Source organism: Phaenicophaeus curvirostris, chromosome 4, assembly GCF_032191515.1.
Source record: "Phaenicophaeus curvirostris isolate KB17595 chromosome 4, BPBGC_Pcur_1.0, whole genome shotgun sequence".
Taxonomy (NCBI): Eukaryota; Metazoa; Chordata; class Aves; order Cuculiformes; family Cuculidae; genus Phaenicophaeus; species Phaenicophaeus curvirostris.
Window position 1 is genome coordinate 47072204 of NC_091395.1, and position 144179 is coordinate 47216382.

The 144179-nt window shown below is 36.9% G+C and overlaps 2 protein-coding genes across 7 annotated transcripts; one reads left to right on the forward strand and one right to left on the reverse strand.

The window, feature by feature from the left end:
* Nucleotides 1-1797: 1797 nt before the first annotated feature.
* Nucleotides 1798-52155, reverse strand: MICU3 (mitochondrial calcium uptake family member 3). Of its 6 annotated transcripts, XM_069855973.1 has the most exons (15): nucleotides 51919-52155; nucleotides 39634-39787; nucleotides 35532-35563; nucleotides 34566-34644; nucleotides 33685-33732; nucleotides 32212-32294; nucleotides 28363-28434; nucleotides 26747-26785; nucleotides 23629-23724; nucleotides 18648-18748; nucleotides 16708-16879; nucleotides 13108-13216; nucleotides 12075-12232; nucleotides 9090-9164; nucleotides 1798-4182 (listed from the first exon to the last, which is right to left on the reverse strand). In XM_069855973.1, the coding sequence occupies exons 1-14, from the start codon at nucleotides 52138-52140 to the stop codon at nucleotides 9096-9098; spliced, it is 1434 nt and encodes a 477-aa protein (XP_069712074.1). In that variant the 5' UTR covers nucleotides 52141-52155; the 3' UTR covers nucleotides 1798-4182; nucleotides 9090-9095. The 6 variants fall into 6 exon arrangements, with proteins under 6 accessions (XP_069712074.1, XP_069712078.1, XP_069712073.1 ...); XM_069855977.1 differs by lacking the exon at nucleotides 23629-23724; XM_069855972.1 differs by lacking the exon at nucleotides 9090-9164.
* A 7198-nt stretch (nucleotides 52156-59353) lies between these two features.
* On the forward strand, nucleotides 59354-64641 carry FGF20 (fibroblast growth factor 20). Its single transcript, XM_069854890.1, has 3 exons — nucleotides 59354-59831; nucleotides 62669-62772; nucleotides 63626-64641. The coding sequence occupies exons 1-3, from the start codon at nucleotides 59354-59356 to the stop codon at nucleotides 63869-63871; spliced, it is 828 nt and encodes a 275-aa protein (XP_069710991.1). The 3' UTR covers nucleotides 63872-64641.
* Nucleotides 64642-144179: the final 79538 nt, after the last annotated feature.

Sequence of the window (144179 nt, forward strand, 5' to 3'; positions counted from 1 at the left end):
TCAACCCAGAACTAACAACCTCATCACCTGAGCAAAATCACCTGAAACCACTTAACAGAAAACCGCTTATTAAAAAACACAGCATGGCTGATTAAAAAGAAGGATTATACATTTATTGTCAGAAAAAAACTGTAGATGAAAAGCTACTTGCAATGGATAGCTATGAAACAGGAACTAGAAAAGTTCCTGTGCAATGATATGAATTTAATTTCACTTCTTTTAAAATTAAGATAGACATGTAAATAGGTAACTCAGCTCTGTGTACTTGTTTAAAAAACCCCCAGAAATAATAGTTTATTTGCTTACACTGAATAAACAGGAATGTATTACTAAAACTTAAATACATTTAATACATTGCTGCTTCTATGAATCTTTATATATACAAAATGAGATATTTTACATTAAAATTTTCAAGTCAGTATTAATATTTTTATGGAATGCTCCCACCTAATAATAATATTCCTCTGTGGGAGGACTTTGTGAGTCAAACTAGTAGTAAACACTAACATTACCCATTCCAGATTTAAGGGCAGCTCCATGTATTGAATTGTGTATGTAAGAACAAGAACATAATATAACCAAGGGCACCATCTGCTGACAGGTTTAGTGTGCCAAATGTTTTCATGGATTTTCAGATATGGGGAAAAATACTGTACATTCAGACCTCATTTATATTAGAAAATAATCATATTAGTTCTGGCTTGATTTTAAGGGGAGTTCAGACTCTGTATTGCTACAAATTGGTTTTTTTTTCAGATTAATTTTTGAATAGTGAACTTTTGGTCCAACTCCTTTCCTTCTGCAAGTGTTAGTCGAGTTCTTTGGCTAGAGACCATCTTGAAAGCATCCTCAGTGGGACATGAAAACAAGACACATCATTGTGTACAGAATATTATGCAATGTCAAATCAAAGTGAGTATGTCCTCCATAATTTTTTTGGCACTTTATTTCAATGCATCCTTATCCTGATTTCTAGGTGGAAAAAAAAGAGAACTATAGAAACCAGGCAGTGTGACTACCAATCTGATGCACATCACCGTTAAATAGCATTTCTTTTTCTTCAGGCAGATAACTTTATTATGTGTCATAAAACATACGAATTTGCGGTGGATGTAATTTGTAACAACTTACTGCCAAACTGTGCAAAAAGGAAAACTGCCAGCACAGTCTTAAACATCGGAAGTTTAGCAGGCAGCAGCTTGGGGTACAGGATACTTTTGCTAGGAATCAGAAATTCATCAGAGCTCAGACAACAGTAGGCTTCACAAAGCTACCCAAAGCTGCAATACTTATAATTTTATCACAATTTACAGCTGGTCTAGGCACCACTGGGCAGTTCCTAAGCATCCTCTGAGTATCTTCTTACCTTACTACAGTTTTCTTCACTTATGGAAAAGAACAAGAGCTGTTTTAAAAAAGCACCTTTATTTAGGCAACTTTTCACATAATTTAGTTGCAGCATACAAATCTTCTCTGCCACCAGAAATCTGGCAAGTTTTGAATAACGTTTTATAGAGCACAGTGACTGCTGCCTATCCAAGGGGTGCCTCTACAGCAGATGGCACATCCCGTTACCCTGCACTGTTTTCACCTGTCTGTCCTTGCACTTCCAGTTCTTTTACACAGAATTCTGTGGCAGATAAGCAAAGCTATCTAAACAAATAACTAAAAGAAACGAAGTCTATTTTTTTTGTGATGGTGAAATCCTCTAATTCAAAGCACTTGTGCATTCATATTACCCCCCAAAAGATTTTTTTTATGACAAAAGATTTTGAATGATATACACTGCAAAGAAAATTAGTTTCAAGTGCATTTATTTTGAAATAAACAAGAATATTATATGCATATATTCATATTTATATTAAATAACTTATAATTAAACATGAGAAAAAATACTATTAAAAACTAATCTGACACCTTCACATTCTATTTTATATTAAGTGAATATAGTTAGGAAATACATAGAAAAATGATAACATTGTCTCAAGCCAGTCATAAAAGCAAAGTGCACTATTGCCTAGGGCAGTGGAGGAGCAAAATGATGATGGTGAGGATCACTGTGAGTGGGCAGTAGCAAAAGAAGAGGAAGGAGAGGAACCCTTTCAATAACTCACTATTCTTTCTTCCCAATTTTTGTCTTTCATCACTGAACTAGCAAATTGTGTTTCTCATGTGCTGACAAGAAGCAGTGAGACAGTTCTGCATACCAGGATGATACACTGAATACAATTAATTCCCTAAATGATCACACAGAGATTGCAGCTTATTCATGTGCTGTTGTGTCTGTATCCCAATTTATTTGATTTTTCTTGCTGTCAGTAGTTTAAGGATACCAAAGTGGAAATCTGGTAAGTATTTATCAGGAAAAATTAACTAAAGTAGCTAAAGTAGCATACTTCAAAAGCTTTCTGAAATGGCTTTTTCTCAGACAAAAACCCGCAGATAGCACTCCCCCCGCCCCCCCCCCCCCACCAGATTCCTAGAGTGGAAGTTCTTAAAAAAAATAAAAAAAAATCTTCCTTTTAATTTTTTTTGATTTTTTGGCAGAGAGAAATCTTATTATAAATTACACATCTCTAAACTTAAGTATACTTACGCAAATGCTATACACCTTTTCTATTCACATGTAATGTAAGACATAATTGAGCAACACATACACTAAATACAATTTTGAAAATTTTGGTAACAGGTGGTTGAAGCAATAAAAGATTGGAAACTATTTTAACTGTCAGGCTCCACCAGGTATTTGCCTTTCTGATAATAATTTAGTGACATTAGTTTTAGTGTGTATGTACTCAGTTAGAAATCCTTCAAGCCACAGGTTATTCCTAAATTGATACAGACTTATTTAATATCCAGTGAACCTTTTCAAGAGCGATATATCTGTGTTTGTTTGGGTTTAATTCATGCCACCTAACAGTTATCTTGAAAGAGAGTAAAGAAAAATGCTGCTCCTGAATAGCAAAGAAAAAATTTAGAGAAAATGAAAAGCAAATGTTACAGTGTCCTGTACCTCTGTTTCAGTAACATTTAAAACTACAGGAGGGCAGCATGAAAGGTCATGTTAGCTACTTGCTGCTTCCAGTCTCCATAACCTTTGTAAGGCCTCATTTACGTCAAATATTTGAAGTCTAATATTCAAATAATATTACTTAGTGAGTGTTGCTTTGTACTGCTGCATGCATTCATGTTTTGTTTTGACAAAAACACAAGTTACTTATCTATTTTTCGGATAATTCATTCCAGAATAGTGAATTAAACAACTGTAATTTCTACTCAATGCCACATCATTATAAAAGTGCGCTGTTCACAAAAAACACATGAAGTTTTGCTCTACCAGAAATATATAAGTGCATTTATGACAATAAAATTTATAATAAATATTACAAAGCATGTTATTTAACATGAATTCAAACATTTTGACTTTTCTTCAACACATGGCTCATAAGCCATCTTAAAATCTGTACTATTTTTTTAAAGAATAAATTAATACACATACTAGTAAGACTTGGATAATCTGAACGTTATAGTCCATACAGTACCTTTCCTAGGTAAATACCTATAATTCACATTATAACTGTAACAACTTTACTATTTTTAAAGTAACAGCTTTGTTAGCATCTAAGAATTTAATTTGTACATTCAACTAGTACATAATTGTTAAGAGTTTTAGTGTATTCTCATTCCCAATTTAATAGTGTTCTTCTCAAAGCAAATTCACAGTCTAAGCTGATGTAAGGCAGTTTCTCTTCACTGCCAAAATGTTTGCCTATTCAGGTGCAGAAATTATTTTTTGTTCATTTTAAATGACAAACATATCTCAAAATAATAAAAAATAGTATTAAAAATGTATTCTTAAAAAAAAATACTTCTGCCTATCAGGTTTGTTGTTCAAATAAAATACATACTTAAAAGTGCTTGTAAGAGTTATGTTCACTACACTAAATGAAAAAGAAGTCTTGTGTTTTTTACTGCATATGGGAGATTCATAATTCACCTGGGTTAGTTTGTTCTTCGTTAAAAATTCATAGGAATAAATAGTTCTAGCCAGTGCAGATAATCCTTCTTCCTTTATCTCAGCATATCTCGTCTCCGAAATTGTTTCCATAGATCTCTGAGATGTTCACTGGTTACAGTCATCACACAAGAGTAATATTCTGTCAAACCATACTTTGGAGTCTCCTGTGAAAAGTGAAAACATACAGTTGAAAACGATATCGTTCACTACATTTCTTAATATTATATTAAATTTTACTCAGATTCATACACAGTAGATATAGGTTTAATATTAAAATCATGAAAGAACATATACTTCTATGGCTCAGAAGTACTTCTGTAAAATGAGGGTTATAAATTCAGACACAGGTTAACTATACAAAATACATCCTCACCTCACAGCACACAGTTAGCATTCAACAAATAGCCTATGTATATTAAAAGCTGTAAGAAAGGATTTCCTCTTTCTTCAGGTATGTACTAGTCTCTCACTAGTTTTGTTTCTTGCTTCTTCATGTCAACAATGTACTAAAAATTCACCTGTACCACCAAATAAAAAGCACAGAAAATTGTTGATGTTCACGAAACTGAGGCGTTGGCAAAAGCCAGATACAAAATAGGCAGATGACACAAAAGCTTCTTTATACTAGGTTATCTTAATCCTGAACTGCATTGTAGTTCATAGACATTAATAAGTACCTGCTGAACGGAGAGCAGTATCATCCAAAGGCTGGCCTGGGTGATTCACTATACTCTGTGTGGTCTGTAGTTATCACTAGGTCTCATTATTACTTTTGCTATTCCTAATTTCAGAAGCCTATTTTGACAATGAGTACAGAAAGCTGCAGAGGGGCTAAATATTACATCAAGTGGGGAAAGAAGCTAAGTAAGGAAAAGGAATTTTAATTGTGGGTAAGTCAGAAGCATTTACAAGTAATCTTAAATTGTATTTCATCTTAGAAATTATGTCCAGTATCTGGAGTTAAATGGTTACAGTGCAAGGTAGGAGATTGTCTAACAGCTTGTTTTGGTTGAACTGAGGGAAGAAGTTAAAAATACCGCGGCACTGCAACATATTAACACCAACCATTAGACTGTGACGCCTACATTTCATTTACTCTTAGTACTTGTATAATTAAAAAGCATAAAACGTTATGCAGAAGTTCTAAATATTCAGAAAACAATCTAATCCACTTTGGTATAAAATCCAGGCTTTAAATGAAATATTAAAACCAATACTTACATGAATACATAATTTAGTTGAGATTTACAGTAAATAATAGGAAAAAAATCCATTATTTCCAAAATGCATTGCATTATTTAAGGAAAGCACCTTCAGTTAATTTGCCAGTGCTTTGAGCTATGCACGTATTTTTTCTATTTTATGAAACAGGTTCAGAGAATTGTTCATGAAAATCAGTAAAGGAAACACTGAAGTACATTATCTGTTCATCTACTTATTTCTCCTTAACGCAGACACTGCTGTTGTATGTACTTCCAGGGTACCAAATCCATAGAAAGAACATTTTGTCATATACTTTGCAATGCTTTCACAGGAACATATTCCTCTCACTGTACCCAGGTATGTTTTTAAGGGTCTAGTCAGTTTTAGGATCAAACCCCTGGGTTCTTTAATTTCCAGTTAATTCTGTAAGATAAGTCAGGTACACCTATAACACACTTCCCATGTTATTTGCTTTGAAGAACAGGTAAGCAACAACCTCTTCAGTTTTTTAAAGCCATCTCTTATAGGACAGATGTATTAAACTACTGTATATTAGCAAAGTATGGAAATTAAATGCTTTCAAAATATTAACTACATAGCACATCTTAATGTTGCTTGACTGAATGAAGTATTTATAGACAACAGTAATTTATTTTTGAAACATGACTAGCAAAGAGGTTCTGGATCCACCCGTGAGCCTTTCCTGTCTTTCTTGAAGTGAAATTTCCTTTCCCAAGCACTCCCCAGACTCTGTTTGTAGCTATTAACTATTACTTCCTAAAAACCTTTAATCAGAAATGTAGAAGCTCCACAAAATCACAAAATTCAGAACCTTTAGAAAATAGCTCTTTTAGTGCAAAAATCATAAAATTTTCCAGAAAACACTGGGACTTACAACTTCTTTTCTAGATTTAAAATTGTGACATATAAGTGCACAAAACTGGAATTATAAATTAAGTATCTATTACATGTTCTGAGCAAAAAATAGTTCAGCAACCAGAACTCGCAGACGGACTTGAATCCCTCCTGAAGTTGGACTCTAGCATCCCTCTTTTAAAGGTTTTGTTAGAAATTTCCTAGATAAACCTTCTATAAGGCATTCAAAATAGAGCTCTCCTCTCAGATCTGTTTGGCACTTACCTAACATGTTCTTTTCTGTTCTTCCTACAATATATACAAAAGAATATCTGCCCATGCGCAGTGAGGCTCTGTGTCCTGCATGGAGAGCACTGTAGAAAGACAAGCTCTCCATGAACATTACCATCTGTCTGGACCACACAGAGATTGTACAGTTGTTCCCCAAGGAGACATTTTCATTATTTATTATAAGAGTATATTTTTTATGGTGTGACGTAAATTGCATTAATGCAATTCAGAGATACATAATGTACAACACAATGTGCTGTTTATCCTTTTTTGGGGGGCAGATTCAAAATATGGTATAATCTGTGATATGCATGCCAAGTATCTTGATCTTTTTTATCAGAGTTCCATGTTTACCATAGAAAGCATATCAAAACACAGACAATGATCTGTACGTTTATATTTGGAACAAAGTAAAATTAAGTGTTATTGTTTTGCACCTAACTTTGGAATGTAATTGCAGAAGACTTCTCTTATTCACATACTTCTATGTGTTTATTCGTACATCAGACTGAAATTTAATTACTCAACGGAAATTCTTCAATTTCAAATCTCCTATGACTCTGTCTTTATTACCTTTTCAATCTGTAGACTAAATAGAAAATAATTATTTTTAGAGTTATGTAAATCTTTGCTCCACGCTGTATGGCAAAGCAGAATTAGTTCTGTTCTCCTCCACAACAACTAACTCCAAATCACTTCACATGTTTTGGCTAAAGTTTCCATTTCCATTAACTGACACTTTCAACAATCTTCAATAAATATCTACAACAAACCTGAAGAAATACTATACATTATGTAACGTTTTTCACAAAGAGGCTCTCTAGCTAAGAACTGAATGTCACTGTAATTCATCACAGGAGACAAGGAGCAGCTGCTCAAGTGAAGAGCAGTAGCTGACTAATGTGTCTGCAAGAAAGAAGGAATATTTCTAGATGAGGTTTACACTGTATTCTTCAGTGCACAGGTAACATATCTGATACAGTCCTATACAAACAAGCTTTGGTACCAGATGCAGTCTTGCTACAGCATCCAGGAGCTCCAGGTGGAAAATACAACAGGGTAGATAACCAGCAACCTCTGCACTATGTCAGTGAGGCTTCCTGTAGCCAGGCAGTGCAGTGAGAACTAACCTGGTTTCTCCATACCGTCTCACAGTGCATAGCGGAGACATATCATTATTCAACTTCAACTCTTCTTCTTGACAATGACTTTATAGAGTGAACAAAAATCTCCCTTTGTAAATCTCCACTGTATTTTTTTTTCCCCATCTCAGCAGATGAATGAGTTACCCGAGTTCAGATCTCTTACAGAGTCCAGATATAAAAACTTGATGCTTTTACCACCATCTCTCTTTTTGTCACCAAGAAGATTTAATTTGCCTTAATTATTGGACATTGGATTATTTTCTGTCACACTGCATTTTGTTGCAGATGGTCCCATACCCTTCAATACAATTATTAGGAAAGTATTCTGACTGCGTAAGATTTTGCCAGTTTTCCTGTAAAAACTGTTCCCTATCCTGAAAAGTTACCAGTTTAAACAGTACTTTATATGCAATTACAATGTAGGCTGTGGCAGAATTACTGGGGACAAAAAAACAAAGTAGTCCTAAAAGAATGATTTTTAGAAAGACATGGGAGAGGAAGAAAGGAAGAGCCAAAAGTTTCAAAAAGATGAAATTATATAAAATTAATCTAAAGCCATGAATTACTTCTCATGTGACTGGTAAACTGGATTACTAAAACATTGTTTTAACTACTTCATTTGTCATTTACACTTCCCATTAATCAGGTGGAGATACCAGATGCTTTGTTAAGCTCAAACTTCCTCTTCTGTTACTCACATATTGGCACAAGTATGTAAATTATACTCTTGAAGAGAAAGTATAATTTTTAAAATTGTTAATAGTTCATAGCCAACCATCACCTCAAATAAACAGGATCTAAGAAACATCTGTTTAATGTACCTGCATTCCTTCCCTCCCATGCTGTTTCACAGTTAGGGAAGAAAGATTTAATCCTGCAGCCCAGCATGCTCACTGGCATACAGGTGCTCAGTAAGGCACAACAGGAAAGGTATATGATATGTGGCAGAAAGTTTCACTATATGGCAACATATTAAGCACCTGCCAGTTTTTACACTGAAACCCACGGTACAATCTAACTGTGAGAACGAATATTCATGTAGTGGATATGCAGAAACAGCCATGGTGGTCATGTGTGGGCACAGTGCCAGTTTTTGAAAATTGCTGGTTTAGCATTAATTGAGGCTAAACCACATTACTGTGTTCAGAAGCGTAACTGTATAAATCAAAGTAGAATCAAGTTACTAACAGACTAAGGAAGAAAAATCTGCCTCTAAGATCTTCATTGGTAAATACTTATTATCTATGGGTATCTGAGAAATTACTTGAAAAGTGGTCACAGGACAGACAGAAACAGCAACAGAAACTATGAAAGAATATTTTTCCTTATTTCAAACATAGTACAAAATCTCAGTGGGCTTACAAAACAGTGACAGTGTGAGTCAGTCATTGCCAGCTCCAGAATACAATTGTATTGCTCCAGAGAAAACCACAACATGACGCTTTGAGCTACTACACTGCTTACAGTCAGATAACCTATTCTCAAATTTTGGAACAGGAAACAAAGCAGTGACAGTTTAACATTCAGCCATTCCTGCAAGCATGCCAGCACACTCAGACTGGGCAGCTAACACATACCGTCATTTATCTGCTATAGAGTTCCTTCCTCACGCAGGATTTGAAAGTAGTGTACCTCTGTATAGGTTTGTAGCCCTGTGGAGCAGAAGATGGAGAAGTGCGCAGATGCAGACAACATGTGAAGGCAGCCAGAAGTAAGCATAAGACAACGGTATCATGAAAATACAAAAAAATGACTTTAAGTGACAAATAGCTAGAAGGTACATTATAGTATGTGCCAGCTAAAATGTTTATCATTCAGTCACTAAGATCCAAATCTTTCAGTTAAAAAAAATTAATTTATAAAGGAAAGGGAATCTTCTTACATATTCTTAAATTGAAAAAAAGAAAAGAACTAACTCTAATCCAAACAACAAGCAAAAAATAAAGCTTTTCATGTTCGCACGCTTTAGTAAATTCATGGCAATACTCTGACTGACCACTTGAGGGCAGCTCAATATACTAGTTTGTTTCAAACTACTAAAACCAAAAAAGGTTTCAGATTATAAAACTGTATTCCAGAAAGACAGAAATTCCATTTGATGGACTATTTAAGACATTTACTTTTCCAAAAGCATATCTAAAACATGTTAAAATGAGTATTTATTATGTTTCTATAAGGGGTAATACCTGACCTTCCTCAAGTTCAGAGCTAAGCTTTTAAATAGAACAAAGATGGTAGGTACTGACCTTTCAGCACACTCTAGTTTCATGGGACTTGTGTAACTTTTTGCTCTTAAATATGTTTGCTTTAGTCAGACTATATAACTACAAAATGTCCTTTTTGAAAACATATGGTCCTACTATCAAGCTCTGCGATGCTTCAAGATTCTTCTGGGCAAACATTTTAGTAAAACGAATTTAAATAAATTGAATTACTAAGTATAAAATGTTAATTGCAAAATCATTCTTCAAATCATAGGCCTATATAAAAGGCCTGTTATTTTTAGGAGTTTTTAGAATGATAATTAGAGAGTACATTGATTTGGGCAGACATTAATTGTAGGATATTTAACATTAAAATCAGGCAATTACACTTTAAAAACAAGTTCAAATCTCTCATGGCAAAAATTTCCACATTGCTATAAAATACTGCATAAGCAGAGGGCATCATGATCTTTACCCATATAATGGAACTGACCAAATCTTAATGTGAACTTGAAACACAGTTATTAACAAAATAAAAGGTTAGTGATTTGTTAGTTTTGATTTAGACAAGACAGTACTTGAGCCCTCCACACTGTAGGAGCAAGAAGGCAAATTTATTGTGCCGGCCACACCAAGCTACTGTGTAACTGCGTACAAACAATAGGAAGCAATTAATGAAACTTTCAATCAATTTGTTTCAGGCAAAAGATCCTCATGTGTTTTCTTCTTTTCATTCTAAACCAAAACTGAGGTGGGTAGGAGTTGTTTTATTAAACTCGAAAGGCAATTTTTGCAGAGATTTTACTATGACCCACTCTTGGAAAAATCAGGTTTGTGTGGCACTTGTGAAAACTTGCTAGAAATGGTAATTCCTAAGTTTGGTACTGTGATTGTCATGGAATATTACTGATCAGTGAAGAAATGCATTTTTCTGAATAACCTAAGAAGTCTGCATGTAGGCATGTCTGAATATAACTGAATTCCATGACCAAATCATGACCATGTCCTATGCAAATTAAAATTAAGATATATAATTTATGAAAGACGGTGCTATTCTTCTGAACACCTGTGGCTATTCTTTTACAGACCACTGGAATATTTTATAGTGGCCTATGCAAAAGAAAGGTACATGCATAAGGCTGAATAGTGCTGAGTGATATCAGTTCTTACAGATCATATGTGATTTTTGTCATGTGTTTTGTGAAATAGAAACATGTAATACATTTACAAGAATTACTTAGTAAGCAGACTGTTTTCTGGTTAAATTAACATACACTGCACAATTACAATTAGTAAACAATTAAAACATATAGCTGAACATCTTGAAACGGTTATGAAACAATCATCATTCCCACACCATAATAAAAGGAATTACAAAAATAACAAGTAAACTATTAGACTCAACACCACTTCACAGGAAATTCTAAGATTATATTTAGGAAGTTAACTGAAAATGATTAAAATTACATTACAGAAATGACATACTGAAATGTGAATTTAGGAACCGTAATACAGATTAAGATGTATATTTAAGGGATTAGGCTGTCAGTAAGAAGACCCATTTACATTTAGTTAGAAATGTTAATACCTGTCGTATGAAGAAAGAAATGTGACTTTTATTAGATGATACTCTAAACATTTTTCTGCTACTATAAAATATTCTTGCACTACACAGAACCTGAAGAGGGCAGCAAGGCCTGTACATTCACCTAAAAGTCAAAAGCATGATTTACCAGCTTGTTTCCTATGAGAATTTTCTGAAAGTAATTTTCTGCTCTCTAGCTTGTTTAATTAATATATTAGATACAGGATTAGATTATAAAAAGCAACCTTGAACTAGAGTATAGGAATGTTCAGCACAAATTCACTAACTCATTATTTGAGAATTAAAACTATCTTCTGCTTCAACTCTTTCCAACAGTCATTATCAACAGTTCATATTCTAAATAACGTTTTAGAAAGGCTGATGGTTGACCTTTAAACTGCCCAAGTTTGAGAAAGACAAACTCATTTCCCTGGAAACAACCCAAACATAATAGCTACCTTTGTTAAAAGTCTTAATGCAGATCTATCAATTACACAATACAGAAGAAATGACCAGATGCAGAGGATTTCTCATCTCCAGTTTGGCTTGTGTACTACAAAGGTACATTATGTCCTCTATGTATTGCTTTCTAATAAAAAAATCAAGAATATAAGAAGGAATTTGTCTTAAAAACTGGTTCAGGATTTCTGTAAAACATCTGTCTTTACACATACACACCGCTAGTTTACAACTGACTGGTGTTACAGATGCTACAGTAAGTAGTGGTACGTAGTGAAATCAACTCAGATAATTACAAAAAATGGAATCCTTACCCTAAACCCTCGATTGAGTCTGTCTTTCATAATGCCGATAAATTCTTTGTAACTCAACTGGTCATCTCTGTCAACATCAAAGATCTTGAACACTGTGTTTACTAAATGTGGTGAAAGCTTCACACCTGTGGCTACATACACAGCACGTTTGAATTCATCTGCATGAAGAGAACATCAGAAGAAAAAAAAAACATTAATTTAATCCTACGACATATTATGAAATTGAAGTAAACTTTTAACTCGAGTTTTCACAAACATTTGAAAAATAAGAAAATGTGAAAACTATAACAGTTCTAAACCAAGTACTTCTCAACTGATATGAAGTGATACTGCTTAACTGTTATCAGTTATTTCACACAAAAGATTACAGTCCATTCACTATACTATATGTAATAACAAAATTAGAAAATCATAATTAAACCTACATCACATATATACTTGTGGCATCTACTTAATTGACACAAAACAGAACCTAAGAAATAGAGCACAGAGAAAACAGTGTACTAGTTTGGTAAGACCACATAGGGTAGGTTTATGCTGTTAGATCTGGGAAGACGATAATTGAGGAGAGTACACAAGTCTGAGCACTTCACATATTCTTCACCTTGCACAGCCCAAGCACCTGTTGCATTAAGGATTTCAGTCAGTACATACCCACCCAGTTCTTTCAGCATCCACTTACTGATTTGTTCAAAAAATCTGTCTAATCCCTCTTCAAACCTTCTGACACTGTTTGCTTCTACAATCTTCATAGAAAGCCAGATTCCACTGATCTCTTATTGGTGTCATCAAGTGTCTCTGAACTCCTGTATGTAGGATTTGGTGACCAACTATTTTGCCCTCGGCTTATCCACCACTTACATGATAAAGCTTTATCATATCTCTTACATGATCAAGTCTTCTCTCAAAGCTGGAGTCTTAGCCTTCTTAGTCTTTCACCTGAGACACTAAAACTACAAACAGGGAATTACAAAACATTTTTGTCACCAATTCTATATCTTTATCAACAGATTTTTATAAAAAATATACTTACCTTGACCTATGGAACGACTGGCAAAATTATACATTTGCATTGCAATTGCAAAGTCTTCTAGGTTGTTCAAGAATTGGAAAAATGATCTAAACTCATCAAATGTGATGCCCTAAAAACCAGAAGAACAATAAGCACCATAAGAATAATCAGTAGTGATGACAACTAAATAAACTAACCTTGCAGTTACATATGTCTACTTCATTTAAAAACAGACACTACATTCACTGAAAAAACCAAAGATTTGTACTTAAAGTCAATCAAGTAAAGAATTGGATTCTTCTGAGGAATGCAAGATATCTTTCCTCTTTGCACTGCAATGGATGGCAATTCTCACCAAAAATGTTGTTCCATTGCTTAAGGCAATTTTTAAGAATTCGAAGATTATTACAATACAGCAGTTAATATTTAAAGTAAAAATCTAGGTTTGCATGAATATTAGAATATTTTTAGTACTGCAAACCACTATATCTGAGAGTGTGAGCGCTCACATAAATTCATTGAATACATTCATAAATACATGTTATGACCTAACTTGAGCTCTGTACTTAAAGGTCAATTTTTTACACATCTAGATTTAGACACTCAAGTCTCTTCAGCTGATACTCCAAGTATCAACTATTGCAAGGTTAGTTCAGCTTTTAAAAAAATCTTTTGCATTTTGACCAGAAATTAGAATATCTCCTGTGAAAGTTTCTCTCAAAGTGCTGTTGTTAGAAGAGCTTAATTTCTTCTTTCATTATGATATCCATTCTGCTTTACTCCCATCTTAGCTACAAGTCAAAAAACCCAATAAAATATCTCTAAATCAATTTTGAAAGAGACCTTAAACAGAGACTTTGAATTAAGCCAAGACCATTCCCTGTATCTCATTCTCCATGTTCTGTCAGGCATTCTGAAAATGGGAGGCATTTTTTGTCAAACATTCATCTCGCTGGCCTCCTTTAACTAAAATCTTGACCTACCTCTCTCCTCAAAGATACACATAGTCATTGCGGTATGATGGAAAACAGAAAACAATGAAGTAGGTATGTGACAGAAACGAAAATGACAAAAGCTGGATGTAAACCCGTATGAGACAGCAAGTACTGCAGTAAATGTGGAGAGCAACATAACGTTGTTAAAATAAAATACTTTAATAGGCCTCCACCCACCTGAGATGTAAACCACTGCTTAAGTGATCATACCTAAGCTCCAGCTAAGATATAATCCATTTAATTGGAGAGCTTGACCCATCTCCATCACAAACTGTTTTTCTCAACAAACAGTTTGTTCTCCATTTCACCCTTTGAAACCGGGAGGGAACTCTCGTAGATACTAGCAGAACCACCTACTTACTCTCCTTTAAATTTTTATCATAGAAGTTTCATTTACGAAAGCTAACCAATACTGTTTTCTTGTTTCGTTGCATTTGACATCTAATAGTTCACGTTCTTGCACTCTGTTTAGACTGAAAACTGAGACTGGAATAATTTTGTCACGTATCTGTGAAATGAAACTTCAGTCCCCAGTAGGGACCCTCAGGTACAATGGCAAAATAGTGATAAACAGAAAATGGCCACCAAAGTCTTGAGCTGACATTTATAGGTTCACAATGATTTAAAAAATCCTTAATTTGCATCAATTTGTCTGTCAAGATTCTGAATGTGGGAGATATTGTAAGAGGTCAGGTTTACTGCAAAAATCCTGTCTCTTTCCATGTAACTAGACAGGAGATGATCAGTCTAGATGAAAAGTAGCCCTTGTGCAGGAAAAGCTATGAACTAATGGTCTGCAAACAAGACTTTCTGCAGATTCTGTTTCCAGTAATGGTGAAACTACTGCCAGGATGATGGAGTTTAAGTAGGGAGATAAAGGAGCCACACCTGCACGCCATGGCTAAATGGTACATACTCCACAGCATTTTGGCAATAAGAAAAATATCTGGTTTCATTTAAGAGTTCCATGATTTCAGCAGAAATCATCTCCAACCATAAATGTTTGGAAAATCAGCAAAGGACACACAAGCGGTAGAAGGGCTGTCAAAACAGAAGTCAAAAGGAGTTGGGCATGCAGCATTCTACTGTCTCTCTCCTTTCCTAAGACTGACCATATTTTGTTCAACTGGTAACTGTAATAACATTTTGTATCTGCCATATGTCTTGCATTTTTATATAGGAAGTTATCTATGTGTAGATATCCGAGAAGTTTTCTACTGGAAATTGTTTATTTTCTAGGTAAAAGAAAACTCTTTTTTATTTATCTGGACAGATTATATTTTACTACAGCAAAGAAAACTGTTATATTAATTCACCAGTGCTGTTAAAAATGCATAGACTTTCTTTAGGAGCTGACATTTGTAGTAATTCAAGATGTCAGCTTAAATGAATCACTGCTTGGCATGTAGTTACTAACGAAGGAAAACATCCTGTGAGCAGGCAGCCCGCCAGCTGGACATTTTAATGTGACTACACTATGCCAAATCACCATGTTGCTTTAGGGGCTTCTACATGCAGTGCCACGAAAGATTAACGTTGCCAACTGTGAGAGTAGCTGTTACTCTCTATTACTTTACAGGCTAGACTAATTTTTCTCCTAAATGGAATCCTCTGGTTTGTATTTGTATTGCAGTATATCACTGTAATAAAAAGAGAGTACATTTCATAATTTTCAGGTTATAATGTAATTACTAATGTAAAAAAGGGCAAACATATAAACAATACCTCCATGGCAGTATGAGGCAAAGTCCCATTCCCAGAAGACTGTGGCCAGCACAAAAGATGGGATTTACTTTTTCCACTGAAAGCACATTTACCACACCAGTGACATGGAGCTATGGAAAACGGCAATGCCTTGTTTTACTGAATGGAGGTATAACATATGACCTAGAGATACACGGCACTGGTCAAGTGCCAGGATATTCCCAGAATGCAATGTAAGCTAATCTGTAACTCAGTGACACAGCTTTTTACATGGAAGTTTTCCTTGACTGATGGTTCCACTAGAGACTGACAAGAAACTACTGTGGAAGACTTGCTATCAGAACAGTGGCATTAGAACACATAGAGATGACTTCAAAATACTGCTTTGTGTTTAAAAGAAAGTGTTTGTACTTACACCTACTTAATCAACTTCACCTTTGCCATTCAAAAAAGTCATTATTTTTCAGTTGTCCAAGTGATACTTACATCACTGTTATACAAGCCACAAAGTGATTTTCTGCTTTCAGGTTTCCATACATAGGGAAATTTTGATTTCAGCCTCAACAAAAATAATCTGGGAACCATGCAAAAAGAGCTTTAACTGAAAGAGCTCGAAATTGTTCGAGTCTTGCATCTTTTGCTGTTTAAACTGATTTGTCATCTAACAGAAAGCCTTGTTATCTAAACCTCAAAAACACTATTAGCTAAATCCTACAGAATATAATTCTCTGCTATTTACACTTCTACTTTTTATCCAGTAAGTGATCTGAAAAATATGATATACAACTTATAATCAGAATAAAATCCTGGCAATAATTAATTCAGTGACAGAATCTAATTCAGTCCAACAAGGCTACGTTTTCATCTTGATGATGCTGGGACCTGATGCTGTGGCCTACTGCTGTCCTAGCTAAACAATTACCTTTTCTTCAGGAATCGTGCAGCGCATGTTTTCCAGGTAACTTGATGTATTTTCCACATTTGTATACCTCAAAAGAATATGGGCAAAGTCTTCCTCACTGATGGTGTTCATCCCATTAGAGTAGGAAAGAAATTCTATCTCTAGAACCTCAGTTTGTAGGTTATCCATAAATCTAAAGCACAAACATAAATATGAAGAAACAGTAATACTTCATATTTCTACTATTTATGTCTTTTAAAGACTCATAGAACATAAAGCCAAATAGCATTATACAAATTAGTTCCCTTTTCATAGCACTGATAGTAAATTTGGTAAATCCCATATCTACGTTGTTGTATTTTCTAATCCATACAACAATCTTGACTCAAAGATTAATTGTTTTAGTAAGGATCAAAATTACTCAAAGATTAATTGTTTTAGTAAGGATCAAAATAACTTGAAACTTTCATTTCTGATTTACTTTGCATGCTAGATTGAAAATTCCATCATGGTACTAAATGAATTCCCCAAATTTATTCCACATATAGTTACCTACAGGTTACAATTAAACCTTACCTTTCTCTTTTAAACAAGCCAAGTATGATAAGCTCTTGCAGCCTTTCAATCTAGATTTTTTTTGTTTTAATACTTCACTATTCTTGTGGTATTTCTATACACTTTTCCCAACTTAACGACATAGTTAGTGTATTCTGGACACCAAAACTGGATAAGTATAAAAGCAGACACATATAAAAATGAAATAAAACTCCTCTGATTCCGTTTGATGTCCTACTTATACAAAGAAAGATGAAATTAGCTCGCTGGTCACAATACTGCACTGGGAGTTCACGTACACCTGACTGTCAATGACAAGGTGTAACACTTGCCTGTTACAGGTTCCCAAGAGTTCCCATCCTGTACATATAGCCTGCCACACTCCTTTCTCCAAATAACTTGACTTCTAATAACTATGATGATCTCAAATGAAAAGGATGTCTAAGCAAAAGCGTAAATGCGAGGTAAACATACAATAGTATGTCCCTCATCCATCCATAGTTTAAAGATATTTTGAGCTGGTAAAGTAGTGCTGAATAAAATTGGATGGATCCCTCTTTCAAGAATATGTCTGTTAGGTTTTGACATCTTTAGCATCTTAGGTCAACGACAAATATTTCAGCTTTTGAAAAGTACTTTCTTTTCTGTTTCTTGTTTTGAACTTACATAATGATTTCACTTGATGACAAAAGTTTTTATATTATGTGAAATACTGAATAATTTTCAAGGCACACATCATTATAAGGCAAAATAGTTTGGAAATACCTGATTGATTAGAACACACAGTTAAATGACAACTATAAAGACAATAGGTATTGGGAGTATTTACTGAGGAAACAGTAACAAAACACTATCTCTTTCAATCACATAGAAATATACAGTTTTATGGTTCTATTTTTAAGGCATGCTCCCTATGTTTTTAAATTGTATTTTTAATAGCCTAATAATTAAGCCAATAGTTTCCACTGTGTTTTCACTTGTTCCTAGAAACAGGTTGTTTTAAGTTGCCTACATGGTATCTTCCAGAACATTTTACATTTAAATATGTCTCTAAGACCAGAGATGCACAAAAGTTTTTTTTAAACACTGACAAACAGGAAGAAGAATTAAAAGGAGCCAAGAAAAGAATTCCTACATACCAATAAGGACAGGGTTGGAGTATAATCTCTCACCTCAAACCAACCACACACACAAGTGATAAAAAAATTTGCAAACAATAGCAGCATTAGTACAGGACTTTCTGTTGTTGGATCACTTACTGTATTTTGCTCTTTGTATATATAACACACACAAGGGGAACATTATGTATATGTCTTCATAAACTATGTGTATAGTAATATAATATATATTAATTAGAACAAGCATGAAAGTATTTTTTACAGGGAATTAGTAAAACTGAGACTTACCTATAAAAATCTTCAAAGTTCAGTTCAGCTTTTCCTTTCTTGCCAAAAAAGTGTACAAGCAGTGTAGTATCTGACAGTGAACTTGAAATATCATCAGCACGCTTAAACATTAAAATAAATAAGTGATAAGATTGGATCAGTTACAGATGTATGATCTGAAAATGCCTATCATCACAACAGACTTTCTATTAAAAGAGTTTGTGTTTTATGTTCACAGTTCTAAAAAAAGACTTTAGTATTAAAATCCATTAAATTAATTTAGTCATACAATCTTCAAACAAAATAGCATTAGGCTGTTGATTGCATTTAGTAGAAACAACAATATAATATAATGGAAGCTGCAATGAGGAGGGGAAAAAGCATGAAAAATAAAACCAGAAAATCTTAAAAAAAAAAAAAAAGTTTAGTAAGCCATAAAAATAACTCAGCACACAATTTCCTTTCTCTTCTAGTATGCAACTACTAAGAAATTAAAGGAAGTTTCTTTGTATACTCTTATTTTATATTTCAAAACAATATATTAAAGGATTGTATTCCAAATCCACTCACATCAGTCAGCTGCACTTATAATATGATTCTTTTCTGTAAGTAGCAGATGGCTGTATTTTAAATTTTATTGTCCAAATATATTTAAAGCAACAGAATTGTAAGAAATTTTGAAATAACGAAGTAATATTTGACTCATTCCCTTAAGAATGTTCCTCACCTACCAAATACGTAGTCTCTGCATCAGACAGCAATCTTTGAATATGTACTAATACTTTTCCCTTACTAAATAATAACTTCGAAGGCACAGAAGCAGAATAGTAAACCAAACTAATTTTGACTACTTGTAACGGTAAGAGATGTAAATAGGAAGACATGCATGTAAGACAGAAGTGACTATCATGAGTGCGTAACGATTGTGCAATATTCCACCTTTCTACTACATATTCATTACCCTTAACTGTTGTGTATGTGCATTGATTTTTCCTCTTCTACAAAGAAACTCTTGATACACTGAAGAGCTAAGGCTCTTAAATAAGCAACAGTCTTCCACCATGGCAATGTCCTAGCATTAACCTGTGTCTGTCAACATTGGAAATTCAAAAAGTAATATATTTGGTCTCCTTGCTACATCTACCCAGGGATAACCTTCTGTCTAAGCTCTCATCTTTCTTACCAAGACAAGATCTTATGAAAAGCAAAAAGTGGGAGCCAGTAGTCTGCTCTTCCAACACAAGCTACCACCCATCAACACCACTGCATTTTTGTGGAAGTGTGTCTGCTGACTCTACTGTTAAAGTACAAAACAGAAAACAAAGTAGAGAAAGTATTTGGACGATGCAATAATAGTGATTAAACACCATAATGACAGATTATAAACCTATGGGATTTTACTGTAAGAACAGAAAACTGTTTATACAGATGTATAAACATCTGCATATACAAACCTGCAAGCTGCACTCAGAGTCCTTTAAGTCTGACTTTATTTCATAACTGAAGAGGTTATATATTTATAACAGACGGAGAAACTCTGAATGAAGAAATTAGGAAGAAATTTTGAATGGTATGTAGTAGTTCAACACCACGTACCATGAAAAACTGTTTCATATTGACATTCTCAGAATTATACTATATTAATACCAAAACAACATACTGATTTTTAAAAAATGTGAAAGTATTAAGCATTAAGAGTATTTATGTATAAACAAGGCAAAACATGAGTCAGTAACGACACAAATCCTTTGCTGTCAACACCCGAGAACTAAAGAAAGAAGAGATTTTTCTGTACTTTAGCATAATCCATTTAGGATTCTCAAGATTGTATCTCATGTATTCTAGCTTCCTAGTTATTCTCATATTCTTCTTCAGGGAAAAATAAGATAACGTAGTGTATATATAGGTAGAGAGATATTTCATATACTTCAATTAAGACAGCTCTGCTCTTCAAGTGAACAAACTAATTCGGAAAAGTAATCACTATTCATCTTTTAATATTGTTACCCTCCACTACAGGACACGATATACTGAAATTCAGATACCCTGATTCCTTGTCTTTCAAATAATGAAATCCCTAAGTACATTTAAACTATTTCCCTCAAGTACACTGAAAAGATATCAAATTAAACTACAGCCTTTCATCTTGCAAAAACATTTCAAACCCTTAGACTTAGGTTGCATTCACCCATATCTAAAGAACCATCTGAAAAAAAAAATACAACCTGTAAGTCTTTTCACAATTCCCATTTGGTCAGCCTCGCTAAATATAAAACCCCGAACAAAAACCTAACCCCAGAAACTCAACTCAGTATGCTTCTCTGAAGAATTGCAGGCAACTGAAAACTATTCCCCTGCTCTTCTGCATTGACAGCACTAAATAAACTCTCTCCTAAGGTGTAAGGGTAAAAACAAAAGCCTTAATAATTTAAAACTATTCTTTCCTGATCATAATAAAACTGTGCTTTAGGTCAGTGCAAAGTAAATGACCACACCTGTTTCCATGTATACAAATATGAGTCTCTATTTTCATCTCATATATTTTGCAGTCATTTAAATAAGAATAAACCCCCACCTTGTTTCTTTTTACCTTTATGCTAACTGTAACACAAGTATGGGTAAAGAGACAAACAGGAAAGACAAATGTTTCATGACATTTTTTCCTCTCAAATAACATCTTTTTCCTCTCAATTTCTTAACCTAATAAGCAGTAAACTGCTCCTTTTTTGTCATATTTTGACACTGAAGTATCCATATTACGTCTTGCATTAATAAAAGCTTTCTTACTGCAAGTCCTTGATTTTTAAATAGTGATAATTAATCTACTGATTTCATTTAGTAGTATAAGAATAAACCCCCAAACTGAATTCAGTGATAAGTGGCATATTCAAACAGGATGGTGTGGTTGCTAAATTAGCATTAGCAGAAACAGAACTATAAAATATCCTAGAAAGAAACTGGATGTGACTAACAACTTCCTCTTCCCTGCCTAAGAGACCTTGTAAGTTGATTCCCACAACAACAAATCTTATTCACGCTCCTTTTCAACTTACACAAGGCCTTCTTAAAAGGCTAAGAAACTGCAACACAGATTCCAGTGTCACCTAGCTCTATGCCACTTCCTTAGTACAGGCGGCTATAAAATTATTCAGATGTGAGAGTACCTGGGAGAGATAAGAATATGGATAAAAGCCAGCTGGCTCAAACTTAACCCAAGCAAGATAAAAGATGATTACAGTGAGAAGTGGGAAATTGTCAATGGAGCAAATGCAGGACATGATTTACACGTGAGCAGAGAGACTTTTTATACATTTTACAATTTAAATGAATTTTTAGTGCAGCTACTGTGAAGCTTCAATTACACTGTAGTAGCAGATACCAGTTCGAGGCATTTGATGTAAAAAATAAACACCCTATCTCATCAAATTAAAGGTATGTAGAGATTACCAGAATTAAGTTCATCTATACTTGGGACTGAATTCGTGCCAGCTAACCACAGATTAAGATGACAGTTGATTCAGAAAACTCAGTGCCTCAAGCTCCTTAGTCAGTGAAAACTGCAACTCTCTCTTCCCTCTATGACTCCCTTAGCTGATTAGACAAGAAACTGGTGTTCTGGGCTTTAAAATTTGGTGGAGTAACTAAGGACTAGTAACTGGAATATTAGCTCAGAAAATCACCAATTTATAAAAAAGGGAATAAAGGCTGGGTATACTACTTCATTACAAGATTGCTATGAATGTATTACTACTATGAACACTGCAATAAATAACGTTATGGAACTTAGTTCTGTAACACTACATTTGGTTTTTTTTTTCAAAGAAAAATGAAGTCAGGCTGAGAGGGGTACAGAGAAAACCTACCTGATAGCTAGAAAGTGGAGGTTCTACATTAAGAGAAAAATCAAAGACCTTGTTTTGTTTAGCCTATGATAATTAAAGCTGAGGGCTATGACTGAGTTAATAAACACAACCACAAGTAAGATTAACACTAAGGAAGAAAAAGCTCAATGAAAATTAAGGGACAATAGACTGGTATAAAGGAACTATAAGTAAATTTAGCCTGGAAATTAGAAAAAGCCCATCCAAGACCTAAGGTTATCCAATAGCTTCTGCAGAGAGACAGCAGGGACAAAACACTATTTCTAATATGGAATGTGAATTGCTTACGAATCAAAGAAGATGGTTTTACCCTGGAGGCCCATTTCAGTTCTGTGTTCTTTTCTCATTATGATTCTGCTTATGAAGCATGCTACTTAAGACCAGAGAATCAGTGGGGAGTTGCTGTATGTGCTTTAATGCACGTTCTTTAATCACCCTTACTGTATGGGGCACAGAAAAGCCTAAATGATCTAGTTTGCTGACCCTCCTAAATGATCAGTATAAACAAATGTCTTACTAAATTACCTGAAAGCAGATGATGAAACAAGAATCTTATTAGAATTTAAAGAACTATGGAAATGAGGTTGACAACTCAGTGGTACTGGTAGTCTTCCATAATGACTGTGCAATACTAAAAAAGATTGACTAAGGTTTTGATTACCTTAAAACATTACTGGTTTAATCCAATAATTAAAATAATCTCTATGTGATCCTGTTTTTGTGAAGCTAAGCTCTGATAATGTAAACAAAAACCACATTAAGAATTTAAAGCTTAAAGGACTGCAACTCTCATTAAAGTTGTCACATCACTGGACCAAGCCTAAATAACAAAGGTTTCCCAAATTCCTTCTCTAACTGTGAAATACTGTAACTATTAGTGTTAGAAAATGCTTCTTACAGTAAAGATTGAAGAGGACTCAACCTTCTAACACTTTCAAAAGGTAAATTCGCTTGTACTTGGAAAGAACAACTTTGAACAGTGCATGGAACCAAACTGGAAGCTCTCAGAAGTAATTAAAAGGAAGACAAGAAACTGAGGGCATAAAACAGGAAAATAATCAGAACAGAAATAAACAAAACAGCAGTCTGTTTATGGACCAGAGACAGAGGTTGTCTTATACCTCCGCAAGGTCTGAAAAGAGTGCTTGGCTTGTGCTACGTCTCAAAGTATCCCAATAGCTTCTGGGTACAAGGTCCTCTCCTTCTGCTTTAAGGACCTGCAGAAGTTTCAAGAAGCACAATTGTTTGAAAACCAAAGAACAATAAAACAATCCCTTACAGACTTTAAATTTTTTTTCAGCTGATCTTCAAAAGCATGGCTTGATTCTTTTGCTTCTACACAGAGAAATTTCTACCCAGCTACATGACATTTTGTAAATTAAAGAAACACTGGTTTATTACAGCTATTTACTTATTACACATAACTTGGCTATGTCAAAAGTATCACCATGTGCCAATTTCCCAAATAAAACAGAGAAATCGTAAAGTGAAAATATTTTTTGAGGTACATATGAAAATATCCACCTAAACTCAGTATTATGCTTCTCTTTTGTCAAAAAAGATTAGCTTACATATTTAAGACATTTGTGTTTTCATTGGTCAAAATATAAATACCACCATACGCTAGTTATAAAAAATTTCATCCAATAAGCCAGATGACATCCTTGCACCAATAAATAAATGTAAAAAATAAGCCTAGTAAGTCCATCTTCAACTGTAACACACTTATCAAGAAAACACATTTACATTTCTACACTGTAATGTTTTATTTTTGGAAGCCTAAAAAAAATCTTTCCCTATAGAAACAGGCCTTCTTTTGTCTTGTAATTAGTCTTGGAAGATCTATGCAATTCATTTTTTTTTCCCCCCAAAAAAAATCTAGGATAGTTGATCCTGAAGGCAGCAGAAGGCTATTTGATCATGGTTAGAGTTATTCAACTGAATTTTCCCCTTTCTCTTCAAAAGTTAATCTAAACTAGGTCTCCTACTTTTGCAGCTCCACACTCGCATCCATCGAGACAGAATGAGTTTAATCTTCTAACTACAAGTGAAAACTTTTTTCATTTGACTGGGCACGTACTGCTCTCGTATTAGAAGACTTGCACTGATGTGACTGCTGTGCAATGTGTAAAACCACAGTGTGATCATAAAGTATACTGTACAGAGTAGAAGGTTTGTTATGAAAAATTCTGTTTAATCTTTCTGTTATTATGGAGTAGAAGTTCCTGTGTTGCGGTCACAGTATTCTCATAGATAACTACATTCAGTCCTAAATTGCTAAACTCAGACTACTTTACTTCAGTAAGTACAGAATTAGGGCCTTAGCAGTTTTTCTCTTACATTTATTTATGCCTTTGATGTTTACTGGGTCACGTGAATGACCAACACCTCACTCTTCTATGCCTACAATTCTGTAGTTATTTATTTTTGAAATATTCACTGAACTTAATCTTTTATTAGAGATTTACTTTAGCCAATGGAATTAGTACTTTGGGGCATGCACATTTTATTTTCCTTACATGCATTTCATAATTATCATGTTCCGGCTGGCATTTGGCACTCATGCAACACATGCGGAAGTAGTTTTAACACACAACTGCAGTATGCACCAGAACACGACTTGAAAGAATTAACATAGCAAATGAAAAGGAAAAAATATTTAACCCATTTGAAACATCGCTGTACACACCCTATGGCTTGTAGACCTGAACATTTCTCAAAAAATTAGAACTGTTTTGAAGGATGAAGTGAGGAGAAGGGCACAACACAACACTTTGGACTATCCCAGACATTCAGCTGTTGGACTTGATGATCTTAGAGGTCTTTTCCAACCCTGAAGATTCTATGATTCCACGATTTTACAGCTGCACCTCCTTGGTCTTCAGCATCTTTCACTCTCCAGGGCATCACAGAATCATTCAGGTTCTAAAAGATCTTTATGATCATCAAGTCCAACCATTAACCTAGCATCAAGGGAAACTGAAAAGGCTGCTACACTTCTTGTTTCAGTAGGAGAAAAGGAAACCCCAAATATCAATTTTCTGAGCAGGGGGAGGTTGGCAGATACTGCAGATTCCTACACATCTGAGTCTATTTTGCATGGAGATCTCCATTCAGGTGGTAGTAGGGCAGAAAAGGATGATGCACACTTGAGCATCATCTTGATAAAGATTCTGGATGTGGCTGGAAGATTTTTTACTAAAGCTGAAAATTATTATATGATTAGGAAAGACTAACTAGTTTGGTTTCAGTTCAAAACAGGAGGCAGCACAGGAATATGGCAACCATTGTACAGCACCTTTCACTGCAGTAAAGCATGATCTAAAATCCATTGAGTCATAAGGCCTCACATTTCCTATTACATTATTCTTACACAGCAACACCTGTATCATGCCGTTGCACCTTTTCATTCAACAGACCTCCTTCCTGCATATGGCTCAAAGTGCATGTGTTAACTTCACAGGAAATAAATTTGTGCATTCTTATATACAGAAACAGACTTTAAAACTGAAATTTCACCAGTCTTGTAGGTTCCCTCCCTTTGCTTTGAATATCACAATAGTCACATCAAAACAAGTTTAATTTTCCTACTTTACTGTCAAATCAATCTTTTTTTACAACATTTTTACTTCTATTGTGATCAAAAAAATAATTAGGTCATGATGAAGACATTAAAAAACCCAGATCTCTCTCCTCCTGATTCTCCTACTCCTCAAAAATGTTTGAAAATAAGTCCCCTACACAATACAGGGACTGCCTTCTGTAAAATCCTATTCTAGTTCAGCATTGGAAGTTCTTATTTATTCGTTCTACCTATGAACAATGAATATGTAAAAGCTGGCTTGTGGTTTCTTTTTGCCGGGGGGGATTAGTATGACTCATTACTTCACAAGAAGACAAGATAGACCTGCACCAAATTACTCAAGCAAAATGACTTAATTTACATAAGCTAATTTTTTTAAACATCTACAATTTCTTAAGATATATTTTGTCCTTTCCATTAGAAATACTGTTTCCTTCATTTTACATAGAGAGAGCAACCCTTCCTCCTAGTAGGGCTTGCCTGTTTCAGAACTCATGTAACAAGCATGCATAACCTTTTATGCAAGTGAAGATCTTTTACTGATTAGCAGAAGTAATTTACTTGATGAAAAAAATAAATACAGTAATTGTTTTACAGCGTATTATTTTACCTCACTGGTGAAGACTGCATAAATTGAAAATAATTAGAGTACATACATTGTTAGTAGAAGTATGATATCCATAAAGTTGAAGACGCTGACATACAGCAAAAATGGGCCAAGTATCACATGTCAGAATGAAGCCAAAAGAAGAAGAAAAAAAAAAGACAACAGAATAGGTTAAGACAAGCAAATATTTCTTTTATATATTAGATTTTTTTGTTTGGCTTTAAAATAAGAGTGAATTAAAAATCATTTATCTACATTCTCACACTTCAAATTTTCAAAGGAGAAATACAGAGTTGCAGATTACTCTCAGAAGAAGTATTCCATTTTGTAATGTTAACTCTTCCCAAAAGCTCTTCCTTTGTGTCTAAATTTCCTTTGTTCAGACTAAGCAGTGTGTGAAAAATTCAACAATTGACCCACAGTTTTGAAAAGCTGAGGAGGATAGCTGTCTCTGAGTGGGAAGAAAATATCCCTTTTTATGCTCAGGGAAGGTTTAAATAGCATCAGTTCTAGAAATTCAAACTTCCTATTTTTCAGAGACAAATATCTGGGCTCAAGCATTTACGGTCCCAAAAGGATAGTGGACACTGTGAAAAGCTTTGCATATGTCTCAAAATGTTCCTTAAAATAAAGAATTTTTGCCACAAATATGCAAATTAATATTTTTCTTTTCTGCTGTGGGCTTGACAAAAACGTGTCCTTGATTTTTATTTGTCCGACAGTAAACAAGTTCCTGCTGCTGCTGCTGCCATTGTCCAGACAAATCACCACAGACTTGTCTATTTCTGACTTACCTTTGTTATGCACCTATGGAATGCAAATTTGACATATGAGAATGAGTATTCAATATTCCACAAAAATCTATTCAGAGAATATAAACAACTATAAACACTTTGCATTGGTCATAAGCAGTATTTAATAAAGTAAAAAAACAATTGAATACAAAATCTAAGTTCACTTGTAACATTTCATCAGCTCTTTTTAAACTATGTTAGTTACAAGTACCAGGATCAATACGTATACATGAACAGCTTCAGTTAGTCATGAGAGCTGTAGTATAGCCTGGTCTTGACACTGAGATCCCTCACTCTTCCCGATGATAACACTGGGTCATTAGTAATAGCTTCTTCCTAGATTTACAGATTCCAGTACTGTCAAAATATGCAATACAGTATTTAAATACTTCTTTTTCTTTTCTGTAGACCAGTTAAATATTTTTAATTTTTCAATTTAAATTGGAAGGAGGAAGATTTAGAATAGACATTAGGAAGCAATTCTGCACAATGAGGGTGGTGATGAACTGGCACAGGTCGCCCAGGGAAGTTGTGAATGTCCCCTCCCTGGAGGTGTTCAAGGCCAGTTTGGAGGGCAGCCTGGTCTAGTGGGACAAGTCCCTGCCCATGGCAGGAGGCTTGGAACTGGATGATCTTTAAGGTCATTTTCAACCCAAACCATCCTATGATTCTATAAATCTTTTCAATAACTGCAGTTTAGGCTAAATGTTGCTTTTTTAATACATATAAAGCTATGAATATTCTTTCAATGATATGAATTCACTGCTTAAAAAAATGAAAGTGATTAGTGAAATATAATAGATACACGATTTTGTCTTACAGTGAAGAAAACAAACCAACTACCAACTGCAATTATTCTAATTTTACTTACCAGCATTGCACGTTTTTCTTCATCTCCTTTTCTTTCTCTCTTCTCATTTTTTTTCCTGAAAATCTCTTGTAGCTAAAAAATACCCAATTTTGTCCTTATTTAGTTTTCAGGCTATTTCACATGCATAACAACCACTCACTGTGAAGAACAGTGCAAACAGTTTTAAAATGTAACTCTTTACTAAAATATCAGTGTTCAATGATGCTTTACTCTTCATGTTCATGCCTTCATGTTCCTTCTGTGCCCTTAAGCATTACTCAGAAAGGCTAGTAATTCTGTTTGGGAGCACAATACTATGAACATCCTATTTAGCCTTACATTTTAGCCAATCCAGCCTCTACAAAAAGGGGGAGTTCCAGCCTTTTTTATCCCCTCTAGGCACATCCTTTCTTGTCGAGTACTAATTAGTATCTGTGTGGCTATGCAGTCAGCTGGATCAATCTTTTCATATTGTTAGTTTCCAGCCATCGGTTTTTACTTCTGCTGGCACAAGGGAGGGGTGGAAACACCTGGAAGGGGGTGAAACATTCCCCTTCAGCAGCAACAAACTACTATTCAAGAGTAATTTATCAAGTACCCTTTTTTTCAAGTCTGTTCAAAGAATATCTTCAGATCTTGTAAAATACCCCTTTCACAACTTTCTCTGCATTAAGAGCTTTAAACATGACTTCTGAGAAAACCTCAAATACAAGATTTAAAACATAGAAGATTCTTAAGCATATTTTTTTTTTGGAAATTATACAGTCTTCACAGTAAGAACAGGTCTGTACTTGTCTTTCTTTGTAAGTATCTGTTTTATTTAGATATTTTTATTTATGGTAATACTTATTAATAATCTCAAACCATCAGAAAAAAGTGCCACAGCAAGAGAGGGCAGTATTAACTATGATGCCATCTGTATGTCTAGCGGTGAACTTCAGTTTTTCAAAAACTGCATGTGAAAATATTACACTCCCACTTGAAGCATTTGCTAATCTCTAAGTGCACTGGAAAAAGAATAAACACTGCGGATCACAAATTTGTCCTATCCAGAATATGGTATTTTCAGAATCAAACATCGCAGCACACAGACACAATTGTTGCAGTTATTTAAAAGATGCTGTTTTACCTACAAGAAGCCTGATAAGAATCTGATGCTATAATGACACACAAAAGGAAAAGTGTGTGCGTGTGATAAATTTTGCATGCAGATTTTCCAAATTTATTTTCAGAATACCGTATTCAATGGAAGGCAGATGGCTAAGATAAAAGGATCAGCAAACTCTACAGTAGAGGCATAACAACACTGAAAAAAATGAATACAGTCTGTGGCAATTAAATAGTAAACACATTTATAAATAACATTTTATGAATTTCCAAACCTGACTACTGTGTTCTGAAATTGCCTGCAAGGCAAATACAGACCAGAATAGTGTGTGTCACTCTATCAATTTTTGAGTATGGGATCAATTTACAAATCTTGGAATAATTTTTCTATTCTTTTAAAACCTACAGGCATAAATTGCCATAACCTATACTGACAAGGAAAGAGTCACGATAAAACACTAAGCTGGATGGCCTTGTGTGTTATGTAGTTTGCTATTCAGAACTTCGAAAAGAAGAAAGGGAAATGAAGAGAGAAGTAGAAAGAAAATACCTTGTGAAAAGGAAAGCGACAAGCCATTAGGTAGGAGAGTGGCACAAATTGAAAAATCAGAAAAGACTGGTAAAAACAATGCATCCTTGGATGTATTTCCCCTGCCACAGAGGCAAAGGGAGTAGGATTCTATTGCATTCATCATTAAAGCAATTTCTAAACTTCTGGAAATGGATCTTTTGTTCAGCAGGAGTGCTATAGGATACCAGGGAGTAGAAAAGTGAATGGAAAAAGGATTCAGGAGTACTTTCATAGGAACATTGTTTGAAATAGGATAATGAGATCTGCTGAAAGCAGCAAAACCAAGATCTCCCTTAACAAGGGAAGACAATCCTTCTGTTCCCTGACCTCACCCCTATAACAGAAGTGAAGAAGAAAGCCCAAACACCATGGAATTAATTTACAAAAACACTAAAGCTGTTATCAGAAAAATTAAGTATTTTTCAACACTTCACTACACGTACCCTTCTCTTAAAGAATCACATAACACGTGATCCCCGCACCAATATCTTCAAAGTCTCTTTACTTGCAAAACTGAATAGTATTAGCTATACTTCCAATTTTATCATAGCTGACTGTAATCAATGAATAAGTGTTTTGCAAATGCTGGATATAGTATAAATGGCAAAACAAACAAACAAGTCTCCTGCTTCCAGTCACACAGGAGATGATGCATACACAAGCAAGGGAAGTACAGATGCCAACTGTATATTCTGGGGCCAGTTCTATCACAGCTGCAGCTGCACTGAATCAACCTTTATTTTCATATTTACTTTTATCTACACAGATATTATCTATCTACCTATCTATCAATTTTAGTCTTTCTCATGTCAGACCTAACATTCTGACATATGGGGTTTGACCTAATTTTAAAAGGATCGCTGTCGTGGTAATCAAGAAGAGTTAGGGCCAGGCTCAATCTATACAAATCTGTTAAATACAACAATAGGTGAAGAACGGCATATCTAATGTCTGAAAATTCTCCTTTCCTTCTTCTATACAGGATGTCTGATAACAGGAAAAGAAGAAGTTAAAATTTTTAATCAGAGACTAAGACAGAGAACAAAAAACCACCAAAAACCGGATGTAAAGAGGAATATAAAAGCAGAGTTAGAAAGAAAGATGCAATATCCATAGTTAAATGTTATCCTTGCTTCCTGCCTTATATACTTATTTGATTATATTTTCAGCATCAGTTTCTTAAAGACAAGGACTCCTGCTTCAACATCCTCCTACTTAACTGTTGTAATGGAAGGCTATTTTTTTTTTTTTAAAAAGAAGTCAGTCTATTTCACCACATTCTGTTTTATGGAATTATGAGAGATTTTTTTCTCTCTTCTCCTATTTTTCCTTTGGCCAATTAATACAACATTTGCCAGCTGCTTCCGCCAACCAGAGGAGACGGTTATTAAGAATTAGCAAATACAAGGATGTGTACATTTAATATTAGAATCCAAGAAATTATCAGCATGCCACCATTTGCTAGTGGTGACAGGTTCCAAAATAAATAAATCTTTTTCAGCTTAAGTTATGCTACCAAGAAATAAGTCCCCAGATCTTGGATCTCACTTGCTTGATTGCATATCATTTCCTTGAAAAGAATAATTGAGGGAAGTTCAGGGGAAAAGAATTTACCAAACTGCTTTTTTCAAGCAATAAATTGAGTAAAGCTCTTGCTTGAAAAAGATTTGTAACGTAAGAAAATCATAGATGCAACAAAACTACTGCCAAGTTCTAGATGTCCTGCTGACTAGTCCAAAGTACATGAAAATTATTCAGCCTAACATAATTTTTGCTACCAGGAATATTCTCCTTAGAAAGAAATTACTGAAGCCCAGCTTATCAAATTGCTTCAGCATATGGATTTCATGGGCTGAACTATATATATACAATACATTTTATTTCATTACAGGTCTTGTCCAAAGCAGGTCATAGTGTCACATTATGACAGCTAACATTTTCAAGACACGTGGGATTACAGCCAGAATGACTTAAGTTTCAAAAATTATTATATACAAAATACCCATGCACTGCAACAAGAAGCTATTATTTACATTACTTTTACTATTTACATTAAATAATGCAAATAAACAACTACTTTCAAGGAAGACTAGGTCATGTTCTCATGATTGACATCATCATGAGTCTCAATCCAGACAAGAAAATGAATTTAAAGTTTACATCAAATATTCAAAGACTGAAAATATACGTACCACTAAAAATTCCTTTTTGTCCACCATCTCATTGCCATCAGTATCAAACATGTTGAAAGCGATTCTAAAACCTGCATGAGGCTCTGCCAAAAATATTACATTCAATTATTTATTTACTTTGAAAAAATGAAAATATAAAACACTAAGAAATAATCTGGCGTCTGTTTATAAAAGCCATTTCCTCAGCTAATTAAAATTAGTACATTTGTGTATGTACCAAATAAAAATCATAACATCTTATGAAAACAGAAAGCATGCTTACAGATTTATAGGTTAGGGGAAATAGTAGAAAGAGAACATAAAATGTCCAAGCAAAATATCTCACAGTAATGGCTAGTTGGGGAATCAAGAGCATGAGTTCATAACCAGAGTCCATTTTATGTTACAAAACATGCATTTGTAGAAAATAAATTTTCTATGAAAACATAGTTTTCTAGAAGACATTTTAAAACGTTCTACAAAAAAAGGGTACAGGATGTAACTTTGGTCAAAACAAACCATGTGGCTAAAGATACCCAGAATTTTCTTTTTTTTCTTTTTTTTTTTTTTATGCTTAGGGTCATTTAAATTTGAAATCAGGTTTGGATTTTAAACTATTTCTGAAACATTAGGACTTAGAAGGTAACTGTAGACAAGGCCTTTAGGCAACATTGTGGTGATACTCAATGATTTGCAATATGGATGAATTATGGTCACAAGTTGTCCAGAAAACGAAGAAATGATGGAAGAATATCAATCCAGAAGTTAAGAGATTGTAAGGGTTCAAGGGTCAATTTTATACTCCACAATAGTAATCCAAATCACATCCAAAAAAGCACTCTAAGGAATCCAATAGAAATTTTTTAATTATGTACAAAGGAAAGACAAATAAAACACTTCACTAATGCCAAAAAACCCTTTTAAAATATAAAAAAAAGTCTGTGTCAGGCTTAATTAACTCTTAGCTATAAGTTCTTCAGCTTGTTTTTTGAGTGGTAGAAGAATTATTCAATTTCGTGTTTTCTAACATAAATAAACATTTATATTATTTTGACGGATTTTCTGTTTTACCATCCCATTGTTGTCACCCGTCATGCAGGTGAAAACAAAACAGGTGAAACAAACAAGTAATAATGCTACTTTCTCTAGTCCCTATATTTAAATGTCCTTTATAAAATTCAGTAAATCCAGACAGAAATTTTGTAGGAATTCCAATTAAACTCTTAACTGGGGTTTAGCTGAAGTGTATGTCTCAACTTTCTCAACAGTCAGTGAAAGGTATTCCAGACAACAAACCACATCAATAAAACACAATGCATGATTCCAGTAGGACAGAAAAGGTTCAAGTGGACACAGAGATGCATGATAAATTTTTTTCCATGGGGTATGCGGGAGAAGGCAGCAGGGGGAAGAGCATTGTAATGTACATCAATACATTGAGAGCTCAGAAATTAGTAACAAAATTTTGGGGTTTACATCTCCAAAAATACTTACTTGTTAAAATACATAAGAGGAATAAATATTCTGTGTAAGATATCACACCTGAAGACAAAATAAGTTATTCCATGTTAGTTTAATCTTCATCCTAAACTTGAAAATATTAAAACTATGTGTAAGAAGAATTTTTGTACATGTGCACACACATATTCATACCTGTATGCATGTGACTACATTCAACCTGTCAATGAGTTATTTGCCTAAAATATTGGGTGGGTTTTTTTGTTTTTTTAGAGGAGGAATACATTAAATATGCAAATAAATAACTACAGTCAGTGGAGAATGGCTCATTAAACAGAAGCTGGATAGATTCTTAGAAGCTAATATGATATAGTCTATTTTCTTTCTGAAAACCTCACCAATAATTCATGACAACGCTAACAGTATGAGAACATTTACTATAGAAAAAATTAATAGTGGTCTCTTCTGATATGTACGATTTGAATACAGTTCTTGACTTTACTAGGTGCTCCTAAGTACATATCCTATATTAACTGAAAACTTGGCCTCATGTTACGCTTATAGACTTGGGCTTTTAGAGTTGTCTTTATATGCACATTTTCATAACCATCGTTCGAAATATACAAAAATTCTTACTCAATGAAGGCATAATTTTTAAAAAATATTTTTAAAGCCATTACAACAGACTGAACTTGAAACAACCATTAGCTTAACATGCTCTGAGATATCAATTAATTTAAAGAGCCTAGCTGCAAGAAGGTATGACTGAAACAGTGGTAACTTTAACATTCTGTAAAATGGAAACCAAACATCTTTAATCTTTTTTAAGATGTGGCTCAGATTAAAGTACAATATTACTTTAGTGATGCTAAATTATTACAAGTAATAATTCATGGAAACAAATATTTATCCCTTGCCTTTTTCATTAAGATTACGGAAAAGTTTGGATGATCCTTTCCAAACTGGTGGTGTCTCCATAAGGATCTGATTCAGTTCCTAAAAAATAAGATTTGGAAAAGATGAAAGCATATATTTAAATATTTAATGAATTAGTTATCAGATTACAAGTAAATACTAAGAAATCAAGATAAAAGGCAAGGAACTGCATGCAAATGTGCCAGATAGTTTAACTTCAGTCTACCACAATGACACTGGAAGGACTCAAGCACCTATATAAATTTTGCACACAGGATGAATCTAAGAATTGCACATCTGAGCAAATCTGCACGAATACTAAGTGTTTGCAGAGTTAGAGAGAAATATGTAACATATTTGTTGCTGAAATTACTCACCACTGCTCAAATTCACTGAAGCCAAGGAGAAGTCCCCCTGGATTTCAGTGAAGTTTTCATATAAGCTCCAAGCAATTGTTCTTTCAAAACACTCAACCTGAACTAAAGCAAACTTCACTCATGAATATGAACATACTTTACTTAAATACAGAGACACAGACAGAGTCTTCTTGCAGTTGCACAAACATATAAAAAATAAAACAAAAGAGGTGTTTCAATATTGCAAAAGATAGAGTGTGGCATGAGTATTTCAGGTAGCTTTGGCTACACCTGTTACACTTAAGCACTTGGAAAAACTCAAGTCAGATACAGGCTGAGGAAAGAACTGAGACAGGCTTGAGAAAGGCAATAAATCCAACATATCAAGCTCAGCTGCTCAAGCATCTTTGAGATTCTGAGCCTGAGTCTCATTCAACTGAGTCTGAAGTGGCAAAAAAGAAGTAGTAAAAGTATATTTATCTATCTATCTATCTATCTATCTTAATAAGAATAAACTTCTTTCTTTCTCCTTTGACTCCAAATTTACAACACGTGAGAAAGTAACTGTAGCAAAATCTATAGCTATAAGATAGCACAAGAATTATTGCCCACCTGTCTCGAAAGGGATCGCCACTTTTTAGCACCTGCAACAAAAGACAAAGTTATGAATGCACAGAACTTAGTTATGCCAATGTGATGTCATAAAAAATAAAGTACATCTATACTCTGTGATTTCTAGCCAAAGAACAAATATTTTCCCTACTTTGTGCATAAGGCTAATGTTCAACCTAACAGGTTAATCTTCAACCTAATTCCAAAAATTCTCTTTATCTTATAAAAAAATAAAACAGCTTAATACACACGTAAAATCCTAACTTTAAAGAACCAATTCAGTTGTACAGTTTCAAATCCAACTGTGCTTCAGTGAAATAAAAGACTTTCCATCTCCACAATACACCACTAAAACATTAAGCAGGAAATAAAGGGCATTAATGCTGAGTTTAGGACAAGTTTCTGCAGCCAAGTCTCTGTGGGTCTCCCTGACCCTAAGCCTAAGCCTAATGGCTCTGCATGGACAGCTGTCCCTGTGGAGAATTGGGCACAGAGGGTTGTCACTTTCTGCTATCAATATTCTAAAAGACCTATGTAGCAGCAGTAGTATTATAGCGTAGATTGTAGGGAGACATGAATTCTGGCCCCTGCTTCATGAACTACTCATACCTCTTAAAGCAAATACAGAAAAAAACCCTTGAAACTACACCAGATGCGAAGATTCCTTTCAGCCATTCCTAGTAACTCCGATGTTCCTTTTTACAGCACCTGTGAGGCTCCATTTTTTAAAGTAATTTCAACAGAGAAGATGAAGAGGGCCTCCAGTTCAGAAGTGGAACTACTAATTAACACTGAAAACTGATGATGAACAAGACTAAACAGATGCTTTCTTCCTAATGCCTTACATGACAGACTCTAGGTGCAGGAAAAGATACTGGCATTTGACAACAGCTGTTCACATCCATTCAAGACTTCAAAACTTGGGGTTTATCGCCACTTTCTTGAGACAAACACTTGCACAGATTTAATGTTAAAATAAAGCACTGTGAATATCAGAATTCCTGAAGGTACAAACATATTATATGGTCAAATCCATAACTTTGTGGTTGGCAAAGGCTTCTTTTAACAAGCAAAACACTTTGTGACATTAGAAAACCCTTCTTAATCAACTCCATGCTCCGTTAAATAACTGTCATGATAAAGAAGTTATTCACTATGGTCTTTCATGATTCCACGGTTAGACTCCCAAAAATTTGATTTTATATCTTGGTAAAAGTTTGTCCTAAGACTGTCTGCAAATCCCACTCCAACTACAGTGGAGTTGCATCAGGTTACATCATAACATGAACTAACAGATTTTCATATATATTTTTTTGCTTATTTTTTTAATTTCAATTAAAGTCTTGTCTCAAAATACTAAATAAACTACCCCCCAAAAGCAGCCCCCTTTTCCACACAAATTGATGTTTGTTTATGCCTACCGTAAAAAAAAGGAATTAATATACGTAATTTTCCAATTAGATGATTTCTTGGCCTCATATATTACATACAGATTTTCTTTCTAGACAAACAAGTGAAGATTTACCTGTATATACATACTTCTTACAGCTCAGTATTTGGCTAAAATTACTATACTTAGAGTTAAGGGGAACAAAGCATATTTCCTCTTCTTTTAATTGCTTTCTAAATATATAAACATATATTCAGATGATAAAAATTTATCAAGTATGATTATTAAAAATATATTTTCCCAAACAAAAGCCTGTATCCTAAAGGGGGTAGCAGCAACAAGTTAATTATAGTGTTTATTTTTATGTTTTTAAATAACTTAACTGGATTCAAAAGTTACATTTTATAAAAGAAAACATACTCTTACCATATAAGTTAGTGTTTAATCAAAAAAGGAAGTGAACACCCTCTTGACTTTTGTAGGGTTTACAAGATTTCCAAAGTAAATCAATCACAATAGACGCATTCACTCCATCACAAATCTCATTCAAGTCTAGTATTATTAGCTTTTCTATAAAGCAGACTTAAAGAGCTACTATTACTCTTCAAAGGGCATTTTAGCTTTTTGACAAAACTCAAGACCTTTCTAGTCTTCATCCATAGAAAACCCAACATGTATATTCTTTTTTTTTCTGCAAAATACAGATACTTTAGTATCTCAGACTGAATGAACCTCATTATTTACAACTTGTAACTTATTTACAAAATAATCAAAAAATGCAAAGTATGATGTAGAACATGTATTATTTAGTTCAGAAATATACTTTACAGAGCAAGACAGAAAACTAAGACTTGCCCAAACAGACAAAGCAGCACTTTAACAAAGCTGCAGTACAAAGGTTAAAATTAACAGAGATCAGAAGCTGAAAGTGGTAATCCCTGCAGGTGACCTACTTAATCTATTATTTTTCACTTATCAGCATTCTGTCCAAATGTACTTTCCACTCTAATGAAGTCATCCACTTCTACCTAGTTACAACCTTCTATACTATCCCTTAAAATAATTCTTAGTCATGTACACCCTAATAATAGTGTACTCTGTAAAACTAAGGGACATCCAGGTTAGCTTTGCTTTCAGTCTCAGAGATGAAGTGGATGCATGGGAAGGATTTTGATGCAAACAAGGGTTGCTGTACTGAACTCAGAAAGGTGCCTGACTGTTCAACTTCAGACCTCTTCTCCTCTGGCATGAGAAGAACAGAATGTCCTTGCAAGCTTAATGTTTTTTTTTGGTTTAGGGTTGTTTTTTGGTTTCAATCTGAATGCTTACAGTGAGAGTGGAAAAAGCATAAATGTCATTAGCATGGAAAAATCTTAATAGTGAACCATAAAGTGCAGTTAGACCAGTCAAAATGTCATAAGATGGAGTAAAACAAAATGTTTTTTAACTGATGTACAGTATATTGCACAAAGGCTTCAAGATCATACATGGTGAAATCCAATTCCACAGCAAAAAAAGGAAGGCTTGGAGATCTAGGCAGAGAAAGTAGATATAAAGTGCTGAGATGTAATTGTATTAACTTCTGTGATAAGAAATCTGCTTCCTCTCTTTCAACTGCAGAGCAAAAAAGAAAATCAAGATTTGCTTTCTGGTAACAGTTTCAAAGTTTTGCAAGTTTTCACCAACTAATCTCTATCTTCTGCCTTCTCTGCTACAGTGAGATCATATCTTCATTCAAAAGTTACAGAAGTGTTGATTACATTTCTGCCACGGCTGAATCTTGTTTCATTACTGCTAAGACAACAAAGGGGAAAAATATAATATCTGCACAGAGCTTTAAGCTATCTCCTGATTGTTTCAGCTACTTTTGACTGTTCTCTATACTAGCTCTATGGCACAGACTTTAGGAAGAAAGACCTAAGGTGAGTTATCACACATTACACCTGAGGAAAGAGAGTCACTTTCCCCAGAAGTTGTGCGCTGCTACCAGTGCACTACAAGCCTGAGGGCTGGGAAATCACACAGATCTGAAATGGATTGTAATATTTCACTTTATTATTTAGTCACTCTTTGATACTTATTGTAAAATTTTTGCTTTAAGTGAACTAAAGTTGACAGGTTTTTTTAAATTAATTAAACATAGTGCTGACTCTGGCAACTTTTAAGTGTAGAAAGTGGATCCCCTGGGGAACTGAAACTCTTACTCAAAGCACGTGATTTAGAAAGCTGTGATATGGTATAAAGACTCTGTAGGGCAAAAATTCCTCCAACAACATAGCAGATGAGAATTTAAGATGGCACAAAACCTGTAAAACAATGTTATTCTAAATTATTTAGAGAACTTGTATCTTGCCTGCCTATTTACACAAAAACTACACAGAGGAAGAGATAAGAGTTTAACAGCAATAACAGCCTGCTTAGAAAGAAACCAGAACTGTAACTGCATCAATGCAATCATACAAATGAACTTCTTGTCTTTCATACCTGTTGAGCTGTCTGTGACCTCCAAGACAAGAATATGTAACTGATGACTATTACAGAGATGTTTACAATATAATAACGATCAGGATGCAGACTGTATGCACTTGGATACCATTAAACGCCTTTTTACCACAATAAGAAACATAAACAGTAATCAAAATCAAATGGAAAAACAACATAGACTACTGGCATTTTCCCTAGCAATGTTATCAGTATAAAACTCCTGCTTACGTTTGGGCTCATCACTTGTGACAGCCTGAATGAAGTCATATGGAGTCATATATAGCTGTCCTTCAAATTCTAAACTGGCAAACCTACGAAATCGTTGTTCTCGAGGAGTTGCATAAAGGTGTAAATCTTCAAGGTCTGATGTGTTTTCTGTAACCTTCAAAGACAGAAGGAAACAATTTTAATGTATGAAAAAAGTTCTGGTTTACAATTGCCACTGTCATGCACCTTAAATAAACTGTAAATGTAAAGGTAATAATTTGTAAAATCAAATGCATTCAAGTATATTTATACGGTAAGAGCTGAAACCACAACCAGTATTTCACTGCTATCATTTTCAGTCATCTACAAATCTTTATGCATTGAAATCGTTGACTGTACCCAAGCTCAGAAAAAAACCTAAAAAATAAGGAGAGAAAAAAAAAAAGATAGCTTAGGCCCCTGAATCATAGAAAAAGGGGCAACTTTAACTCAAGGAAGTCCATGTACCTTCAGCAGTCAGACTTTAAACTGCTAAAATTGTTTCAGTTGTCTGACATTTTCAGGAGAGAAGGAAATGGAATAACACTTTTTTATACGGCTTCTTTGTGTTGAGTACAGCTGTTGACAATAACAGGCAAGACACCTCCATCATATATGTCACTGCAAATCTTCTATGGATACTGCTATTTCAAGTATCCAATGCAATTAAAGCTACTATACTTGGGAGAATGGAGTTACAGAAGTATTATACAGTGTTAAATTCACACCTCATGAGAGCTTATAGATGTCAGGAGTTTCTGGTACCATCCAGCTGATTTACATGTAACTTAGTAGTACAACACTGTAGGTTCTAAATTATTACATCTTTGTTACACTGTCAGACTTTTTAACAGAAAATATGCTACCACCGCGGAAACCCTTTTTTTAACCCATAATGAAACAAACTCCTCTGTGGATTCAGTAACTTGTAAAAAATAATCATAGAATGGTTTGTGTTGGAATGGACAGATCATCTAGTTTCAGCCCTCCTGCTATGGGCAGGGACACCTTTCATTAGATCAGGTTGCTAAAGGCCTCATCCAATCTGGCCTCTAACACCTCCAGGGATGGGGCATCCACAACTTCTCTGCACAACCTGTGCCAGTGCCTCACTACCCTCAAGTAAATATCTTGAACTTTTTACCAGAGATTAAAAAAACAAACCCACACTGTTTCATAAAAGGAAGAGTAATGATACAGCTAATGTCTCCAAGTACATTAGAAGAGGAACACAGCATCTTATCAATGAAATAACCTGAGCTGCCATTGTCCTCACTGTTCTTGTCATTTCATACAGTATCCCTAAAATTCTTCAAGTGTCAAACTAAGGAAAGGCCACAAGTAGCACATGGTTTAACTAACGCCTATGCTTTCTTTTAACAACTTGGAAAACAGGCAAACACATCTTGTTTTTTCAGAGAGACAACTAAATACAAAGATAATTTGGGAGATGTCTGCAGTTGCTGTCCACTAAGAGATAACAGTCCTCAACTACAAATGCAAATTGTTTTCCAGAACCTTTCTAAGAATAAATTTCAGCAATTATTTGTATTTATTTATATTTGTATTAGGAAGTAAAACATCACAGCTCACTTTCCTTCTGTTTTCCAAACGATGTCTTTAACAAATAAAACATGAGTAAGACTATTGCAGTGAAACAGAATTTTATGGCCTCAGTGGTAACTAGGAGATTAAATTATGTTTGCATTATAAAGTAGACACATCAAAACCAAATGTGCCCAGAAGTGGTCAAACACTTTCTATTTGGTAAAAAAAAAAAAAGAAACAAAAGAAAAATTCACATACATATAACCCCAACCTGGTTAATTTTGGCAGCTAAAACCATGCAGATTGGTCTCTCAGTTCCCTTCCCCCCACTCCCAGGGAAAGGAAAACGAGAGGAGTAAGACTTGCAGGCTGGAAACTAAAATTACAGTGTTAATGAAATTATGATAATACTGGAATTAATTAGAAAGTATTAGAATACATACAAATATATAAGATCACGTCCCCACCCCTCATTGACTATACATCACTACCAATACTGTGGAGCAGACACTCAGCTAGGAGGGAGCTGAACACAGAACTGGATTCAGGAATGTACAGATCCAGGATTAGGGGCAAACAGACAGATGAGGTCCTCACTGGACATCAGCCATAGAAGAGGGCAAAACCCTCATGATCTCTCAGTTTTATACTGAGTATGATGTATATGGGATGGAATACGCAGTTGGTCAGTTTAGCATCAACTGTCCTGTCTGTCCCTCCTTGCAGGTGCCCTTTTTCACCAGCTCAAGGATGGCCTTGGTTACTACAGAAGTAAGTATAAGCATCAGTCTTTCTGCATTATTATGTCCTGTGCTATCACTCGCAGAGAGAATCTGTCTGAAAAACATGCAGTTTGCTTTCAGAAAATGAAGTTACTTAGGCGAAACTGAGTTAGAGTCACAAAACTGACTCTAACTCAAACCACAACATTCCACCCCTTTTTCCATACAATTTATGTCAGGCTCAGGTAAATACTGGCATTGCCTTCAAATATACATATAAAGTGCCAAACTACAGCAATATGATAGTCTTAATAATTCAGTACTTTATCTAAGACATTTTATCCAATTTTCTAGAAGGAAAAAAAAGACTATTGACTGCTCTTTCTGGGCTGTATCTAGGCTATTTGAAATGATCACTTCTATTGTGCAGGTATCTGTGAAAAAGTTTTGTGTCAATGGAAAAAATGTCACAGAAAGTAAGAGTAACAGAAATGCTTATAAAATAATTTAATTTTCAGTAGATTGTTCTACATACAAATCCTCTGCACTTGAGCCTGAAAACCAGCTTTAAACCTGGTCTTTGTGTTTTTTATAATTTTCAAATGATCACCGAATTAAATATGGGGAGAAATAAATAAAATCAATAAACTCAACATAGAACGACAAAAAAAAATGCTTACTTCTCTTCTGACATACTCACATGCAAGCTAAAATATTTCTGCCCTATCTCACTGTTTGCATATTATGGTATTACTGACCCTTCAGCAGTCCAGTGGCATTCAAGCTATGCCTTCACGCGGGATTTACACAACCAAATTATTTTGGTAGAGCTTGTAGTGAGATAATGGATTATCCCTGCACTTGAAGTTTAATAACCTATCTTATTTTTGATACATATGTTATTTCATCACTACTACAAACAAGCTTTGTACATGCAGGTTGTAAGCACGAACAATAAAGCAATATTTCTGCAAAGTCAATTTTCAGAAAAGAAACAGCTTCAAGGCTGTATCACTCATGCAGTATGTATAATCAATTGTAATCAGTCATAATCAATCATACATAAACAGGAGAATCTGTAGATAATGTATCACTCAAGAAATATCCTCTTAGTTTTGGTCACTGCTAGTATTTGAAGGGTATGTCAAGATTCTTTGCGCTCTCAAGAAATTCACATTATCTCAGGTATTACTGCTTAACGCTTCACTCGAGACACTTAGAAAAGCATTTGTTAAACTCTCAGATGCATATTTCAATGCTGTCTTAAGTACTCTATGCTACTATAATCACAGAATCATAGAATGGTTTGAGTTGGAAGGGACCTTAAAGATCATCTGATTCTAACCCCCCTGCCATGGGCAGGAACACCTCCCACTAGATCAGGCTGCCCAAGGCCCCATCCAACCTGGCCTTGAACACTTCCAAGGAGGGGGGATCCACAACTTCCCTGGGCAATCTGTGCCAGTGCCTCACCACCCTCGTTGTGAAGAAGTTCCTCCTTATATGTAGTCTAAACCTTCCCCCCGCCAATTTATAGCCATTCCCTCTCGTCCTATCACTACATGCCCCTGTGAAAAGTCCCTCCTCAGCTTTCTTGTACACCCCCTTTGGGTACTAGAAGGCCACTACAAGGTCCTTGGAGCCTTCTCTTCTCCACGCTGATCAACCGCAACTCTCTTAGCCTGTCCTCATAGCAGAGGTGATCCAGCCCTCTGATCACCTTTGTAGCCCTCAAGTATAAAATAACATACTGCAAACATGGAATTTTCAAGCCACATTTAAACTTATTGCATGCCAGTACTCAGGTCTGCAAAACCTTTATTTCTGCCTCACTGCATCCAGTCTAGAGTTTCTCCCTGACAATATAGCAATGCCAACATTTCACATTGGCTCAAAGTCATTGTAACCAGATATGAACACGGCCTGTCACCAGAAAGTGCAGTACATCCCTAGCAGCTTAAATACCCTGCCTGCCCTTGCTCTAGCACTTCATGCTCATTTTTCCATGTATCAAACTGGATAAGGGCACTGGTCCAACTGGGACATTTGTGTTTTGGCGTTATTAAGTTTTAGTCAGATAAATGCCTGGATCTATCCCACAAGAACAGTTATTTGATCCAAAACACAGGCAACAGTAACTTGCAGCTTATGGAAAACAAAACGTCACCTGTTCCAGCAGCAAGCTCCACCAGCAGCAGCAAACTTCAAGTTATGGTGATGGGAAAAATGCAGGATTTAGCATAGTTTTATTCTAGGGAATAAAAATACCACTTTATTTTGACCTCTGTGGTTTTAGCTTGAAATAATCAAACTAAGTTGTTTATGATAGTGATCCAACATGAATTCAAACACATACATATAGGGCTTAATGTGTATTAGATTTCCGGTTCATACACTAAATAAAATCAAGGTTTGTCTGCAGAAGACTCCAGGCATGCACCTCACCAAATGAAAACTGAAACTATCCTTGGGAATAATAACACTTCTCGTCCAAATCTCTTGTTCAGAGCTTTCCTTCTTCTATTAGTACTCATGACGTTATGTAACATATAAAAACTTTAAGTATCTTGCATAAAAGCTCTAATTATTAGGAAGTAATTGATATGCTACTTAAAAGCCAAGCCACTCTCAAGTATGGTATCTTCCACCTCTTCAGCCATCCATTTAAGAAATTTATCCCAAAACAGAATTATGAAACTCCTGTCTCATTTTTCCCCCAACATGAACAGATCATAATCCAGTGAGGCAAGTATGAGAATCTTAACAACACCAATTGCTCTCAACTGATTTATTTTGTATTTATGCCCACATTAGGCAACCTTATTGCAGCAGCACTGGTATCAAATCCAACAGACACATGAACAAGACATAGAAAGTAGATGTTGAACACCTCAGGGAAGGTACTGTCAGTGAAGGAATGAACAGGATTCAATAAGATTCTAATTTCTATTTGAAGTTTCAAGAGCTTATCCAGACTAAATCTCCCTGTAATTATCAACGATCTTCAAAAACTTTCATGAAAGTACATCCCTCTGACAAATAATAGAGGGGAGATTTTTTTTTCATGGTTCTGTTTACTAATCCTCTTGGCAATCCTGCCTAATAATTACCATGATCTTATATCATGTTATGGTTCTCTGCCATTTCCTTCAAGTAGGATGTCACGAATCTGCCAATGGTAGTATTACCTTAATTTTAAGGCATAGCAGGATAGCAGGTTTACCTGCACATGTACGTTGATCTACTTTGTTATTAGACCTTTTAGGAGCGAAAAAAAATCCCCACAGCTGAAGCCAAGAATCTAGGGGATACCCAGAATTTCCATCCTTCCAACTTCCCAACTTATTAAGTACACAAAAAGAGGCAAAACTGAAGCTCATCAGCAGACATGACCAATATGGTCCCTTTTCCTTATTCTCCAGGAAATCTAAGCATCGGTACCTGCCATCAAACAGCTCATGGTTATCATCCTCTGCCCTTCCTCCCTCAAACTCTGGTACCTTGTCGTTCCATATTTCACCTCTCACCACCTGTCTGCTTCTGCCATAGCCTTGCAGAAGGGCTGCAGAAGGAATCCAGTGCCTTTATCTGGTACTGCTATGCACAGCCTTGGTTTCCATGTGCCTTCTGCAAAATCAAGAACAGAGACTGCGCGGCTCTTCTACTCTCAGTTTAAATCAGCTGAAGAGAAAAAAAATGGTCTGGCCTATTTTCTTGCTGTTCCCTAACACAGAAAGGAATAGACATACCTAATCTTCACACAGAGGAAATATTTTAAAGCACTTCTAAAATGGATTCAGTACTTATATGCAAACTACCACCAGGAAAAGGAAAGAGAAGGAAACATTTACCATAATACAGTCCATTTTAACATTAGCTTATAAAAACAAGGTTGAGTATAAATTAAATTGAAGATCAAACAGTAATTTGGTAATTAATTCTCTGAATGGAGAACATAAGATTTTAACTACAACTGCTTCCATTTTCAAATCTTTGCTACAAATGTATTACAAACAGCCTAAAATTTCTGGGAAAAGCCCCCAAGTTTCAAATTCATTACACAAATGAAAATATGATGATAATGTTCTCTCAGTAACATATTTCAAGGACTTAATATAATTCCCTAAGAACTATTTTCTAGAATGACTACATTTAGAGGGCCATATAAAGCTACAGTAACACCATCACATCTCTCACAGAGTAGTAGTCTTTTAGATGAAGGTCATTGTTACCGACACTCAGCATTTTAAAGTCAATCAACTGTGAAAGCATTCCTTGCAGAACCTCTTTTAGAGTGATATCCCTCTTTATTTTCTTTCTCTGTTCACAGCAAATACTTGAGAAAAGAAAACCTAGGATTCCTATCAAGCAAAATTAGTGTCCAAAACTCACCCCCATTTTGGGCTCATCTTCCATATACTGTGTCTATCAGTGTAGACAAGTCAAAATGCCCTGAAAGTCTGGTGCTCTCACCAAAGGTTTCCAAATATTACTCAAACTTCCTTGAAGCACGGGCTAATCTCCATTTCTGTTCCCACGTTTGTCTTACTGGTTGTCTTATCCCAGAGATACAGTCTGTCTGAATTTGGTATAACATATGTTAACCTGTAAGGCCTTCCAGTGAAACCTAGGCAATAACTACATTGCTATAAGATGGTCTAACACAGGAGATGAACTTGCAGAGTGATGCTAAAATAACTGAAGTTTTGCAGTTGTTATGATTCTGCAATATCTGAAAATATCAGTAAATGGTAATGATACGGCTCAGGTTCAGTGGAAGTAAAGTGCAAAAAATAAAACAGGCCATCACTGCACTTCCTATTAAAACACACAAAAGAAATGTCCTTTGCCTAGCATTAGTCTCAAACTATGTTAAGTCAGTAGTGTAGAAGTTTTATTCTATGGCAAAAGATCTAGTTTTCCCACAGAGACAAGCTTAAGTTCCAGATACAGGATTTTTCACTTGGAAAATAAGAAAAATGGACACCTACAAGCTCATAAAGTCCTGCAGAAGTTAGCTACAAGAATCCATTATCAAAACCCAGAAAAATACTTCAACTCCCAGATCCCAAGAATATCTACAAATAATGCAAAATATTTTACAAAATAAATAGGTAAAAATATACATGCTGTGTGCATGAATATGAGGCAAAACCCTCCAACAGTTATCACACAAAATCCCACACCTCTGCTATGTTTCAAGTCAAACCAGTGTTCTCTTACTTCTTCCAACTGAGATAAAGGTGGGACTATTTTAAGTAAAGAAGCCAACATTTAATACTAAGAGTACCTTTTGCTTGCAGTCAAATCAAGTGTTGTTACAGTAGTTTAATCTTAACTACTTTATTTCAAGTGAGTGAGTTTCTTTGAATTTTTGCTCGCAAACTAATCTGTCTTCCATCAATGAGAACCTGTGCAAATTATTAAAATAAAAAGGTTTTCAAAGCAATGTTATTCCTTACTTCCTTCGTTTATATTTGACTTCAGGCTTATTTAATACGCTCCCATGTAGATAAAAGTAGCACAATTTTGTTTTCATGCTGGGTGGCCAAAAGGTTAAACGTCAAGTTTCCAGTGTGGGAAAATCCCAAAGCAGACAAAACTGTTTTGATGCTTACTGAAGTTATATTTCTAGCAGACTACTTACATGTAGTACAGCCAACAATTCTGTTAGTTGATCCCACTTCACTGAGACAAGGACATTATTATATTAAAATATTTACAAGCACAGGAAGCTGGAATGTGTTTTAATTACTGTAAAAAGGGCCCTGTTCAAATACAATTCTGTTACAGGAAATCCGTAGCGTAACATTGTTTACCTGTAAGCACAGCTATTCCAGAAATCCTCCAAAATAACTATTACACTAAAATATTCTCCAACACACCTTTTTACATTAGTTTCACATGGAAGTAACATAACTTCCTCAAGAAACTTTAGTCAGTGTATACAACCTTCTATACATGTCCACATGCTTCCGTGCATGCAAGTCTAAAACATACTAGTGGCTAGATTTGTCTGGGCCAAACATGTATCACCTCTTTTTAACATCCTGAGGAACACAGAACTGACACTGAGAGGTAGACCTTTTTTTTCCTTCAGCGTGACTCTTACTACAGCTGGTTGGCAAGTAGTATCCTTCTCAGGCTGAAGTGAAGAGCTTCAGATGTCATCAGCCAAAGACCAAACCATCTTCCTACATTTGGCAATAGACATATGACATGAAAAGCAGAATGCTCACGAAAAAAAGGTTAGCTAGCTAAAAATCCTTCTTTTGTAAAAATCTACACATCTCTTGGAATGGCATCCTCTTCGAGCAGGCAGGACAGTCTCCTCCCTAGGGAGTCTACCATACTTTCTGGAGTTAAAGTCTTGTTCTTCATTTCACAGAGATGGAAACACATGATGTAATCCACTTAGAAATGCGCTGCTACAAATAAACTTGACCTTTTGAGTATTTTCACAAAGAGAGAGTTTGACAATACTGTTGAGGTACTAGGGAAAAAAAATCCTCTAGAAACATCCAAAGTATGCAGCTTCCTTCTCCTGGAAATGACTGTGCCTTCAAGAAACGTGATAAAGCATATATTCTGTGTCTGTCCCTCCCTGCCCCCTTTTAATTCATACATCACTTTTGGAGGAAGTGACTGTCAGAGAATACTTCATAAAAATAAGGAGATACCCGGAGTTCAGTATCTTCACACAATGACAACATGATTACAGAAAAGATCTTTCTGGAAAGCAAAGAAGCATCGCTTTAATAAGCTTTACAAATGACAGGGATTTTGGAAGTAAGGAGCACGGAAACAAGGAACTAGAAGACAAATATTAATTCCTCTGAGGAATTCTGTCACTGGATTATGGTTTTGTGAAACTGTTATGTTTCTCTGAAAAAAACAACATGATAACACAGCTGTTCCAACAAGGTAGACATGTCATAAGCAGTATGTTGGATCAGGCCTCTTTTTGGGTCAACCCTGCTCTCAGTTGTCAGGACAGAGAATGTGTAACAAATCAACAATTCCTTTAAAGAGTATCCTGCTCAGCATAAGCATCTCCTAGACTATAAAAGAGCTGTCTGTTAGTATAGTTCTCCTAGTCTTCATCAAAACTTTCAGAAACAAAACCAGCAGTTCTGAGTAGGAAATTTTACTTTGGGTCTGAAATATTACGCAGCAGCAATCCTGGAATTAAGTGTAAGTCTTTGTGGACACTGGTAATAAATTCAACAGCATAACTGTTGCTTTATTATAGCATGCAAGACTTTGTTCCAGGTAACCACATAAAGGCCCCTAGACCTCAGGACTGGAATTATTTTCAGAGAGCCATCTGGCTTTCCTATAAGTAGTATAGGATCACGATGTTTTGGTAAGAAATCTTACTCTCTACCAATACACCTCCAACAATATGCTTTCTCAAGGGAGTATTTTTTTGTACTGACCACACAAAATTTGTCTGTTCAAAAAGTCTGCTACACTGCTTGACCCCATGCTGGTGACACATATCATAGCCTACTTGACATCTAGAAAACAGCAACATTTTATTGACCTACACATAAATCACAAATCTGTTGCTCATCAGGCTTAAAGTGTAAGTTGCACAGAGCAGGAAGAATCTGCAGACTATTCTAGCAGTTCCTCTAGGAGACTCAAACATAGTTTGTTTCAGTTACTTTCATATGATGTACCTTATTCCTGAACTGGCCAAGAACGGGGAGGTGTCCCATCAACATCTGTGTAATTGTCAGTGTTAGTACTGGAATCTAAAATCCCTTTTAAAATTTACTGGTTTCCACATTTACTAGAGCATCAGCAAATACTAGATGCCAGCAGCAGGACAAAGCAACTAAGTATCAACCTGATATTCCTAAATATTCCACCACTACTGTCAAGCATTATTTGGACTCAGAGATAAAATCTGAAGAACAGTAACCTGCAGGGATACTAACTGGGCCCAGCATGAATCTCAAGAGTCTTTCACAGGCTGTATGAACGTTAAGTGGAAGCAGGTGACCTGCAAGAAGAAAGCTGTTTTTTTGGAAGTCAAGACAAACTAAGTTAACTCTACTTTTTTAATATTTAGGGGGACCAAAAACCTATCCTGCTGTCTTGCTGGAGCTGCCAAGATGAAGCAAGAAGGCCATTTTGCTTATTACACTTTAAAAAAAAATTATTCTAAAGAAATAAGGAAGATGCAGAAATTCAAGAATGTGTACTCATTTTGGCTGGGACAGTTACCTAGCTGGTATGGTACAATATTTTGGATTTGTGATTAAAACATTGTTGATAGCACTGTGACGTTTTAAACACTACTGAGCAGTGGTTACAGTCATGGCTTGTTCTGCTTCTCACACTGTCCCACCAGCGAGTAGGCTGAGAGTGCAGGAAAAAGCTGGGAGGGGACACAGCTGGGATGGGTGACCCCAACAGATCAAAGGCATATCCCATACATACGATATCATGCTTGACAATTTTGAGGAAGAAGGAGGAAGCTGGGGGTGACGTTCTGAACACCTGCCTGCAGATGGGAGGTAGTGAATGAATTCCTTGTTTTGCTTTGTTTCCTTAGGTGGCTTTTGATTCACATCCTATGCTGTCTTCGTCTCATCCCACCAGTTTTCTCACTTTTACTCTTCTGATTCTCTCCCCGTTCCACTGTGGGGCCTTTTAAAAGACGTAGCAGCCATATTTCCCTTGAAAGATGATTGAGAATTAAGATTGGATAAGTAAAGCAATGTAAAGTCCTATCAAATCAAAACAGTATGAAGGCTGCAAGTTTGTCTTTGGTCCTCTCTGTCACAGTAACACACTCAAGAAAACAAATACACAAATAATCCAAAAGCTGGTTTAACTTGGCTTTGTAAAGGCTGCTGCCAACAGAACCTGCCTTTTGGCTAACAGCTCAGGGCAAAAGGGCTAAGAACATCCATACTTAAGCCCAGGGCCCCCACTGCAAAAATACAGATCCTTTTCCCAAACACATTAAAAGATAAAAATTGATTTACAGAAAGCAGGCTGTCTATTTGCACCACTGATTTCCAATCTTAGCAGTTACCATACTGACAAACCACCTCATCATGGCTCTTGACATTTTTGGAAATATCCAATTTTTCAATGGCAACCCCCCTATCATTACCATGCGTTACATATGAGACTGTGCAGGAGTTTCTCCCTATCAAAGGAAACTTCATTTTCCACATTCGCACTGTTTTTACACTGGTTTTGTCAGCCATGACTGGGCAACCAATGTTTTCGCTGAATTAGTCCATCTGAAGTATTACTTACGTGCACCATGTGCTATGCTATCGCTGATTATGAAGCTCTGCATAAACTTTTTACTCCACAGAAGATTTTATATTAAGAAGTTCCAATGTTTTCACTGAATTAGAATCACAGAACAGTTTGGGTTGGAATGGAACTTCAAGATCATACAATTCCACCCCCTCTGTGATGGTCAGGGGCACATCCCACCAGACCGGGCTGCCCAAGGCCCCATCCAACCTGTCCTTGAACACCTCCAGGGATGGGGCAGCCGCAGCTTCCCTGGGAAACCCATTCCAGGGCCTCACCAGATCCATCTGAAGTGTTACTTAAGTGTACCATGCGCTACGCTACCGCTTACTATGATGCTCCGCATAAACTTTTGACTGCACACGACATTTTATATTAAAAAGATAACTGCCCTAAATAAAAATAAGAGATACAAGGGGTTTGTTGGGTTTTTTTTCCACTATCAGAAGCGGTTCCATTCGCTAAATAACAGCTTCTAATAAAGGAGAAGAAAGATTTGATACACGGAGCGCCAGAAACGCCCGCCGCCGGCGCTTCGAGGAGCGGCGAAGGTGTGACCGCAGCGGTCACGGGCCGGGAGCCGCCCGCGGGAGCCCCGGCGGGGCTGCGGGAGCCCCTCTCCCGGAGGAGCACGGCGGGAGCCCCTCTGCCCCTCCCCGAGCGGGGTCCCCTCTGCGGCCCCCGGGCGGGGCGCGGCGCTCACACCTACCGTCTCCCTGGCGGCGGCCGCCACGGGGATGGGGAGCAGCGCCCGCGCCCCGCCCGGCTCCCGGGAGGGCTCCCGCCGCCGCTCCGACAGCCGGTACCCCGCGTACCCGGCCAGGGCCGCCCCCGCCGCCCAGCCCAGCTCCCGCCGCCAGCGCCGCAGCCCCGGCGGAGCGGCGGAGCCCAAGCGGCGGCGCCACCGCAGGAGGGTGCGCAGGGCGGCCATGCCCGCCCGCTCCGCCCCGGCGGAGCCTCGCGAGAAGCGGGGAAAGGGGTGGGGAAGCGAGAGGCACCCCCGGTCCCCGCCCCGCAGCGCCCCCGCCGCTCCACCGAGCCCCCGCCCGGCCGCCGGCGGTCGGACCGAGTGCCGGGTCGGGCGCTTGGGGCGCAACAGCCCCCGGCGGTGCCACAGACATGGGGAAGAGTGGCTGCAAAGCTGCCCGGGGAGAGAGGGACCCGCGGGTGTTGGTTGACAGGGACTGGACATGAGCCAGCAGTGTGCCTGGCTGGCCAAGAAGGCCAATGGCATCTTGGCTTGGATCAGAAACGGCGTGACCAGCAGGTCCAGGGAGGTTATTCTCCCTCTGGACTCGGCACTGGTGAGACCGCTCCTGGAATCCTGTGTTCAGTTCTGGGCCCCTCACCACAAGGAGGATGTTGAGGCTCTGGAGCGAGTCCAGAGAAGAGCAACAAAGCTGGTGAGGGGGCTGGAGAACAGGCCTTATGAGGAGCGGCTGAGAGAGCTGGGGTTGTTTAGCCTGGAGAAGAGGAGGCTGAGGGGAGACCTCATTGCTCTCTGCAAGTACCTGAAAGGAGGTTGTAGAGAGGAGGGTGCTGGCCTCTTCTTCCAAGTGACACGGTGACAGGGGATGATGTGATAGAGAGCTGCCCTGCAGAGAAGGACTCGGGGGTCCTGGTTGATGAGAAGCTCAACATGAGCCAGCAGTGTGCACTCGCAGCCCAGAAGGCCAACCGTATCCTGGGCTGCATCAAAAGAAGCGTGGCCAGCAGGTCAAGGGAGAGGATTCTGCCCCTCTACTCCTCTTTTGTGAGACCTCATCTGGAGTATTCTGTCCAGTTCTGGAATCCTCAACATAAGAAGGATATGGAACTGTTGGAGTGGGCCCAGAGGAGGGCTACAAAGATGATAAAAAGGCTGGAGTGCCTCCCAGGTGAGCGGGTTGGGGCTGTTCAGCCTCGATAAGGCTTCAAGGAGATCTTACAGTGACCTTCCAGTACCTGAAGGGGCCTACAAGAAAGCTGGGGAGGGACTTTTTACAAAGGCTTGCAGCGATAGGACTAGGGGTAATGGCTATAAACTGGAGAGGGGCAGATTTAGACTAGACATAAGGAGGAACTTACCATTAGGGTGGTGAGGCACTGGTATGGATTGCCCAGGGAAGCTGTGGCTGCCCCATCCCTGGAGGTGTTCAAGGCCATGTTGGATGAGGCCTTAGGCAGCCTGGTCTAGCACGATGAGTCCCTGCCCGTGGCAGGGCGGTTGGAACAGGATGATCTTTAAGGTCCCTTCCAACCCGAACTATTCTATGTTTCTGTGAAGGCTGCTGCAACTTCATCAGTCTTTTAAATCCTAGTAACGTCCCAATCCGTTTCTAAAGCTTTGAAAACTTGCTGTACCTACCCAACACACAGCTGAAACTGAAACCGCAAGGAATGTGTCACATAAACTGAAATTAAATAGCATTGCCTATGATACTAACATTTGGGTTATTATGACTTCAATTTTTAAATTCATTGAAAGCTGGTGAGTAGTCTCGCAGGCTGTTCCATGATTTTTTCAACAGTGCTATGAAGTGTCCATAGGCAGCACTTGGTCCCACGAGGAACAGTTTTTATAAACATAGTATGAAGCAGGAGGTTGTATTTGGTCTCAATTTAAATATTTAATTCCCTAAATACCAGTAGGCTGGAAACTTCTGCCTTCCCCAGGTCTATCTAACCTCTTGTTCCAGTACCTTTCTTCACCTCACATCCTCAGAAAAGAGGCATTCCCCTGGCTCCTATTTCAAGCATATTTACTGTTCCTTTCATTTCAAAGTCACTCCAGACTACAGTGTCTCCCCTTTTATACCTTTGTGTAATAGGGCCTTTTCAGCAGGAAACCACAGACACCTGCCATGTCAGCAGCCTCTCCTCTGATAAATATTCTTGGCTACATGCAGCCTCCTTAGCATAACAAGCGCTAGCTGAAGACCACTTGTTCTATAAAGACAGGAATCGTCTTTTGTCCTTACCTGGCGCTGATGGGCAATAGGCCTTGTCAGGCAGTTTGTGTGGTGGCATTCTCCATGGTACAACTTGCCACCTCCACTACCTTGACGTTTTGTAAGCCGCAGGCATTTCAAGCTGCAGCCTACCTTATGACATTTTTTTGCAATGATCAGGTGCAGCCTCAGCCTTTTTCTTCTTCATGTAAATATGTTGTTTCCAGTTTTCAGCTAGTTTTATGGGTTTTTTTATCCTAAATATTTTCTGGCCTTGTATATTTTTACAAACAAGATTTCAAACACAAACTATAATTCATTTCAATAGGATTAAGACACTTGTGCATTTTCAGTTTCTAAGAAACATTTCAGTGGTTATGATACTGTGTCAAGGGGGAACTGTGACCATGTTTGTCAACTGATAGTCTGACAGATCATACAACTGTAAGCCTATCCAAGGTTGGATTACTTCTGAGATGTGTCTGGAAAGACAAGTGTATAGGGTAAATGTTAAGAGCTACTACATTTCTTTCAATATTTTAGAATACCATAAACCAATTCGTTCCTTAAGTATATCCCTTGACTTTATTCTCCCATGCAATGCTGCAGACTTTGGGAAAAGAGGCTGCAAAGCTGGTCCACAGCCAGATGAACATGAGTCAGCTGTGTGCTCAGGTGTCCAAGAAAGCCAAAAGCATCCTGACTTGTCTCAGAAACGGCGTGGCCAGCAGGACTAGGAAAGTGATTGTGCCCTTGTACCCAGCACTGGTGAGGCCATATCTTGAATACTGTGTGCTGTTTTGGGACCCTCACTGCAAGAAAGACGTTGAGGTGCTGGCATGTGTCTGGAGAAAGGCAACAAAGCTGTTGAAGGGGCTGGACCACAAGTGTTCCAAAGGAGCTGGGGTTGTTTAGTCTGGAGAAAAGGAGGCCGAGAGGAGACCTTATTGCTCTTTACAACTACCTGTGAGGTAGTGAGGTGGGTGTTGGTCTCTTCTCCCAAGTAACAAGTGATAGGACAAGAAGAAATGGCTTCAGGTTGCACGGGGGGAGGTTTAGATTGGATAGTAGGAAAAATTTCTTCACCGGGAGGTTTGTCAAGCATTGGAAGCAGGCTGTCCAGGGAAATGATTGAGTCACCATCCCTGGAGGTATTTAAAAGATGTGTAGGTGTGGCATTTAGGGACATGGTTTAGTGGTGGCCTTGACAGTGTTAGGTTTATGGTTGGACTCCATGATCTTATATGTCTTTTTTTGAACCTAAATGATTCTATGATTCCTTAAAGATAGAAATAATAGAAATTAACTGAGACTTTTAATCTTTTTTATCAGCATACTTCTGAGTGAGTCTTTTTTTGTGATTTTGAAATTAATTTGGTAGATATTTTTAAATAAAATAAGATGGGTTTTTTCTCCAGTGATCCACTTAAAGAACTAATATAAAAGCTGCCAAATGAAGCATTTGAATATTGATACGTGTGGAAAAGGTCCATTCTCACTGGTTGTAAGTAGATGTAAAAGTATGCTCATACCCAGCTTCTTTGTTCCATTCTGCTTATGCAAGAGTTAATCATGTGTATCTACAAAAAAATTGACAGTAAAATAATTAATCTTAAAAAGCCCTATGAATTTCTGTCTTCATTGAAAGAAATACAACAAAAAACAAAGGTGCAAGAAATGTAGAACTTCCTTTCTATAGGAAAATATTTTTTTTCCACATTACTTTTCCTTCTTCTCAGGCTTTGTAAATAGGTAGGTAGATCTCAGTACACATGTATGTATACATGCATACATACTTTTAACTGTGTCAGTTTAGAAGAAAAAATTCTGGATGCTTTTAACATCCCTATGTATTGCATTCAAAAGGCTTTAGAGCAGCACATTATGACCTGACCTGTACATGGAGCCTTGAAAATTATTCTGTTCTTTTCTTGCTAGTAAATCCTGCACAAGAATACACTGTATTTTACTCTGACTTGCAGTGTTCTGAAAGGCTCTCGCTGTAACTTCTACATGCTCTGCTCATCTTGTTGAAAGCAGCCAACCATGTTTCCCTGTCCAAATCTAGGAAGAATCTGGGAATGACCATGATACAGAGGTATCTGCAGCTGGACAAATTGGTGGTCTTTGTTCCACGCCTTGGTTGCTTTCTCATATATTCATAATCACAGCCTCTCCTCCTGCTCCCCCAGCCCCTTCATCCTACCCAATCTTTTATTATATCATTAAAGTTCTATGGCTGGCACAACACTGTTGTAAGGGAGTTCTAAAATTAATTAAGGTGCAATAAAATACAAGACATGAATTTTTACAGCTAACAACTTTTTTTTTTTAAACATTATACATAAATAGATCTGTCTATATATACTTCCATATGTATAGGCTGTCATAGGTTTCAGTCCATTGCTTTCTCCACTCCCTTGGTAGACAACAGGCTTTGCCTATGACAATATGCTACTCTTAGGAAATGTACAGTAATTATATTGACCATAGAAGCCTAAATGGAAGCCTATGGAAATAAAACCTCAGCTACATATATATTTGTTCAACCACGCTGAAAGTGTGGTCTCTAGGAAGTATATGTAGAGTTGATTAGATTGTACTGTATACTTTAAGTTGAATTATGTACTCTTGTAAAAACACTCTTCAGAATTATTTAACTTCCCATGGTATAGTCTCAGAAGGTGCAAAAAAAAAAATCTTTAGTGTTATCTTTTCCTGTCATATGACTAGTGCAAACACTAAAAAAATTCTTATCTTTTTGTTGCATTTCTGGTGCTTTATAAAACAGCATAACCGGTTTAGTACCAAGACATTAAAGACTCCACTCGGAAAAGGTCGACGTTATATATTCCGCTCTGCTTTAAACGTTTCCATTATATAACAGGAAAGATTTAGCCATAAGGGTCTTCCAGTGTAATGGCTGAGGATACTTTTTTTTTAAAGAAAGCCTTTCTCTATGGAGAACGGTGGTGCCATCTAACCAAAACAAGCCTGCTTCTGTTTGTCGGACTCTGAGAGTACTGCTTGGACCCAGCAAAGTTATCTGCACTAGGTGATCTTCAGCCTTAGAATAATATACCTCCTCTGTTTAGTTGTATCATCCTAGTGCATGTCCTGCAACTTAGCAGCTGTGATGAACTAAGTACAGTTTGATCTTGACCTACCAGTCATGTCAATAAGAATACTGGATGTGTGTTTCAAATGTTTTAGGTATATTTGAGTAATCAGTGTACAGGCTACTTGAGAAATAGGTGCCATATAGATTGTTCAACTTTGATCTATTTCTTTGATTTAGCACTGCAATTAAGCAGATTTGGTTCAAAGAGAAAGCTCATTGGTTGATGTTTTACACTGATGTGATAATGTTTACACAGATGTGCTTTGAAATCTCGATTATGGTGGATTTTTGGGTCTCACCACATGACAGGCTCCTGTTATCTGAAAGGTAAAATAATATAACATCTATCTGCCTTCAGAGCAGGTCTGCATGTACTCTCTTCTGAGGTGATTTATCTGATTATTGTATTTAGCGTTAGTTTTTTTCAGTTTTAAATCTCTCCACAGTAAATCACTTGCTTTAAAGCAGCCTTTTTATAATTCAGGTGCACACAGGGGCAGTACTTAGGACTGCAGTGATGAAAAGGTGTAGCATTACCTGCTTTAAAGCACCTGCCAATTAATTAGCTCTATACTTTCCATAGTAAATAAAGCTAAGCAGTCAAGTCCATTTGATGTCTCTGATTTAGACTGTGACTGAAAAGACCGTGGAGCAAGACGGGAGGACTAATCTTTCATGATTCTCTGCAACTTTTTTGTTTAAATGAAACTTTAAACTGCCAAGTGATTCCCTCAAACTTTTGAAAGAATTAACTATGAAAGATCTTTGCATTTCATACTCTAGTACTGTTTTCACGTTGACAAGGAACTGCATTGCATATCTTCAATGGTAAGATGGGTCATGTAGTTTGAGCCCTAAAATTCATTAGACATTACAGAAAAAGCAGCAAAGAAGGCAAAAGTCAAGCTTTAGTTTTAATATATCATTGTTTTACCATTGCTAATAGTGAATATATGTTCCACCAGTATATTTGCATGCATGAACTGTTTTGCTTCGGGCTTGAAAAAATACATATGCTCATCTGGGACTGTACAGCAAAGTCCTAAGTGGATTCAAAACGCTGTAGAAAGACGAAAGAGATCATTCTGTAGATGACTGGCCTGGAGAAGGCTCCAAAGAGATCTTATAGCAACCTTCCAGTACCTGAAGGGGCTACAAGAAAGCTGGGGAGGGACGTTTTACAAAGGCTTGTAGTGATAGGACAAAGGGCAATGGGTATAAACTGGAGAGGGGCAGATTTAGACTAGATGTAGGAGGAATTTTCTTATGATGAGAGTTGAGAGGCCCTGGCACAGGTTGCCCTGGGAAGTTGTGGATGTCCTGTCCCTGGAGGTGTTCAAGGCCAGGTTGGATGGGGCCTTGGGCAGCTTGATCTAGTGGGAGGTGTCCCTACCCATCAAAGGGGTTTGGAACTGAATAAACTTTAAAGTCCCTTCCAACCCAAACTATTTTACGGTTCTATGATGTTATTGCTAATTTGTGATGCTCACAGACTTTGGTTACAGGCCCAATGCAAAGCCCCAAAGATGATGGATTAGATGTTCCATCTCTCACTCTCTCTTTCTTCATCTCTGCAGATTTTGAAAATATCTATCCCAAACCAGGGGCCTGCTTATTTGTGTTTTCAAGGCATTGTGTCGATATCCAAATGCTATAGATCACTTTCTTGTCACGTTAATGATAAATTAAATGCATGGAGAATTTGCAGAGGGGAAAACACCTCTCTGATTATGCCAATTTCTTAGAAATTCCCCTCCTTGTAACCGAAACGATAAAAGGAAAGCGTAATGCGTGTACATTTTATTAGCTTCAGAAACAGGGAGCAAAACTGTCAGATCTTTGTTGTTTTTTTTTCCTTTCATGTGTGTCTGGGCAGGTCTAACCCTCAGGTAACGCCCTTTCTCCTTCTTCCCTCCCGCTTTCTCCGTGCACCTGTCCACGCAAGAGCGCTCCGCCCCGCGTGTGCGCGCCCGCGGGTCACCGCCTGCGCGCTCCCTCCCCGCCGTCCGCTCACATCAGAGGAAAGGTGCGAGGAGAGAGGAGGGGGGGAAGAGCCGGTTTACAATTTCAAACGCGGAGGGCTTCATTAGCATATGTCAGGGGGACCGCCGTATATATATATACACACGCGCGGGGCGTATAACCAGCACCCCGCCGCCCGGCTCGGCTCTGCCGGCTCCCCATGCTCGGGGCTCCGCCGCGCATCCCCACATGCCCGCGGGGAGGAGGAGGAGAAGTCGGCAGCCGCTCTCCGCGCCCTAGCCCGCTCGCCCCGCTCCCCCATGGCTCCGCTGGCCGAGGTGGGGGGCCTCCTGGGCGGCTTGGATGGTCTGGGGCAGCCGGTGGGCGCCCACTTCTTGCTGCCGCCCGCCGGGGAGCGGCCGGCGCTGCTCGGGGAGCGGCGGGGCGCGGCGGAGCGGGCGGGGCGCGGCGGGGCGGCCGCGGCCGCGGAGCTGGCGCACTTGCAGGGCATCCTGCGGCGGAGGCAGCTCTACTGCCGCACCGGCTTCCACCTGCAGATCCTGCCCGACGGCAGCGTGCGCGGGACCCGCCAGGACCACAGCCTCTTCGGTAGGCGGCTCTGTGTGTGTCTGCGTGTGTGTGTGGAGTGATGCCGGCGATGCTCAGCGTCGGCTTCGCTCTGGGGATGCAGCCGCGCAGCAGCGCAAGGTGGGGAGGCAGGGAGGGCTGCGCATCACGTGTGAGCTCGGAGCGGGGCGCGGGTGCCTCGCTCAGCGTGTGCTCGGTACATCCCGGCTGTGAGCACGGACCCTAATCCTGCAGGTTTTGGTGGAAAGGTCGAAAGTCATATGGATTCTTTCTGTACTCGCTATCTGTACTGGAACTTCTTGAGCCTTTGTAGGATAATACTCTTCCACTGACTGAAAAACAGGTGTACTTACAGGGAAAGTTAATACGCACTTAGGTGTTTATATGCGTTATATGTTTAGCCTGGAGAAGAGGACACTGAGGGGAGACTTCATTGCTCTCTACAGCTACCTAAAAGGAAGTTGTGGAGGGGTGGGTGCTGGCCTCTTCTCCCAGGTGACAGGGGACAGGATGAGAGGGAATGGCCTCAAGCTCCGCCAGGGGAGGTTTAGGCTGTACATTAGGAAGAAAATTTTTCATGGAAAGGGTCATTGGGCACTGGAACGGGCTGCCCAGGGAGGTGGTTGAGTCACCTTCCCTGGAGGTGTTTAAGGGACGGGTGGACGAGGTGCTGAGGGACATGGTTTAGTGTTTGATGGGAATGGTTGGACTCGATGATCCGGTGGGTCTCTTCCAACCTGGTGATTCTATGATTCTATGATTCTAAAAGGGAAGTGAAGCGTGCATTTATAGGTATAGTAGCTACTTTTTTGTAGTTCCCCATGTCTATACTTTCTTAGTAAGCGATAAGGTTGCCTACACTGAGACTTAAAGCAGAAGAATTAGTGATTTGTAAATTCAAACTCCTATGTCTAGCACTCTTAACTTACTGAGAGAGGTAGCCCTCAGAGTTTTCTATGCAGTTTACCTGCCACTTGAGCTCATTTTTGCAATTACATATAGATTGTGCCCTCGGGCATCCTGACCCTTAGGCTGCATTGAACTGCTTTGCAATGAAGGACAGAAAGTTGAGGCAGAGAGGCCTAAAGTGCCTGTTTGCTCAAATACTTAAAATGCTTCCTGGCCAACTTTCTCTGTCAATAAACCAAAAGGGAGTGAAGACAACCCCAAAATATAAATGTTTCTCAGGATGTAAGAGTAGATTCTAAATGCTTGTAGGAACTGGACAAACCTGCCATTGTCAGCTACATGTGAGTTTTTGTGTATATTGGTTTAGTGGTTGTAAAAAGGTGATTAAAGAGTTTCCTATCATCCTCCCTACAGTCAAAACAATCTTCTGGAATGACTCTTAATTGCTTTTATAACACATGGATGTTTTCAGAAGTAAAAGAGCAGTAGTCAACAGTTCTCAGAAGGAAGATTTCCTACAGCGCATAAACATGAAATAAATCTTTGCTTTAAAAGAAAAAAAAAAAGTTAGCTCCAGATCAAACATTTACTGGGCTTTTTAGAAATGTTCTTCCTTTATTCTACCACTATTCTCGGCAGGTTTGTCTGATGTGGTTGCTTTGTGGGTTGAATCACCTGCTTATTATAGTTTTGAAAAAAAAGAGGCTTTGAAAATGATACCAGAAAGACAAAATACCTCCACCTCTTTTATGGGACTTCTTACTTTAGGAACTGGAAAATTAGGATTATTTACATGCAATAGAGTTTTTAGTGCTTACTCTTTGTGAAGGATTTGTTTTCTTTGCTGCTTGGTTATATAAATAACAAACTTGCCAAAGCTCAATTAAAATTCAAAATACTTTAAATCATTTTGTAATGCAGACAGTCCATCTGTCTGAGAGTGGAAAATCATCCTGAATGAAAAAGAATAACCATAAATTAAGCAAATAGCCAAGTCATAACAAAAATCAAATACACTATTTAAATGCACTCACCTTAGATTCAGATTTTTTAAAATGTTTTGTAGCTTTGCTGCTGTACAGCAAAATCTTAGGTATGATTCTAGAACAATTTCTTTTTGAGGCTTTGTTTACATTGTTAACAACTTCCAAAAAGCCAGTTCACACATTCCCTTTCTTTCATCTTTTATATGTTCTGTTATCTGTGCATATCAATTGTTTAAATATGTTGGCATTCTCGTGCTAATTCAGGCTTCAAATAGTGCCTCATCTCCCAGATACTATATATTATTAATATATATTACATTTTTGGACAAATATAGTATAAATAAAGCTATAATCCAAACATTACCAAATTAACAGTGTATTTAATGGACATAAAAAGCTTTCACTGAAGAAAGAAGCAAGTTGTATCAAGAGGTGTGGGCTCATATACTAGATAAGATGTCTAGGAAATACTTTTTTTTTTTTCCTGTGGGTATGTTCTGTTATATAATATTCCCATCTGTACTTTGATTTCTGTTCAAGTGATCTAATAATGGATGTGTTTTTTTAAGATAATGCTATAGTGAAAGTAAAGCATATTTTCAGGTAATTCAAACCTATCTTCCAATGTTTGAGTTGGCAGTTTAGCAAATAGTGTATAATCACAGTAGATTGCAGCTGCCTAGTACTGAAGTCTTTAGCCTCAGCACTGAATAAAAGTCTTTCATTTTCAACGTAAACCCCAAAGTTTGTTAGGTGGCATAAGATTCTTGTTCCTAGATGAGCCTCCTAAGACTGCTTTCCTGTGACTGTTCTGTTCATTTCCATGCAGCATTTGAAGTTTCAGAGAAACTGGGCCACATTCATTATATGATAAACACTTTCTGCTTGTTTTCAACTGCATTTTATGTGCTTTGTGTTGTATGTTTGCAAGTTGAATTAAAGCAGTATTTATTTTTTTTTCAGGTATCCTTGAATTCATCAGTGTGGCAGTGGGACTGGTCAGTATTAGAGGCGTGGACAGTGGCCTTTACCTTGGAATGAATGAGAAGGGAGAACTCTATGGCTCTGTAAGTACCTCTTGCACGTCAGCTCATACATGTTGAGGTTTTGATTCACTACTTAGCACTATGCAGACCCCTCAAGTGCTCTTCTTAGCTTTCAAAACATTTACATCTTTTCCTGTTGAAATGTATAATATATTTTTAAAGTATACGGTGTAGCCTTGGGTACTAAATATTTGCTGGGAAAAGTTTCTCTATCCTCGTTGAAGAGAACTGAAAAGAAATATTCCTCTTAAATTATGACAAAAATAGCTAAATTAAACCAGCTATTCAAACAGCATTTAAGTTGCCTGCTATCTAATTTCCTTTTTATCAATACTGCAAATGTATCATAATGCATTCTCTATCAAAAACATTGAATGCACTGGAAGGAAGTTAAAAGGATAGTTATGGAACAATAAAAATAACAATTAGTATAGTACCCTGACTTACTTTATATATATCCTAATGCTGCTTTACAAATTGGCAGATGGTACTTACAGGCACCAGCTTTTTAATGCAGAAGCATTCTTTCAAGTGCTGGGAAAATACTATATGTCACAGTTGGGTACTACTGTTACTTTGAAATTCTGAATGGTGCCAGAGTACTGGCAGGATCTGTAGAACCGGAATGGAGTATTTGTGTTTAAGAATGATATCCAAAATTGTTTATGTATACATCCAATTTTCAAAAGGATAAAGTAGGCTTCCAAACTCAGTGTCAGGTCTATATACACTTCTTGGTTTTAATTTGTTGACAGTGAAATTAACAGTAAGGCCGCAAGAAGCCTAAAACATTTTTGTTATAATTTGTGTTTTGTGTGTGTTCAGCTACCTAGCAACAGCTTGATTTATTGTTCTTTGCTGTTTCTTTCTGTAGGAGAAACTAACTTCTGAATGCATCTTCAGGGAACAGTTTGAGGAAAACTGGTACAACACTTACTCATCCAATGTGTACAAACATGGAGATTCAGGGCGGCGATACTTTGTAGCACTTAACAAAGATGGTACACCCAGAGATGGGGCAAGGTCCAAAAGACACCAGAAGTTCACACATTTCTTGCCCCGGCCTGTGGATCCTGAAAGAGTTCCAGAACTGTACAAAGATGTGTTAGAATACAGCTGAGGAAGAGGAAACTTTGGAAAGAACCCATACTGGAGCTGTTCCCCCTCCTGCTATCATGGTAATACCAGCATGAGGAACCTGCAAAAGTCTCGGATGCCAGACTGGAAGAAGCCGCTTTGTGATAGTCAAGCTTCTGTTTTCTAACCCTTGGATTTAGGAGACAAAGCCTTACAGCTGAGAGTGGACCAGCCTCCTTCAAACCTGCTGAGCAGTTTGGTAGCCAGGAACTAAAGGGAAGCTGGAGTGTGACTTTTTTGGAAATAACAAACTCTTGACAATTTTGTCTGGATTACCTGTGATCCAAAAATTGGCAAAGAGCTACCTACATCATGTGGATGAGAGAACAGCTGGAAGAAAGAGAAAGAGATGGACTGTAAAATAGCAATAAATCCTGAGAACTGTATATGAAGTTTTAGTGGTTCCTCTTTAGTGGTGGACCTTAGATGTTGATGCATCATAGTCAGAGCTGGAACTTTTATTCGGGATGGACCTATTTATACATCTCCAGATAGCATATATTTATTTTATATATTTATTTATTGAAGAGTTTATTTTTTACTGGGATATGAAGAGAATACAAGCCCCTAACCCCAATGAGAAGTCATTTACAGTGCCAATATTTACTCTGAGTAGTGTCATGGTGCAGAAATGACATTACATTGCAACGCATCTGAAACCTGAATGTTCATATTTCATTGTTTATCAGTTACAGATAAGGTTATATTTTATGCACATACCATTGCCTTGTGACTGTCCTTATTTTGGAAAGAATGTTGGGAGTTTTTTGTTTGTTTGGTTGGTTTTTTACCTACAAGAGTGCCTTACAGATCTGTATTGAATTCAAACGCACATTTAAAAAGAGAATTAAAAATTATTTCACTTTATTTGGTTTTCTGTCATTTTTAAATGGAGACTTTGTTAACGTAGTATGTATAATGTTTCAAACCTGCAACAGCTGTGAAGTGTGTGAGACAAAAAGTAGTATTAGCTCTTGAAATCTTGATTCAGTTCACAACATGCTTGATGTTTTGTTGCCAAATGGTTCCTACTATCTTTACTAAAACACAAAGGATAATTTCTGTATTACTTAAAAATTTCAGGTAGAATTCTGATCACTATATATGATATTTTAATTATATTCCCTATCAATACGTGTTTAATGGGAAACAGTATCGGGGTAAGAAGTTTCTGAAATCACTGAATGAAAAGTTTCTGTGAGTGAAGGCTGTTTCTCCACTGAGTACAGAGGAACCTAAGGAGACTACTGTCTTGTCTTAATCCCTCCTTTAGGGAATAATCTCAGCATAAGGTTTTGCATGAGAAGTGTCAGGCTGAAGATGATCTAAGTCTCTGTGCTAGTTGCAGGTATACGAGAGGTATATTGCACTAACTTACGCTAATGCAGGACTATTGGTTATGAAGCACAAATTCATCTGCATATTGACCAACAGGATCCTGTATGATTTAGACCTAAACCTGCTGAAGCTTGCTGTTCGGTGATTGCCAGCTCTGTGGGAAAGGTTGGTCCAGGTAAAGGACTGCAGGAAAGGCAATCCAGGAGAGGGCAGCAGAGGTGATCTTACATTTCAGATGCCAACGCTCCCAGTGGGCTCCAGCTCAAAAGAAATCATTAGAGTTCAGTTTCAGTTTTGTGGAAGCATATATGGTTCAAGTACTGCATGTGCATCATTTATATCAAATAAAAGTGTTAATGAAAAGCATTTTCCAGTATATAACACACGTGCTGGAATCATAACTGTACCAGAACTACTTCCAATCTATAATGAGAAGTGGATGAGCATAGATTGCTGATGGACTGTGAACAAAATCATTTTGCTTTCTGCCAAATCGAAATTGAATACAGTTACACAAAAAGCTGTTTCAGCACTCTGTGGCTAGCAACATGTAACTTACTAAGGTTAAAATCCTCATTAACTTTTGCTGAAAAACAAGCAGTGAAACATGTACTGTGCACCGAACACAGCTTAGTAGAGTAATGTTGTAATGTGCTCCAGCTTACCACAAAATAATGATTTATGGGTGATGCTGAGTCCCACTAGTAATAGATCAATAGACGAAGACAAAAATATATACTTTAAATAGCTAAATTTTTCTTCTACATATTAAGAAGAAACAAACAAACAAGCAGTTGTTTATGTAACAAACCACTGGCTGCTAATCAGGACATAATTCCCAAGCATTTCTGGCAAATACGCTCAGTGTATAACTCATAGCAATTAAATAGTTATCTCTCATTTGATTACCAGTTTACTGTTACTCCAACAACCTCAAAAGTATTTTGAAGATGGCAAGGTCCATAATAATCCTTACTATTATTACTATTGTGAATTTTTTTTCACAGATATGATACAGTCGAGAATAGTAACCCAGCATAGATTTAAGTAGTGAATAATCAGCTGAAATTTCTGGATCCAAACACCTAGCCAGCATGTGGATGAAGAAGAAAAGTGACATGTACTTGTTTTCTTCTTGCCCCATTCCCATTTTAGATACATGCCAATTAATCCTTGAACAAAATGTAATGGAGCATGTAGAGTGGTGATGAATGACTCTACAAAACTTCCAAAGCATTAAAAAGCTGTCACAGTCTCTATTTATAGATCTGGTGTATTGCCACTGGAGAAAGATGTTGCACTTTCCCTTTCCTTTTTCATTTTGCTTGTGGCATTTGTTTTCTCTCTATTACATTTTGTCCATTATGGTCTTCAGATGCAGTTGATGTTTTTCTAGATTGAGAATGGAGGATGCAAAAATAACACCTCAAATGGCCTGTTCTCAAATGTCATTAGGCTAACAGCTTTAGCTGCCAGTGCTTGTTTTTCTGTGTGGTTTTCACTCCCACTTTGGAAAGCCCAGCTGGATAGAGAAGGAGAGACTGGTTCTGTTTAACCAGTAGAATCAATGATCTAGTTTACCACTCATTACATTTTGCATAATGCTATCATTCTGAAAGCTGTGGGCTGCTCTAATGTCATGAACAGGGTAATCTGAAGGAGGTGACATTGTTCAAGATTCAGAGGAAATCTCTGAGGACAGAGAATATGTCATATTTTGAAATAAATCCCTGCATGACCAGCTGCCTTATTTCTGCCTTTACTTTTTTACAGGGAGGAACCATTCACTGTAGTCATGTGGTTTGTATAGCAGGTACAGGTCCACTATCTGCTTCCCACTGGTTCTCCCAAGTAGCTATAAAACTTAGTCCATTGATCTCAGAGCTGGCTGGGCATTGAATGCTCCATGGCAGTTATTTATTTCCTCACCTTTTTTTTTTTTCAGCTGCTCTCTTCTCCAGGTTCTGTTGGAAATAATATACTAGTCATACAGGAGATTTTCTGAAATCCAGGAGTAATCCTAACTTCTGAGCACATTTGAAGTGAAATTGTTACTTTTATTCATCTTTGTGCTCTTGGTCAGAATGCAGAAGGTCTTCTGTGGAAGTCTTCCAGCTGTAATAATTGCAGGACATAGAGGAACCCAAGCACATCTGGAAATGGGTATTTTTTATTAGACAAGTTGATATAAGCAGGAAAAGTGGACAGCTAGTATAAAAGGCACATTTCATTGGTCTGAGCCATTTGTGTTTGCATAGAGCAGTTTGGTCCTTTCCGTATCTTCCTGCTTTCTGTCATAAACTTATTGACATTATCTCTCATGCTCAGATGTGACAGCTAGCATCACTGCTTCTCTCTGAGAGTTCAAATCATTGGTATGGCTGTGCACTCTGGTAGCACTCCAGGGTTTGCAAAATTTACTTTCTGACATGTGAGAGTCATTTAACTAGTATATTTTCATAATAGCTTTCATTTCCAGCTGTTTTCATTTCTTGATGTGCTTTGTTAACTCTTTTTCATAGCCATCCAATCTTACTTCAGTAACTTCATGAAGTTCTGCTTGAACTTAGGTCTTTACCAGCAGCTATATGACCTACGGATGCGATTATGTTGTTTTTTCTTAATTTATGTTATCATAGTAGTACCACAGTAGCATGGGTCTAGTTACATCGTTGCAAAACATGAGGTTTGCTTTGCTCCTTTTTCTGTACAGCAAGGAATTAAACAGAGGTAAGGCAGTTTTATACACCATAAATGCATCTTCACTACTACCTTAATGTACTGCACCATGCCTGTTTCATAAAAACTGAGAACATTGATGCTTAAATTTTGCTCATCTTGCTCCATATTGTATGGAAATGCTGTCACTAAGGAGATATTTTGTAAATCTCTACACTTGCTCCTTTTGCTCTTTATGTGAGAAAAAATATTGACTTTATTGCTGTTAAATTCTCTGCAATAATGTCAAAACTCAAGTTATATCATGTATCACATAGCAATGGCTGTATGAGACCAGAGTGCTGCATCTTCGTCGCATGGGGAAGTGTTAAGAATAAGATGGGTGTATATTCTGAGCATGATTGTAGAACCCTGACTAGGATTAGGACCCGAAGTCAACTATTCTCTGGGCAATTTTCTTATACGAGGCAGAAAAGTGAAGCAAACATTTCACAGTGCTGAAGAACTCAGTGGTGGAACCCTACACTTTCTGGATGTCTGCATCAACCTGCACTTTATCAGATATTTCTCTTAAAACAATTTCATTTGCAGGAGTATGTTTAGCTCTTGTGGTGAAATTGTTAGTGTACATGTTTTTAGCATTCATCTAGAAGTACGTGTGCTCATCTCAGTAGAATTCAATAAATATATTGCTCGAGAGAGAAAGAGAACATTCTGAAGTTGTTATATATAATCAAAATGTTAATCAGGAAAATTTGGTTTATGTCATTAGTTGCAAAAGGGTTTTTGATACAAAGTTTTGCAGCACTTTTGACAATGCTTTATAGGTTCTTAGCAGTCAGAGATTCATGGGAAGAAAACCAGAAAGGTGTAAAATCTTCTCAGGTGGAACATAGTTAACCATGATATCTTTATAAATAAATTGTGTTCAAATAGGAAGCTAAAACCAAAACAAAACAGGGAAGAGGTCAAACAGGTACTTCTATTGCCTGCTGGAGAGATATTAAATTTCAAACAGAAATTGATTGGCAACTTGCCAAAATAACTATTTCATCTGCAACATGATCTGACACTAGAACCATTCTGAAAGTTCAGGAAAAAGAGAAAATACTGAATTAAAGCAGTGTTGACAGTAACTCTCTGTATTTCAAACATATCCAAAATGCTATTAGTATTTTTCCCTTATTATAGCAAATTTCTAGTAAATGCAGCTCACAGGGAAAGGATCAAGAGTGTTAGAAAGGAAGTATTTTGAAAGTGAGCTTAATAAAAATTTTTCTGTGGTAAAGTCCTGGTTTATATATTTTGTCTAGTTATAGGAAAATTGAATCATGCTTTATTCACACTTAAAAGATCACAAACCACTTAATATTACTTTCACAGATGTCTTCAAGTCATCAGTATCATGTGATTTATAGAGTCCAAGTTAAGTTTTTCTCCCAAATGTCATCTTTTATATCTACATATCTACAGTAGCATATGTTTATGAAAGATTGTTTTCAAATTAGTTACAAGCGTATCCTTTGTTCCGCACAATAACAGTCTCAATGGTTGAATGTTTCAGGCAACATGTTTGTCTTTATTATTCATGCAGGATCTTCCACCTGTCTCTAATTCCAGTGTCTATAACGTGCCATAGGCACGCACGTAGGTCTCAAGGTGGGGAAATGTGCATTAAGGTAGTTTCATCTGTATATGTCTGAGATATCAGAAGGAGGTGATAGGCAACTATGCTTACACTTAAGAGTTTTTAGCAGTTGATCCCTATTGTGCCGAAGCTTCTGCGTAGGTTCATGAAGTAATACTAGCTACCAAGTCATCAATATCCTAATAATGCTAATTCTATGTCTCCTATTTTACTGGAGCCAGAAAATACAATTTCCTTATCTAGCACAGGTATGAATGGGAGCCAGTTGGCTGGAGCCTGGCATGAACATTAGGTGAAATGATAGGAAGTGTAATGCTCTCAGGACCTTTTGCAAACTCTGATATGATTTTCACAATTAGTAAATCTTCCTAGCCTACTGATCAGGTAGGTTATCAGGTTTTGAACTCCAGCCTGAAACTCTTTTCCTTTTCAGCTGGACAAAGACCATGTCTTCATCTCTTAGATTTAGCCTTACTTTGGCCATCTGTTCTTTCTGGAAAGCATAATCCAATGACTGCATGAAAAGTCAGAACTGCATTCTGCTTTTTGTTTTGCCTTTTCCACTAGCTATTCAACCTTGATACTGCTTACTGAAATCTTTATCTCTCAATTTCACCATCTATAAGGGGACGGTATTAAGCAAAACAAATTCAAAAAAGTCTTATAACAAATATAACTGTGTAAATTTGTCAAGAAATTTAACTTGCTGCAGCATGGACCTGTTAAAAAGATCTGTATCTTTATTAACTTCTAACACAAAGATATGGATGAATGCTTATAGCCCAATGTATTCCAGGTATCATTTAGGATGAGTTTTAATTTTTGAAATATCAGATGGCAGCTTTTCCTGTTCAAGAAACTTCTTGTCATGGTTCTACAAAGCCATGCTGTGTTGCTGGCCCTCCAGTCAAACTTTCAGAACTCTAGTTCTTAACAGAGAGATCAAAGTTTTCTCCTTTTATTTATTTTTTTTCTTTATGATTTAATGTAGGGATCTGCATATCTGCTTTTTCTTATCGGTCCTTTTCTAGATAATCCAAAAGAATTCCTACTCTTGCTATATATATTCCTCTTTGAATAAAAACACAGTAGATTTTTGCTGTGAGAGGATTACTTTGTTCAAACTTTCCTTAGTGGCCTACAATCCAGTACTTAACAGTCAACAAATGACCAGCAAATGCTCTTAATTCTGTGCTATTACCTTTATGTATAAACTAGAGACTGCTGAACATTAAACCCTAAATCCTATGTGGTGTAGTACCTGGTCATTTACCCTTCCCCTTTTAGGTCACGACATCATGGGTTTTGATTTCAAAACCATATAGTTTCCTGAGGTGAGTTTTGTGCTTAGTGATTGCTGATCATTGTAAGGTGCAGTATGAAGTTGTTAATTCGACTACAAGTGTCATGGCTATATTCAAATACTATCGCAAGCACCACATTGCGTTTGATTTATTACTAAAAATTGGGTCCAAGATACCCACATTTGTGTAGTGGTTGTGGTTTTGTGGCTTATAAGTTTGTTTAACTTCTCAAGTTTACTGTAATGAGGAGGTAAATTCTTTTATCTAGGAATGTGACTGCTTAACGATGTAAAGCATTCTCTGTTATGATGGTGGTGCTAGGCAAACAACTCCAGTAAGGAATACGTAGATGTTTCTGTAGGTTTTCTTTGTGGCATATACACTTTGAAAAGCTCAATTGATCCATTCCTAGCAGGGGTTGCTTTAAGCCATTCTATATGCTCTGTTTACAATTTGTCATATGATGAGTCTATGTATTTTTAAGCTGCTGCCTACTCTCATCTTCTTTAGGTTGTTCTAGGATGCATTTCTTATTCCCAAGCATCTCAGACAACAGATCACTTGCAGCTTATTAAGGACTGCTGGCAAGAGAGCAAAAATAAGGTACAACTCATATTTAGATCTTGCGTATGTTTTTTGATATTTTGTTCTTGTTGCTTTGGGGAATTAGGCAGTGCTTTCAGGGTCAAATCCCAAACCTATCTTGGCTGTGCAGTGTACTAGCCCTTACTACCTTTACTAGGTAGCCCCTTAACAGTGTTTTAAAAGAAATGGTGGCAGATGATGAATCACACATAGCACTCTCATACGTTTTCATACCAAAAAAAGAGGTGCTATTGTTTCAAAACAGCAAAACTCTTTTATTTCATGAAGAAACTTCAATAGTTCTATGAAAGATTTTGTTACTTAAAAACTTGGTGAGTGTGCCCATATGTTTTCACACAATTCTTTTATGAAGCTGGCCAGCAATGATGAAATTAGCATGTTTTGATCTATATACAAGTTGTTCATATAGAACTTGAAAGGAGTAGTTAGGAAAATCCAAGTGCTGAAACATTTAAAATATACTTTCTGGTCTCACTTTTGTGTGATTGTCAGCCAGGGACTATCACGATCAAGGTAGCTTGCCAATTGTCTGCCATAGATACATTATTTATTGCTGCAGTGGGGATTTCCTACCAGAGATCTGAAGACAGACTTTTATACATTGTTTCTCCTAGCTAACCTATTAAAATCAGCAGATGAGATCTGATAGTAAAGGAGAAATAATCAAAAGATATGTATTTTTGATCTTTGGGTTTATTTGAACTTCATTATTTTGTTCAGTTTTTTCTTTGCATAGCTGAAAAAAAGAGAAGGAAATTGGCTAGTGTTCTGCTTTTCTATATAAAATTCATATCTCTGTAATGATATTAAAATTAATGTATTTTGCTACTGACTTATGAGGTGCAATATTTATTTTTCATGCTACTAGAAAGTAGATAAATACAGTTTAGCAGGAAATTATTCTCTTTTAAGTCTGTTGGACACATATGAGAATACTCAGTTGTAACTGGCTAACATTTCTGCTTCTCTTTTGCTACAAGATAATTAGACAGGGGTCCAAAGCACTGAGACTGGCAGGATGAGGTTAACCTGCTCTGAACAATTCCCAGCTTCATGCCATGTCCCTGACTATTTACACAAACTATGCTCTCCATGCAGTTGATTCCCTCTAAACAGTTGATCTGTCAGTCATCAATTCTTGTATATATATGACCTTCTATCTTCCGTTTGCAAACACAGCTTCATGAGGAAATCAAGTCTTCCTCATTACCCTCACATTTTTAGAAATTATAGCCTCAACTCCTTAATCAACCTGTATCTCCTGCTCCATTGGAGAGAGCTGGACTTTTCCGATGTAGGCTATGCCATGAATGCTTGTGTTGTCTAGTGTTACTGTCAGAGGCAACTGTGGATTTTGAACATCTGCCCTGCTTTGTAAAAAGAGGTATCTCTTACTGCTCCCAAAGAAAACATCGCCTTGCCTCCTAAGACACACCAAACCCCTCACCCAGTGTGGCTACTTTAGCCTGAAGTGCTAACACCGGGGTGTTTCTGTGTGAAGAAATGCGGTTGAGACAGGTGAAGAAGCAAGGCTAGGATGTGCAGATGAGTGCCTGAGTACAAGCAACATGCTGAGCAGCAAAAGCGTGTGTGCAGAGAGGGGAGGAGGCAATGGCAGTCTGAGATCAAACTGCTTTGCTAACATTTAGCTCTTGGTTATATGGCTGGGAGGCAGGGTCAGAAACTATCTGGTCTGACACAAGCCTCATTAGCTGTCTGTCCTTAAAAGTCAGATGAACCTTCTGCTTTTAAAAACACTCAGTAGGATCACATGCTACTTTCCATTTTCTCTGAACTATGGCACCTGAGGCCTCTTGCGGTTCAGGTTTTCAAACCCCTAAGTGTACTGTATTTTATTTGCTGGCTAAATAGTCAAACAAGGGTAATTACTGGCAAACAAAATGATGTGTTTTCTCATGTTCTACAATCTGTGTGGGCAGTGTGAATTTATTTGGTAGGGAGTGCTGATCAAACTATAATTTTATAGTAACATTTTTTTTCTTATCAATGACTGATGATACAAAAATCTGAAGACTTTGGACTATCTGTTCTTTCCTGGTCTGACCCATTCAGTCATAGATAAAACATACTATATAACCTCGTATTCACCTCACTAGTTTTTCATATTTACAATTTACGCTTAGCATTTCCTAAATCCCTTTTCCCTTGGGTGGCTCTGTGGCACATTAATGTTTTTCTACTATTTTTTTAAAGAAAAGATTATATTCCAAAAAATTATTATAAAATTTAAAACATTAATGTATTAGTAAACATGAATGTAAGAATGTTATGTTTCAAATCTGAGTTAATATCTGGTTGTGTCCAATGAGAACACAAATTCTGTCAGGAGGTATTTCACCATGAAGGCATGATAGGACACATACTGCAGAATATGTATTAGTGAGTGCTTTGGCTTCACTGGAAACTCTAGTCACCTATGGTGCATCTTAATGAACTCATAAAGCATGATCTGCAATATCTTTTTGTTGTAACACCACCACCACCACTAATAATAATAATAATGAATTTCATTTCCAAAGACTGTGGTTTAAAAGTTACATTTCTGCTTGATAGATCCAAGCTATCATCGAAAAAAAACCCCAGTTCTTAGCCATGTAGATGAGAAAAAAACAGTAAAAGACTGAGACTTTTTTTTCATGTATTGTCATTGCTAAGATAACTGTATTCTTCTTTTGCCTGTGTTCTTTCTTTCTATTTTTGGTAGACTTACATCATCTCATCAGACTGTGTGTAGTCTTCCTACTCCCAATGGCCCAATGACAATTTCAATTTGCTGCTTTCCAGTTTCCTGGAATTGAGTAACTTTCTGATAAAGTGAAACAGAAAATTAAATTTAGAGGTTATATTTTCAATGAAGCTTGAAAATAAAAGTAGGGGGCAAATAATCATGCTACGTTAAATACAGCAAAATTGAAGAGTGTGCACCAAGGAGACATTTCTATCAGAGACAGACTTGTGGCCAAATCTATGGTATCCTTATAGTGGTGTACAACGCCGGGAATTTTAAAAAAAAGGAAAGCATGCTAATTTCACACAAATAGGAAAACCCAATAAGCTCTATGCGAAGATAGCAACTAGCCTAAAGTAGGGGTTTGCAATGCATCCACTGTAATTCTGTACCCTCAGAAGCCCATCTTTCACAGAAATGATTTTTTAGCCTTCAGGGTAAATGCCAGTAAAGGACATGGCACTTCGTTAGCATGCCTTTGCAGAAGAATACGTGGAATTTTAAAGAACTGCACATTCTTAATTTTTTTGTCACATCAGACATTATTTGAAAAATATAAACTCCTCAGGGAATATTGTGAGACAAAAGCAGATCACTTTAGCATACTGCCTGAGAATTCTGTAAACTGGAGACAATATAACATTAAGGAGGTGCTGTTTCTCATCAGGCACCTGTAGTACTGTTCTGTAACCTTGAAAAGTAAAATCAAGAGAAACAATAACCTTGTTGGCAGCATGCATATTGTAAAGAGGGAGATATGTGAACTCCATATTTTACTGGGAATTATTTTTTCCCAGTACAAGTTCTGCTGATATCAGAACAGCTGAACATAAAGAAATGTTGACCAAGAATTTGTGTAGTTCTTTACTATTGCTTTCCTCCAGCAACACAAAAATCCTGTCAATTCACAAAAAATATACAAATGTAGATCTTCACAGATGGAATGACTCAAAACAGTGGGAACATTTCACAGGTAGAGATCAGGTTTGTATGTTTCAATGGCATTCCAAGAAAAAACAAAACAAAAAATCTGAGGTCACCTGTGGCATGTGGTACTTGAGAACAATCCAAATCCTGAAGACAAGTATATACGTAGCATGAGTAATTTTTATTACTTGTTTTCCGTATGAACAGTGGTGTCAGGTCAGATCTGAGAGTATGTCAGTTAGTCTCAATGTCTTATCTAATAGCCAATGCCAGATGTGAAGGGCAGAAGATAGGACCAGGACAAGCAAATAGTGGTATTTCCCTGGCACTATTCTTTCATCATCCATCTCCTTGGAGCTTATGAATCAGAGACAATACCTTTGTATTTAAATGTTTGTGTTTACATACTCTTTGTCTTCCACAGATTTCTTTAAATTTCTCTGAGCTCATGTGAACCCTTAACACCTAAAACTGCTAGTGTCAATGAGTTTCACAACATAATTAAACTTGCTGTGAGGAAATCTGCCTTTCTCTCTTTCCTTCACTCCTCTCTCTCTATTTGACTTATATCTGGTATGGATACTTTTGTACATCCTTATTACCAGCTTCTAATTTCTTTTTGTTTTTTTTTGTCATTGATAATGAAACCGTCTACTAAATTAGACTTATAGGTATAATGGGTTTGCAGTAGTCTGAAGGTGTTTTATGTTTTACGTTCTGGGAAGGAATTAATGAAAAAAAAAAAAAGCCCTGTCATCTTCCTTGGTTGTTTTCTCTGGACTGCTCCTGAGAACTGACTGAGTTTTATTTTCATGTTCTAACACTACAGTCTTTTTTTTTGAGTCTTAATAGCTAGTTCAGAGTCCACTCCAGTGCAAGATAGCTTTTCTCATGTGCTTTTTTTAGATTGCATTTTACATGTTATTTCTATTACCTGGTAACTCGGTAAAAAATATTCCCTTCTGCACCCCTTGGCAAATGTCTTTTATATTTAATAACCTTTTTTTCCGTGCAAAACAATATTACTTAGTTAACTAAAATAGAAGGCTGGCTTTCATCATAGCAAGATAATATGTTTTTTTTTTCACCAATTAAAAATAAACCCATGTGTTCAAGGGAAGTTTTCTGAATCTTCTTCAGTACTATGAATGGTCACATATGCATCTTTCAAGGTTCAAGGGATGCACACTGGCATGCTAGGAATAAGTTGTAAATAATGAATTGTAGTTGAGGGCAGGGGTCTTGTTACTTTTATTAGAGTGAGAACTATTAAGTGGCTGAATTTCAGGACAAGATTCTTCTTCAGAACCAACAAGTTAACATTGACCAGTCCTACAAACCCATTCCAGGACTGGCTGCATTGGTAAACTTAAATTTTTAAATACAGAAGTATATGAAGCTTAACCAGATATTTTGATCATATTTGGTTTACTTCACTACTGGTCACACCAACTGTTTTAATCTTTCTTATATTTAGTGTCCTGTAATGCAGAAGTACTTTTTTCTATTTTTATACTACTTCTTCCCCCTTGATAGATATATCAAGGGGACAGCATAGGTATTTGATACAAGAAGAATAATTCTTTAATGATCCTTGACACTGTAAAGGCTCTTTCTACTGAGGACAGCATATTCTCAACTGGCCTAAGGATCAAAAAGATATAAAGACTGGTCAAAACCATCATTCCTCTCAACACATTGATTTCTCCAACACAAATTTCTTGACCAGACACTAGGAGCTAAAGATGACAATAATATCTTATTCATTAAAAGTTGTAACTTTTTTTGGCAAGAAGAATAATATCTTGATTTAGTTATCAACACTTAGCATTTAATTTTAAGATACACTTGCAGATGCTAAGTAAATTTGCCTTTAGAAAAAGGTTAGATTTATCCCTTAAAATGAAATCAACTGCTTTTCTTGGTGAATTTGAAATACATATGAATAAAAGAATAAAACATTTGTCCTGAATGTTACACTGCCATCTAATGAGATAACTGTAAATTACATGAAAATATTTCATGGCTTTGTCATATGTTTTTGGAAATAGATGGTGTAATACAGGATACAGCTTCAATATTAATAGCCTTTATAACAATAAGAAAATAGGCCCTTTATTAGTGAACAGAATTATACTTATAATTTAATTAAGTGATAGTAAGGCAGGTGGCTGGGGAAAAGCTCATGTCACAGATGATAGTTAAATAGAATTGCAAACTAAATTAATAGAGTAAATAAGGTGCTACTTTATGTCTGAAGACATAAAGGAAAAAATAAACTAATTTAAATTTCATTTCATATGTCATAATGTATTTTTTTCTGGATGTCAAACAATCCCAAACTCTGTATTTACAGTGCCAGAGGTTGTTTTCACCATCTATTGCATATAAAGACCTAAATGAGTTTTGGGGATGAAGGCACAGGGAGTAGAGGCACCTGGGCTTTGTTCACAGATATGCAATGTAGTTCTTGAACGAACTTGATAAGTCACTAAGGGAAACTCCTGCCCTGCATCTGTCTGCATAAAAGTACTCAGACACAGCAGCACTGCTATGTGGATGCTGAGGCAGGATAAGGGGATTCCCTGAGGGCTCATAATGCTTAGTTTTCTGGGAGTGTTAGAGGCCAGCTGGGACTCAGCCCTGTTTGTTTGGATTTCCCCTGTACTGGTGATTCTGTGGGTCTTACGGAGCTCCTTTATAGCTTGGTGGCAGCTCTAGGTGTAGGGCTAAGCATCTCAGCAAGGAAATATGGCACGTGAGTCTGTCCTGCACTGTGCTATGTGCTTACTGTGGATGTGTGCTTCACATGCAGAGAGCCCGTGCCTCTGGGCTACTTTTCAGGTTTATCAGGAGTAGCTGAAGGTCACAGGTATTTTGTGTAACCGCACAAGTGGCAAGTGGGCTTTCAGTCTGAGTTTTATTTCTAATTATGTACTTTGGGAAAACAAAATGCTACTCTTGGTTCACTTCCTACTATGGCAAAGCTAATATGAAATAACCTTATTAGTTGTCATATTTATGTGACAAACTCTACTTAATTGTGAAGAACAGCTATGGATATTTAAACACTCCACTAAAGACAAACAACATTGTTGATATGTCTATTAATTCACTGCAGTGGTTTTTTTACTTCAGACTGTAACCATTAGTATTTATTTTACAGTCTTAGTTGATATTATGCTAACATGGCTAAATGTTAGTTGGCTATGTCGTAGTATGAAGACACTGATTTCTAACTTGTGTTGTTGGGTACACCCTGCAACCAAAATGGCATGAACAAAAAGGGAAAGGGCACATACACTAGCAAGTAGTAAATTCTCACCAGTCACCAAGTCTGAGATCCGGCTTTTCATTGAAAGAGAGCATCTTGTTGATTTTATGGAACACGAGGATCTTCACACAGGCAAGATCAAAGGGCTGTGTTATGTTTCAATACATAACTTTATGGGACAGATGGAATCCACTCAGAGAGACCCATGACACTCAGGGCCAGATTATCAGAAGTTTCAGACACTAAAACCTATTAGTGTGTTCAAACCTTTATTTCAACACTGTCAGCACTTTTTAGCTTTGTTTAAAGCATCAATCTACAATTTAACTACTACAAAAGTTCAAATGGAGGTTAAAAGGATGGACTAAAGGAGGTGGCAAATCAAAACATATTTTGTTTGCCATTTCTTTGTTTCCACACAGATGTTGTCAAACTTTTGGAGATACAATTTTGTTTTGCAAAGGAGAAATGAATATTCTTGTGAAGCATACCAAAACTTGAAACATCTTTGGACATAAACGTTAAGATTGCATATGTCCTTGTCTCTGAGGTCTTGGAGCATGAAAACCACTTCTTGCTTTATCACTGTTGAGAACATTTCAGCAGTTTCTCTAAATAAACAAAATACACTTAAGAAGAAAGGAAGGGTGTGAACTCATTGTCTTAATAGCAGTCTGCCCATATTTCTTAAACTCCCACATTTGCCCATGTTTTTCTTGATAATAGTTTGACTTCTAGCACCCTGGTAAACTTGTCCCTTTTGGGAGTACTCTAACTAGCTTTCCTATTTTGAGTCTCAATGTGCCAGACACACACTCCAGTGTTACCCTTGAGTGGGTTTTAACCATGCTGTCAGGTCTTATAAATAGATGGTTTTGCTCTGCTATTCTTTCAGAGAAGTAGGATCTTGTAGCTCCTTTAGCTAACGTAACCTAAAGGGACCCTTTTCCAGATCCCCAACATTGCGCACACACTGATTTGATAGAGAAGAGATAGAGAGGCTGTGTTTTGGATTTGTGCTGAATACAGTGCTGATAAAACAGGGATGTTTTTGTTATTGCTAGGCAGTGCATGTTATTCTGGTATACAGTTAAGGGGTTTGAATGTATTGACAACTTTCCAAACAATAGTGGAAGACATGTAAAGATGTTTTCTGGAATGGTGAAGGAATCAGAAAGCGGCATCAACTTAGAGTCATGCATTAGGTGTCAACTGCACAGATTTTTACAGTCAGGCAAAGTGCTTTCATCTAGAGTGGCAATTAGCTTGTGTGGATGTTAAAAGTGACTGAGGACCTAATAATGTGACACTGATTCTTAGTATTAATTATGACAGAAGAAAAACTGACAACTATTCTTGTTTTTGAAGGACTGAAGAATGATAATGTGTAAGAACTGCTGCAACATGAGCCCCTATTCATGCATTTATTAAGCCCTCTGCAATTCAATATGAATACTCAGTGCTTATAGACTGCAGAAACAGACCCAGTAGATACCTGGGCTCAGCTTTGGCTGGAAGGCCTTTAATCGTATCACTGCAGTCTCTGAAAAGCAGGGAAAAAGATTAGAATACTCATGTGTTTTAACAGCCTATGACTGGTCAGATACAACATTTTGGTAGGCACAGAAAACAGTTCCAAACAGCCTGTATGTTTTTTTCTGTAATTCCTTAGCGATAAATAATTCTTTCCAGTATTATTAAAAATCTATCAGTCTAAATAGCCTTTTAATACACATAAAATAGTAATTTGGTACATTTTGACAAGGAAGCAGAATGCAGCCTCTATTTTTAAGAAAGTGCTTTAACATCTCCTTGGATTGCATCATTGTATTAGAATCCTCTCCTATTTTAAGTAAGAAATTTGAGAAGGAAGAGGAAAGAGTTAAAAACTGCACTGTCAAACACGTGTGTTGGTTAGCAAAAAGGCTTTAGCTTACTTCTTGGCCGTCATGTAGTGCAGGTGTTGAACATCAGCATATTCATCCTGTTTGATATCTAGGCTTTTGTGTTTGTCATCTGGAGGCTTTTACACTACATCTGTAGGACACCCCTATTTGCTTTGTTGTTTTAGCTGAATAGGATAAAACAAAGTTTATTTCTTATTGGTCTTGCGTTTAAAAAGAATGGCACACCTATGTCTGTCAATCTAACAGGTGGAGGGTGCTTTTTTTAACTTGGCAGTTGGGGAGATTTAGGCTGGACATTAGGAAAAAATTTTTCACAGAAAGGGTCATTGGGCACTGGAACAGGCTGCCCAGGGAGGTGGTTGAGTCACCTTCCCTGGAGGTGTTTAAGGCACGGGTGGATGAGGTGCTGAGGGGCATGGTTTAGTGTTTGATAGGAATGGTTGGACTCGATGATCCAGTGGGTCTCTTCCAACCAGGTTATTCCATGATTCTATGATATTACTGTCCATCTCCCTACAAATGAACAGCCACTAAGAACTGAAGAACAGCAATCTGACAATTAATGAAATCTGCAATTACTGATAAATAATCAGAAAAAAGCAACAAACAAAATGTATGCATGTGTGCAAAATTGGCTGAAAAATCTGATAGATGTGCTGGCAAAAAAAAGAACATTTCCGCTTAACAAAAATTAATAAATTTTAATTGAATTATATTTGTGTTATGAAAGAATAAACAGTGAAAGATATAAAAAGCTCATGTAAGTACAAAATCCTTTACAATGATGGCTGAGACATTCACATTAACTCTTCCAGTTTCTTCTTACAATATGCAGAAGAGTTTTTATATATAAATATGCAAGTTTAGATGATTTTCTTTCTTTAGACCAGCAGAAATTGTATGTTTTCAATGTCAATAGAAACTGCGCAGTAGCTCTTAAGACATACAAAACCCTACCACTGCCTCTTTCTGCTCTGTCTTCAGTAAAGTGAAAAATATTATGAAGGCCTTTGAATAATTATCAAACTTATGCAGCCACTGGTTTTGTCCCTTCCTATTAAAAGCGTATAACTCATTTTGAACAGCTAGTCTCTCATATGGCTGTTGTTCATGACTTACTTTCTTTTGTATGGAGACTATGCAGGGTAGAAACTCAGAGTAAGTTTAAGACATATTTACTTTCCCTCAGGGACTCACCTGAAATTGCTTGAACTAGTCTGATAATTAAAAATGCTAAAAAGAAAATACAATCCCTTCCATATGCTCCCAAACATATTTTAATGAAAATTTTCTTATTTGTGTTGCAATTATTGGCTTGATGGCGGAAAGGGTGTTCAGGAGATTATCCTGGTGTTCCTGTGGAGTAGAAAAAAGTATGAAAAGTACAGAACTGGTTCACTTTCTCTCAGGCACTTTGAGTAAAGTGTCATCCTGCCTTTGTGATAACTAGGGAATCCTCTTTTTCTGAGTGGTTTCCAGATAGCTGATTAACTCTGGTCTTCGACATACGTCAACAGTTTTTCGAAGTGTTAAGCAGGCATAATGCTGTCCCACATTTTATCAGCAAGAGAAGAATAGTGATGTTCTGCTGCCAGGTATTCTGTTCTTAAGCATCTAGGTACGTTCCGTTTCTTGAATGCTCAAGTAATGCTTGTAATAATGTAGCACAAGGTTTTGGGTCCGTTCCACACAATTGGTTTAGACTTCTTTTTAAGTCAAATGCACTTTCAAATGAATTCAAAGATAATGTTCCAGAAGTACTGCACTGTTTGACAGTAATAGACCAGAAATTTATGGCGTCAGTGTGTTTTTAAGCTGTTACTGCAAAGTACAGGAAGATATTCTTATGCAAGGTCATGTTCTTTAATTTCCTTTCTGTGTCACCGAACAGAATTGAAAACTATGCCATATACCCTACTGGAAATCTATAAAGCCATGCATTTGCTACTTGAAAAAAATCTATGGTCTTGACAAATCATCACACTACGAGTTATTTTGTATGTGGGAGATTTTATCAGCTTCGTCACAAGCTCAAAACACTATGAGGGGTTAACTTGACTTTCTGTCATTTTTTTTTGACCATAACTGCACTATTTCATTATTCCAATAGTTGGCTTGAATGTGGAAGGAAAGGAAATGTTATTTATGATTAAGTTCCCTATTTAATTTTTTTAGCAGTTACTGTAATTCTGTGTTTTCATAATATAATCCACAGCTTAAGTGAAGATGCATTTTACCATCAGGTCAGTAACACTAAAAGGATCACTCTTTAAAACACAGAAATTATCTCGACACATCAGAGCCTGCATAGAATCCATCCAGATGTCACTGGTACTTCATTATTCATTTTGCTAATGCTAACCAGCTGCCAATTAATGTCTGCCATTGGAGTGCATTTGGGAATCTTCCCTCTCCTCTGATGATCAGGCAAGTTTAACAATTGTTCTACATTAGCAATCTCTTTTATTGCCCTGTGAAACCTAAACTGAAAGTTGCAAATCTAGTGCTTTGAATCACTTTCATGTCTGAACATGACTGACACAGAATTACTTCATTAACTTTCAGTAAAGTGCATTAGAAAAAAATTAAGACTGAGCTCAGGTGCCAAAAGGGGTGTACTTACTTATTATCAGAGTAACCCTGGTTTCTGTGCTGATAGACATCAATATTTCTATTTGAATAGACAATTAACTATATTCAGATTATTTTGGTGAAAAAGTAATAAAAGTATTCTGTTAAATACTTTTGATCAGAAACATGTAGTAATATTTAATGAACTGCTGAAGTTGAGAAACAACTAAGAAGAAAGACATTCCAGGTTTAAAGAGTGGAGAAAAATGTAAAGCTCATAGGTGCATCTGTATTCTAACATGACATTTGAAACAGTAGGTCTGAAATTTTAAGTCAGAAAAAATCAGACAGGAATGAACATTTCCTGCTCAACCTTATTTCATCCTCTTGTGCATATGTGTTATGATATAATCTTCAATTACACAATCACATAAAGTTTTTCTCCGAGAAAACCTGTGGCTTAAAGAGTGTATAACAGTTATCCAACATTTCTTTTTGTCCTGTTCACTATGTGGATTAGCCTAAGGCCTTATTTATGTTACATCATCCAAGATCCTGACTGATTGCAGAATTATTAATTTCTGTTCCTGGGAATTTCTCTGGTTCTCTTATCACACCAGCTAGTTGCTTCATGGTTGCTCCTAAAACTACCTTTATTATCCCTTTAAAAATGTATTGTTAGTGTCCCATTTTTGCAGCTATGGAACTCAAGTGCAAAGAGACTAAGTCTAAATTTAGTGTATTCTTTTTTGAATGCCAAAGCCGAGACAGGAAGAATTATTTATTTTTTTCAGAATGCCTCTTTTTTTTTTTTTTTGGAAAGCAATTTGTACACAGTTGGACTGCTTACTAACTTTGTTTTCAATCTCTTACAAATATCAGATGTCTCATTGAGGTGTCACATTGGGTTGTTCTGATCATTATAAACTCTTCTTTCTGACTTTGACTTTCAAAATCAAATTAGGCATCAAAATTGCCTTTCCTGTTTCTTGCTATTGCCTTTGACTCTAGTGTTCCTGTCTTTTTCCTTCCCTCCTATCCTAGTGCTCAGTATTTTCTGCCACTAAAAGTGGTTTATATTTTAATTATTATCTAGGACTAGATAAGGTGATAAGTAGTAGAATGAGCCAGAAATTGTACTTCCAGAAATCACTCAATTAATACACATATAGATGTTCTGATGAGCAGAAGTCAAACAAAATCAAAGGATTTGCACAATCATTTTACTAATAATATCAAATAGCTTTCAAAATTTGAATTTCTGGTATATGGCCACTTTTGATCTTCCCTCAATATACAGTAGTGTCATAAATGCTTCTCATTTGGTTATAAGAAATAGCTCAACAGTAGTTTGCAAATCAGACTGTCTCTGAAAGTATTTATTCACACTGATTTAGAGGTGCTAAGAGTGTAATGCATAACATTTTTGAGTCATAGGTGTGTGTTTGGAAGTCTTCCCGGTTTTAATTGTACAGGAGTTCACATTCGACATAATAAAAAATAAAATTTACTTAAAGATAACCTTCCAGTAGGATATGAACTAGTTGAAAAGGCAGAAAAGCATAACTACATGGAAAGAAATTAAGAACAACATGATTAACCAGTCCATTGTTTTGAGATAGATGGTAGGAGTTTTTGGTATTACAGGGGAATGGCAAAATGAAATTGTATTAGATGAAAAAAAAATAATGCTCATTAACAGGCATTGTTTGAAGCATTTTGATATCATAAGTTAACTTTTGACACAGGTGGAGAAGTATGTGTAGATGAGAGTGGAAGTAACACTTCCAAACAAGTAGAGGCACAAAGGAATTTAAGGTGATATCCCTAACGAAACCCAGAACTGCATTACTGTGAGAAAATTAAAGCTTGGACTAAGAATCAAAGAGAAGCTCAAAAATGCTTCAGAAGGCTTTTTATAGTCTAGGATCAAGGAGGTTTAAGCTTTTAGTGTGCAAAGGGCTAATAATGATCTGCTAATCTATGTGCAGCATTTATATTGTTTTCCTTGTCATTTCTAACAGGCTATCAAAGACTCCAGTAAGGGCTTGCATGTTGGAAATCAGATGTGACTATGGGTCCAGTGCATATAACACCACATTGGCTTATGTGATTTTCAGGAGGATGTGGAATGCTTTTAGAACTGTCTAAAGGTTAAAGACTTTAAATGCTGCTACTCACTTCAGTCACATTCTGTGAACAGAGAGTAGACAGAGAGCAGAACAGAAGCACCTGGAGCGTATTTGCTCTACAATGAGATTCCAGCAAGCAGCTAAACAGATCCCAGATCTATAGACCTTTTTTTTTTTACTTTGTCCTAAACTTTTAAATAAACTTTCAAAATAGCCAAAATGGCAAAATTCAGGAAACTTCAAAATGTACTTTGAAATACAATATTTCTATTTGTACATATCTGAATAATGTGTTGCAATAACAGTTTCTAGTTCTTACACGTTTTAAACTTTTTCATGTATTTCAGTCTAATAGATACTCTTCATGTCCCGAAATATGCAAATTTCTGTTTATTTCTATGGTACAGGATCCTGTCTCCATTTTTAAGTTTTTACAGTAATCCTCAAAGCTGAATAAATAGCTTTCAATCAATAATCACTTTCTGCATACAAATCTCCTGGAGCTAGATACTAAATATACAATATACTTGCAATTATAAAACACATTGATTTCTTTACCAATGTTTTGAAATTACATAGCATCTAATCTCCCAAAACAGTCAGATGTTTACCTTACACCGTAACACACTCGTACACACATAAACACACACCACACACACACACATGCACATTATCTGTAAGATATCGGATATGCATGTATGAGAAGTACTTTTGTAGGTATAGTTTATGCTACTAATATCAGCCTCAGTTCTCCAATTCAGTAATATATTTCTGTTTTCTCGCAGAGGTGTGACAGTTTTCAAGAATGGAAACCATCCATCTTCAGTCCTTGTAAAAACCTGAAATTGTGTATTTGACTTTTAATTATAATATTTGCTATGTATGCACAGCTAAAAGCATCGGATGAATGACCACAGAAAACTGTTAAATTACTATAAACACAGAATTGGTTGTGAATTTCAAAGTTGATAATCACATTTTCAGGCTTGTTTTCCAAGGGTGAACAGCGCAGGTGTTCTGAGTTCAAATGATAAGGGCCTAAATATCATCTTATAATTTTGTTAGCACCTTAGTTTGCATCATTGGTGTTATTCTGAAGCTCAGTGGTGAATTTTCTGAAGAATCTCTGCTGGTAGAGAATAAGCACACAAACATCTGAAGGAAAATGCAGATTAAAAAACTGTAAGTGGGAAATGGACAATTATTTGGAATATTAGTCTGTGGGATACATTTAGGACCCAGTACAGTTAAGTTTTCAGTGTTAGTTTTTCAGTCTGTATAGAGCAGGCTGCCCAGGGAGGTGGTTGAGTCACCTTCTCTGGAGGTGTTTGGAGGATGGGTGGACGAGGTGCTGAGGTTTCGTGATTGATGGGAATGGTTGGACTTGATGATCCAGTGGGTCTTTTCCAACCTGGTGATTCTATGAGTGTATGTTCTTGTATTGCCAATTCTGAAGGCAGAGGGCTAAGTTATTTAACTTTATGTTGTAAATTTCTTATGGGTTTTGTGGTTGATCACTTCAGATTATTCTTGGCAGTTGTTTTGTTATGCATGCAACCCCTCCCCTGGAATTTATTTGTGGCACTTCAATGATATTTACATATCCACACAAAACTATAACATCAAAAAGTTAAAATATTATTCAATTTGTTCGTTAGCCTGCTTTGCTACTTAAGTGACAGTAAGTATAATACAGGCATGGATTTATGGGTAAATAAGATTGACTGTATTGGAAGTTCCTAATATCTTTCAAACAGAAAAATCAATTTGTAGAGCAAATTTGACAGTGGGATAGAGATGTATAAGGTCTCCGAATGTTCATGAGAACAGCTTACCAGGCAGAAGGCAGAGAAACTACATTAATTCCTCTCCTACAGGAAAAAGAAAAGTGATCTACACTGTTCATAGGCATTAAAGAAGTCATATTGGAAGGGAGAAAGAGAAGCAGACGTGGGGATGAAGGGAGAGACTTAGGAAGAGAATGAGAAAGTGAGAGAGAATGTGAACATCTTGTTTCCTTGAGAATTTATGAGTTATGTTATATTAATGTATTAGACACCAAAGAAAATGTTTGGGAGGGAGCAATCTTCACTGAGGACTGGATTTTCTACTGTTTAAAAGGGTGTGATTGTTTTTGTCAGACCATGAAATCATATATGCTCTCTCCACATGGCTTCTCTGCTTTCTCGTAATGGTTGAACTCACATTTATTTTAATTCAGTTTTAATGTCAGTCCATCATGAAACACAAATTCATTGAAAACATTCAGACTGATATATGAATTTCTAGTGCCTTTCACACTTGTGAAGTCATTCCATCTTAATGTTGCTTGTCAATTATTTACTTTCAGATTTTACAGCCGTGTTTAGACACAGGTTGTAGAACTCAACAGGTGAAATGTGACCTCTGCTTAGGTCCATTGGAGATTACCACTGACTTCAAAGCAGGAATTTACCCATATTGTTCACATTCACATTCTGGAATGTCACCTTTACTGGATGAAATGCCATGCATTTTGTCATTGATTTTCTATACAAATCACAAATGATATTGTATGTTCTGTTAGCCAAAGAATTCTTATCTAAGTAACACCACATAAGCTGCTGCTGCTGAACCAATAGAAGAGAGGTTAAGCGTAAAACTTTTTTATTAGAAACACTCCCCATATATGCTATGGTGTTTTTTGTAATCAAAGTAATAATTTGTTTTACTAGGCAAGCTACTTTCTAAATTTTGTTTCTGTAGACCACACATGCAACAAGGTACCTACGTGATTTAACATATGTTGTAATACATCAGGTTGGCACAATGAAAGTACCTATTTTGAATTAATTAATTAAACTTCTACTGAACAATTTTGTATATATGTATGTGATTTGGGCAGTCTAATACAGAAACTGTGTCACTAGGACCAGTTTCTAGTTAGCTCCATGGAGCGATGTGATAGTGGTAGACAACCACCTTTTACAAAACATAACCTGCTAAAGTATGGACCACACTCGGGTCCCAGCTAGAAACAGGACCAGAAGCATGAATACCAAAGCTATAAAATTCCCAAGACAACTTTCTGGAAAGAGAAGAAAAGCATGCTGTAGTTGCTGACTTGAGAACAAATGAACATAAAATGACACTCCCTAAAGAGAATTTGTAAATACCTAGTATCTCCCATTTCCTGGGGTCTGCAGATATTTGGGGAAAGGCAGACATATTTAAAGATTTGATTGTCCTAAAATGTATTTTGTATTAAATGTTTATTACACACAGTGCTTGTGGCACTAAAAAAAGTTGTTGCCTTAATCTTGATATGAAGAATTTGTCCCTCCGTATGAAATAAATTACATAAAATACTATAAAACACAGTACTGTATGTATTTATTCATTGCTTAGAAGGGAAAAAACCAGAAAAATATTGCACTTTACTCTCTAATTGAGTTGGATAAGCAAAAATAACTTTCACAATTATTTCTTCTCATGCCTATGTACTAATTTTCAATTTGTATGTGGTACTTATTTCCCATTTTCCACACAGCAACATTATTGATAACCAGTGTTCATCCAGGAGAAAGAGATTCTGACCTGACAATAACACAAGTTTCTGATTGTCTGAGCTATGTTTCCTGTTTAATGTCTCATTCTTTAAACTTATTCAATAACAAAGATTAAAAAAATTAAAAAAGCTATATGTAGATTCCTTCTACAGACGCAGACTTAATTTACAGTAGCTAATAGGACTAGGTTTTGAGGTCCTTCACAGGCAAAAACGAAATAAATTTTAAGTGAAGTCGTAGATTCAGGAACCGAGAAGTAGAAAACACCAGGTAAACACAAAGAGATTCTTGTGTCCTGACTGCTGACATGCCCAATATTCAGCTGCTTCTTCCTTCCTGTTGCCAAAATGAATAATGCCATGAAAGGAAAACCACAGAAGAATCATATTTTGCTAAGCTACCATCATAGAATCATAGAATAACCAGGTTGGAAGAGACCTACTGGATCATCGAGTCCAACCATTCCTATCAAACACTAAACCATGCCCCTTAGCACCTCATCCACCTGTGCCTTAAACACCTCTAGGGAAGGTGACTCAACCACCTCCCTGGGCAGCCTGTTCCAGTGCCCAATGACCCTTTCTGTGAAAAATTTTTTCCTGATGTCCAGTCTAAATCTCCCCTGGCGGAGCTTGAGGCCATTCCCTCTTGTCTTGTCCCATGTCACTTGGAGACATAACACTAGTAACTACTAGTTACTAGTAGTTGGGGACATAACACTAGTAACTGCTGATGAACTTTACTTTATTTCTTAAAAATGTACCTTTTTAAAGGTTATCTATATTTTTAATCGTTCCGAGAGTAGGCATATTTACCCCCCAAACAGGGGATTAATATATTCACTTTTGACTTGCAAAACACATTTTCCAAAAAGATTTTATTGCTAGAAGTCAAGAGATATAATGCAAGATTTACTGGCAATGTTTATTATGATGAATAATTTTTTAATATGTATTTTACAAGGTTTTGAATGAGTAATTAGTTTTTGCGCTGACAAGACATGATAGTAATATGTGCTTGTTGTACTGAAATAGTACTCGATCTCAGATAGGGTTGTACTGTAATCTGCTCTTGAAAGTATTCTAATATAAAAATTAGTAATTGTAATGATGGGTTAAATCCTCTTCTTATCTCAGTTACACAGACCATCTACAGGTTTTCATACAGACTGTTCAGGTGTATAGAAACATGATGTTCTACCGTATGCTCTGAAAGAGTACTGCTGTTGTAAACGTATTTAATAAATATATTGCCACTTCAGGCCTCAGGGGACAATTTCTTAGGGGCCAGAGGCACTGTGCTCTGAAATTTGTCTGTGAAAAAAGTACCAGCCCTGGTCTTGCTGCACTATGGTGTTTCCAATGTCAGCAAGTGTGTGAGTGTATCAGCTTTACGGCAGGCTTTCCCATCATCCTGCAAAAGGAATGGTCCATGGATATACTTATAATTGCTTTTGGAAACAGTGTGAACTAAATGCTGTAATAATGTTTGATAGCTTTGGCACCTTTACTTGTAAAGTCATATTTCTATGTTGTGTTTACCTCGATACCTTTGTTGATCTTGATTGGCTGTGGATTTGTTTTGATTAAATAGACAGTGCAGCAAATGGGGATGTTCTTCACACAGTAAGAAGCCTGCTGCCTTTTGTAAAAGGATGTTTATATGGACTTTAATAATTTAGTGACAATGAAGACTGCAAATAGCAGTGCAAATGGCAGGATACAGGATTTCCTGAGCTGCTCAGCTAGTAGGGCTCTGTGGGCAAATATGACAAAGGCTGCAGTTGTGTTTCCCACTACATCTGATGATTGAAAAAATCAGTTTTCAGGTTATGTGGCTGGAACTATTACAACAAATTTTGCCATCTTATTTTCTGAGAAAAGGGTAATTAAGATTGTTTCTAGTGTCATAATGAAATCTTCAGATAAATTCTATTTGTAAAATAAAGGCAAGACATGGAAATGTTTTCTACCTAAAAGTTTTCTGTAGAAACAGATGAATCAGTAAGCCCCATAATTGAAACAACCATTTGCTCTCTAAAGAGAGGGTGATTCCCACAGGTCAAAACAGGGGTTACTGGTAGGTCAACTGAGACAGCCATTATTGCAGCTATCTGCACAGTGTTTAGGTTTTAAGTAAACCAGAGATGTTATAATGTGGAACTGCTGGTTCTTGATAGAGATTCCTAAAGTCATTAAGAAAAATATGGCTTATTAAGCCTGAAATCATTGAGGAAAAACACTAGAACTTGTTTCAAAATAGAGATTTTATCAGGTTAAATAAAACTGATCTTGTTACTTTTCTAGTTATACTATAACAAACTTGTTTACAAAACAGAGACAGCGTTTAACTGCTTGACATCACTTGGTATTTTTATTAGAATATTCAAGGCAGAAATTTGGTCCATGTATGAAATCAATTCATTAAAAGCATGAATATTTATGTTATGATGAAAATAAAGGGTAACTGAGATAGGAGTATGATTGGTTGAATAGAACTTCTAAATATGTTGTATAGTCTAACATGAACACTCTTGAAAACCAAAGCTAATATTTTCTTTCCATGTGTTTTAAAAACAAAAGAAAATGTGTTCAATCAATGAATATTTTTGTCGTGCTTTCCTTCATTAAAATTTTTTTGCATATAGTGATATAAAGGGAATTGACCATTGGAGAAAATTGTGGATTTTTTGTTTTATTTTCAGGTTTAGCTGTGAACAACAGGCCATAAAATTCTGTGTTATATATAATAGGTAGCATTATGAATTCTGTTCTACTAGAAATCAATCTGTTGTAAGTTATGAAAACTTAGCTTTTTTTTTTTTTTCAGTGTGAATAGCGGTGACGCCTTAACTTCAGATGAGATAAAACACCTGCTTTCTGAGTTTAAGGAAAGAAAACACACAAATGCTGCTAGATAGGATTTGCAGTATATGCTAAACATGTCCTGACCTGGAAATCGGGGAATCCTAGCTCCAGGATTAATGGTCGCATGCCCCAGCATATAAGTAAAGATTCAGCCTGGAAAAAAAGAATGTGGATCTGTATGTTTGTTCTGAAGTTAAGCTTACTTCGGGTCTCAATCCTTTCCCAACCCAGACAGATCTATGCTGTAATTATCATGTTTTTTTGGCTAACAAAGGCTCTTTGCTGCTTTCCAAAGCTGGCTTTTCTATTTTGATAACTTTTCATAACTCTATTTTATACAGCTACTGTTAGCTCCCTTTGGCTTGTTTATTAGATATGGTAGGAACTGCTGTCAAGTAAATACAAAAAACCCATCAATAATCAATACTACTATCCAGGGCCCATGAAACACCTCCTTTAGGTCCTGACTATGTTAAGGCTAAGCTGCATAGATGACTGTATCTTGTTTAAGGAAGCTGCTATTCCTTGATAGGGAAAGGCTTTCTGGCTATTAGCTGGCCTCTCTTTTCTTAATCAGATAAACTGGTCTGAAACACAGCCCTTTTCTTTTCACAGATGGCTCTACTTTCTACTCTCAAGAGTTTCTGCACGGCACAGGGCCATTTTTCATGTTAAAAGGACAGAAACTTTGGCTCACTTGTTTTTCTTTATAACCATTCAAGACCCAAGGGAAAGGGAAGGAAGCTACAAAATTAAAGTAAAAATCACACACACACACAATCTTAATTCAAAACTGAGAAAAGGAGACACATGGAGGAGTGCATATATTAGGTAGCAAAAATTAAAAACTCCGATTTTAAAGGGCCTCTCAAAAGACGTAATGTATGATAGATGTACTCTCGAAGTAACTTTGTCAAGATTCTTGGATTTCACCTCACTCAAAAAAAAAAAAAAATCAAAATAAACCAAACGGACTTATGCAAAGCATAAGGATGTTGAGGCTCTGGAGTGAGTCCAGAGAAGAGCAACAAAGCTGTTGAAGGGGCTGGAGAGCGAGTCTTATGACGAATTGCTGAGGGAACTGGTTTTGTTTAGCCTGGAGAAGAGGAAGATGAGGGAAGACCTAATCACTGTCTACAACTTCCTGAAAGGAGGTTGTGGCGTGGTGGGTGTTGATCTCTTCTCCAAAGTGACAGGCAATAGGACAAGAGGGAATGTCTTCAAGTTGCACTGTGGGAGATTCGGATTAGACATTAGAAAAAATTTCTTCACCAAAAGGGTTATCAGGCACTGGAACAGGCTGCCCAGGGAGGTGATTGAGTCACCATTCCTGGAGATATTTAAAAGACAGGTAGAGAAGTGCTTAGGGATACAGTATAGTAGTGGACAGGTACAATAGGACTTAATGATCTCTCAGGTCTTTTCCAACCGAGTGATTCTATGAGTCTATGCTTCTAGAACTTTTGTGTTAATATCTTTGTAGTAATTGAGTTCTTAACTGAAATATTGTTTGATCTATTACTTTAATAAAAAATACTAACTGCTGGCACACAACAACACAATTACTTTTTACTACTTGGAATTGAGCTTTATTTATATATGTGATCTCCAAAAGAGAAAGAACTTTTGGGGAAACTGCTCAGTCTCTGCTGAAAGAACTGGGTTGATATACACTGAGGGATAGAGACAGTATAGATAATGCTGGTTTAAAGAGAGACAAAATCTAGTTCTATTTTGCTCTGTTAAACACAGTTGAGTTTACGCAGTCTCCATATATTTTTTAAAAATGAATGGCATGCCACTATTGTAATGTCTGTTGCTGTACTTCAGAAACTACTGAATAAAATGCAGTATCTTTAACATCCCTTCATTATAAATTTCCCCAAAGTAACTAATGGAAAGATGTAATGAGATCACAACACACTGACAAATTAGAAAAAAAAATTATGTCTGTATAAATGTACATGTCAGTACAAATGAAGCCGTGCGTTACTGATAGCTGTGTGGCCTCCAGCTTGCTGATGAGCCACCTCTGCTGCTGGGCAAAGGCAGGGAGCAGTTAAAGCTTTCTTTAACTTGCAAAACAGTTTCTAATTTGTAATTATTAGAGAGACTGTGGTCATTTAAGTGTGTGAAAATTGTATGTAAATGCCAGTAAAACAACAGACTATGTCCGAGGAGAGCTTATAGCAACCTTCCAGTACCTGAAGGTGGCCTACAAGAAAGCTGGGGAGGAATTTGGTAGGAATGGTTGGACTTGATGATCCAGTGGGTCTCTTCCAACCTGGCTATTCTATGATTCTATGACTTTTTATAAAGGCATGTAGTGATAGGACAAGGGGGAATGGCTTTAGATAAATGGCTTTTTATAGACTAGACATAAGCAAGAATTTCTTCACGGTGAGGTTGTTGAGGCACTGGCACATGTTGCTCAGGGAAATTGTGGATGCCCGCTCTCTGGAGGTGTTCAAGGCCAGGCTGGTTGGGGCCTTGAGCAGCCTGGTCTAGTGGGACGTGTCCCTGCCCATGGCAGGGGATTGGAACTGGATGATCTTTAAGATCCCTCCCAACTCAAACCATTGTGTGATTCTATGATTCTATGATCATGAATCATTTTATTAACAAAGGAAATCAATGCAAACCTTGCGACTTGGTTGATGACACACAAATGGCATTCCTTTTGAATTGGAATAACAATTATTATGTGTATTTTGTTAGGTTGTATAAGTCCTAGTCTTTTCCTAGTAAAATGAAATGTTGGCCCAGGAAATAGATTCATCACAATTCACCTTCAGCTTTTTCTGTGAAAGCTTCCATGGACTATGGTAAGAGAGATACAAAGACAGATTTTTGAAAAATTATACATTCAAATTTTCAGACCAAAGAAAATGAAGGAGAAGTTGAAAATTGCACTTAAAAATCACTACTTTGAGCAGAGCTAGTAGTGAAAATGTACATGAGGTTTAGGAACAGGGAAAATGGAGAAAGAATTTGTTTAAATGAAGATTAGATTTCAGCTCTGAATGTAGACAATTAGATTTGGAGCATCTTCTTTTATGCTCATGAATGTTTCACTGGTATAGAAAAACAAATTTGTGAAGTGAAATCTACAGAAATAGCATTAGCTGATAAAGGAAAAGGCAGCTTCTCTTTTTATTTCTGCATTAACTGTGCCTTTTTTTTCTGGTACTTTAGACTGTATGCAAATACCCATTGCCAATGCAGGCTCACAAGGATAGCAGCAATATCTTCCAGTGCCTTTAATGCAGCGACTTCATCAGAGGTCAGAATAACTTAATTGGACTACACTCAGTCATGGCCAGTGCCTATAAAGTAGTGTTTTTGTAGCTACTCCTATGATGATGTCTTAACTGTAGATACAAGTTTATAAACCTCAATGTGGAAACTGAAACTGATAGAGATTAAAATTATCTGAATACATCCTGTGTGGAAAGCAATAATCAATGCAAATGTAGCACCATGTGGGCTACTATGAAGAAAATTAACTTCATCCTAGACAGACCTGGAGCACACCTCAGCCAAGTCTCATGGGAAAATTCAATCACAGGATTCAATTTTCTGCAGCAATGCTGTCTTGCATAATTAAAAATCTGCTAAAGAACCAACAAATACTTCTCATGGGCATGTTCTTTGGAAAGAGGGGAAAAATAATTGGATTTTTCATATATTTGCAGAGAGTTATTTCAAATGCATGGCTGCTTCTGTATTTGTAACATAGGAATTGAGAGTGATCACTAATTATGTGTCAGACAGTGATTTTATTTTATACTTGAGTTTAGTGACAGAAGCATTAATTCAAAAGATTCTGTGATCCTAGAAAAAAGATTGTCTGTCATTCTAAACTTGAATTTTGTAGTCTGTAAATCAGAGACATGGTGAGGATACTTTTTTCTGCATGAGCTATTGTGTAAGTATCCCCATTATTATATTCTTGTTAAACAGCTGTTACTGATCACTTTTAGAGATGAAAGTGGATTAGATAGTCCCTCTGGTCTGATCTAGTCTGACCATCTCTTTTGGATGCAGAAATGTGGAGAAACATCTCAAATGAATTGGAGATGACACTGTTATCTCTTTTCCATCCTGTATGAATCTGTTATCTTTCATTGCTGCTCAATGAATTGTACAAACTTGGAGAAGATTAATGGAGAAGTAAGAAAACATTAAAGCACATTGACGCTGTAAAATGAAATACAATGCAAAGATCTCCAGCTAAGCAGAAATACACTGCAGAAACCTGGCTAAAAATGCTTATCTGTGTGGCAACAGTATGTGTAAAAGTATTATCAAAAACCAGAGAGAGTTAGAAAGCCTCCTACAGCTTGGGGAGAAAGTTAGTTTCCAGTGACAATAATACAGTAGATTGTAAACTCTAATTTTAAAGCTGATAAATAAACTTGTTAATGCTGTCTTGCATCTGCAAATTTATTGCACAAAAAAAATGGAGTAAGACATCTTAAGCTGAAAAATCCTCAAATCACTCTAATGGGTTACTCTAGTCGGTTCCTCTGGCAGACTTCCCTGAGCTTATAAAAATAAAGCAAAGCTTCTTTATATTATTACTACATTAATAAAAATGATACTATTTTTTGTGTTTATGGGTAGGGGCTAATTTTATATATTTGTGTTTTGCAAGAAGGCCTGATATTATCTTTATGGCAAGTATTCAATTACATAGTAGAGGTATACTATCTGTTTGGCTACCTTTTACCTACAGCCATTTGAACTTTTTAACTCGCCAGGTATTTCTCTGGGGGAAAAAGTATGTATGGTATGGGTGTGCACAGTTACTGGGGATGTTCTTGTGAAGCCAAACAGAGCCCCCAAATCCTCAAGGACTTAACAGAACTTCCACCTGACAGGGCTTCACATAGATCAAAGAAAAGTGGTTAGCCAGTTAGAAAATACAGCAGCTTAAGCTAAAGCCCCAGCAACAGGAAACTATTGAGAAGTGCAAAATTTACCTGCCAACATTAGAAATGTGGGCAAATTACAACACGATAGGGTTACAGAAAAACTTGTAGAGAAAAAATAATTGAATAAAATGTACTTTGATATTTTTGCATATGTTCTAGGGGAATTTAATATTCAGAAGTATCTAACCTTTAGATATTTGATAAAGGCTATAAGGGTGACTCACAAAAGGATGTTACTAGCAGAAGTACTCTGCAAAGCAGAAATGGTTTGAGTTAAATACCATGGAGACTTAAGGTAGCGGTAAGGCTATTAAAATTTGGACTGTATAATTACTATATTGAAATGACTGATAGTATAAACACAGTTTCAGAGCACTTAAAATCTCCATCGTATTGAGTCCAGCGGCTGGACCAGAGTGAAGCACCAAAACAATTCCCTAAACCAAAGCTGCACCAAAAGAAAGTTATGGTCACTGTTTGATGGTTGCCAAGCAGAATCATCCATTACAACTTCATGAACCCTGGTGAAATCATCACAGCAGACAAGCACTGCCAGGAGATCTACAAAATGCACTTAGAACTGCAATGTCCAACACTGGTCATTTGAAAAGGACCAATTCTTCTCCGTAACAACACCTAATGGAATGTCTTGCAAATGACTCAGCAGAAGCTGTGTGAACTGGGATAGGAAACAATACCTCACCCAGCTTACTCATCAGACCTCTCACCCACCTGTTACCATATTTTCAAGCACCTCAACAACTTCCTGTGAGATAAGGCTTATCACAACCAAGCAGCACATCAAAACACCTTTGAAGAATTCATAAGTTCCAGGACTTCAGATTTTTATGCTGTGAAAATAGACTTGTTACCTGTCAGCAAAAATGTATGTATTCTAGTGATTCTTATTTCAATTAATATATTTTATTCAAAGTTGAGATATACTGCTTTAAAGTTGATAGTTAAAAATGAAAGTTATTTTTGTCCAAACCTAATACCATCTTCTAGTACAAAATGGGCAAAACAGTGTTTAGCAGGACCTTATGATCACCCTGCAGCTAATAAATGTGTGTAATAATCTTTAAGAGCACCACACCATAGTCTCCTGATAAAGTGCTTAATATTATATTCAGAATGTATTCACTGAACATAATTTATTTCAGTGTATTTAGGAGCTCAACGGATAGCTTATATATAAAAAGAACTTACATCACAAGTGCTTTAGCATGCTATTCCCTTTAATTCAGAGCATACACAACTGCATGAGTGGAGCTCAATAGGGTGTAATTGAGATGAAGAGCTTCAAGCCACTTTCACACCATAAGCTCATGTGTCTTCTGGGAAAATGACATTGGCTTAAATACTTCCAGAATATCTGTGATGCTTTATATTCTGTGTACATCTCATTTTTGTGTTTTGTGTTCCTTCAGCCTTCATTCCTGTGGCACAGAGGCTGTCCTTAGACTTTTGAGAGCTGTGTTTTGAGCTGGTGCAGCAACCCCATAGCAGTTCTTGTGCAATGAGACCCATGGTCAGGCAGGACTTTGGGGTGGGTTTGTACAGATCTTTGCTTCATAGAAGTTCCTGCTTTTAAAAGCTTCAGAGTTTTCTTTAGAGGAGCCAGGTTTTTTTTAAAATGGGAATAAGAATAGCTGATTCTTTGAGTGGAAAGGGACAGGATAGAATAGAAATAAAGGTGGTTTATCCTTAACTCTCCTCCTGATACCTGTGTTTTTGACAGGTGTTTCAACCAGTTTTGTGGCCTTTTTAGTTTCTTCAAATGCTGTGCAACCCTTTTTGCTGCCCAGCAAGCACCTGCGATCTGGTAAGGCACATTTGTTGTCTGCTTCTCTCACACTATGTCTATACTGACAAGCAGAGAAACAGAATATAAAAAAAAAAGAAAACAAATTTATTCTGAGGACCCGAAAAAATACTGTGCATGTTTCAGAGGCTTTATTTCAGACTAGGCCTAGTCTGGTCCCCTGGTCTTCTTGCCAATTAGTGGTTGAAGCACTCTGACCCAGGTTTATGTTGGCATTAAAAAGATGCACATCTGCTGGTTTAGTTTCATCTAAAGTAATCAATTTTGTGTGTTCTGAAACAACTCTGTGGTGCAAATCAAAGCATGTTAACTGAGCAACATTAGGGGATTTGTACCAAAAATGTGTTCCCAATCCAAACAAAAATAGTATTGCAGACTTACTGTCACTTTTTCCATGAATTAACAGGTTCTTGCCTCCTTCATATAATTATCATTTATTCACCTGCTACACCTGTGCTACACATTTTTTCTCTCTTGACGATGAAGAATGTTGTTCCTCAAAGTAGAGAAATCTCTGTCTCTTTCTAGAAGGTTCTGCATAACTTGTGAAATCTTCTTGTAGAAAGTTGAACATAAATCTGAGGGTATTAAAAAATCAATCAGACAATATGTTTCACAGGGAATTTCTTTGACAGCCACTTGATTTGCTTTTTGCCCCTTTCTGTAATACGATATGAAATAAGCAAAGATACTTAAAAAGAGCTTTCCTCTAGCAATTCAGGGGTATCAAGACAAGGGAATCTCGCAAGGTGGAGATTTCCTAATAGCAATCAGAATAAATGAAAGCAGCTGAAGAGTGTTTTGGAAATCTCTGAAATAGCCCAGATATTGTGGTTGAAACAAACAAAGTGTGGGGATAGCTCAAACAAAGTAAAACCATTCCATTTGTGCTTGTAACTATGTCTGTAAAGAGACTAGATCTGGCATGGACACTTAAAGCCATTTAAAAATATTTTGAAACCTTCATCGTGTATCTGAAGATCTTAAATATAAAGTTGCAATTTTTCTTAGCCCACAAGGAAAGTTTCATTCAGGGAAAAATCTTCCATAAATAAAAAAAAAACCCCAAGCCCTTAAGCCAGTTTGGAGAGAAGCTCATTTTATTACCTTATACTTTTTGTTCTGGGCACCTGAGCAGGGAACAATGCACTACTTTTCAGTAGAACAAAAGATTCCTTCATTGCCCAAATGCTGGGAAAGATGACAGCTGCAAAATCGAAGCCTCAGAGGACAGGTAGTTTGCATGAGTCCTAATAGGAAATGGACTATTCATGCAGACTTCAATGTCTAACCCTATCTACTTCAAAATGAAGTAAGATTAGCCTCCTTTAAAAACATGTACATGTTTAATGGTAATCCTAGATGATTATGGTTGTGAGAGAACAGACGCAAAAGTAGAGAAAACAATCTGTCATACGTATATGAGAAAACTTTTCAAGCTTTAATATGCTGAAAATATAAATAATAATCTTTGTATGTGATTTTGTGCTTTTTCACTTCAAACCATCTCAAACAAATTCTATTAAAAAAATATTAACCACTTGTCAGCACATTTTAATTCCTTAGATCTAGACCTGATATAATTTAAAAATAAGACTTAAGATAAATGTTGCTAATTGACTGAAGTTTACATTTACACTGTTATGTTAAATGGAAGCTATTTCCCGCCCCCCCCCGCCCCAGAAATATATTATCAGGTCGTAACTGTATTTCAGGCTTCCTGACAGATGTAGAGGAAGAAGGTGACATAAAGAGATGATGAATGACAACCAGACACTAAACTGCAGTACTAGGAGAGTTCAAAGGTGAGGCTCTGACTTTTCATAGAAGTCATAGAAGTCATAGAATAACCAGGTTGGAAGAGACCCACCGGATCATCTAGTCCAACCATTCCTATCAACCACTAAACCATGCCCCTTAGCACCTCGTCCACCCGTGCCTTAAAAAAAAGGGCACCTGCCATTCACCAGAGATGTAGGCAGGTTTGCCTATGTTTTGCTCTCCCTGTATCCATTAGTCACACAAACGTTATGGAAATTATAATGATTGCATAAAAATCATTGAGGGCTATTCCAGCTCATTTTTATAACTTTTCTTCAGGAGTTTTCAAATGTAATTTGAAGATGAAGTTTGAAGCTGTAGGAAGGTTTTTCAGGAAAATGCATAAGAACTGATCATGGAAGATTCTGTAAATTCTTAACAATTTCTGTTAAGGCAGTGATTTTATGCTGGATTTACACAGATGTAACTGTGAATAGCTTGTACCTCAGTAAAAGCTTTCTTTTTTTCCCACTGGCTAAACCCAAAGAGATTTAGAAATTGGATTGCATTCCTTTTTTTCTTGTTTTCTAAGGTATACATATAGATGTTTTGTGGCAGGTGACTATAAGTTCACAATAACTTTCCCAAACAATTTGACAAAAGTTGAGGTAACTCTCACACTCACCTGACTGGGCACATTTTTATACGCAGTGTTTCAATTTAGACTGGAATTCTTGCAAAGAAGGGAGCTGCTTTCATGTGTATAAAGCAGGTGGAACATGGAAGAGCTATCAGTTTTGCAGCTGTCATTGTGGAGCTGGGCTTCATATGTTTGAGCGGTGTTTCACACCTTATGAAAGGGGATTAAGCCAGAGGAGGGAATGGACAGAAGAGAAGAAACAAAATATTTCAACAGCCCCAAAAGCAGGCAAAAGTAGATCTGTACAAGCTACATGAATTTCAGCAGTGTTCTTCAAATTCAAAACATCTAAACCCTTGTTCTACCCACCTTCTCTCTCTGTGATGTAATTTCTGATGGAACAATGATGATGATATTTGCTGCAAAACTTTGTCAATCTTATGGTTTTCTTCAGCAATTCTTAGTGTTTCAGTGTTTCTTCTAAGTTACTATTGCACCATGTTGTTAATTCCTCAGAGTAGGGACTGCCTGTCATTCATTCCTCCCTGCCCCACGTACCTTCCCCCATAAGGGATCTAGTAAGTATTCGAATGCAAAAATTAGTTGTAATAATTATAAAAAGTCCTGTTGTGTGCTGTGCTAGGGACTCTAGGTATTCAAGAACTTGTATCAAATAATGATTTTTTTTCAAATTTAGTGATAAGTTTAACGTACAGTATTCTGAATACTTACATTGATATGTATTTTTTTTCCATTTTCTTATGAATCCTGTCTGTTTCTGCTGCCTGTGGGAAATATTCTTGAATAACAGTATATATAATATCACTATCTGTCTAAATGATGGTAGATACAGAATTAAAAGCATTATCATCCAGAAATGGCCAAAAGAGCCACAGCAATACAAAAGACAGTCAAGAAAAAATTACTTGTGCTTGTGGATGCCTCTTGTGATACATAGCATACACACTGTGTGCTACCAGGCCTTTACATTACCTGTGAAACTGAAGAACCTCAAAATCATAGAATCATAGAATCATAGAATAACCAGGTTGGAAGAGACCCACCGGATCATCGAGTCCAACCATTCCTATCAAACACTAAACCATGCCCCTTAGCACCTCGTCCACCCATGCCTTAAACACCTCCAGGGAAGGTGACTCAACCACCTCCCTGGGCAGCCTGTTCCAGTGCCCAATGACCCTTTCTGTGAAGAATTTTTTCCTAATGTCCAGCCTAAACCTCCCCTGGCGGAGCTTGAGGCCATTCCCTCTTGTCCTGTCCCCTGTCACTGGGGAGAAGAGGCCAGCACCCTCCTCTCTACAACCTCCTTTCAGGTAGTTGTAGAGAGCAATGAGGTCACCCCTCAGCCTCCTCTTCTCCAGGCTAAACAACCCCAGCTCTCTCAGCCGTTCCCCATAAGGCCTGTTCTCCAGCCCCTTCACCAGCTTTGTTACTCTTCTCTGGACTCACTCCAGAGCCTCAACATCTTTCTTGTGGTGAGGGGCCCAGAACTGAACACAGGATTCAATACTTCATCTCATGTAATAACAAATTTTTGATGCCGGTGTCCCTGTTTGCTCACTGTTTTTTCACATATGGGCTAAACTAGGAATTTTGTAATTCTTAAAGATAATACAAGTGATTAATTTTAAATATATAATGATATAGTCTTAATTATTACTTGTTTAGTACTGTTTTTATACCTTTTCTGGCAGGCACCTTTGAAATGTAAGATTGTAAAGGCAATCTCAGTTTCAAAGAAATTGTAACGTAGATTACTATGACTTATACAGTTTAAGGAAGAAAAAGTGGTAATGGATGAACAGAAGGAACAATATGATGGCAGGAATATCAGCTTGAAGTCATGATTTTTTGGGGGGGGTAAATAAAGTTGTAACAAAGTGAAAAATGAATGTGGAATATAAGGAAACAGATTAGGGCAAAAGAAGATGAAAAGGTGTGGAGTGAAGCTGAAAAGAAGAGACTGTTAAAGAGGGAGAGACCAAACACTGACTTAAAGTCCAGTCCAAACTGCAGATAGTCCTCTGACTATCACATAGATCCAGACAAGCTGTTCCTGTACATGCTATTACTCTCTTAATGAGCTTGAGTCTCAACGATCTGAGGCAATTTTTAAAAATTTTTATTGTGTGCTCTTCCCTTAGTCATGATTGACATAGAAGTTTTATCTGCAGCACTTCAGCTTAAAAGGGGTGAAGTCTTGACAGGCTGCTCTTTATGTGTGGTCTTCTTGCTCTGGCTTACAGTTGGCTGTTTGATCCAAGAAGGCATGATGCAATGTTTTTTTCTACACTGTGAAGGGGGATGGAGTGTTCCCAGTGCTGGTAGACCTGTACCTTAAGGGAGGTTGCTTATAAAGTCTGTATTTTATTGGATCTGTATTTTTAATAGGGGAAGGAGTGAAATCTCACATAAAGATCACACGATTTTCTTCTTCTAGACATGTTTCCATAGCAACTTTACTCCGTGCTACCGCGGTTCTTCAGATTTTAACTTTTCTTTGCCAGTTCACAAACTGTCTCACTAGAAGCTGTAAATCTTATCCTGAGCATAAAGCGATCAATGTCTTCTTCCTGTAGACAGAGACAAGAAATACAGTTGTCTAGTGAGAGAGAGAAGAATGTACTTCCATAAAACTTAATTTTAGAACTGGTCTGTAAGTGGTAACTTTTCTTTTTTGTATGTGTAAAACTGGTGATTCCTTTATAAAAAAAGGATACGATAAAATATTTATGAAAAAACTGTAATATTTTATAGAAGTAAGAAGGAGTCTGAAGAAAAGATTTTATCTAGTTTCAGCAATTTCCCAGTTCCAGTATTTATTAATACATCTTTAAATCTTACATAACTGCTTGCCAATGCTGTTTCATGTGTAGAGTCAAAAAGGAAAAGAAACTCATTAGTACTTCTCTTATGATCTGTGTTTTTAACCTAAACATATCTTCTGGCAGATAAAAATATCTACCCTGACATCTTCTATTAGTAGTAAGTGAATAGCATGTAAAAGCATCCTCACGACAATTTTCTTCTTGGTAAATGGTGCAGATGGTGGACGTTTTCATAGAATACCCAGGTTGGAAGAGACCCACCGGATCATCGAGTCCAACCATTCCTATCAAACACTAAACCATGCCCCTTAGCACCTTGTCCACCCGTGCCTTAAACACCTCCAAGGAAGGTGAATCCACCACCTCCCTGGGTAGCCTGTTCCAGTGCCCAATGGCCCTTTCTGTGAAAAATTTTTTCCTAATGTCTTTTACTGAAGAAAGTTAAACATCATTCTTGGTCTCTAACAACATGTAATAGTAAGTAAGATTTTGACATAAGGATTGTTAATATGGAAGACCGAGGCATCTATCTTCTTGAATAAAAGTGTTTATTTTATCCACAGTCTGATTCCTTTAAGATCTTGGGTCAGTTTGAATATGAACCCAATGCTTCCAAATTTTAAGTCAAACCAGATGTCAGACAGTATTAAATACTCTGCCATTTAAACAGAAGCTCAGAACTAGTTTTGTTCTAATATTTAGCATTGATGTAGCCTATCTTACCAAGGATCCCAAAAATCTTTCCAAAACTGAAGCTTTGAAATAGTCCTATTCAAGATAAGGTTTTTCCTGAAACCTCCATTAGAATACACTCTTAACTCAGTATTATTGTCTGATTTAAATTCATATTGCATATGAACTTGGACAAGTTAATCCTGTAAATTGCTGGAAGTTTATAAGCTAGTTTTAATAGAAAAAGAATCCCAGAGATCTCCCAGGGACTATTCTTTACTGTCATGAAGTCAGTTTGTTTTTCTTCCATGGAGTTTAGTGCTATCAAAATGTAATATTGTAGGACTATAAATCTGAGAATTAGACTAGGTTTTAAGTGAGGTATGTCCTTTTCATTTGCTTCTTGTCTTTGTAAAATGTTTAATGCATATTATGGAAAATCTAGTATGCCAGGGGGTTTATTATCTAATAGACTAGGGAGGTCACTGCTTGCCTTAACAGAAATGATAGTAAGCAAAGGCTACTGCCACATCCTGTGAGTCAGTGGCTTTATCACTGGTTACTACCACTTCATGTCAGAAGAAGGAACCTTGCTGTCTCAGGAGAAGACACTTTCATTCCTCGAGGAACCCTGGGAGAAGGAAGCAGGATTGCCTACCACGGCAGGGTTAGAGCCAGTTGCTTTGGGAATTGTGATCATCTTGTATTTTCAGACCTGCACATTATATGTTCTGTGTCTGACATGTGGTCTCTTGTCATGATAAAAGTATTTTGCACAATCAATAGTAATTTTTAGCAAAAGTCCATCAATTATTTCTATGTTTCAAGCTTCTTAAAAAAATTACTTCTTTACATTAGCCCTTCCAAAACAGGTACAAAAGAACTACTGAGAAAACATATAACCTTTCTTGTAACCTTTCTAAGAGCAAGAATGAACCTTCCTCTTTCAGTCATAGATTCTTCTGTATTTCCATAACATGTAATTACATTAAGGAGGAAAGAAAAGAAGAACACTGGTCCTGCATTATGTCCAATTTCACACTTATGTATGTGGTCATCATCACAGAGCTTTTCTGTTGGAGCTTATACAATCAGGAATGTAAGGATTACACAGAGTGTATGATGTACATTGTGCTACTTCCTGACAGTCTAAAATATCACAGAGCACAATAGCAGTGCCTCTGTCAGAATGACTGCTGACTTTCTTTTGTCAAACCCATGAAGATAAATCACATAAGCTTCTTAAAGTTGGAATAATAAACTTTGGTGATTAAAACAGTTGATGAAAGCTTTAGAAGTTGGCTTGTTGCCACTTACTGATTTCCTGTCATGCCAGGTAATGTTGTTTGGCCAGTTACTGGCAAAGTTTCCTTCTCAGAACCTTGCTTTTGTTGACTCCTTGAAATAACAAGTCTCAGCACCTCAAAGGTAATAAACTTATTAGATATGTTCAATCTGCCCTTAGCTGTTATAATTCCCTGCAGCTCTAAACTTAGTTTTTAAGTGAGCAAAACACCATTTTGTTGCAAAATTCTTAAAGACAAAGTAATTCTCTCCAAGATCTAAAGCCAGAACCTTGATGTAAACGTATGTTTTTGCAATACTCTTCATTTTGAAGCCCAACAGCATTCTTAGTCTCATTCTTATTTCCACAGCGTTATTTCTTGACTTATACCTTGAAAGACAAAGAACAGGAATTAATATTGCTGTTAATGTTGCAGAATTATTAATGGTGATTGGTGAGAAAAGGCATGCATGTTCCTTGTAAATGGATTTACTTCTGTGATTCTAATCACAGAAGTAAATTTACTATTTACCATATATAAACTATTTACCATATATAAACTATTTACCATAACCAACCCAGAGATTTTGCCTCAGTTTCAGAAAAGTAGGGGAAAATGGAGATTTTAAAATGAAATATAGAATCATAGAATCACCAGGTTGGAAAAGACCCACTGCATCATCGAGTCCAACCATTCCTATCAATCAGCAGCCCATGTATCACTTAGTTTGATTTCTGTTTATTTTAGCTTGTGCTCCTCATTCTAAAGTGTCAAGATTTAAAATAATCCTATTTGACACAAAATTAGTTGCAGTAGTTATAAGGCTTTGAAAGCTTGGAAAAAAAAAGCATGGATGATTTTAACATAAATTATTTAAATCTAGAATTCTGTTAAAATAACACATAGTTAATATTTATTGTATTAAGGCCACCTTTCTTGCACAGAGAGTTAATGATATTGAGTTCTATATAAGGCATCAGTTTCAGGACGGTATCTTTAGATTTCTACAGATAGGTTTCAGAGTTATCATATTAGATGAATGGAGCAAATCATCTATTTTGAAATTTTTGTTCACACTCTTTGCAGACTCCAGTGCATGTGCATCTGTTTTCACCATGCTCATGTTTAGGATATTTTTGCTAGTTGAGGCAGATTTTGAAGGTGCAGAATGGCAAAAATATTTGCATTGTGGACTTTAGTTTCCACCTTTCCTAATGTGACTAGTTTTGTGATGCTGAAATAATTTCTTAACTTTTTCCTACTAGTTTATGACCAGATTTAGCTCTTCTAAAGTCATCTTCTGATTTTTAGAATGTTCTTGTTCCAGAATCTCTATCTTATGATGTCTTGTATTTAAAAGTTATTTACATTCATATTTTTCTGCACCTTTAAATTCTCATATTCTTCTGGAACCAATCAAAACTGAATACACTGTCCAGTGGATTTTCTGTGTTTTATTTTCTCTCACTGTCTACATGTAGATATTCATTGAAAGCTTCAGTTCTGTAAATTAGAATTCTGCAAAAGCACTTGTACAAACTATTTTATAATTAGTCTATCATAGACAATATTTTCAAGTCCAAATTTCTACCTCATCAGATAAACTTGTATGCGTGTGAACATAAGAATGCAAAAAAATTATGAACAATGAAATGAATGATAAGCAGTTTTTATAGTAGATGTCTTTCCTAAAGACTTTATTTTATTTGCAGGGATTTCTTGTAGTAGTGTTCAGTGTATCCGGACAGAAGGGTGTTTACCACTCACATAGAGGGATTATTAGGAAGCTATAAATAAAGGGTCTTTCCTTCACCCTGATACATACTCATCTATTTTCAGGTTTACCCATCACGTTGGTAGAATTAATAGAATACACACGTGTATGTATCTGTTTTTAAGAACAACTGCAGAACACTGGAGGAAGAAAGAGTTAATATTTTTCTGTTGGCAGCTCCTGAAATGAAAGTAAATGTATATATGGCAATACAAGCCACAGAAATGAACTCCATTCTTCAATATTTGGAGTTCAGCTCTAAGATGTATGATGTATGGCTCCTTTTATGAATTTGAAGCTAGAGTTGAAGTAGAGAAAGGGAATTCAGTAGTCAATATGACACTCACCCTGTAATGTAATGCAATGCTCATTGTAGTATGAATACATTTTAGCACAACTCCAAAGCTTTTGCTTCTTATTTTCCTTCAGAAATACAGATAGAATTTTAAAACAGACAGACCTTTCAGGCTATATTTAGAATTCTCCCGAGATGATAGTATTTATTCAATCAGTGGGTAAATGTGTATTATTCCTCAGCTGAGCCACAATTCCTCAAGTGTGAAGTGTGGTGGCAAAATTATATTCCCCTGCAGTGAAATTATATGGGTGCTCTTGTTCCACATTATGGAGTGCTACAGTGATAAACAGCTCTTCTAAGATATAATAACACGCTATCTGCCTTAATAGATTTTTAATCATATTTACATACTTTTAGAGAGTGTAATATCAGGGAAAGAGGCTTGACTCAGATAATCTTGATTTTGGATGGTTTCATTCTGTTTGCACACATAGCCGTTACTTAATGGGCCAGATTCTTTCTTGTCTTGGACTTCCTTATCATTTGTACTGGAGCAAAGGGAATGATAATGTTAAAAATCCTGAATAATGCTAACACTTGTAAATTTAACTAAAATTGGTATAACTAGAATCTGATGTTGAAAATTTGAACCCTTCAGGCTTGTGCCATAGCAACATGGATAACTACTATACCCTACATAGCAAGACAAAGGCAACAGAATTGGAGACTTTGGCTTTTCCACCTGCAAAACCTAACTAATAAAAATTCCCATACCTTAGAGAGGAATTCAAGTGTTAGAGTAGTCTAAATGTTGATCTGGGGTGTTGCATGGAGGACAAGAGATGGTACCTCACCTTTCTATTAAGCATGGAAGCAAAAGGGAGGGGTTAGTAGATGATATATTTAATACAACTTCCATAAGAAATGCTAAGAGCTGTTCAGGAATGAGGAAAGATGTACCTCTACTACACGCCACCAGTAAACACTGATAATACACATATTTGAAAAATTATATTAGGTCAGGAATATGGCATTATCTATTTCTCCATCTGTTTTAGTTAAATATTTTGTTGCTAGACATAGTATCACTGTAAATGACACTGAATGATAGAAATAATCTGATATGGCAGAAAAAGTTATGAAGTGAATCAAGTCAGCAAAAGCAGGCAGCTAAGGTGAGTTATTGCTTGGGGATGTGAGGAATGGTGAGTAATCTTGTGGACAATAACAGAGCAAGGGAAAAGAAGCTAAGATGTTGAGTTTATTGCCGGATAACTTTGAACTTGAAGTGCAAGAAAGGACAGGGTCACCAGTGATTTAATCTCCACTAAAACGTCAGTCAAACACACTGTAAAGCTGAATAAAATGGGCTTGCCTTTTTGGCCACATTAAAAAAAAGAGGAAAATGAAAAAGATATCACGACAACTTACTAATATTTGTATCTGAATCTTAATAAATTATAGGTATTTTTTTTTTTAGAGTTCTTATTGTCCAGTATTATTTGGAAGAGAAAATGAGGAGGGGACCACACTGGAGAGTTTGTGTATGATCTAATCTATGTGGTGGTTTGACATTCCAACTGTCCTTTTTATTTCCTTTGTCAGTCTTATAAGTTTTGCTGTTTTCTTTCAAAGTAAATTTAAGAGCGCTATAATTGGCATAATTGATAGTTTTGGGGGACAGTCCTTAACTGCACTGCTCAAACCAGGACTCATGGATCCGTGGGCCTGAGGCTCCAGGTGAGTTTGGGCTTTAGCCTTCGTCTCAGCAGAGCTATGAGCAGAACTGTGTCTTGTCCTATCTCTGCTGGCCCTGACAAGATTTTTTGGGCTAATTTCAGACCTGACTTGTCACACTGCCTGTAAGTGATAATTACCACCCCTAGCCTGCTCAGATCCTGGGACTATCCCTTGCCAGTGAAAGCACTGCCCTGAATTCTTCTGGAGTCAATCCCAGCAACCTTACCTTGTGGAACAGCCCCATTCTTGTTATGTCTAGCACGACATACTTTGTATGCCTCTAATAATGATATGTTATTAATCCAGAAGAATAGATAATTAAAAAGTAATAGTGTTGTAGAATCACTCCCCTATTCCTCAAATGTTGCACATTTGCTAACATTTTATTGATGATATTAAAAAACCTTAAATCTATGATGATTTAAGTATATAAGTTAAGGCTTTATGAAAAATTTATGAAATTCTTTTTGGCATACAAACTCTCCATTAGAACCCTGTATGCTTTAAAACTCGTGTATTATTTCCCCTATTTTGCCTATGTCAGCAAGAGCATGGATAGACTTTCTTACTTACTTCTAAGTTGTCAGTGGCATAGACGAAGCCAGAATTGCCTACAGTTACCTGCCTGAGAACTGACCTTTTGATAGTGGGAAATATAAATTGGCCTCTTACATGAGTTACCTTTCCCTACATATTTTAAATATACTAAGGAAGAAAATATGAGAGTCCAATCTTCATTCCACCCCTTCATGTCGTGATGGAAATCATACCCTTGCCCCTTGGGATATGCAGTGAATGGTAATTGAAGCAAAACACAGACTGGTAAAGTAGTTTAATAGGGGCAACTCTCATTTGGGTAGAGAGGGACAGAAGTAGTTAAAAACCATCTTCTAGAGGACAACACCTGGTATAAGTAATTTCTTTGACTTCTGCACCAGATTTCATACTGATTTAATTGTCCGAGACTTGATTATATTTAAAAATGTTTGAAGAACTCATATGCTTTCTTCCCATATTTGGTGGATGGATCAAAGTAGAGATTGCTCAGCAACTTCTTATTGGGCCTTAGAGCAGTAAGAAGATTTGAGAATTTTTCATGCTGGCACAGAAAATTCAGCACATCAGTTGCAAATGGGTTTGAAATTACAGCCTTTCCACTTAGAGAGGAAATCTTTTAGCATACAGGACCTGCTGAAGTGGTGGATGTGAAATGGATCCTTCCTGTTGCTCAATTCCTTCAGCAAGAAATAGTTAAATGTTTCTGTTGCACAGGCTTTGAGTCCCCTGAAAGAGGGCATCTCACAGTGTTTCTATCTGTATCCAACATGGGGAACTGAGGCCAGCTATCCAATCTTTCCATCATCACTACCATCACTCGCATTCTGAGATGAAACAAAACTGGAACAACGAAGAAGTAGTTTAAAAGACTTGAACTGCATTTGAGACTCATGTCAAAAATGTTTCAGTCCTCAGGTAATTTGCTCAGTTCTGGCTCCTTTCGTATTTACTTCAAAGCTTCAGTGAAAATGAAAGGGCAGAAAATGGTATTTAGGTTTGCAGATAGCTGTAGTCACATTCTTGTGACTCGATCTTGCCTTGTTGAAGGGTGTCTTCCCCTTAGAAGTCAGAAGCTGTCTACACATCTTGAGGAAATGCTTTACATCAGGGCTAGTCATCAGACCTAGTAAGTCTGTTTTCTGTTTTCCTGTGAAATACTACACTGCAAAATAATATAAATCAATACATTAAATTGATTTACCAAAAAATAGCATCTTCTCCTATTAGAAAATAATTTGCTCCAATAAAATTTCATGCACAAACTTAAAAACCACAAAAAAATTATATATTTGCAGGATGCATCAAGTAAAGTTTTATATTTCCTATGTGTGACAGTAATGTTGGTTGGCAATCTTTGACTAACGTACTGCAGTCCTGTTCTAAGCCTCTCATCAATTTTAAAAAGAATGATTGAGTTGCAATATTCTGACAAGAGATCACAAACGTGATACGCAGAAAAAGACAAGCCAAAATCTACACCTCTGACTGTCAGAGTGGAGTAACTCATGTGGGGACCTCTGTCTTGTTGAGCACAGAGTAGACATCTTTGTTTCACCTCCTCAGTCTCGTTTTTCATTTGTCTCCATTTCATAGTCAGTGGGAGTGGGATACTTAGCTATACCATGTTGTACATAAACTGGCTTATTTAGCTCCCTTGTATAGCTTTCTTGTACTGCCTGTAGCAGCTCAATGCTAACAAGCATGTGCTGTGGATGACCAAAATGATTTCTCTGGTCCTGTAAGCCATCCTGAGGCAGGTGCAGGTGGCATTTGCTGAAGTGTTTTATGGGCCTTAAAATGGCAAATGCGTTGAGCTTCATATACGTGCAAACAAGCTATAGCTTAGTTTAGAAGGGCAATAGAGAAAAGTTGAAGTATTGCATAAAATGTCAGCAATATTTAACTTGATTTATCAGATCAATAAATTAGCAATCTTACCTTAATCAGTAACTTGAGATGTAAGGTGAGGAACAGGGACTCTCTTTGAGATACAATTTGCATTTTACTTGGTACTGTGGGGTGCTTGTGGAGGGTTTGGCCTCTGGAAGCTTTGGTATTTCCCATTATTATAAAATACAGAGTTTTTCGTTTGATCAGTACTGCTCGCCATCTGTAGTTCAGAATGGCTCACGGAGGGCGCATGAAGTTGACTGTAAGAAACCAAATGTACTAGAGTCTATTTATTTATTTCAAGTCTCCTAATTCTCTTGAATTCTGCCTGGGTTGCCAGTTCACATTCAAAATGTTATACACCTTTCCAACTAATAATGATGTTCATGGCATTTGATAGAAGAAGTAAAGATCAAGGTGGAAGTGCCTTTCTTTCACTGTGATCTGCCATGGATTTGTGAAAGGACTTTCTCATATCCCCTTCAGTCCTGGCAGTACCAGTTTTAGGGATGAATGGTAACAACCAGTGAACTGTATCCAATATTGCTTCTTGACCCTTCCTGAAGTCTTAAAATATATTTCTTTTTGAAAATTAGAGTTTTTGTTGTATGCTTACATCAGGTGGCAGATCATGTACATGCTTTGTGAGTAATATCATTTCCGTGCTTCACTACAGCACAGAAGTAAATTACTCTACTCTGTCCCTGAGTTCTGGCATTTAGTTAGTTGTCAAAATGTTCTGATAGAATAGAATAGAATAGAATAGAATAGAATAGAATAGAATAGAATAGAATAGAATAGAAAGAGTAGGGCTCCCATTTTTGGGCAGAGTCCTCAGAAACTAGGAGATTGTATGGCTTGGGACATCACACCTTCATTGAACCAAATTAGAGTTTGGGGCAATGTCCACTGATTATGGAGAAAGTCATTATGTTGGTGATGGTGTTGGCTCCAGAGTTTTGCACCCTAGATAGGACACACCCCTAGTGTCAGTAATATCTTGTATTGCTGTTGCAATAGGCCAAATCTGAGTATTGATATTACTCTGTCTACAGTTGTACCTAATGGAGACTTTTGCTGTAATTAACTTCCTATATTCTGTGGCTCTTGATCTGTATTTATTCTACATTAGTTTAGGCACTTAGAACTGAGTCCTAGAAGCCTGTCTGTCCTGAGCCCTGTTTTGCTGTTCCATTATTAGAGAATGGTGTTGAACTCCCCCACTGCCTTCCCAAATGTCAGTGTGAATCCGATTTTGATTAACTGGACATCTACGGGCTTCAGTGAAAAAGTGAAAACAGCTTTAGGGTCTCTATATACCTAGATTATCAGTCTAAGGAAAGTAGGAATTGCCAGCATGATTTACATTTCATGGACAAAAATCAAGTGTAGAAACTTAGTTTGTGCAAACATCTAGTCTCTCCTTCATATAACAGTACATGCGCATAAAAATGGAGATTTTTCTCTGTTAGGATTTAGCAGTTTTTGCCACAGTAATGTTATATTTGAGAAACAATTTAAATGCCCCTTGTCATCAAGATAAATAGTTGAGTGATGTGAGCCACAGGAGCTGCTTTTCCAGGGAATCACTCAGTTAGTATTTGTACTACAACCTGCATCCTTTGTATCCATCACTTTGAACTGAATGCAAAACGAAACTGTCTCACCCTTGGACCGAGGTAGACAGTTTCTTCTCTTTTACCATCCCTAAGACAAATTAGAAATGTAGGAAACCTTTCACTCGGAACAAAACAATGATTATAGCAGGTAACAGGACCTCACATTAATCAGTGCTTTCAAAGAAAAGGCCTCGACCTGTGCCCTTTGTCTAGCTTACTGGTAGGTATGGGGTTTTTTTTCCAGTTTCTTTCAGTGTCAGGGCATTTTCTTTCTGTGTAATACATTCTTTTAGAAAATGTTTCTCTTTTCAGTCAGGCCTTCTGCATTGATCAAAACCACTCCAGAAAGCCACTGTAGAAATCTGAACTTATAATGATGTTCTTTTATATTTTCTTACAATGAACAATGGCTCTCTCAATGCTAATGGCAACGGTACATAGATAGAGGCAACAGTGCAAAGAGTTGGGGGGAAATAGCCATTATTTGCAAGAGTTGCTGTTTCATGTCCTGAAAAAAAAAAAATTTCTGTCTTCTGCAGCCAAATCTTTACTACCTCTTGTTGAAAACATTCAAGGCCTTTGCAAACCAATGCTGAGATGAGGAAAGATAAGAGTGGATTAACATTTTTCTTTTTGGAAGAAAAAAATTACTGACAATTAGATGGCAAAAGATCTTAGATCTCCATCCTCCCCTGAAAAAAAAGAAAGAGAAAACATTCTGCTTGATAGCTTTTTCGGGTTTGCTGGCCTTGACCTTTAATATCAATTATGCCCTAAATATCAAGCTTGAGAGTAAATGAACGGAACTGAATGTGGCTCCACTGAAGAGAATACTCCCTCTACTGACAGAAATACAGATTGCCAGATGAAACAAAATGCTTGTTTTACGAAGGAGGCACGAAACAGAGAGAGAACAGCACATTTTCAGATCGTCTTTACTTTATTTTCTCTGTCTTTTTAAAAAAATTAATGTATTTAAAATATGAGCAATGTAGAGAGTGAAGGAAGAAGTGTTAGGTGAAGAGTGTAATGACACCTTTAATCAAATATTTTGGAACAAGTTTGCCTGTTACTTAGTGTTCATGAATGCTAGACTGGCTGATGCTTCGCTCCAGTTGAGTTTAGTTGATACTCACTCAACAAAGAACTGAATTCAGTTTCATAGTGAAAAGAACATTTCACTAGGAAGGCAAAAAAGCATTACAAGTGATTTTGTTGGGGAGTAAAAAGGGTGCAATTGCTTAGAAAGTAAAACCAGAAAATAGGCTGCTACTAGGAGGTGTGGAAAACTTGAGTTCCAGAATGGAAATCTAAATCTAGCACTGGATTGAGACACTCAAACCTCCTTCACTGTCTTTACTTTTAAAGTATATCACTTAAGTATTTTTACTGCATTGGAAGGTATGACAGATATTCCGAGAAGTAGGAGTAGGTAGAGGGAGATGATTATTTTCATAGTGTTAGTTCAGTCAGTGCATATATCTTTGTTGCAAATTAAATTGTAAGCTTGCTTGTGGAATGACAAACATGACAAATTAGTTCTGCCTTTATGCCAAGTTGAGTATTAAAATGTATATTTGGCTCTAATGTATTCCACATCATAATTAAAGGCAATGGTGAGCTTTAAGCAACTAATAATATTGGCAATTTAAACCTTCCAAAGCTGTTCATTAGGTTCAAGTGTCACAGTGGAACGTGAGGCCAAAGTGAGCAGGAGGGGAAACATATGGCCAGCTTCTACAGATGGAAAAACACAGATGGAGTAGTTCAAGAAAATCAGCTGATGTAGCTACTCTGGCAGGAAGGTTAACTTCAGAAAGGGGGAGCTAGCTAAGTGATCATGATTCCTCAGTAGTTCTGACACCATGTCTCTTCACAGGAGATCAAGTGTTCCCTACAAAAAGATCCTTGACTCCTTGTTGCAGACACAACCAGTCTTTATTTGGGGAATTTAAATTAATTAAAAGTTATTGCTAATTAATGTAAACTTTTAATTACTGAGTTGGATATTGAGTTACTGAGGAGCGTATTGAAGGAAAAAATGTGGATGCAAACAATTGGATGAACACTGAAGGAATCACCTTTCCCCCTCCTTTTCCAGACTCAACTTCAGTCAAACACCTCTCCTTCATCTTCCTAGTCTCTCAACTCTCCTTTTTTTGCAGCGTGTAACACTCAGTCTGTCTCAGTCTGTTTGGTGAGATGATAGGCAGCGCAGGAATCTGAGGTCAGTATATAATGTTTTCTTTCTCTTGTTCCTTACTTTTTGTTTACCACTAGTGCTCCTTGCTTCTGAAGAATTTTCATCTGATCTGGCATGAGCTGCTCATGGGCAGTAGTCCCTGTGGGGATGTCTCTGCCTTGGTACATGTTGCCCACGTGCCGCTGTTCCTCAGAGACATCCTTCCTCTGGCATGGGGCAGCTCCTTCCAGCAGCACGTCTCCAGACATGTCCCCTGCAATTTCTCCTTCCATGTGTCTCCTTTGGTTCTTCTCTTTTTTTTTTTCCTACAACTCTCTGAAGACATCTCTTCATGTATTTTCTTACATGTGTACTCTCATTTTCCTCTCACACATTTCCTGCCCCTTGAGACTACAACTTTCTTAAATATGTTTGAGCAGAGCCACCACGTGGCCGCCAAATGGTGGAAGTAGTTTCCATCTGTTTCAGAGCTGTCTGGAGAAGGTGAGACCAACACTGGGGGCAAGTCAAGGTCTTCTCCTACACTGGACACTCTATGCTTACCCGCCCTTCTCTTCTCCCAGAACTCAAAATTCCATTTCATCCCATTTACTCCTACTTCTCTGTTAGTTCTTGTTGCTGTCATTCTTCTTACAGATCTTGTTGTAAATGCTCCCGCTCTTTCTGCTTGCTTCCCATTTCTTTTTTGTTCATATTCAGAATCAAAATGATTGCATGTACATGTAGCGTGTGATTTTTTTATATAGTCATGGGTATGAGAGTTGTAAACATCTCACTCCTTCAGCGCAAAGGTGACTGCTTTCTGGAATTTGTTTTGGCTTCTACTTTTGTATTTCTATGAAATACAATTTAGGAAAACCACAAAAAGGCCGGGACCGTGCTCAGGTAGCCTCCTGTTCAGGTTCTCAATATCTGCAAAGTCCTGCATTTGTATGGGAATATCTGAAGGAAGCAAGAGGTTGTAGATCAATGCAAGGGAAAGAGAGTCTTAAGCTGAGATGAGTTGCCTGAATTGCCAAATTCACATAGATATATTTAGCATTTCTAGTGGTAAAACAGAGACTAGCTTAATCGCTAAATCAGCAGTTTGATTACTGCCTTATGGTTACAAAGATTTAGCATAAGCATATTTAGCAAATTGCTGACTTAACATTTAGCAGGCCATAAGGTAAATAATACAACAATATTGCAATTAACGTGACTGCAGCGCAAGCTCAAAGTAAGCAGTTATCTCTGTATCAATTTTGGAACTGACTCACCAGGAACACTTAAGAGTTAGCCTGGACTGAGTGAGAGAGTACAAAAGGCCACAGATTGTGGTGATTTGAAAGGATAAAAAGGCACATCAAAGGCTAAGGGGTGAGACCAGCAGAAGACCAGCACTGAAGACCTTGGAGTTCAAGTTGATTTCCTGTCCAGCTTGTCAGGTCAGGTGGGATGTCTCTGCAACATCCTTGTGCTGTGATTACAGACTTCAAAGACCAACAAAAGGGTCTCATTGCTTTTGTTTGGCCTCGAGTTAAATGACTCAATTTCAGGCAAAATAATTTTCCAGGAAAAGGTTATGTAGGATGTACTAATGAAAACTCATGTCAACTTTAGCCTTGAATCATGCAACTGAATAATAATTCATAAGCATAATACTGGATGATTAATTTAATGATGACTTCCCAGTATTCTACTCTTTCAACATTTTTATTTGCAAAATAGCATGGCTAAATGAGAGCACAAATGTGAATTTCATGATCTCCATTCTCAAGGAACATTACATTTGTTGAGCATATTTCTTGATTCCCCCCCCGCATGTCTTTTATACTATTTTGTCTTTTCATAGACATTTAACATGATTTCTTCTTTATGCTTTAAGTTAGTTAGTCAGTATTCTTTCGGAATAATCTTTATGACCATGAGCCAATCAATGCAGGAATCATAAGCTGACAAAAATAGTTTCTTTTTTCTTCCTCCATCTGACCAGCTGCTGAGAAATTTCATGGACCGCAAAAATTTGTTTCTGATGATTTTATAGATAGTCCACTTAACAGAGAGCTTCTCAGGTTCTTCCTTTCTTCAGTGAGAGGAAACAGCAGAGGATGAAGTTCCATAAAAACCTGTGATGGAAGTAGTGTCATAACTGGGCACATGCCATGAATCAGAATCCAAGTGTAACTATTCTTCAGATCATAGGGGTGTTTTAGTTAACGATTTTGAGATCAGTCTATTTCATACCAAATTATTTTTTCCTTGGAGCTGTACTCACAGCCTTCCACATACCAAACGTGGGCATTGCTTGAATTCTGCATATGAAATGTAAATCTGTTGTATTCATTAGGCTGTTCCACTAGCTGTGATTTGTTTGAATGGCCTTTCCTGCAACTGCATCTGTTTGGCTTTGCAGCTTAAATCAATTCCTGTACCTGTTCTGGGAAGAAGAAAAGTCAAAGTATAATTTTATTCAGAAGCAGTTAATAAGGAACTGTTGTTACAAGGATTCAATAGCTGCTGTTGCCTGCTGGGCTTTGCGTCAGGGACAAGCGCTTGGGGAATAAGGCAAATAAATTTGTCTGACTAAACAGGTCCTTCTGTAGCTATGCAGAATAGGAGTGTCTGTGGTTTATATGTACTCCTTTGAAATGTCTTTAATATTCTGGAAAAGGACACATCTTGAATAGCATGTTATTGCAAATTATGAGAACCTTGGAAAATTTTGCTTACAGTTATTTTATATGTTAAAATTTTATATTTTATATTTTATAATAAATAGCATGACTGGGTAGAAAATGGCGCATATGTATGTCAAGTCATCATATTTTAAGGAGTAAGCTTGTTATTTGCAGAGTAAGTGGATACTAAAGCTATAGATTTTAAGTTTAGGTCAGTAAAGCGTTTCTCTTTTAATTGCTTTTGCATGCTTTTGAAGAAAATGGGAATCCAACAGGATCTCATGTGGCCATTATATCAGCTGACTTCCCATTGTTTTTAATTAAAACACTCTTCTTTTTTTTCTGTAGAGATGCAAACAAAAAATATAGCTGTGATTAGTAAACTCCATTTCCACAAAAACTAAAAGGATGTCTTACCAACTGAAATAAATATTTTTTTGTCTCTGGGACTATATATTACTTCATAAAAATGTTTGTGCTGTCTTAATGGACTATGATAGTGTTAGGTGAAAGACCAAGATGCATAGTGTCTAAAATTTGCAGTATCATTTAGGAAAATAAGTCTGAAAAACTATTATTCTGGTCATACTTTTAGACCCCTGACAGATGTTGTTCTTATAACATACTTACCTGAATTAACCCTACACAGTGATGCACAATAAAGTGATAGTACTAATAGGAATTATTCTGTAGGTATGATTTTTTCCAAGAAAGTCTGTGTAGCTACATACTTCCGTATAAACATATGAGATATTTTATACTAGATAACTTAGCAAATGGCTTGTCAACATGACATGTAAAATGTTCTTTACTTCAAAGCAATCAGGAATTCAGCTATGAATTCTGAATAATGTTATTAAGAAGAGAGTTTAGAACACCATCCACATATAAAAAAAAAGCACAAAAATAAGGAGTTTTCATGTTTGTTGATAAATACAATTCAAACACTGAAGACCTTATCTGGATCTCAGTTTTCTAATTAGAACTGTCTTATGGGATAATAGAATGATGCCTGCAGACTGACTGATCTGCATGGTAGAAAGTGCTGTGGATAGGAGCTAGTCCTCACCTTGCTCCGTGCAGGGTTAGGAAATCCAAAATCTACAGAGGGTCTTTACCAAGTTTGCCACTGACTCCAGTAATAAGTAATAGAAGGCCAAGAGAGGAGGTCTTTGAACATGCTTTGGCATATTCAATTCTTAATTTAAACACCATATCTTTTAATTTTTCTGTCTCACTTTGTAACAACTGAAACATTAATTTCAGTTTTATATTTTTTCTGTACTCACTTCCCTTCGAGTTTAGTAATTCCTATTTCCAGCTGCCCTTAACAATACTAGTGAGACCACAGCTACTCCCCTGAGACTAAAAATATTCCCTGTTATCATACCGATTTGCATTTAAAGCCGAAACAGGAGTCTGTGGAAAGTCTACCTTTTCTCCATAAGGGGGAAACCTTGCTCTATCTTCTTCTGAAGATTTTAATTTCTCCCAAAGCACTTTTAGGGGTTTTTGTCCTTAAGAAATGCTGAAGTCTGTAGTTCTAAAATCTCTGTTCAAAGTAGTGGTCAGATCACTGGTGCTCTGAGTTTAACAATTCAGTGTCTACAAGAAGAAGACTGACTTCTGTTGATCCATGGCGAGCGCACAGTTCTTTTTCTCTTCTCTACATATTTAGCTGTTGCATGAAAAGCATAGTCCTTGCACAAAAACGTCAAACAGTTTAAAAACTAAATCAATAGACTCCTTTCAGAATCTTTCACTTTTTGAGAAAGATGACATAGTGAAGAGTTCAGTGGCAGCTACCATAACAGTTCTTTCTTCCACATGCTTTCAGTTTTAGTGGCATCGCTGCAGATGTTCAAAAAATCCTGCAGGCGAATCAATATTCACATGGAGCTGACTGGCTTAGCCAGTTCGAAAAGTATCATCATTTCTGAAAAGTCCAATCAAAATCAGTATGATGATGGAGGATCTTAAGAGAGATACCAAAATTTAGCCTTGACTAAAGATCTTCACCTTCTAAAAAATTGAAATCATGGAAAGGAACTGGGGCAAAATCATTATTTTTGGATAACTGTAAGGTTTTCATTTTTTGTCCAAACAGCAGAAGATCATTCACAGCTTCACACTGTATTTTTCTGAGAGTATTGAGTTATGGGATCTGGGAAACCTTTGCAGTACATGCTGAGTTGTTTTTTATTAGCTTTAGGAGATATTGGAGAGTTAAATATGTCTGCAGTGAGCAAAGTTGATTTTATGGGGAGACAGTGGCCAAAAAATGAAAGGTAACACCAGTGGTGGTGATGATGATTACATCTTTGAAAGGGAAGTGCTGTTTTGTGGGGAGAGAGTCTTTTGTCTTCCTCGACTAGCAAGAAATAATAAGCTACTACCTTGCTTCTATTAAAAAAAGTAAGATAAGGAGAGAAAACCAAAGGAGAATAGAAATAGATTATAGCTATTTTTCAGATGAAAAAAAAAAATGAAGTAGCAGTTTTTCTGGTGGCAGAATGTATTGTCAGAACAAATTCACAGTGACGACAATGGTTGCTATAGCACTGTCAGACAAAAAACAAAGTAGTAGTAATACCTCTTTGTTATGGTTATAGTCAGTGTCTCCACATAGTCACAGTGCCTGTACTTGAGGCTAAAATGACCAGAAAGAAAGCAGAAAATCAGTAAGCTTCTAAACAAACATCCTCCTTTAACTGAAACACTGAACTGCTGTCTTAACGCTGGATCTGGGGAGTCCGGGCAGACAACAAGTTGATGATGAGCCAGCAATGTGCCATCAGAGTCAAGAAGGGCAATGGTATCCTTGGGTGCATAAAAGAGATTGTAGCAAGCAGGTTGAGGGTAGTTGTGTTTTCTGTTGAGACCTGATCTGAGTACTGTGTCCAGTTCTGAGCTCCTCAGCTCAAGAAAGACAAGGAACTATTGGAATGAGTCCAGAGGAGGGCCACAAAGATGTTCAAGGGACTGGAGCATCTCTCTTATGGGGAAAGTCTGTGTGAGCTCGTTCTGTTTAGCCTGAAAAAGAGAAGACTAAGAAGGGATCTCACCAATGCTTACAAATATCTAAGGGGCAGGTGTCATGCAGATGTGGCCAGACTCTTTTTAGTCGTGCCCAGTGACAGGATAAGGGACAACAGGTAGAAACTGGAACACAGGAAGTTCCACCTGAACACGAGGAAAAACTTTACTATGAGGGTGATGTAGCACTGGACCAGGCTTCCCAGGGAGGTTGTGAAATCTACTTCTCTGGAGATATTCAAAACATACCTGGACACATTCCAAGGCAGCCTGCTATAGGTGAACCTGCTTTAGCAGGTGGGTGGATTTGATGATCTCCAGAGATCCCTTCCAACCCCTACCATTCTGTGATTCTGCTATTCTATGACTCTGTGAGGGGGCAGTACCCCGAAAAAAATGCCAAAAGGAGCTGGTATTGCTCTTTAGCATCTCCTTTAGGTCTGATGCAATCTATATAATTTTCATTTTGGGAACGTCCAACTGTGATAAATGATATTCATCATGAGCTTGTTTGGAGGCAAATTTTACCAGTTGTAGTATTTAATTTAAACTGAAACTAAAACAGATATAGGAGTTGTTGAGGAAATATGTTCTTAGAATCTCAAAGGCTAAACTGAGAGTTACCAAGTGATGCCAAGGGAGGTTTCAGAACCTTCATAATAGACAAAGAAGTGATGCAAAGCTTCAGTGATGTGATATAGAAAATAACCTTCAGCTAAGTTCTGAATTTTAAAAAGTGCATTAAGACCAAGCTTGCAATGATTCAGACAGTGCAGAAGAATTCAACAACAGCAACAACAAAGCCTTAAGAATGAGCGGCCCTATCAAGCTAGTAGTTCTCTAAAGATACCAACAGTAGCATTCAAGGCCCCATAATTTGTTTTCCTTAGGCAGCATCAGTTTTCAAAGCAACAAAAGACAAACAAAATCAAAGTCTTCTGTTCAGCCTGCCTGCTAAGTATATGTAGTTTCAGACAAAATAGGAACTCACACTACTTAGAGCTTTACAGAATTCAAGCTGTCCTCAAAAAACGCCAGATAGTAGCAACATAGTAGTAATGCACCAGACAATGATTAATTAGCTGATTCCATCTTATGTGGGAAACTGGGGTACGTGTGTCTGAGACAGTAAATGGGCCAAAGTCTGAAGTAAATTCTTTGGTGGCTTCTCTTAGACAGCTACTCTCAGCTTGTGTAGTTTGCATGACTTCTATAACATAAGCGCAAAATCGGTCTGTTATTTTATTTTCGTGTGCCAGTAACTACATTCCTTTCTGTTTCTGCATCATACGTTTGTAGCTTAATATAGTGGATTGAAGAAAACACATAACAAAACAAATTATAAGAGTGGACTTGACAATCTCCGTTGTTTGTGGTATAAAATCAGAATAATAAATATTCCCTATATGTGAAAGATGGGATAATTCCCAGTCAGGAAACTTTGTGGAATCCTGTGATTATTTAAATGAAAAATGCAATTCCTATAGTCATAACAACCTAACGTATAGCTAATTATGCAATAACAGAATGATGCGTAGTTGTATAAGGTGCTTGAAAGAAGTGACACAAAAATGGAAATCATCAACAGAGAATGACATTCAAACCTCACAGTGAAGCTCTACAGGGTACAGAGAATGTTTTCAGCAGATCAGATTTTACCTTTACAAGAAATTATAGGAATTTATGAATCTGTATTTCTTTATAGCTTATTCATGTATTTGTGGTGGTATGTTCTGCCTTGGAATGGCTTTTAAAAAACAGTACATAAGACACAAATGTATCTAAGGAACAATGGAAAAACCTGACCTCATCCAAAAAATGGACTTGATAGCTAACTCTGGTGCTAGTTTTTTCAGTGTAGTATGTTTTAACAGTACAGGGTGTTGATTGAGGAGCTAGAAGTGTAGTTCATAGAGCTAAAATATTTCCCAGATAAACGCAAGAAACCCTTTATATAGAGTTGTGTTTATCATGTTGCTAAGGACTTCACACTTCGGTCTATGGGGGAAGGACCCAATTAGGACATTAGAAAAGCAATTCTTGCTGACCTTGCTTCGAGCTGTCTGATAATTTTTTCGTCTTCCATTTTCAGCATGATTTCTCCCATTGTCTGAGTGGTTTTTTTAATAAGGAAATCATAGAAGGGGCAGGAGAATTCTGATCACACCAGAAGTTGTGGTCAGAGGCAGGAAGGAAATGTGAAGGAAGAGGGTCTAGCAGCAGATAAAAGGCAATCGTAATGAATGGAGTTCAGTGCAGAGGTGAATAGACCCGAGTTTATTGGAAATCTGGGAGTACCTAACAGCGACTGAGCTCGTTTTGTCCAGGGGAATTCATAAGAGGTGATGGTAGAAAGTAAGGGTGAGGAAAAAGTTAGGGCCAAGTACCCTGAACAACAAAAAGAAAGTCACAGACTATTTTTTTTTCAGATAGTCAGGCATCTTTTCTTTCAAAACAGAAACAGAAAACTACGCATACAGAATATAGTACTATTGTGAACTCTAAAAATTCACAATAGAGCAGTAGTTCACAAAAAAGCATCAACAACTGCTCCAGCTGGAGGACTTGCAACACTTATGTCTTCAAATAAGAGATCCTGGCCATGGAGAAAAGAGGAATACCATTAGAAACAATGTAAGAACAAAATTATTTGGACATAAGTATAATTTAAAAAAACATATAAACTTTAATGACTACATGGTGGCCTAATAATGCTTTGAGAATTGTAAACAAAATCTTGGCTGCATTATATGATATGTGACATCACAGTTTTATATATAATTGAGTCCATGTTAATTTTATAAATTAATCTAGAGAAGATTTTCTAGAGTACAAAAATAAGAGTTTTGGTGATATTTGTCTCTTTCATTACAAAGTGGCACTGGCATGATATACGTGAAATGGATATGGCAGTAAGGGTAGTAAGACACTACTTTTGGTAGAAGAAAAAATCACATTGTTTTCCCATTTCAATCAAAACAAATTATAAGTTTAGTTGCATTTATTTTTATTTTTATTTTTAGGTCCTGTATTTCCTCCCTCCTTCTATTTATTTTATTTTTTCTACAACATTTCCAGAGGAATGACTGGCTGACTGCATTAACATCTCATTTCTTCTCTTTTTGACTAGCAGTTCTCTCCATCAGTCATTAGCCTTTTCTAAGCAAATAGATCTTTGGTGACTTGGTATATGGAACTGTGTCCTCATGTGCTGACATGGTGCCTGAATATGGTTAATGACATGGCACACATGTCAGTACTTAATTAAGAATAAATAATAGTATAAAGAGTCAATGTGCTGATACAGGCACTGTCTGTAGGTCAGATGAGATGTATGAAATTGAAATGTTGCATTCTGTTTGACACATCCTTGTGATTGCAAACTGTAATATAGGCAGTAGCCTATTCTCCAGTGATTTTAGTGACATCTGTCATTTTTTCTGTGCTGCTAGAATCCCCACATGTTCAAAAGTCTGGACCTAAATGCCTTTGAACAATTTAATCTTTTTTTCACTTTGTACTTCTCTGGTTACGTTTAAAATGGAGATGAAGAATATTCAGCCTTTGCTAAGATTAAACTTCAACATTTTCTCACTGTTTATTCAATGTATTCTTAAAAAGACATATATTGAAGTGATTACTGAAGTGTTACAGGAATTAATTTTAATAGTTATTTTAATGGACTCTAGTTTCAGCTATATTTCCCATTATCTTCTTTTCTAGTTTCTGAATATCCTCTTAGAAACTTATGTTTACCTTTATGTTTACCATTATGCTGTAAGGTTTTACCATGCTCCCTCACTTCTCACTTATGGTGGGTCCAGTTTTAGATCCAGTAACAAACTTGATATTGGTTCTGACATTATGAAAACAAGCAGCTGCCAGGATATTTAACCGTTGCCTCAACTGATGCCTAGCAATTCCACTGAATGACATTTGAAGTGTAGGGGTTTGGTCAATGGTGACCAAAGGGATGTTTCTGGACTTAAAGATGGCTGAACTTTAGCTCAGACCATCTCCTTGGCAGTCCAAACAAAATAACACCCATGGCAATGCTCAACTCAAAATCAAAAGCTCACAGAAAAAGATAGCATTTAGAATCAGGAGTACATCTATGAAGAGAAGGGACAGACACTTACTCTGAGGCTTTGATTACACTTACTTTTTGATGGCCTTAGTATAAAACCTAAGGAGAGACTTCCTTAAATTTGTAATAGATTGATTTACTTGTAATATGGGAAGAAACTTAGTCTGCTACTTGCATTTAAATAGGAGATCTTTCATAGTGTTGTTGTGGGTAATTGATAGCACTGAAATGGAAAACTCCCAGACATATATTACTACGGAAAACAGCTTGATTAATGTGCATGTGTGACCCTCTACATATAGGCAGTAGATGTTTTCATGAATAGTATACAGGCATAACCAATAGATGCTTTCCAAATTAAATGATGATGTTTTTTGAAGCACATAGGTACTGCTTTTATGAAAATCAAGCCAAAGAAAATGGAAGGTTAATGATCAGGAGAACTGTACTTCTCTGTATTGTGTATAACTGACAGAGTACTTAATTCATACCTTATTTTCTAAAATTTTTTTCTTTCTCTATTCTATAGCTTTTAATTAAGTGTATAGTTGTTTAGAAATGCTAGCAGCAGAGTATGGTACTATTCATCAGAGGGACAAATCCCTCTGACCTGGTGACTATACTTAACTTCTATAGATCAATATTGACAGTTTTGTTATGCAAATGGTCGTTGCATTTCCTTATAAATGTGTTGCGCCTGTATCTGATGCTAGATACATACATTTGAATGCAAAGCATCAGCAGTGCATCAATAACATGGACAAACATTTGCATTCCCTTTATTAATCTTCCTTTACAATTGTCCTGTCAGTCAACCTGAACGGATAATTATTTATCAGTTTATATTTGTTGATTACAGGCCTGATTAAATATACTTACACATAGATAACAAATATTGCAGATAAAAATCTCCATCTCTTAGAAATGACTTTTTTGGATAATACTTTATATAAGCTCAAGTTGCCAAGTAGTTAAAATATTTCCTGTAAATAGTGACAGATGTTGTGGTATTGTTCTAATTTTCATACTCTCTCCCTAGCTATGATTAAACAACTGATTATAGTGAAAAATTTAGATTGACATGCATTTCTTATATGCCAAATGCATTGAAATATTTAGATGTACCTTAATGATAATATCAAACATCAGATGTGCTTCCAAACCTAGATTTCATTAGATTTTTATGTCTTCATTCTATGCAGTTATCTATCAAGGTGTTGAAATCACATGCAGAAGTAGTTACTGATATCAAAAAGCATTTGATAGCCAGAAATGCCTATATATACAGCTAGGCAGACTATAACGTATTTACTCACAATATCTGCACAATAATTATTATTGTGAAGAAGCATTTTTCTTTAAGCCAATGCACACCATTTTTTTTTTTGCTTGCTCAGGTGGTGAATACGGATATATGAAAAGTGTGTGGCTGTAGAAAATGGTGTCACAATGCTTTTAAGAGATTGTAAGCACTTATGGTTCCTGCCGTTGTGGTCTTCTATGTTGTCTTCCTGGTAATATCTTGTTTTGCTATGCTCTGGCTTTATTTAGCCAGATTCAGTTACGATGAAGAAAAGACTATTGTTTCTTTTTTCAGCACAGATTTCCAGTACTTGAATATCCCTGAAAGCATCTCCTGGTACAGATCTGATCTAATTCACACAAGTTTAGAATATCTGGATTAAAAAAATACATGTGAAAATATAGATTTCTACGTTTCAGCCCCTGATGGAAAAGAAATGTAAAGATATAAATGCGAGATCTTGATTGAGATAATCTCAATAAATCCCTGTAACTATGCATCAGATAGAGCTTATGTATGCACTAATAGTTTTTTTGTATTTGGCAGTAATCAAGACTTTATTCAATGAAGCATAAAAGTGACTGATTCAAGGAGCTAGGATATCATGTTAATAAAGAGAATTAGGGGTAGTGTAAATACAGTCCCTATACAATAGTGATAATCTTAACAAAGATCCTTTGCTTGAAATTTATCTGATACTTGAAGCAGTAGCTGCATTCAGAGGTAAGAAAAAAAAAAAAAAAAGAGAAGAGCGTAAGAGTGTATTCCTGGCACACCATACCCCAATTCTTTTGTCTATAAGAAAAAAATCTGTTGCTTGGGATTCAAACTACTTTCCTGTAATTGTTTATTTTGTGTTATTCAATTATACTCTATGTCCATAGAGTTGCTTTGTTTTTTTTTTCTTTGTCATGGTGTATCTGCAAATATTTCTTTGATTCCTCTTTGAATTAAACATCTTGGTCTATATTTCTCATTGTGTCAACAACTGTGCTGTTGCTGGACCCAGCGGTACTTGTATAGAGAGGGAGAACAGTGAGGTACTTCTAACACATTCTCTGTAGCTCCTGCAGCCCAAAATAAATTAACAATAATTATTCTTTGATAGTTTAGTTTTTTGTACTGAATTGGTTGCCAAAGAGAAATCTTTCAAGGAAATAATAATTTGTCACTTTATTTGCAGCCCTGGGGGCAAAAAAGGAGCCATCCTCTCCACTTAATAAAACTTTTGCCTCAGAAGATAACAAAACAAACCATCTCAAGGGCAGGTATGGCTATGGTGGATCATCTGCCCCTCCAGGGAAACCTACATGATCAAGTACTTCTCTGAAATGTTTGTACACCAGTGCACACAGCATGGGGAACAGACAAGAAGAACTAGAGATCTGCATGCATTTGCAGGGCTACAACTTCATTGAAATCACAGAGATACAGTGCTATTTCTCACATAACTGGAACGTTGTCATGAATGGCTATGAGCTGATTAGAAAAGACAGGTGGTGGGGTTGCTCTTTATGTGAGGGGGCAACTAGAATGTATCGAGCTCGGCCTAGGTGTGGACGAGGAATGATTTGAGAGTTTATGGGTAAAAATCAAGGGGCAGGCTAATGTGTGGAAACACTGTTGTGGGTATCTACTACAAGCCACCTCATCAGGAAGATGAGGTTGACAAGGCTTTCTACAAGCAGCTGGAAGTAGCATCACGATCGCAGGCTTTGGTTCTCATGGGGGGACTTCAACCACCTAAATATTTGCTGAAAAGATAGCACAGCTGGGCACACACAGTCTGTGATTCCTACAGAGCATTGATAATAACTTCTTGACACAAGCGGTAGAGGAGCTGACAAGAAGAGGAATGCTGCTGGACCTTGTACTAACAAAGAAGTTCTAGTACTAACAAAAAAGGTCTAGTTGGGAATGTGAAAGTTGGAGGGCTGGCTGGGCTGCAGTGACAGTGAGATGATGGAGTTCAATATCCTGTGTGGAAGAAGCAGGGCAATAAGGAGGATTATAAAACTGGACTTCAGGAGAGCTAACTTTATCCTTTTCAAAGACTCACTTGGAGGAATCCCATGGGTCAGGACTCCAGAAGGTAAGGGAGGTCCAAGAGAGCTGGTCAATATTCAAGCATTTCTTCCTTGACTTTAACAAAGCTTTTTACACCGTCTCCCACAACATCCTATTAAGTAAGCTTTCGAAGTGTGAGTTAGATGACAGGAAGGTGGACTGAGAACTGACTGGATGTCAGAGCTCAGAGGGTTGTCATCAGCAGTGCAGAGTCAAACTGGAAGCCTATGGCCAGTGGTGTTCCCCAGGGGCCATGAATATGATTAGGAGACTGAAGCATCTCTCTCGTGAGGAAAGGCTGAGAGATCTGGGTCTGTTTAACCTTGAAAAGAGAAGACTGAGAGTGGATCTTAAAAATGTATATAAGTGTCTAAAGGGCAGATATCAAGAAGATGGGGACAGACTCTTCTCAATGGCACCCAGCAACAGAACCAGATGATGGGTACGAACTGGAACACAAGAAGTTCCACCTTAATATGAGAAAGAACTTCTTTAACGGGAGAGTGAAGGAGTACTGGACCAGGCTGCCCAGAGACGTTATGGAATCTCCTTCTCTGGAGATATTCAAAACCTGCTCTAGGTGAACTTGCTTTAGCAGGGGGTTGAAATAGATGATCTCCAGAGGTCCCTTCAAAAACCTACCATTCCGTGATTCTGTGGTATAGCACCACTTTTTAAGAGCTTATTCCTAACTCTAGCGAATATGAGAGATGTCTGTTGTCTTTAGTATTGGCCTTTGACTTTTACCTCAGAAAGAGCACATGAGATACACTGTTCAACTGTTTATTCTATGACACTTCTAATGGAAGTTTCTGGATCTTGCAGACCATGATCTCGATATTGGGGTTCATTGAACAGGTTAATTTGGGTGGGCCTGGTATATAAGAATTTTAATTTTCTTTAGCTTTACTTTTCTGGCAAGGTGTTCAATAATCAATCCAAGCAGTGACAAAATGTACTAGACACTGAGATAAAGTCAGATTGAGGACCTCATGAAAAGTAATTCAGCCTAAGCTCAAAGCTAGAACAATCACAGGTTTGCTTTCTAAACTGAGAATCTGGTTCCTCAATTTTTACTTAATTTGCTTAGTTAGGATTGTCTAGCTTTAAATATCTAGATCCAAAACTTTTTGAAATCAAAGGAAACCTACCTCAATTTTTCAAATGTATCTTTTCAATTTATATTTGCTATGAATTAAAGTTCTGCAGGGTTGTTGGTTCCTGTGGTTTCAATTTTTACGTGAAGCAGAATTGTTTGTGGTATATCTTTAATTCCCTTGAAGCTAGGATGCTTTTTTAAAGCCGACAGAGTCAGACTCCTGTTCTGTTCAGAATCCTGCTGATGGAGGATGAGAGAAGTAATGGATTATTGTTCTGTTGTGTACAAATCTTTACCTGAAATATATTTGCTTCTGGCAAGGTTAAAAACTGCTGAAAAAGAAATGCTGCCAATTCCTCTTTCCTTTGTTCCTTATTCTGTCCCACAAAGCAATCAAGTCCTGCTTTCTAAGTCTATCTTGACACACTAAATGTGGCACCTTGCACGTTGCTGTATCTTCCATTTCTTCCTCTGTTGTATAATCATCACACCATATTACTTGAATGTAATATAACATAAAGACTAAGAGAGGCTGAAAAACTTTCTTCTCCTCTTCCTAAGAATTGACAAAAATGCATTGTACAAACTGTCTTTCAAATCTGCTTTGTTCTAAAATAGAACGGTATGTAATATTTCCTCCAAAGAGGGTGACAAATGTGAACTATAATTTTGCACAAAAGCTGAATTAAAAAGTGCAAAATGGGTCCTGAAGATAAGCAATTTTTGAAATGTATAAAATAAGTAGGTCTTCCTTATTTTATTAAGCTTAGTTCTTAAGGTATATCGTTGCAGTAAAGGTAATGTAAAAGTTTAACTTGCTTGCTCACTTAAGATTGACTGAAGTGTCCTAATTACCTGTTCAAAATAATCCACCTGCCTAAGACTGTGTTTGTTTTGGGATCCTGACAATGTATCCTAAAAATGGTTGGACTGTTTGAGATATCAATCTTCTTTATAACAAAACATCCACCAAATGCTATTGCACTTTTTAATGATCCATGAAGACCATGAAGAGACCACTATAAATCATATGGGAAAGGAAAAAAAATGTTCTTATGGATGGAGACAGCAAAGATCTAAACCTAGCTGTGCGGTGCCCTCAGATGACTCTTCTTTTCATCTTCTCAAGAAAATATGTTGCATTTTTTGATTCTTTCTGGCAAAACTCTGCCCACGATGGTTTGAAAACTCCAGCTTGATTGAAGTCCTACAAAATAGGTAAATGGAATAGTGTTTGCTGACTTATTGTTATGCAGAAGGCTTGTTAAAATACACAAGGTATAAACATGTTTATAAAGAAGAAAAGGAAAATGAACAATTCTTACAGAACCCCCCCCGGATGATTTTATGATATCATTTGCACTCACTTTGAACACTGAACTAACTCTCAGAAAAAGGCCAGGTTTCAAAGGGTTGTGGACTTCAGCCCAGGGAGTCATTTGTTCATAATTTTTAGTATGCTGTGTCTCTTCCCTGTGTCTGTATTCAGGGAAGCCTGCTTCCTGGAGTTTTACAGCTTCTGTGCCACTTGAGCTTACTGTGAGATACCTGGTACAACAGTTCTATTATGCTTCTTTTATGTTATTGGCTCTAACATATGATTAAAGAGAAAAATTATTACACAGCAAATTTCATGGCATTACTATGCCCTTATATTTCTGGCATATGAGCTATGAATGGCTGAAAAATGGATTTTGGCTGATAAAAATTAAAAATCTTTGTCTCAATACTGTGAAAGGATTTTACATCATTTATGAAAGTTATTCTTACTGTGCTTGGACACAGGACCAAGGCACAATATATATGTGTTTCCATATGAAGTTTCCTTCTTTAACTTAGCTGTAAGGCTTCCATCGTGATCATGGTGCAACAGGTAATTTAAAGCGCTCCATTGTTCTAATTCATGCCAATACACTCAGCAACATCTCTAGCAAATAAAAAAGAGTTAGTCAGGTGTTGGCAAGGAGTGCTTTCAGGTATTTCTAGGGGCAGACTCAAGGCTTTTTAAGATGTTTTGTCTGTATGGACTTACCTTTATGTTTTGGAACAGTATTCTAGGATTAGGTTTTACTGATCTACACTAAATTTTTGTATCTTCTTACTTGCTAGCATTTTCCAATGAGAAGTAATAAGCTTATATAAGTAATCTCTTTTCTTCTGTTGTCTCTACCACAAATTGCTGAAAACTCTACCTGACAGTCTTTTAAAATGTATCAATTATATAAATATCTAAAAGTAACAATCCCCTTCAAAAGCACTCTGAAACTGGTGTGAATTTGTGCTATTTGCAGTTCTGTGATTTTACTTAACTGCTTGTGTCTGGAGAACTGGTTGGGAAGAATGATCTGGAGAACACTGTGTATAAAAAATGTAAATCAGTGCTTGTGTCAGTCCACGCAGCAGAAGGTTAGGGAGAGTGGGACTATGGGATCAGGGGGACTGTCATTTGCAGTTTAATGTCTGTCTATGAGAAACAAAATGACAGCGGCTTTTTCCTGAGTGACTCTTACATGAGCAAAGCATGATTAGCACTTGAGACCTTGCTGTTTTTCATATCTGCAATCCCAATTGTTAAATTTTGTTTTCAGGATTTCCCAAGTATTTCTAGAGAGCAAGAACTTAAATATTTGTCTCAGGTTTTGAATGAGACAGAGTGCACTTTGTGCTGATACAGGATCTTTTAAAGCACTTTTTTGAACTGGAAGGCACTATCATGGAGACATGGCCTTAGTCATCCAGTGAAAATACCAGCTATCATAGGTGATACAACTTAAGCTGCAGATATTCACTTTGTAGCAACTGAAATGCTATTCAGTGAGCAAGTGACATACTTACCTACTTCAATAACAACAAAAGAAGTTTCTAACTCTAAGCATGCCATTTTTAGGGAATATTCCTTGAAAGGAAAGATAGTTATGTGGAGATGAAAATGCATGTATTATGCATAGGATGTGATAACATACAAAATATTATTTAATGTTCACCAAGGTGCTGGTGCAGGGAATTGAATAACATGCAGTTCATTTCTCCAGTTGGAAAGCTGCTTTATGCTGGAAGCCAGCACTGGCCTGCCATAAACCTGAAGCACTGGAACAGTGGTGCTACTTGCATTACAGATTCTGGTAACAGCTATCCAGGGAAGACATAGCTATTGCTAACTGTAGCAGCCGCTGGCACTTACTGATGTTGTCACACTCACTTTTCATCTCCATTTTTCTCTGCCTCCTACATGCATAGAGCTTTCAAGTTTTCATGAAGAAAGCAACTTACTACCCTGATATTTCACCAAAATAAGTAAAGAACTTAAATAAGATGAAGACACCAAAAGTGAATAGAAACATATCATAAGAATTTACTCGATGAGACAAGGGCCAGAGAGCAGATGTAGCAAGAAGGTGGGATGGGATGAAAAGACAGAAGCTAGGTGTAAAGGCAGAGCCCAAAATGTGCAGATGAAGGACAGGAGGTGCTGGTGGCTGCATCTTAGAATATTGGACAAAAGAGAGGCCTCTGGTATGAAGGAACCAGAAGCAGATGGGAAAGAGACCAAGGTTTTTCCATTAAGGCCTTGGCCTGAAGGTGGCTGCTTTCTGCTTGCTGAACTCACACTGCAAATGAGAAAACCCATCTAATGATACCACACAAGATGGGATTATTCAAGTATGTCATAATAATTTCCCTATCTCTTGCTTCATCTGCTACTCAAGGTTGCTCATTTAGTTTAAAATCTAAATATCTTTGCTAGGGCTATTGCAAACTTTCAAGCTTAACTGAGAGCCTAATTTGCCCTGCAACACCTTTATGAGAGATGATGATGCATGAGACTGAAAGAGCCCAGAGTGAAATAAAGTATGATTCATACTAACGTCCAATAATAGTCAATGCACTTGGGTCCTAACTATTCTATTTTACCAAACCATTCTAAACCTAACTGCATCTTGGTAGAACTGCTAAAATTAACTTAACTTTTCTGTGACTATTTAACTTTAGTTTGACAAGAAAAGTTGTACTGAACTTTAAATTGCAACATTTACGTCCACTTTGAGGGTCAATGGAACTGAAGATATTGGCAGGTATACTCCTTCTAAATGTGCACTTTGAAATCCAAACAATATTTTTTAGTCAGATTGATAAAAATTGCTTTTTATTTCATTTTAATATGGATATTAGGTACACTATTATGACCTCCATAGTTATGTGACCTTTTTCCAACTGGAAATGTTGATCAGCAGGACTTTGATTCTGCAAAAATAACTCATATTGGAAATAAGAAAATAGTGATTAGGAGAAAACTGACAGATCAGATGAGACTTGGCTGTGCAAGAATAGTTTGAAAAGAACTTTTTGTGTGAGAGAAGAAATGGTAATCAATGCTGATATTTTCAGTGGCAAAGTTACATAGAAGTTCATTACTAAAAAAACCCAAATTAGATTCACAGTAGGTGACCCCTAAGTATTTTTATCCTTAAGGCAGACCTTGTAGAACTCTAATGATATTTGATATTATGGAATTCTTTGGCTTTATAGGTGCTGACTTCACTAAATGAGCATCAGAGTGATGATACATTAAACAGGTGTTCTTCATTTTCCAGCACTGCGCATGCACAAATAGCATTCTAATAGCTCATTCCACAGCTGTAATTGAATATATTTTAATGAGTCTTTGATCTTTGACATCTGGGAACTCCGTGTATTGAAAATAGCTTATAAGCACTTTTTATATGCATGGGAGCCCGAATCCTTTGCAGCATATCTGCAAGGCCAGAACTTGTGATGTGCTAATCAGTTCTGTAGCAGCAACTGCAGGTTGCATTTAGCAGAAATTTTTGATAAGCATATGAGTCATACTAAAATAAACAGAAAACTCAGATTTGCAAAAAGAATTGATAAATTAGTTACAGTCTAATTTCCTGAGTGGATCCCGGTCCTTGCTGTGCTGAACGTTGAATCATAGAATCATAGAATGGGTTGTGTTGGAAAGGGTCTTAAAGATCATCCAATTCCACCCTGCCCCTGCCATAGACACGGGTACCTCCCACTAGATCAGGCTGCTCAAGGCCCCTTCCAACTTGGCTTTGAACACTTCCAGAGAGGGAACATCGATGACTTCCCTGGGCAACCTCTTCCAGTGTCTCACCACCCTCATTGTGAAGAATTTCTTCCAAATATCTAGTCTAAATTGCTCCCCTCCCAATTTAAAGTGATTCTCCCTCCTCCTATCACTACATGCCCTTGTAAAAAGGCCCTCCCCAGCTTTCTTATAGGCCCCCGTCAAGTACTAGAAGGTCGCTATAAGGCGTCCCCGAAATCTTCTCTTCTCCAGGCTGAACAACACCAACTGTTTCATCCTGTCCTCATAGCAAAGGCATTCCAGCCCTCTGATCATCATTGTGGTTAATTTAAACTGAGGATGTTGGATTATGTTATAGCAATCCAAAAGTTAACTATTGGTAAACTATTCCAATCTATACAACTATATAAATGATCAGTGTGTCATGTTTATATTCTAATGATAATGTTCTTCAGTAGACTGCTGAGGGTCTAGTAATCTCCATTGCACATATATACTCTGATTGCCTGTTTCACTTCATCTGCCTACTTTGGATGACCTTATCAAAAACAAAGTCAGCAATTGTTTTGGAATGAAGCAAGCCCACTACCCTTCTTTCACATTAGAAGCTGAACATTGTGCCTAACTGTAAACTTGTAGGTCTTGAGCACCAGTAATGCAAAGCTGCAGTTTGTAAATATACTTCTCAGCCTTTCGTTTAGAGATATGTCAATGTTGATATGAAAGATATGAAAAAAAGCAATGCAGCCCTGCTCCTGAGAACTCCTCTAGACTATGCGCCTTAGAATGAGCAAACATTATTGTAAGCAAAGACCGCTACCAGTGCCAGATTTTCAAGAGTTTGTCCTTCACCTCAGTGGGCCACAAAAACCTTCTGGTTTAGCTGGTGAATAAAGCTGATTTCACAAGGCACAGGAGCTATAAGACCAGTAATAATAAAACATTTTTTTTAGGAAAAAAAAGTAAGGTTTTCTTGTGCATTTATTTTGTTTGACAACCTCATCTCCCAGGTTTATTGCCAAAGGCCAGAACTGTGTTACACTTTTCAGTGACAATGTCTATCACTCTTGAAGATCCTTATGAGAAAGAATACCGAAAGATGTTCATATTACTTTTAGCCCCTGGTGATGTCATATTTCCAGTGAATTGTGCAAATGTAGGTGGAGGTGTCTCTGGTGGCTGTCTAGCAAGGAAATGAATCATGAAAAACTGGAGGCAATTGAGACAAAAATGTGTCTGCTGTCTTTAGAAAGATCACTTAAAAATATACGCTCCTCTACTTTGATTGGGGCAAAATATTTTTACACTGTTCCATAAAAAGAGAGACTTTTAAAAATGGTATATCATGCTAAATGAATGTTATGAATTTTATATTCCCTTGACTACAATAAATATTTAACATGTATTAACATGAGAAATATCAGTTACTGAATATAGAGCTCAGTTATGTCTTTAAGTCAGGCTTGAGTGTTTCTAACAGGTAGCCTATTCCTCTGCATAATTGATAATTCCATATTTCACAAAAAATGTCAAAATACTTGTGCTCATCTTCATGGATCTGCATATATTTGACTTTTGATTACATTGAGAATCTTGTTCACATTTTCTCCTTCACTAAGGTGTTTACACAAGTCTTTACAGTGTTCTACACCCTGCCCCTTTATGTTGTAGCATTGACTGTAAGCTCCTTTCACACTATTGCTATGCTTAGAAGCAGTAACCACTCCTTCTCCGAGATCAAGTACCCACTTTAGAACAAATTTTAAATAAAACAATCTGCACTGTTTACTATTTATAGCTGAAGTTCAATCCTTATTTTTAAAAAAGATAATTCAATTAAAAAGGGGCCCAGTTAAATAAATCTGGGTTTTGTTTGTTTTAAAACAATATTTTCTTTTCAATTTCATTTGTAAACCTCTTAGCTGCAAAGAAATTATCTCATTTTGACTTATGTGTCAAATATGATGTGTTTCTATGTCTCTGTGAATGTCTGGTTAAGGAAGCTCAATCTTTTTAATTTAAGAGAGGTGTTTCAAAGAGTCTTGATTAACATCTGAAAGTACTTATTTAGGAACCAGATTTCCGATACTAGAGAGCTATATATCAGATAGAGGCATAACGTTATCAAATGACTTGCAATGAAACTAATTCATTCATTCAATGAAATGCTAATTCAGGTTAATGTGGGTTTTTTCCTATGAAGAATGATGAGCTGTTGGACCAATTTGTACAAGATGAGGATTCTTATCTCTTTGGATATCTTTCTAAAGGATGTTATCAGTTATTTTAAAATTGCAGTTACTTGCTTGAAAATGATGGTCTTGATCAACCACTGGATGAACCTTTACATTTATTACTCTGCCAAAGAGTCCTGTAAAAAGAAAAGGATGACAATGTTAGGAAGTCTTATAAAAATTAGCAGAGATAAATATCAGATCATATAAGGTCCAACACAAAAAACCCTGTGACACTGCCCATGACAGTTTTTATTTAACAAATTAAGAAAATCCACTATTGATCACCTTCAAAATAGTTCCTTTCTGAGTTCACACAGCAACATACAATGCTGCCAATGTTCAAAGCAGTTTGTCAGATAATTTTCTGAAAGTCTGTTGAGAATCTCTATCATTTTTTCTTTCACATTTTCTACCAACAAAAAGTGGATTTCTTTAAGCACCAATATGATGTTTGGACCAGGGAGCCAGGTCTGGTGAACAGGGTGGGTACTCAAGCACAGTGATATTGTTATTAGCTAAAAATTGCTTCACAGACAAAACGTTGTATGCTTGTGCACATTGATATTTTCTGACTGAGGGTAAGAAATTGTCTATACTTGAACACGTGTCCACTTGTATTGAGTGAAGTGATCGAGTTGAGCTTTGTCTCACTGTGACAGGTTAGAACGTGTTCTATAACTATCTCTTTGTCTCTCCCCTTCCACTCTTGCTTCCCAAGCTATAGGGTTAGTTTTGGGTTTTTTGTGTCGACCTAGTAGAGTTAGAAATTAGAAGTATGCTGTTGTGGTTAAGACCATGAATATTTTCTCTGAAAAAAACTATCTTGTAGATTTGGATAGACTTCATCCTAAAAATCAAGGTACTCCATCCCTTTTTTGCTGTTCAGCCAGAGACAAACAGTGTAGCAGTAGACAATTAATCTTAACTGAGAGATAACTTCAAAGTGTAAAGGCACTTTCAAAGCACAAATGCTGCAGTCTCATTTAAGAAAGGTAATTATAGCAGAGAGTCACAGTTAATGTTCTATGGAAGTAATTTCATCCTTAGCACTGTTTTCACTACCTTTTAGCTTTGAAAATATCCCTGTTGGGATGAAATTTCTCCTACGTAGTTTCAGCCCAAAGGGTTATTTTAAAGTTTAAATTAAAATCTTAAGAAAATAGAATAACTAAATGAATTTTTGCACTACAAAAAATGTTCTCATTTCAAGTCTGCTAAAACTGTTACTGCCACTCAGAATAATTTTCTTTACTTACTACACTGATACAAATTTGACTGCTGAACTGACTGCTCTCCAGTGTCGACTCTGACTTGACTGCAGCTTAGTTGGTACATGACATGCCAAGAACTCTGTATGCTGAATAATAAATATTAGCATGGGATAGAAAAGCTGTCAATGTCACTCCTAGTTACTGCTGTCTGAATTATTTGCCTTAAATTCAAACCAGGTGAAATCTTTTGGGTGAGGAAATGGGACAAAGGAAAATGTGGGACTAAAGCAATTAGCAGTTCCAGGCTAAAGGCAAGAGACTCTTAGTGTGTTCCTATGGAGACACTGTATCTGGCACTGGCTTAAATGAGATACTCAAAACCATCTGTGTAAAGGAGATTGTCACTAGCAAAAGTCATGATAAATCAAACACAGTGATGCTAAGAACTAATGACACACTTAATGGAGACCATCCTAAAATGTACACACTTCTCATAACCAGGAGGAACTTGCAAAAAAAGAAAAAGTATGTTCATGTGAAACTTCAGAAAGGAACTGGGATTTTAGCAAAAAGAATACTGTGTTGCTAACATGCAATTCAATCCTAAAACTTTTTATTCAGCTTTTCATTTTAATTAAATACTTGTAAATGTATCCTTTATGCATTATTTCCTCAACTGAGTGAGTACTGATAGAACTATCTTTGCTTAACCATTAGGAACTCATTTTTCTTAGGTGGCTTCAGTGTCCATCCTTCCCTCTCACAGACGTAGTTTCTAAGCCTGTTCCAAAAACTTGATAGTTTTAGTACAGACAGGTGAAAAGATTCAGAGAACAGTGCACTTTGATTTTAAGAAATGTTTTATTCTTATCACATAGTTCTCTTCTGTAAGCATTGCCTTAAGAATGGCTTTCAACCTTGTTTTAGAGCTTGAATAATATTTATTTGGTGTGGAAACGTTCTGTGGGCTTCTGCATTCTGATAACTAAGTAATCCAGATGGTTCTGTAAAAGTTTAATGTTTTTCTTGGTATTTATCATGCTTGTAATATCTATCTGTTTCACAGAAAACATAAAGTAAGAAAATTTGAAGCATGAAAATAAAGGTGCATGTAGCAACATATCTTAGTGAAAGTATTAATCATAGTTATTGGCTAATTTTCTACACCTAAATATGAAGTAGTCAACGTAATAACATCTTATTTTAATATATTGTGATTCATAAAATAGGAGAAGGAAAATGAAACAGAATGTTCATGAATACTTGAATATTTCCTAACAGGGCAAATAAATAATGCAAACTTACAGTGTAAAAATGGGAACAGAATAAACGCTGAAGTTTTAATATCAGAATAATCCATGTAGAGTTTATTAATTGTTTTGATAAAGTGCTTAATCTAATCAGATTCAGATTAAAAAAATTAGGAACTGTACCAATAAATTGAATGAAGCTTTAACTCACTTTTCACTTTTACAAAGAGGGAGAGGAAAACAAAAAAAAGCAATCTTGTTGGAAAAGATCTTCTTCAGGCCTGTTATTGTAACATGTTACGTCCTCCGCAAAAGAAGTGGTTGTCTTTCATCTTATGCATACATTTTGTAGAATCTATACACCTGACAGCTCACTCATTATGATCTAGATTTGCAAAGTGTCTAAACTAATTTTTTTTCTGGTCTTAAAGAGATTTATATCATATTATGGGACAAGTCCCTGAGCACCAGTGTCTCTTATAAGAAAACCTAAGTTATTTTATAACAATGGATCATAAATGTTCCCAGTAACTGTATCAACAGTGTTTATGTAGCACCAGAAATAGGTCTTTTCTTGAATATTTTTTCCCTGTCAGTGAATTCATGATCACATACAGCTTTAAAAAATCCCCTGAGATTGTATGCAGGAATAATAACAATTTTGAGATTTTCTTGGTTGAGAGCTGCCCTGAACACTGATATTAAGAAAAACACTTGGAGAATGTTTGCACAGATTTCTTGAGCTTTCTGTAGGCTACAATTATCTCTGTAGGTGGAGAAGCAGGCTATATTTGTTCATGCTCAATACACTCTCTGTTATATTAGGTACATTTTACTAATTTAAAATTCCAAGTATTTAATTGTCTTTATAATGGTTCAATCAGCCAGATGTATCAGAAGTTATATTGAGAACTCGGTTGATCCTCAGCCAATATTTGCTTTCAGATTATAGGGAGCAGCTAGTGAAATACTCACCATCTGTTTAGAAGAAAAAAGGAATCTTTGTTTTAGTGGGCAAGTGGGAAAATAATTCAGAAAACTGAGTATTAGTCCATATAAGTAGATAATGGGCCAAATTTTATAAAGAAAGAACTGAGAGAAAGCAAAATTCCTACTGCCGGTACAGACCAGCTCTGTGTATCAGAACAGATGGAAGATCAACTGGCTAGAAAATAGGTTAGTAGAGCTTCTGCTAGGGCTACTTTCTAATAGGTCTTGGGGCTTCAACTGGATATCAAGTCTGGAAAACTTCTGAATAAAAAAATTCCGATTAGATGTGTGGAATATATTTTTCTTCATGAGGATGTACAGGCATTGGAATACATAGACTAGGGAAGCTCGATTATCCTGCCTTGGTAGTCAAAATTTGTTTTGACATGGTCCTGAAGAACTTGATCTAAGACGGTCCTGCTCTGAATAAAAATGAGACCAGCTGATGACCAAACGGTCTACTAAACCTAAATTATTCCCTATTTCTGATTTAGTTATGTGATATCAACCCTCCAATTTATGTCTATGTATACAACCTAATAACTGGAATGGCTAGAAAGTTTAGATTTTGAGTTAAAAGTCTGGTATCCATAGATACTCTATTGTCAGTGAAAGAATGAATTGGAGAATCTACGTGTGGGACAACAGACTGGCCCAGACTTGTCAAGAATGATCTTGCAAGAGAGGGCTAGCTTGAAATCATATCGAACACCAAACTCACTGTGAGTTTACAAGAGGAAGCTGTTCGACTGAACAACTTTATCTTGCAAGACAGATGGATCAGGTCTTACACTTAAATAAACTGAGTGACATCTGGGGTGAGACAGAGGCCTCACAGTCTGATCTTGCTTCGGTTAAGAACAGTGGCAAACCGCTAAGTCCTGCTTGTGAAGACACAGTAGGTCTTGCCAAAAGCCAATCAATACATACTAGTTGACTTAGTTCCACCTCACCAAGTGGTGACAAAAAGTTTTTTAAAATATAAAATTTGTACCCAAAACCCCTTTTCTTGGGCAAGAAGAATCAAACGATTTTCTTACATGATGGATGTGTCAATGGGCCTGGATCTCTCTTTCTTCTGCAAAAGGGAACACATTTTTGGTAAGTGTTGCTCCTCCAACTTTGTCAGATGTTCCACATGAAAATAACTACTAACTCTAGTTTCAATTTTTACATTTTATATGAATATGTATGATCATTGTTAGCTGGTTGTAATCATCTACCACTAACACAACAAGTGAATTGATCAATGGCAATTCTGAACTTGTTTTTTGTCTGTTCCTTTAAATAAATTACCTATTGTTTCAGCACTGGGAAGTTGTCTCAGTGAGAGTCCTTGGGATGGCTCTGACAGGCATTAAGAAACTTTAACTGCTCTGGTGACAGCTCGTGAAGAACTCTAACAGCAAATATTACACTGTTGATGAAAAGCCCGTGAGGGGGGACTCTGACAGGCAGACCTGTGGGTGACAGTCTGTGAGGGGATTCTCACAGGTGAGACTGGCTGTAACTGGTAGCTGACTCATGTATCTTCACCTAATACCCTGCTAAAGAAGGAGTAAGGAAAATCATATGATTGTTTAGACAAAAATCGTTGACCAATTCCATGAATAAGGTTGGATCCAGCCACACTAAGGCTGCTCTCTGAAAAGCAGCTTATAAAGTCTGTCAGGGATTTCATGATTCAACATGAGGCTTCCCTCAGCCATGTATCAGAGCCATACCTGTTGACATGACACTAAGATAACTGCTCTGAATCATCTGATATCTGATATGAATCATCTGAGTTGTAGTGATATAGACAGACTTAGTGCACTCTCAGCAAGTTTGCAGATGACACAAAGCTGAGTGATGTCACACCAGAAGGACAGGATGTCATCCAGAGGACCTGGACAAGCTGGAGAAGTGGGCATGTGTGAAAGTCATGAGGTTCAACAAGGCCAAGTGCAAGGTCCTACACCTGGGTCAGGGCAATCCATGGTTTCAATGCAGGCTGGGGGATGATGTGATTGAGGGAACCCATTGGGGGAGGTCTTGGGGGTGCTCATTGATGAGAAGCTCAACATCAGTAAAAAACACGTGCTTACAGCCCAGAAAGCCAATCATATCCTAGGCTGCATCCAAAGAAGTGTGGCCAGCAGGTCAAGGGAGGTGATTCTGCCCCTCTACTCCACTCTTATGAGACCCCACCTAGAGTATTGTGTCCAGCTCTGGAATCCCCAAAGTAAGAAGGAGACGGAATTGTTGGAACAGCTGCAGAAGAGGGCCACAAAGATGATCAGAGGGCTGGATCAACTTTGCTATGCGGACAGGATGAGAGAGTTTGTGTTATTCAGCCTGGAGAAGAGAAGAATTCGGGGACACCTTATAGCGACCTTCTAGTACTTGAAGGGGGCCTATAAGAAAGCTGGGGAGGGACTATTTACAAGGGCATGTAGTGATAGGACAAGGGGAATGGCTTTAAATTTGAATGTGGGGAAGATTTAAGTTGGACATTAGGAAGAAATTATTCACAATGAGAGTGGTGAAGCACTGGAAGAGGTTGCCCAAGGAAGTCATCAATATTCCCTCTCTGGAAGCATTCAAGGCCAGGTTGGATGAGGCCTTGAGAAGCCTGGTCTAGTGGGAGGTGTCCCTACATATGGCAGGGGGGTTGGAACTGGATGATCATTAAGGTCCCCTCCAACCTAAACCATTTTATTATTCTATGAGTCTGTGATCTGTCAAAAGAAAATATTTCACTTTGACTATATACTGAGGTTAAGGGAACTAGGCACTACTATACCTACTTTGAAATGGTGCAAATAGCTCCCAATTTTGATCTCTGTGATCTTTAATACACTTTTTGTAGTGAGGAAGGAAATGTAGTAGTGGGTTTTGGATATTGCTGAAGAAATTAGAGTTAATCTTAAATTAAAATTTTTATCATTTTATAGTATAAAACATACATGTGTCATCAGATGCCTTATTTGCCCATCTAAACAATCTGGATATTTATATCTCTAAAAATAAATTACATCATTACCATTATGATATGTTATTGGCTTTCTTGTATATTGTAGGCTTGGAAACAGCATAACATATACGTGTTCTCTGTGAACCTATTCAAATGATAATTCTGTGAATCCATCAATATAAAACAGTATAATTTTTTTAAAAAGTTTGTTAAAATTAAAAGATCATGTTTTGACTCCTTAGGAAAACATCATTGAAGTACTTATATGATTATGTTTTGATATTGGCAAAAACTAATTCTTAAAGTATATGCAAGAACTGCAGAAGTGTCTGTGTGTCATTAGATTTTCTCATTGCCTAGGGCTACAACAGTTGTTTGACACTTTTTGCTGGGATAATAAAACATCTTCAGGAAAGTTCCTGTTCTGTGTGCTTTGGAGTTAAGAACTGCCAAGAATGTGTTCTGGCATGGTATCATGATGCATCAGTGTATCACATGGATGATCGAGGAGCAGCTGTAAGAGCACATGCTGGCTGAAAAAGTCCCTTTACGGGAAGAACATATTATTTTCCCTCCTACTCAGAAATACAGTGGGTTAACATCCAGTATCTTGGATTGGTTTGTTGTGTTTCTATGTTTTAGTTTCTGGAAAGGTAACCTGCTCTATTTAAACAGATGATGTGTAAACTGTCATGAAGACACCCGTCTTATCTTTTTCTGAA

Bases quoted from the DNA above. Each gene is read 5' to 3' on its own strand.
- FGF20 (XM_069854890.1), top strand. From the start codon at position 59,354: ATGTCAGGGGGACCGCCGTATATATATATACACACGCGCGGGGCGTAT. The intron at 59,832-62,668 runs GTAGGCGGCTCT...TTTTTTTTTCAG, and splicing joins CCAGGACCACAGCCTCTTCG to GTATCCTTGAATTCATCAGT. The intron at 62,773-63,625 runs GTAAGTACCTCT...TTCTTTCTGTAG, and splicing joins AGGGAGAACTCTATGGCTCT to GAGAAACTAACTTCTGAATG.
- MICU3 (XM_069855972.1), bottom strand. From the start codon at position 52,140: ATGGCCGCCCTGCGCACCCTCCTGCGGTGGCGCCGCCGCTTGGGCTCC. The intron at 32,295-33,684 runs GTAAGTATTTTT...TATTTTTGGCAG, and splicing joins CCTCTTATGTATTTTAACAA to AGCCTCATGCAGGTTTTAGA. The intron at 16,880-18,647 runs GTAAGTCTCAGT...TTTGTGCTTTAG, and splicing joins AACTTTGAAGATTTTTATAG to ATTTATGGATAACCTACAAA.